General features: G+C 35.5%; 7 protein-coding genes and 1 non-coding gene across 20 annotated transcripts; 5 read left to right on the top strand and 3 right to left on the bottom strand.

Moving 5' to 3' along the window:
* The first annotated feature begins 2,947 nt into the window (after nucleotides 1–2,947).
* Nucleotides 2,948–6,312, top strand: LOC100852945 (uncharacterized). 2 transcript variants are annotated; one of them, XR_009465536.1, is made up of 2 exons: nucleotides 2,948–2,999; nucleotides 5,976–6,312. It is a non-coding gene; the product is annotated as an uncharacterized LOC100852945 (transcript). The 2 variants fall into 2 exon arrangements; XR_009465535.1 differs by having other exon boundaries at nucleotides 2,948–3,003.
* Nucleotides 6,313–7,623: 1,311 nt separating this feature from the next.
* On the top strand, nucleotides 7,624–11,015 carry LOC100263342 (zinc finger protein GAI-ASSOCIATED FACTOR 1). Its single transcript, XM_002271922.5, has 4 exons — nucleotides 7,624–8,748; nucleotides 8,837–9,233; nucleotides 9,332–9,546; nucleotides 9,963–11,015. Exons 1-4 carry the CDS (start codon nucleotides 8,610–8,612, stop codon nucleotides 10,730–10,732), a joined length of 1,521 nt encoding a protein of 506 aa, XP_002271958.2. The 5' UTR covers nucleotides 7,624–8,609; the 3' UTR covers nucleotides 10,733–11,015.
* A 29,117-nt stretch (nucleotides 11,016–40,132) lies between these two features.
* LOC100261557 (probable protein phosphatase 2C 55) lies at nucleotides 40,133–54,239 on the top strand. 6 transcript variants are annotated; one of them, XM_059736398.1, is made up of 6 exons: nucleotides 40,133–40,436; nucleotides 40,650–40,795; nucleotides 40,902–41,802; nucleotides 44,779–45,103; nucleotides 46,965–47,114; nucleotides 53,711–54,239. In XM_059736398.1, exons 3-6 carry the CDS (start codon nucleotides 41,072–41,074, stop codon nucleotides 54,005–54,007), a joined length of 1,503 nt encoding a protein of 500 aa, XP_059592381.1. In that variant the 5' UTR covers nucleotides 40,133–40,436; nucleotides 40,650–40,795; nucleotides 40,902–41,071; the 3' UTR covers nucleotides 54,008–54,239. The 6 variants fall into 6 exon arrangements, with proteins under 6 accessions (XP_059592381.1, XP_010649173.1, XP_059592382.1 ...); XM_059736399.1 differs by having other exon boundaries at nucleotides 40,218–40,436; nucleotides 40,650–40,765; XM_010650874.3 differs by having other exon boundaries at nucleotides 40,220–40,436; nucleotides 40,650–40,765; nucleotides 46,962–47,114.
* A 3,776-nt stretch (nucleotides 54,240–58,015) lies between these two features.
* Nucleotides 58,016–60,687, bottom strand: LOC100256465 (vicilin-like seed storage protein At2g18540). Its single transcript, XM_010650875.3, has 5 exons — nucleotides 60,352–60,687; nucleotides 59,992–60,176; nucleotides 59,817–59,900; nucleotides 59,423–59,728; nucleotides 58,016–59,261 (listed from the first exon to the last, which is right to left on the bottom strand). The coding sequence occupies exons 1-5, from the start codon at nucleotides 60,638–60,640 to the stop codon at nucleotides 58,284–58,286; spliced, it is 1,842 nt and encodes a 613-aa protein (XP_010649177.1). The 5' UTR covers nucleotides 60,641–60,687; the 3' UTR covers nucleotides 58,016–58,283.
* Nucleotides 60,688–65,126: 4,439 nt separating this feature from the next.
* On the top strand, nucleotides 65,127–67,204 carry LOC100251313 (scarecrow-like protein 15). The gene has a single exon (XM_002268409.5). The coding sequence runs from the start codon at nucleotides 65,302–65,304 to the stop codon at nucleotides 66,916–66,918; it is 1,617 nt and encodes a 538-aa protein (XP_002268445.1). The 5' UTR covers nucleotides 65,127–65,301; the 3' UTR covers nucleotides 66,919–67,204.
* A 1,108-nt stretch (nucleotides 67,205–68,312) lies between these two features.
* On the top strand, nucleotides 68,313–80,596 carry LOC104879140 (HVA22-like protein k). Of its 3 annotated transcripts, none has more exons than XM_010650877.3 (8): nucleotides 68,313–68,732; nucleotides 69,769–69,830; nucleotides 70,591–70,688; nucleotides 75,961–76,012; nucleotides 78,762–78,825; nucleotides 79,814–79,909; nucleotides 80,055–80,127; nucleotides 80,218–80,596. In XM_010650877.3, exons 1-8 carry the CDS (start codon nucleotides 68,700–68,702, stop codon nucleotides 80,325–80,327), a joined length of 588 nt encoding a protein of 195 aa, XP_010649179.1. In that variant the 5' UTR covers nucleotides 68,313–68,699; the 3' UTR covers nucleotides 80,328–80,596. The 3 variants fall into 3 exon arrangements, with proteins under 3 accessions (XP_010649179.1, XP_010649180.1, XP_010649178.1); XM_010650878.3 differs by having other exon boundaries at nucleotides 68,338–68,732; nucleotides 70,583–70,688; nucleotides 80,019–80,127; XM_010650876.3 differs by having other exon boundaries at nucleotides 68,341–68,732; nucleotides 80,019–80,127.
* LOC100258205 (G-box-binding factor 1) lies at nucleotides 80,376–112,446 on the bottom strand. 5 transcript variants are annotated; one of them, XM_019219470.2, is made up of 13 exons: nucleotides 111,951–112,286; nucleotides 107,525–107,674; nucleotides 107,374–107,421; nucleotides 107,171–107,260; nucleotides 106,947–107,036; nucleotides 106,638–106,801; nucleotides 106,423–106,480; nucleotides 106,086–106,134; nucleotides 105,778–106,007; nucleotides 104,936–105,013; nucleotides 81,662–81,787; nucleotides 81,097–81,237; nucleotides 80,376–80,633 (listed from the first exon to the last, which is right to left on the bottom strand). In XM_019219470.2, the coding sequence occupies exons 2-12, from the start codon at nucleotides 107,582–107,584 to the stop codon at nucleotides 81,136–81,138; spliced, it is 1,095 nt and encodes a 364-aa protein (XP_019075015.1). In that variant the 5' UTR covers nucleotides 107,585–107,674; nucleotides 111,951–112,286; the 3' UTR covers nucleotides 80,376–80,633; nucleotides 81,097–81,135. The 5 variants fall into 5 exon arrangements, with proteins under 5 accessions (XP_019075015.1, XP_019075016.1, XP_059592380.1 ...); XM_019219471.2 differs by lacking the exon at nucleotides 80,376–80,633 and adding an exon at nucleotides 80,843–80,872; XM_059736397.1 differs by lacking the exon at nucleotides 80,376–80,633 and adding an exon at nucleotides 111,793–111,844 and having other exon boundaries at nucleotides 80,843–81,237; nucleotides 111,951–112,285.
* A 3,116-nt stretch (nucleotides 112,447–115,562) lies between these two features.
* On the bottom strand, nucleotides 115,563–126,020 carry LOC100246176 (serine/threonine/tyrosine-protein kinase HT1). Its single transcript, XM_002268448.4, has 6 exons — nucleotides 125,712–126,020; nucleotides 123,339–123,471; nucleotides 121,632–121,827; nucleotides 121,116–121,237; nucleotides 120,887–121,042; nucleotides 115,563–116,078 (listed from the first exon to the last, which is right to left on the bottom strand). The coding sequence occupies exons 1-6, from the start codon at nucleotides 125,942–125,944 to the stop codon at nucleotides 115,770–115,772; spliced, it is 1,149 nt and encodes a 382-aa protein (XP_002268484.2). The 5' UTR covers nucleotides 125,945–126,020; the 3' UTR covers nucleotides 115,563–115,769.
* Nucleotides 126,021–126,273: the final 253 nt, after the last annotated feature.

The raw sequence follows: 126,273 nt of genomic DNA, 5'->3' as shown, positions 1-126,273 counted from the left end.
AAAAAAATTGTAGTAGGACCTGATAGAGATAGAATCATTCTTGGTTTAATTCCACACAAACTTATCCTCCAAATCATCTTCCACTGACAAGGGACTTAGTGGGTACAACAAAGAACCCATTACAATCTCCTCATAGTCAAAGAAGTTTCTTTTGTAACCGAGGTTCCATTTTTATTAGCCTAAGTTTTTCCAATGGCAATCAATCAAATATTTTGATGATAAAAAAAATGAGGATTAGTATCTAATGATTTCAAATGAAGCCTATGCTAGAAAAATGATCTTATAAAGTTAAAGGGCTCTTGATCAAGAAGGAGATGCAATTCAAGTCAAGATCTCAAGATGAAAACTTTTTGGTTAAGGTCTTTGTCCAAATATTTCATTGATTGCCTTTGCAAAACCTTAGGCTAACAAAAATGGAACCTCGGTTACAGAAGAAACTTCTTTGACTATGAGGAGATTATAATGGGTAGCTACTGAGTTCCTTGTCAATGGAAGATGATTTGGAGGATAAGCTTGTGTGGAACTAACCTGAGAATGATTTTTTTACTACAATTTTTTGGCTACAAGAGAATCTTCTTTGTTTCAAACTAACACAGTTTAGAATTTCAAAGCGCCTTAAGGCCAATTTGTTTGTTCAGGAGATGGTATGGAAGAAAACTCTTGTAATTGATCACCTTATGAGGAGAGGATGATCTTTAGTTAGTTGTTGTTGTCTTTGCAAGTAAGGAGCTAAATCAGCATACCACATTCTAACCCATTGTGAATGGGCTTATAGCCTTTGATCTTATAAAGTTAAAGGGCTCATGATCAAGAAGGAGATGCAATTCAAGTCAAGATTTCAAGATGGAAGCTTTTTGGTTAAGGTCTTTGTCAAAATATTAATGTTATGTGAGACTAGGAAAAGGTACAATTGAGGATTTGCAAGTTGGAAGAATAAATGTGCTCTTTAATTCTTTTTATACTCTCATAATGAGTGTTATTAAATGTTAGGTCGTTGAAAGAATATAAATGAGAGATAAGGAACCTTTTTATATGAAATGAAAGTCGAGTGGTTGTTGGAGCCAAAATAATCATTGCCTTGATCAACTGTCTAATCAACCACCTAGCTAGCAATTGAACAATTAATGTATTGCAGGTGACCGTTGGGAGACAATCCTACTACATCGGTTGACTAGGTCAATTGATCTCCTTGTTGAGCTAATTTACTCTCCATAACTTACTATCAAAGATGACCTATTGGAACACACATGGAGGCACCAAGTAGGGGTACCACCGATTGACCGCCCTATGGTCCCAACCTCCATTTGCTTCCATTTTATGAGTTTTAGCACAAAATTATTAAGGCCCTCGATGTAATTTTTGTTTGAAAACCTTTTTAGTGTTGAAAAGGACTTCAAGAGCATCTGGTTTTAAAAATGTTTTAAGATGGATTATTTAAAATAATACTTTCCATGAAAAACTTACTTTAGGTTCATCTTTGATAATTTGGGTGCTTAGGAAAAGTTTGGAGGAATTTGCCTATCTTGATTGCACCTTTTTCTAGCCTTACATAGCATTAAAATTTGTACAAAGACCTTAACCAAAAAGCTTTCGTCTTGAGAACGTGACTTAAATTGCATCTTCTTCTTGATCATGAGCCCTCTAACTTTTTAAGATAATTTTTTTCCTGCATGAGCTTCATTTGAAAACATGAAATACTGATCCCTTATTTTATTATTATCAAAATATCTTACTAGTTGCCTTTGAAAAACCTTGGGCTAACAATCTCCCCCTTTTTGATAATGGCAAAACCTAGGGTTGAAAAAAAAGCTCTCCCTACATGCATTTTGTTGGGCTAAAAAGCATTAAGCTAAAACTTGTTATTCAAGTCAAGTGAAAGTAGTAACCATCATCATAATATGTATATCATCTGTCCAATACATAAGCATAGCCTATAAGTAAATAAACCATACATGCCTAAATAACATAAACCATGCATAAGAGAAATCATAGGAACTAAAAACATGAGCAAGCAAACTGAAAACAAAGAGACTGTCAAATGTCTTATATGAAAGACTATCAAATGCCATATGTCTACCCCTTTGGCATCATCAAAACCATCATATAGAAAAGAGTCCAAGGAGGGAAAGGCCAAAAGGATAGGTCAAGGTCGAGGAGGAGATGCAGGGAAGTGTGTTGAGGGTACTCCATCATCTCTGAATACTATCCAGTCATGAAGGCATGCATAGCCTCTATCTTGGCATTGATCCTTGCCCTCATTCACTGCCCTTTGGATGACGTGACTCAGCACCTCCATCACCAGAATATACAGATAAGGAGAGAGGGGATCACCTTATCCCAATCCCCTTGAGCTCTGAAAAAATCCAGTAGAAGTCCCATTTACCAACACAGAAAATTACGGATATATAAATTTTATTCAGACACTCCATTTTCCCCAGCCCACCAAACTCAAAACTGAATATGGTCGAAAGCTTTTTCAGTGTCCAGCTTACACACCTGATTCAATGAAACCCATATATTAGATGGCGTTATGCTAGACAAAATGCTGAGATGGGACAGGCATCTTAGCTTCAGGTCAAGGGGGAATGGGCTTGAGAGACTTTAAGCATATTAAGAAGGGAATGCTGCATTGCTGGCCAATAGGGCCTAATGTGGCATAATTGGCTTCATGTGGAAGAAATATCATAGATGGAAGCCTTTAGCAATATTAAACAAATACAATAAAATATCACTTGGTTTTTGTTTTTTGGATAAAAACAAATAAAATATCACTTGGTATGATTGTAATGTGATAATTTGACTAGAAGTTTTATAACTGTGATGATTTTGCACATATGCATTGATTATTCAAGATCTTTTACTTTAATATTTTGATGCCAACTCTTATATCTCATTCACAAATTTTTACTGTTGTCTGTTGGCAATTTTTGATACTTTTTCAGGCACTTATGGTGAATTTCAGGAGTTGCAGGAATGCCATTTCCAGATGGATAATTATAGTATGTAAGCATATTGCTTATGCTTTTGATGATTTTTCTTAGGTGTTCATCATTCTTGATTCTTTCTTTTTGATATGAATGCTTGCAAAAAATTTTCAATGATCTGCAAAATGTATTTGTTCATTGCATATCGATTGTTCTAGATATATATATCTATCTATATCTATATCTATATATATATATATATATTTCTTCCTCTATTTGTGCTGCATTTTTAGATTTCATACAAATGGCCTCTTTTAAAATAAAAAAGAAACAAATAACACATAAGAAAGATGGCAATTTAACTCTATCTTGATAAAGCACCGCAAAAGTTAATGAAAAAAGAAGGGCTTTGTTTTGGTTTGTTACACTTTTGAACAAGCAAAACTATTTAACATGGTTTCATATATTTCATGTAGGATCTAACAGAACACTCCAAAATAGTTTGAAAAAATTTGGTTGAAGTTTTGAAGAATCAAAATCCCTGGGCATCTTATCCCATGATTTACAAAAATAAAAAGGGAAAATAAAAACTCCTCTAAGAGGAGAAATCTAAAAACAGCCTTTGGATTTATATATATTATTGTATATCAGTTTATTAAAACATGAAAGATGGTGAGTCATTATTATATATTCTTTTTTTATATAAAGCTGATTGATTCTAAATGTTATATTATGCATATGTAAAAAAAGAGTACTTGCTTAAGATATGTCAATTGTTAATGCTTTGCTGTGGGAGCTGGGTGGTGATGACTTGAAATTTGAGAAGATAGCTCAAAATTCCTAATCAGTTGAAGGATTCTGCAAGTTCAAACAAAAAAATATCTCCTTAATCACATTCATATATTCTGATCTGTTCTGTTTCATGGCTCATACACTCCCACAGTAGGTCTTGAACAATGCCTTTTGCCTCAGAACTCCAAGGTATCTGAAAAACAAATCATGACGTGGGGTTTTCCTTGGCAGATGTTTCAGTAACTGTTAAAAGTGGCTCCCAATTAAAAGCTTTTTCTGGTTATTTAACCAGGCATCCGGGGAACATTGATGGTGCTTGGAGCAAACTTAAGTAAGAATGAGTTCTAACTGTTTATTATGGGAAGATAGGACAGCTGAAGGTAAATATGGTACTTGGTCATGCAACTTACATGATCAAATTCATAAATGCCTGCCTATCCACCCGGCCAGTCCCTTTTCCAAAATGCATATGGTAACTGTTTCTTTAGGAATCACCCACAATGCAGTTAAAGTTTCTTTAATTTTTATTAATATGATTGAAGAAACTTAAAACAAAATGTTGACATTTATATAAAAATGGTATTAGAAATCTTTTTCCTTAAAGTTGTTCCATGCACACATCCTTTTATGCCCATTTTCAATCAGTTGAATCCAGCAAAACCCTGTCGTTTGACTTTAAACCATTAAAAGGAATATGGGTGCTAATTTAAATATGAGAAGTTGGGGATAATGTAGGAGCTTAGTGCATTGCAGCAATAGAGTCCATTCACTGATTGACATAATCATAACAAGCTTGACTCTGCATGATCACATGAATGCTCGGTTTACTTTATTATTCTTTTAAATTCTCTGCACTTTGCAATGTCATTGTTGTAAATTATAAATACCTAACTGCCCTTAATAATTTCATTTTTCTGGTCAACAATGCTTTTGAGTCATTTTAGCAAGAACTTTGCTCTTTCTCTCTCTCTCTCTCTCTCTCTCCTTATTTTTTTGGGCTTTGGTTGGGGTTGGAGAAGGTTTTGGGTGGGGTTTGTGCTGAGGTGAGTGGGAAGGGTGTTGGTGTTGCAGATGGGTGTGGGGTTGAGGGAAAGAAATGGAAGTAGAGGACCTTATCATTAACTTTTGATTCTGTTATCGAGGGCTTAATTGGACTGTCAGGTAATCATAGATAGTCCTTGTGATGTTTATTTGGAACGGTCGTCCAACAGTAATGTCTAATGATAGTAATCACTGAGATCCTGTCATCCTAGGCTAATGGTTTTCCCAAGTTCTTGACACTGATACAAAGTTAGCCTGCATAGACCACGAGTACCTTGTGTCTGCCGAAACTTGATCTGCCTTTCCAAAATAGCGCAGTTATTATTACTGACCTGCATGTCTTGATTTACAATAAGTTCAGGTAACGAAAACTATGTAAAAATCTATGATGTTAACCAATAGATCTATAATGAAAACTGATGTTTTGACCATTGGTACTATTTTTATTTGAATTTTTGTATCAAAGTATTTTAGTTCATAGGCGAAATCGTTCATACATTTAATTTGATGAATTCAATCAAATATTAACTGTTTATTCATTACGGATGGTAGCTTGTAGTATAGTTACAAACCTTAAAACACCCATCAAAAATTGTTTCTCTTCTCTCTTCTTTGTTTCTTGTACATACGGTTTTAGAATAGATGCTGATAGGCTACAACATCATTACGACAGGGCCATTATTGGGACCATGGTCACCTCTTGTCTCTATCAAAATTGTAAAGAGATGGAATCACCTTTTCCAGTGAAGGTGTTAAAGAGAAGGAACTTATTGAACCACCCCCGCCCCACTTTTATTTCTCTCAAAAGTAGAGGAAGAACAACTGAAGTGAATGAGTAGTCATTGAACCATACTTTTCAAGTAGCTACTTGTGACCCCACATCCTATTTATCATCACAATAACTAGAATGGGGAAAATACCATATATTGAAGAAGGGTATTGGAAATAACATGAACAGGAAGATTTCAACTTTGTAGCATGTAAAAAAGAAAAAAGCACATATAGATGTTAGTAAGAGTCAAGAACGAGGTTAGACCTTTTGCAACGTTTTAGAATCTGTTTCTCAAACTTCGTGGAGAAGAGATAAAAGACTTTCACTTTTGCTGATGGTCACTTGAGTGGATGTAACTTGATGTAGCACTCTCTTAAAAGAAACCTGCAAATGACTCAGAGATTGGTATTTTACTGATTCACCCATACTTTTCTTTCGTGTTGCAGGACGATGCAAGTATCCCCCATGTGATTCTGTGGGTTCCTGTTGCTCCATCACCAACAAAACAGAGCTGGATTGAATATTGGTTCTTCTGTTTGTAGGTGTTTTATTATTTTGAAGCTTATGTTCCTCTTGATGTTTGCTGGATTCATATATTCCTCCCCTGAGTAGCAATTATATTTTTGTTGTCATTATCAACAATCTTTAGTTTGGCCGGCCTAACAGCTTGCGTGGTAGCTCTAAATTTGTCTTCTTAGTTATATAATGCTTACACTTATTGCTAAGGATATTGTGAATTTAAATCTCGGGCGCCTGGCTGACCAAGTCGTATGGTGCCACCAACACATGGTATTTAGTATTTTACAGCAGAGCAGAGAATTTAATAGGGCACTGGAGGAAGCTTGAAGGGGATGGAGTCTGAGATAATTAAAGGACAGAGAGGCCCCATCCCACTGCATATAATAATGCAGAGTTTGAACTACAAAAAGAAATGCATTCTAAAGTCAATGCGAATAATGATGGAGTGTGGAGAAAAGAAGTGCCGGCTTTTTGGTTGTATCCTCAGTTCAAGCTTCTGCTTTTAAAAAATCATCCTTATCGTCACTTGCTCTAAATAAATAAATAAATAAATAAAAATGGTCATTAAAACAAAGGAAATTCCTGTTCATGTAATTTGATGGTGTTGTATGTATGATACATTAATATGTCAAGGAATGGGACCCGGCGTGCATGTGCAATTGTTACGTACTATGCCATGCTACTGTTTCTTTATGAGCTTGCATCTGGGCCCACCAATTACTATTCGCTGATAGGTTGTGCAGCAGCCCTTCAAACCTATGACGAGCTTTTAAACCCAAAATTTAATTTTTTGAATAACTTTTAAAACCAGAAATTAATTTAAGCTTATTTCAATTGAATTATGTTAATTTTTTTAAAAATATATTAAAAAATTATGATTTTAATTTTTAGTTAAAATAAAAAATAAAAAATAGAAAATCACCTCACATCACATATGTGATTACGTGATCGAGAGGATCATTACACAGGCGTGCTACCTTCAAATAAAAAACCAGGATAAATAGATAAATAGAAGTGAATGGCATTCAGTTCAGACTCCCTCAACGTTATTCTCCTTCCGTCTACACTATCCCCAACCTACACATGGGGCATGGAGACCGTGACAGTTGTTTAATTTTCAAAAGATATGTTAAGGGTCCAGTAAGTGTTACTGTGTTTGCACAAGCAGGGGAGACCATAGAGTCAAATATCAAGGTTTCGGGCCTAGGGCTGCCACGTGCCCTATTGCGATGCCAATTAATCTTATGCTAAATATTTAATTATTTAAGGAAGAAATGACTGAATTAAAAACCAATCAAATATTAAAGGATTAAATCCGAACCCTTGATACATGGAGAAAGATTAAAAACAATTTAATTAAAAGTGAAAGTTGGAGGATTAGACATGAGAGCGAAGGGTTAACCCACAATTAAGATAGAGAATTAGGCTAAGTAATTTAAAAGCAGGAGTGGGTTGCAACAGTAAAAGGTAGAATAAGGACAGAAATTAAGGAAGAAAAGGGGCAGGCAAGTAGGCAGTCTTCTTAATAAGAAATGAAATGAGGATGGGGCGTGATGAAAATGAAAGGTGCCCTCAAACCCTTCACCCTTCGCCTTCTGCTTAGCACCCATTAATTTCACATGTCATGAACAAGGAAGGGAACTGGAATTCAAACACTTCACTAAACGACAACACTCCCAACCCCCCCTCCACTTCCGCCACCATCGCCACCGTCCGTGGACCTCCGACGGGTCTCTCCGGCTGACAGGTGGACGGTCAATAATTCCGCATCTCCCTCTGCTTGGAAAATGGGTCACTACCACCCCCCAACCCCCTTCTAACTATAGTTAACTCCTCCTTGGGTTAAAAACTAACCATAGGTCACTCTTGAGTCTAGAGTCTGGAGTCTTGACTTTAATTTGTTTGCTTGTTTTTTTTTTTTTTTCAATTCATTTTGGTCTTTAATTGCTGCTATCAATATCTCTGGCCTTTTCTTGTGTGCGAATAAGAGAGAGGGGAGTGACGAAGACCCCAGACTTTGTCTCTGTTATCCCTTTTGAGACTCTCTCTCTAATTTCTGTAAGCAGCTCTTTGGATTGGCTTTCGTTTCCGGTGGCTGAATCGGTGGGTGGTCGAAGGTGGTGGATTGTCGTCAACGAATTGTTGGGAGCTTAAGGAAGCTAGGTTTCAGGGTTCTGAAATGTCGCAAACTTGAGAAATTTTCGGAAAAGGTTTTAATCTCGGGGTGCTTCAATTTATTTCGCTGAAAAATTTTATGGTTTTTGAGTGTGGGACAGAGTTTATCGCCGACGATTATTTGTTCTGTGGTGCCCAGCAACGGTGATTGTTGGGTTACGCATGATTCGTGTTTTTGCAGACTTGGGGTTGGGTTGATCTTTTAGCTTTTTTCTTTTTCCTAGCTTTTCATTTTGGATCAGCTGGTAGGTGAAAGAAAAAGGCAGATTGACTGGTTGGTGAGAGCAGGGTCGGAACCCTAGAAATTCAATCAGAAAAAGTAGTTTGAATTCTTTGATAAATGCCCTTCTTATCCCATAGAAACAAACCCTAGAATTTCAGTTCTGATGCCGGTAGATTTAGATAATTCGTCTGCGATGACCGTCTCTACAGCTTCCGGTGAGGCCAGCGTGTCTTCTACCGGCAATCAACCTGCGCCACCCAAGCCCGCACCCAAGAAAAAACGAAACCTCCCCGGAATGCCAGGTAAAATCGATAGATCGTCAAAAGTATACCACGGAGGTTTGGCGAAATGGTAAATTGTTGAGCTTCGTTTGGTGTTCGAATTTTGCAGATCCGGACGCGGAGGTGATTGCTTTGTCTCCCAAGACTCTAATGGCGACAAATCGATTTGTTTGTGAAATCTGCAACAAAGGGTTCCAGCGAGACCAGAACTTGCAGCTTCATCGCCGGGGTCATAATCTTCCATGGAAGCTGCGGCAGAGGTCAAGTAAAGAGGTTCGGAAGCGAGTGTATGTTTGTCCAGAGCCATCTTGCGTTCATCACGAACCGTCGAGAGCTTTGGGCGATTTGACGGGGATAAAGAAGCATTTTTGCAGAAAACATGGGGAGAAGAAGTGGAAATGCGACAAGTGTTCGAAGAAATACGCAGTTCAATCTGATTGGAAAGCTCACTCGAAGATTTGTGGAACAAGGGAGTACAAGTGCGATTGTGGGACTTTGTTTTCAAGGTTCTTAGTTTCTTCCTTCTTGTACATTCTACATCTTTTCAAGTATGGTTTTTTGGGGTTTTGGGATCTTGAAAGCTCTTTGCTTTGGTTATTTGAAGGAGGGATAGCTTCATCACCCACAGGGCTTTCTGCGACGCGTTGGCGGAGGAGAGCGCCAAAACCCAGACTCAGACAGCGGTAGCCAATCCAAATTCAGATGAAGACCCAAAGATCGAGTCACCCCCGCCGCCGCCTCCCCCTCCTCCTCCCCCTGCACCAGCTGTTGCTCCGTCAACTGCTGTAATATCAGCAGTTTTGCCGATACAGAGTCCAGGTAACAAGATCCGAAATTGGATAATTTTGAAATGGTTTTGGTTGATTTTTGTCGGATATGATTTTGTTAGAGAAAAAACAACAAAATCTTTGTTGTTTCACTCTCTCTCTCTAAATCTTGGAGTCTAGCAGTTTTGTCGGTTACTGAGGTTTGTTCTCATCTGAAAATACATGTTTCATTCATATCAGCTTAGAGGGGCTTTCGTCTTCTCGACGGAAGATTCAATCTCTGTGCAATATTGATAAAGAAACCCAAGAGATTCAAAAGCTAAAAAGATGAGAGAAGTGGGTTTGGGAAAGGATGCCATGATTGGCTCTCCTTTTCTTCTAAAGTTCCATTAAAGAAAAGCTTAACTTTCCCTCCTTTCTAAACAGCTAACCCCATTTTTTTTAAACTTCTTTTGGGCTCTGTACCAGAGTTGCCGGAGAATCCAACTCAGATCTTGGAAGAAGCCCCACCAGCTGCCACCGGCCTAAATGCAAGCTGTAGTAGCAGTACTAGCTCGAGCAGTAATGGTACCACCAGCAGTAGTGCATTTGCCAGCTTGTTTGTTTCATCCACTGCATCGGCAAGCTTACAACAACCCCAAGCTACTGGATTCTCGGGCTTAAGCCGAGTCATGACTCGTCCTGATCGCCCAACTGAACTCACACCATCTTCTTCCACAGAGCCCATTTCTCTCTGCTTATCTACCAATCACGGATCGTCAATCTTTGGAACTGCTGGGCAAGAGCGCAGGCAATATGCGCCACCACCACAGCCTGCCATGTCTGCCACAGCCCTACTACAGAAGGCAGCTCAAATGGGTGCGGCTGCAACAAATGCCTCTCTGCTGCGTGGTTTTGGAATAGTTTCATCTACTTCTTCATCCGGGCAGCAAGAGAATCTACAGTGGAACCGCCAGCAAATGGAGCCAGAAAGCACGTCTGTGGCTGCAGGGCTGGGACTTGGGCTTCCCTGCGATGAAGGTTCCGGGCTGAAGGAACTAATGATGGGAACTCCTTCCTTGTTTGGTCCAAAGCAGACTACCTTAGATCTCTTGGGGTTGGGGATGGCAGCAAGTGGCAGCCCCTCTGGAGGGTTATCAGCTTTAATCACTTCCATTGGAGGAGGCCTTGATGTGGCTGCAGCAGCGGCCACATATAGAGGCGGGGAATTTGCAGGCAAAGACATGGGAAGGGGCTGATGACATGAGAGGGAATGAAGAAATCATTATGAGATAGGCATGTGGGGAGGTGGTTGTTGTACAGTGGCTTCTGGTCTCTCTTGGCATTAGAAAGTAGAAAGCAATGTTTGTTGTGTAATTTTTATCATCCTGCAGACAGAGAACAGGGCCATAGGCAGTTGGGTCCTTTTGGGTCTTTAGCTCCTCAACTGTATAGTTTCCCCTCCTTCCAAGACCTCTACAAATTTTGCCACCTCAGCATTTCCATTTGAATAATAATAAAAATTTAATGTATTAGTCTCCATTATATTTCACCTATACTGGAATTTTAGTTAAATTTTGTGTGGACTCTTTAAAAATATGTAAGGGTGGTTACACATTTCAACTTCATCCGTTGAAGGCTTTTCTGGAAAAATGATGAACCAATTTGGGATCACGCATAGAAGAGGAGAGGAAGTGTACTGGTGTGGTTAAGTGATAAAATGTTGTGCAGGGCAGTGAGCGGGCCGCCGGGCACACATTTTATTGGTGGTTTAGAGGGCGAGTGTCCTGAATCCATTCTTCCCTGGAATGGAGAGTTCCTTCACTGAAATGGCACATGCAGAATTAAATGGGTGGGCATCACTGTACTACTGTAGTATGAGGAATTCAGGATGCAGAGTTGGTGTACCTTTTCCTGATAGATGGTAGTAGATCACTGAATCCCAATTCTGTAATCCCTGCCAACCACATGATTTCATCTCTTGATATTCTCAGAGTCATAGGGTGTCAATCATGTTTACGTGAAATTTTGGATTTTGATGTGGTATCTGTACTCCAGTCCCTAACTGAGGTGGTAGCTGGGGGGAGTGCATTTGACTCATTTTCAGATTCCTTGTGTCTTTAACACCAAGGGGAAGGGATCTTGGGAGTCCCATTGGTTTAAAAATGTGATACATGCAACTCTCCGTGGTCTAAAGTTTAAGGGTACATTCATAGCATGAATGCCCTATTTTTTTTTTTTAATCTTTTTCTATGGTTCTCAGAAAAATATCACCAATCAAATGGTACCAAATGCATATTTTTAAAGCTCATTATTTATATTATAATTTCATCTATTTGTACCATTATATCTTAATCATATTTATTTATACTTTGATTAAATGAGCTAAATCTCATCATAAAATTGGAGTAGAGTATAATAACATTTTCCTAAGTTCAATGGTTGTTGTGGTAGTGGAGAGTCAACTTAAAAAATGAAGCCATCCGTCTATTGCCACCCCTCAACCATAAATGTTGAGAAGTGTTTGATACTTCATGTTGCAGAGGGTTTCAAATTCTATTCAAGTGTATTTGTTTACAAATGTTTGATTTTTTTTATTTATTAAAAGCCTGGTATAAGAAAATTGTATTTTATTACAAAATAAATTATCAGATTCTTTTTATAAAAAAATATCTATTTTTTAATTAAATAATTAGTTTTTGTATATAATATTTCTATGTAATTAAAAAAAATATAGAAAAAGATTTTCATTGAAAGAGGTTTTTTTTTTTGTAGGCTTTAAAAAAATGAGAGTTTTATAAGTGTAATATTGTGGAACAATAATAGAAGTTCTTCGTCATTTTGCCATCTAATGTAGGCTTTAAACTAAATGTAAATTGTTTTGCACTTTATGTGTGTGTGTGTGTTTTGTTGTTTTTCTTGGCTTCTCACAATAAACTAATATGAGAGTTAAGGTTAATAGACATAAGATAGCGTAAGTTTGATATAAAAAGTGAATTTAATTTATAATAAGTTAAGATGTTTGCCTTGTTAATATAAGTGGGTTGTTCAAAGTAATAAAAGGTAGGAAGACTTTGTTAGGAGTGATGTCTAAGATATACTTATAAAAAAACAATTGATGTCTATTTTGTTGTATTAGGGCAAGAAGGAACTTCACGATATTTCAAAAAATGATATGACTGCCAAGTTATAATTGAAAGTGAAAATTTTCTATATGATGAAGTTTTTTATGAATCACTTGTATTTAAAAAAAATGATAGTTCATTCTCCAAATGAAAGAATGTACATTCATTAAAGACCAATTTGTTGAGTTGTGTTGATGTATTCGTTTAGTTGACAATTTTTTTGTTCCATTTATGCACTAAGTTGGATTTCTTCCGAAGTTCTTATTGATTATAGTCAACTTCAAACTAATTCAAAACTATTTGGCTTTGAGGTTTATGTGTATTTGAAGTGATTAGAGCTTCATGACTATGATAAATAAGTTAGGTTACATTTTGGAGAAAACATGAAAAATGGTCACTACACAAAATTGGAATCCAAATGTCCCATTGGGACGTTAGTCCTCTATTTTACAAATTTTGATATGACTTTTATATTTTTATTAGTGTTTATGTGAATTTAAGTTTAGAATTGCTCTTTAGAAATGTTTTATAGGTTTTTTTTTTTGGTACAAATAGATGATTTCATTGAGTTGTATCCGATGCACAATAATGTAGTTACCCTTATTGCCTTAGTTCTCCATCTCTAAAACTTTCAAGAGTGATCTTGAAAAAATCTTTGAACATAAAAAAAGATGTTTGAACCACTAGCATTACCATAAGGTTGAGGTATCCATTAAGAAGGAACACAAGGTGCAACATCGAGAACATGGGGATTGTATAGATTCATTTGGCTAAAATTTTGCAAAATTAAACCTCACCCAATTCATCCCCTATCCCCCATCTTGGGTGATTAACCTAGGTGAATTAGCTCAAGTTCATAACTTACACTTATGGTGATGTGGCAATTGTAGAGTAAAAAATTTAGATAATGCATATATCCTTTTAGTTGCTATCAGTAACTTTAACGATGAGTAGATTGTTAATTCATGATTTCCCTATTGTATGTTTTCCTATAAGGATTGATTTAATACCTACCAAATTATACATGATAGAAAGGTTCTCATGGAAAACAATGTAGCCTATAAATTTATTGTACTCACATAGGGCACGTTTAAATGTTTTAAAAAAAAATTAGTATCTTTAGGTACCCTCTACTCCAATGGGCGCACATATAAAGATGAAAGTAGAGTCATGAGAATCCGAAAGAGTGCTCTTGATCTAAAGAAAAGACAAAAAAAATTAATAGTCTTTACACATTATAAGCTAACATGATTGTCAATGTAGCTACAACTTCATCCATAGTATCAATTTTAGGTATTACCAGACCATGATATGTGCTGCTTGGGCATATAAGTGAGAGTCGACAATTTTGAGCAAACAAAACAAAGTTGGTTTGGTGGATAGAAAACAAGAAAGTTGGATTTTGATAGACATCACGTGTAAATGAAATGATGGAAGGTTAAATTGGGTACAACCATTCATAACTAAAAAGAAATAATTAAATTTATTTATTTTCTCTTTTCTATACATATAAAATGAAAAAATAAATTCACTTCTCATGATAATAAATTATGATAATTTATTCATTTCTTATCCTCTTTGAGGAATCATCAACTCTTCCTTTTCTAACCTAAGATGCTTTAAAGAAATTAGCTGAAAATTTTCCCAAAATTAGAAAAATATTCTTGTTCTAAAGAAAAGTAATCTATGTTCTAAGATTTCAACATTAAAGGGATTGTAAAAGTTCAGACAGCTTCAATGAAAAAACTGACCAAACTTCAATCCATGTCCCTCCATATTCAACTTGAAAATCTTCTCCCATCATCCTTCATTCACCAAGTTTTCTGGGTCTTGCTTTAATGCTCTTGAACATGCAGAGAGACAGTGAATGCAAATTGGGCTTGTCAATGTGCTTCTGTCCTACTTACCTAAAATGTAAAAGCATACTGTAAAGGGTAAAAGGGCTTATACGGAATAATAGTGGATGGATGGAAATTCATCTGCGACTTCAGTAACTTGTTTTTTGGCTTTTCTGAAAGGAGGGTATCGACTTGAAGATATATTGAGAGGGTAGAGGAGGCATGTGGGAGAATCAGGGGTAGGCCCGCTTGGCTCAGATGCCTACATTATGAATGGTCATTGGTCATCCTGGTCCCCTCCATGACTGCCCCTATACGTTGAACGAGTAATTAAAAAGGAGAAGAAGATTAAGATCCTGTTTCACAACAGTTTTTTGAAAATATTTTTTAATTTTCTAAAAAAATTAAAAATATGAGAGCTATTTTCTGAAAGCGGAAATACCAAAAATAAAAAATACGGTATCTTCTAAAAATACCTTTCATTTGAATTCATTATTAACAGCGATAATAAATATTTTAGAACCCATTTAAGAGTGATTTTAATAAGTACTTTTAACTTTTTTAATATTTGGACTAATTTTTCTTTTTGAAAGCTCTTCCTTAATAAGTAATAAGCCTAAAAGATACAAATTTTTTATTTTATTTTATTATTATTTGAAATGTCCTCATGTGATAGAGTTTACTTTTACCGTGTGTAAAACTTATCCATGTAGCGAAAAGGACAAAAAATATATAGTTTTAAAAACTTCTTCCTCTATCCCATATATTATAAACTTAGATTTTATATAGTTTTAAAAACTTATTCCTCTATCCAATATACTATAAACTTAGATTTTATTTAGTGATTTGGGAATGATCAATTTTGGAATTCATTTGAAAATTATTTTTAAAAATAGTTTTACATTGTTAAAAATAAAAAACTATTTTGTATATTCAAAAATACATTTAATAATTTTTTTTTACAGAAAATGAAAACTTTTTTGAAAATTTGTTATCAAAAATAGGATATTCTTTTTAAAACATATATTAATTGTTTTTCATTTTTTTAAAGACTTAAAAAATAATTTTATAAACACAAAGAATAATAAAAAAATAAAATATTATATATAAAAGTTATTTCTAAGAAATATTTGAAAATATAAAAATATATAGAGAACATTTCAAGTTTTTAAACAAATTTTTATTTCAAAAATATAGAAAAAAATTGCTATAAAAAAATATTTGATTAAAAATGATTAATTAATCCCTAAATTATAATCTAACTCCTCTTATATTTTTTTTTTAAGTAACTCATTGTTTACATAAATATCCTTTATCGTTTTAAGTATTTAACTAAAATTTTTAAATAAATAATTATTTTTATAATAAAATAAACCAAAGACTTTTTGCCTGGTTGGTAGAACAGTACCGTGAGCTAAGGCCCTATCCTTGGCCTTCATCATCTTTATTTGGCTGAGATGCTGTCATTAACAACAACTTCTCCAGACAGATTCAGTGACAAATGCTACTGAGGGTGTTAGACAGCAGATTTGAGAAGCTGCTGTTTGAAAAATCAGATGAATCAATTGGCAAGCTTGGGGGGGTGGGAGGGGGCGGGGTGTTGTTTACAGGAGTGTGGTTCATGCACTGCCATACTCGACGTGCACACAACATGGGGGGCTTTCTATGGCTTTTCTTGTGAAGAAGGGCAAGGACAGGATGCAGATTTTGCCTCACCCACCTCCTGATCTTCCCCCTCTGTCAGAAAGATTCTTTAGAATATATTGTCTATGTCTTCCCACGCCTATACACTTTGTTGATTGGTGTTGGTTGAGAATTTGATCCTTCATTAATCATGATGGTGAGTCTTGGTCATTTCTCAAAATCAAACATCCAATTGAAATGATACACCTGTATGAACCTCCTCATATCATCCCATTAATACAAGCTTAAAACAATATTTAGCTCTTGATAAGTAGATTTTTAAGAAGTTAAAAGCTCTTTTTCCGTATTTTTATACTTGTTTGATTAATTTTGTTCAAAGAACTTATGAAATAAAAAAAAAAATTAATATGAATTCGTTTATGCCAAAAAAAAAAATTTGATGTTTAGTAAAAAAATTATAATGCCAATATTACCCTTCAAAAATTGTGAATGTGGTTTCAACTTCAAATTCCATCTGTGGTAAAAAGCAATATATTATCCCAAACAGGACGTTAATCCAAATGCCCATCTAAGAAACATCCTTTAATTTACATGAAGCAGAAATTGTTCCACTGGACTCAAAACTTAAACAAAAAATGAACTGATTGCAGAGACAACGATCAAATAGAATGTTCCATTTTCCATTGGACATGGGCCGAGCAATCGTTCTGTTATCAACCTCAAGCCCGGCCCAATCTTTCTTTGTGATTTGGACCTTGGATCTCACTTTTCCTTTTGGAAAAGACACCAATGTAGTTTTAAGTGGAAACAGAGTGATGAATGATTACTAAAATTTATTAAATTATTGGGCAATTTTAATAATACCAAATGAAATTTTGGGTAAAATTTTTATTACTTTGCCCCCTTGATTAAACTCTAATCCAATATTATCATCTTGCCATTGGCATGAAGGATATAGAAGAAGAAAGCCATTGGATGACATGCAAGAATGATCGATTAATTTCACTAACACACGCCCTAAGATTTGGTGTAAATATAACAAGCTACCATTATTTTCAAGTTTTATAGTTTGTACTATGTGGATATGCATTTTTCAGGTGTATTCTCACTCGATGAGAAAGATTCGTTTTTATTTATGAAATTTTGATTTTTAAAAATTGGAGTTTCCACTTATTTTGATTTGTTTTTAAAGGAAAAATAATAATAAATAAAATTAAATGTGACTAAATTATCGATTGAGAAGGTACGATGATAAGGTACAACACCCTTCTAAGTCTCGGTAAAAATATTTGACTTATGATAATTAATTAATCATAAATATTAAAAAAATATTAATATTTATATAACGAGTCATGCAAATAAATATAAATTGATTTATTAAAATGATTTAAAAATTTTGATCATTACAAATTTACAACACAATTCTAAAAGGTTTTAGAGAATAATATTTGCATCAAAAATAATTTCAAACTAATGATTTCAATTTCCTTTTTTTTTTTTTTTTTTGAAGTCTGGACTTATTTACAACAACTGATTTTATTAATACTTAATCGCATTCAATTTCATTTTCTCCAAAGTTATTTTGATTTATTGCTATTAAAAGAATTGATTGAATGTCATTTCATTAAAAATGTTTCAATATAATTTTATTTACAAGAAATGACTTTTATTAAGAAAAGAGTAATTGTTACAATTTTATTTACTTTAATTTTTGTTAGCCTAAGGGTTCTCCTAATCAGGTTTTGATGATAACAAACCATGGTTAAGTAACTAATTGGTTTAATGTTTAAGAATCTCAGGTATAAACTCGAAAATTCATCAAATGATCAAATGTATACAAGATCGAGACCCTTGGAAGACTTGAGATCATAGGAAATGAATGTAAGATGATAGCATGAGTGCACTTAGGATGTTCATACCTTTTCATGCATCTTAGAAAACTCGGTTTATTCTTTAAAACTTGATTTTCTTTAAAACCCGAGTTTTATCAAATATACCTTAGGCAATTTGATTCAAAATTGACATATTAACTCACCTAAAGACCTTGCCTAAGTATTGGAAAAGAAAGAAATAAAAAATGATAGGTTTTCGAGGTCAAAAGGCTCAACCGGTCGAGGCTATGGCCAACCGGCTCAACCGGTTTGGGAACTGGTCGACCGGTTTCCCTTGTCCGGTCGAGGTCAGGTCGAGGGAGGCACAAAAACCTTCTCTCTCTCCCAATAGCTTTCTCTTCCCGGTCGAGCCTCACCTTTGTCCGGTCGAGGTCCGGTCAAGGCAACTGTAACCTGTCATGCATTAAATGCTCCAACGGCTAGTGATCCGGTCGACCCTTTGCTCGTCCGGTCGAGGCTACTTTCTGCTGTTTTTGTCTCCCGAGCTTAGAAACCTATAAATTGAGAGCTCCACTTCATTTATGACTAAGAGAACCTTTACAATCAATTGTCTACCTACCAGTTCTTGATCAAAAAGCTCTCATTTCTTTCTTAGTGCATTAAACCATTACTTGCATATTCTTAGTGCACTCTTGTAAATCATCCTAGCTTTCTCTTGTACTTGAGCCATCCTTAAGCTAGGTTGAGAGTTTCATCTTTGTGTAAACTGAGTGTGAAAGCCTTCAAGTAGTTCAAATCTTGAAGAGATTGTGTAAGAGCCCATTGGAGCCGGAATCCAAGTGTAAGAAGATTGAAAGTTTGATTGAAGCTTCAAGTTAGTGGAACCCTCACTCGGTTAGGAGATTGAGGAGAGTGGACGTAGGCAAAAGAGTGCCGAACCACTATAAACCCGAGTTTGAATTCTCTAACTTTATCTCTTTCCTTTATTTATTTTGTGCATATATTATTGTGTGGAAAAAGATTTTGAAAAACCCAATTCACCCCCACCCCTTTTTGGGTATTTTCCTTAATTATTCATAGCCTTTGTTTTATCAATTTTATTATAAAAATTTATTGAAAATATGATTTGATGTTTTGTTTAAGAAAAAAGCTTTTCAATTTTATTAAAAAAAATTTGCAATTTATTTTTTTAAAATTATTTCAATCTTATAAAAATGATTTTAAATTTATTACTTAAAAAAAAGTTTCAAATTTATTAAAAATGCATAATTCTAAGAAAATGGTTAGATTTATTATATTAAAAAATTTCAATTTATTTAAAAAAAATCTCAATTTGTTATTATAAAAACAAGATTTCAGTTTTATTTATTTATTTATTTTGTTAAAAAGATAGTTTCACCAATTTTATTTTATTTTTTAAATAAATAAATAAATTACACATAAACAACAAACTCTCACTATGATGACAACTACAAACCCTCAATCAATGCATCGATACAATAATATGGAACCAAACCTCAAATCCAATTAAGCTCTCTACCCTTGTTATGCTACCTAGAAAATGATGGTTTTTTTTTTTTTCCTGATATATATTTTTAAAATTTTAAAATTATGTAAATCATTTTAAGAATGGATCAATTTTTTTAATTTTAATAAAATATAAATCTAAAAATTATTTATATTTATAAAATCAAGTAACTAAAGAAGACATTGTATTTAAAAAAAACTTCCAAGAGTTTTTTTTGTTTCACTTATTTTATAAATTTGTAAATTTAAAAAAATATTTCAAACAAATTTTTTGTTTTACTTATTTTAAACTGTAATTAACTTTTTTATTAACTCAATCAAACATAAAATAGAAAACTAATTTTCACCATTCAATTCCTAAAAGCAATTTTGTTTCTTAAAATAGCAAATAATTACTCTAAAATTGTTTTGAAAAACACTTCCTAGCTATAGCATTAATTTTGAAAGTAAATGTTTAAAAAAATAAAATAAAAGAAGAGGGAACAAAAATTCAAAATATTTTCTTTTATGTGATTTGATAGTTTAAGATAAAATTAAAGAAATAAATCAAATAATTTATGCCATGTTTGGGTGTATTTCACATTTTTGTACTTTCTATAAAATGAAAAGTAGGTAAATATAAAAGAGAAAGAATATCAAAGGTCACCCAAAAATGTACTTTTTTTTTTCAAAATTTTCTCAAATTGTTTAAGAAAACGGACAAAAAATATTTTAAAAATTAAATATAAATAAAAGGAGCTTTGACCCAAAAGACTACCTTTAAAAAAAAAAATCCATAAAGTACCCCCATTTCTAAAATAATGTCCAATCTAATGTGTTTGCGCCACGTAGATTGCCACGTCATAAAACCGTAGTTGGTAACTACGGTTTTATTTTTTAAAAATAGTCAAAACCGTAGTCACCAACCACGGTTTTAACTTTAAGTTTAAAACCGTAGTTGGTGACTACGACTTTGACTATTTTTAAAAACAGTCAAAGCCGTAGTCACCAACTACGGTTTTAACTTTAATTTTATATATAAATATATATATATATATATATATATTTAACTTTAATTTTTTTAAATAAAATATTATATTATATTGATTTTATATTGATTAAAAATATGTAAGTGGTGTAATAAAAATATTTAACTTTAATTGATCTCATTATTTAAAGAATAGTAATATATGAAATTAAATAATTGATGTCTTTAATTTGATATAAAAATATATTTTGATAATTTTATTAAAATATTTGGCACTACACTCAATATAAATATAATTAGTTATAAATATACTATTTTATACCCTCATAATGAAGAATATTATATTATTTTGTAACTTTGTGCAAAAATTAAAGGCAATTATGCACTTATACAAAATATAATATGACTTCAAGTGGGTAAATAATCGGAAAATTACTTAAATATAACAAAAATAATTTTTTTTTTCCATTTTTCTCCTTTCAAAATGGGATCAAAATGGAATGGAAAGACTTAAAATGTTAAACTTAAAATGCCAACCTAAAAGAATTTGTTTTTCCACTTCTTAAAATAAGAATTGTAGAAAGAAAATACCTTTATTTTTCCAATCAATTCACTATTTAGTTTAATTGTTTTGGTAAATAGATGAAAATGCTTTTGGAATATTTTTGTAAATTCATTGATAATAAGAAAAATGTTTCTTATTGGGTACTAATGGGAGTTTTGGGCAAAAATGATTTCTTTAAAACAGAAAATTCATAAAATAATTTTATTCTCAAAATAATTTTCAATGTGATGTGTGTCTTATTCATGTGGGTATTCACATCACAAAACTGTAATTGGTAATCATGATTTTTGATTTTTTTTTTTAAAATAGTCAAAATAGTAGTTGGTGATCATAACTTTAAATTTAAACCTAAAACTAATTTTTTAAGTTCAAATTTTAAATCATGTGAATGTTCAATTTTTTTAAAATTATTTTGATTGGAGGTTTAGATTGTAAATTTTTTTTAATACATTATTTTTTCTATATCAATATAGTGTTGCTGTAACTAATTAGTTATAAATATAATTAGTTTAAATTTAAACCTAAAACCAATTTTTTAGATTGTCAGGTTGCTATATGTAAGTGGTATATATATAAGTTCAATTTAAGTTTAAAATTTATCATATTTTCATTTAAATATATAATAATTTGTTCATAATAAAAAAAAGTTAACAATATAATGCAAATGAAAATAAACACAAAAACTAAAAAACAGTCCTCAATGAGTGCCACATGATGGGGTCTTCCTCTTTCTCTGCGGACGCCTATGATAAAGAGACATCTCTGTGGGATGCATGGTAGATGGTGGGGTATGATGCATGGTAGTCTCTATGGGAAGACGTGTAGGTGATGGTAAAGTGGTAGATGGTGGGGTGATCTCAGGTACAGTGATATCTGATATGGTAGCATCTAGAAGAGGTGATATAAGAGATGGAAGAATGACATCTACTGTAATGGTAGCTGGTGCAATAACATCTGGTATAGTGGGCTCGAGCAGAGGAGATATAAGTGATGATGGTGAGGTGACATGTGGTGTAGTGGTTTCCTCGAGAGAAGGTAGAGGTGATGGTAGACTAGTAAATAGTGGGGTAGTCTCTGGTATAGTGACATCAGGTATAGTGGCCTCTGTGGTAGGAAATTCAAGTGATGGTAGAGTGGTATCTGATACGACATGCCCTAAGAGAGAAGGTCTAGGTGAAGGTGATGATAGGGGTGAAGGGGGAAGTGTGGAAGCCTTAGGTGCAAATGGGGTAGATGATGTGGATGGTGCTAACATGGTCTCAGGTGGATGCATATATCGTCGAGGCTGTCGACCAGCTCGCTCATCATCTCGTCTACTACCTCTCCCTCGGCCTCGAATAGGCTGCATCCTAACTATAGTGGCTGACACAGGTGGGCTCATGGATGGGTATGATGATGTAGGCGACTGACGGAGTGAATGTATGTGATGTTCCTCTCCAATAACATGCAAAATATCAATAACAATCCGATGAATGTCGCCTAATGCACCTGAAGTAGGCCCAACAGATCGACTAGCAATCTCAACCATACTAGTGATCTAAAATAAATAAATAAAAAAAAAGTTAAACAAACAAAAATGATTTTTAATTAATTATAATTTAATAAACCATTTATAAATTAAAAAATCTTACCAATAACTGATTAGCTGCTGCTGTACTATGATACCTCATCTGATCTCTATGGAGAGGGGGTGTGATCAAACGTCGTGTAATACGTCGGTACCACTCCATATATGGATCATGAAACTGCATAACACCCACCATAGGTGGTGCCGTCGCAATACGGTCCTCACGACTACCCCATAAGGTAAATATACTGTGCATGGAATGCTCCCCAATCATACTTATGTCGTCCTCGCCTATCCACGGAATGGAAGTCTAGCTCTATGGAACAAGATGGAGGTATCCCTTGCTGAAGGCCAAACTGTCGCAACACTCGCTCCGGTCGATGCCACTCGATAATGTCAAAGCAAATAAGAGGTGACATCGTCCGCCAAATCTCCTGGTCTGCTAGAGATATCGCCGGAAGATGGGCAACTAAGTCTCCTATGTAAGGCTCCCATAAAACCTGTTAAAATCAACATTTGACATTAATACTGAGTACAGGTTTATATGGTTAACAATAGCACATTACATCTTATATGTACCTGGTCATGGGTCTGTGCATATAACTGGTCTCGATAAAATGTCAACACACGTGATGGGTTTTGAGCCCATGATAAAGGTACTCTCCACCTACATCCTAACTGATCAGTTGGTAAACCCTCATGTAACAATGCCTCATCCTGTAATCCGTGGTCTAACTGCTCAGCTGGTAAATCATCGGCTACATCATGCTCTAAATGCTGGGCTGTTGGAGGGGTTGGTGGTCGACCAAAATTAGGGCGACCCACGTGGAGTCTCTCCCAAGACCACAAGTGGAAAAAAAATGTAACATTAAAATTTTACTTAAATTATAAACTTGAAGCAACTAGAAATTTTAATCAATGTGAATAATTAATTATACTTATAATAGTGTGACACATCCAGCAATATCGGTGGCACCATCCAAACTCGCCCGACACAACTCTCTATATAGGTGTGCTAATACTGCACTGCCCCAACTATACATAGATGTCTGAGTCAAGTCTCTAAGTAGTGGGAGATAACACATATGGATGTGGGTACCCTTCTTGTCTGTAAATAGCGTTGAACCTATGAGTCCTAATATGAAAGCTTGTGCATACCGCTCTAATGTGGCATCATCTAAATCAACTGGTGGATGAGAGAATTGGTGACATAGCCATCGTGTCAATATCGCTGATCCTCTAATCTCAGATGTAGGGAGAGTCACTCCTAAAAGTTCATAACATAGTAGTGACTAATCTATGTCACATGTGCCAGTGATGGGAAGCCCATGAATACGAAGTCCTAATATGACAGCAACATCCTGTAAAGTAATGGTCATCTCCCCAACAGGTAAGTGAAATGTGTGTGTCTCAGGACACCATCTCTCAACTAGACTAGCGATCAATCCCTAATCTAGTGTAATGTGTCCAATACAGTATACATAATAAAATCCAGATCAAATAATATAAGGTCGAAGACAAGAATCCATCTCCCACTCCCGCATAAACCTAGATATATGCTGTCGACAAGTCAAGACTAAAGCAAGCTGTAAAAATACAAATATATCAGTTAGATAATAAACTGCAAATTTTTCCATTATTTAATGAGATATTATGTGTTTCATATACATACCTGGCCAGCGTCAACTAAATGAGACCTGTGTCTATCCTATAGAACCAAAACAGAAGTATCTAATGGATCTGGATCAGAACTATGTCCTCTATACTCCATATCTGTAACAAAATTGTGAAGATAAATAAACAATACTTATTGTTTTAAAAAAAAAAAATTATTTCTGATGGAAATTTTTTTAAAATTTATGGAGTTTTCCCTATATTAAGTATATATCAATTTTATAAATTTAAGTACATTAATTTATTTATGACCAATAAACAAGTCATACTAGTCTAAATTAAAAATAGAGATACAAATACGATTGAGCATTTTGTTAACATTTTTAATAGAAAATTTCAAAATTTTGACAAAGTATCCCCTATAATATGGACATTATTCCAAATACAAATAACCTGATTATGCAAATAACATCAATATTTATAATCAAACCAAAGCCAATAATTGCATAAAGGTAGTATCAAAGTAGCTTACATCACAATATCCAAGAAAATTACATGCATAAATCACATAGTCTAATAAATTCTATTACTGTTTTGACAAGAACGACGATTGTGGCCACTTTGTTTGCATAACCCACATATAATAGAAGTCTTGCCCTCTCTAACATCCATTTCATTATGCAAACGACTCGATTTAGGTCGTCCACTTGATGCACGTTTCATTGACTCAGAAGGCACGATAATTGGACCATCATAAGGAGGCCACTCATATACATTGAAAATAGGATGGAACAAGGGTGCCCAAGAATTATAGTACAATTGTGTACTGTAGTAGTGTTGAACAAGTGATCTAAAATCAACTGAACGAAAATGACATGCTGCTAGAATATGGCTACATGGGAATCCATATATGAGTGTTTTACCACATGTGCATGTATACTCCTGTAAGTTGATGCGATATGTTCGACCACGAGTTGAGCTACTCTTAGTACCCTTATTAGTCTTCACATGGAATTGTCCTCGGATGTGATCATATAAAACAATCTCATGAGATCCCGCCTTAACCACATTTGCCTTAATCTTAGCATCGACATACGAAGTGTATTCCTCATTTGAAGCAAGTCGATTAGCACCTTGTTCCCTTCTCACAACAAAGTAACTATTTAGCCGAAAAAATGTCAATTGAACCAAAGCAGTTATGGGTAAGCTACGAGCCCCTTTAAGCACACTATAGAACACCTCCGACATGTTTGTAGTCATGATGCCATACTTTCGACATCCGTCATGAGAGAGCGCTCATTTCTCAAAAGGGATTGCTTCCAACCATTGTTGTGCGGCTGCATTAATCCTCCCAATTGTGTTCATATGTTTATTGAATTTTTCAATCTTGGTTGCTAAGGCTACTTTGCACATCATATTTTTCAATATTTTATCCTTGAATCGAGTCATAAAATTACTGGCAAGATGACGCATACAAACCCTATGATATGCGTATGGCTCAGACCAACCAAGATGAACATCGCTCATTGCAGCCATAATGCCTAGATGTCGATTTGATATAACACAAAGTCCCCTCCTATGAGTTACTCTGGTTCTAATACATGTCAAAAACCAGCCCCAACTATCAATATTCTTACCCTCTGTTAGGGCAAAAGCCAATGGGAATAACTGATTATTTCCATCACAGCCTATAACAATCATTAAAGTGCATTTATACTTGCCATACAAATGTGTACCATCAATACTGAGTACAGGTCGACAATGCTTGAATCCTTCAATAGATGGATGAAATGTCCAAAAAACTCGTTGAAATATCTCTGTATTCTCCATAATACCAGGAAATGTTTTTGAAATAACAACACATTCTGGATTTGCCTGCTCTAAGGCAATGAAAAAATATGGCAGCTCTGCATATGACTTATAAAAATCACCAAATAAGTTTGTAAGAGCTTTAAGCTTCGCTTTAGATGTCTTTTTGTATGATATTTGGTATCCAATTTCTCCACAATACTTGCTTGAATAACAGCCACTGACAATGTGAATTGTGCCTTAATCATTCCTTGGATATGAGCAGCAATCAAGTTGGAATCTAATTGTTGATGGTCCTGATTCAAGCAAGGATTTACACATTTGTGCGGACCATTGTATTTATTGATTGCAAATGAAGTTGTACCTTTTACAACCAGAGCACGGAGTTTCCATGGACATTGAGATTGCTTAGCCTTCTTGCATCTTAAGACTAACAACTTTGTAGTTGACTCAACATCAACGTACTCTTAATGTGCACTAATAGAGTACAACTTCGCAGCATGTTGTAAATCTGCTTTTGAATTAAAAACTTGGCCAACAATGAACTCTCCACCCGAGTTTCCAATATTAGTGTTCCCCCATGGCGTCCAGTCACTTGAAACGACATTACCAATGTTTTCTACATTTTCAAACTGCAATGATGGTGCCGAGTTATACTGAACAAGAGAAAACTTTATTGGGTCCTCAGGATCTGGGTTATTTGACATATCACAATGTGGACCCGCATTTTTCACGTGCGCCCCCACTCGATCGGCAAGACTCACTTTTTATTTGTGAAAAATTAATTTTTGGAAAAAAAGTTGGAGCCGCCACTTATTTTATTTTTATTTTAAAGGGAAAATAAAACAAGAAAGAAAAACCCTAAAATGTGACTCCATAATTTTTGGAAAAAGTATGTCTTTGAAAAACCCAAGTCTAAGTTCGGGGATCAGGTTATCTATTGGGAAGGTACCTTTAAAAGGTAACACCCCTCTAAGCCCTCTAAAGGTCTCTACTGACAAAGTTAAGGGAAGTGTGACAATTAATTAGTTAATTATAGATACCTAAATAGGCTAGGTGATTTTAAAGAGTGGCATGCCAAACACAATCAAATTGCAATAAAGGAGAGTTAGGGTGCGTACCTGAACCGCTCTTCAAGCGCTATCATAGAACATAAAAGTTGGTGTAGAAATGTAGCACACAACATTTGTTTCATTCAAGCAAGTCAGACATATATCAAGTCATCCAAGAATCACGTCAAATATGGATATGGTCATTAATGGCATACAAGTCCATAGAGTTCTAAAAAATAGATGAGAAGAGAGCGTACCTGGATAGCAAGCTAGTACTCCTCTATGGGAATCAAGAGCATCTCAACAATAAATACGAAACAAATTCATGTATATCATCAAGAAGAATAAAAAATCAATTAAATACCAAACAATCATCTTTAAAATCAATATTAGTGAAGATATCAAGAATGTAGGACCACCCACCAAAGTCCATATTACTTTTGCACGAATTGATTCAATGAATTCCATTGTTTGGAATCATGAAGTTTGTTCATGCTTGGGAAAATCAAGAAAATCAGTTGAAAATCAAATAAAATAGTGAAAACGCATGCCGAAAGGAAAATGGCAGCAAAAGGGTGTTGAAGTCAGGATTTTATTGCCTAGAGAAGGTCTAAAGATGAATTTTTCAAAGTTGAGAATGTTTAGTTGAACAATGGTTCAAAAATTCAATTTAAAACAATAAGTTCCCAATCAAAGAAGCGAATAGAGGAGAAGGTGTGTATAGCAAGGTTGCCATGAAGTGAAGCCGGGAAATTCTGGATAGAAGGGACCAATTCACTGCAAGAGTGTTCAACTGTCAAATGCTTCAACTTAAAAGACATCTTGATTCATAAGCTCAATTGGATTCTCCTCAACAAAAGCCAAATACTGAATTGAAGGTTCAGAATTTCCAATTTTCTACATTGTTGTATTTCTTGCATTTTGTGTTATTTCCCACCACCGAGACTTGGTTTAGCAGTATTGTCGGAGTTTGCTTTTTGATTGCAGGCGGAAATGGATTCGGCGAATCGCGAGTATCTGACGAGCCAAGCTATCCGGGCGGAGTGTGAATCATTGGCCACAGATGCTATCCGGATAAGCGTTATCGAAGGATCCGGACATGTCTGCCCGGGGAAGTTGAATCGTCCTCCTCTCCCATCCGGCGGTGGGCGCCGGACGTGAAATATCCGGAGAAAGTGGAATGTCGGCCGGATAGAATTGCGGCTGTGAGATATCCGGAGAGAGTGGGATGTCGGCCGGATAGAATTGCGGCTGTGAGACATCCGGAGAAAATGAGATCTCGGCTTGATAGAATTGTGGCTGTGAGACATCTGGAGAAAGTGAGATATCGGCCGGATAGAATTGCGGCTGTGAGACATCCGGAGAAAGTGGGATGTCGGTCGGATAGAATTGCGGCTGTGAGACATCCGAAGAGAGTGGGATGTCGGCCGGATAGAATTGCGACTGTGAGACATCCGGGTGGAATTGGTGAGAATTTCCGTCCGGGTGGAATGAGCGATGCCATAAACTAAGAACCCTCAAGAACTATGGTAACCTCTGCATCTGTTTAACTCACAGAAAACCCGTTTTACACAGTCTTTATCAAGTTCCCAACTTTCTCGGAATGCTCATGGTCTCCATATCCGAGAATACCAAGGTAAAGAAAGGGAAGAAACGTAGATACAGAAGCACGCAAAAAGACCAAGAAAGAAAAGAAAAGAAAACAGGGGAAAAGAAGACAGTCGGTGAGTATTTTAAAGCCAGATTGGGACATAAATGGGGGCAAGACCCATAGCATCAAATTCAAAGGTAAACTTATATTCAGATTGCTTTCGGATGGAACCAAAGACATTAAAAGGAATATTAAAATAGCATAAACATGCAAGCAAACTAGTCTCAACTAATCAAATTGTGGCCCTTGCGTCCACACCACACGACAAGAATGAATCTTCATAAAACTAAGAAATCAGGAAAGATTGAAACTAAATGGTGATATAGCAAAAATCTAGAAACATACCTGTACGTTCTCCTCTCCAATTGCTTGGTTCCAGGCTGCTGCACCTTTTCCCGACTGAGAAATCTGCTCCAAACCTTTTTCCGTCCACCAATCTTCTCTCTCTCTATACGTATTCCAAGTCCCTCTCTTATATGCCTCATTTCAGATGATCCTCTCATGCCCCCTTCTTCTTTTCCCTTTTCCTTATATTTGTATCAGCCTCTCAAACCAAATATGCTAAAGAAAATCCACTTTCCTTTCTTCTATTTCCTTTCCTTTTTCGAAAATCAGAATGCTCATTTAGGATCTCTTATTTCCATATGTATGCAGCCACATTAATTCCTTTTTCCCTCACAAAATATTTTTCTTACGTTTTTTAGTGCACATACCTTAGTCAGATTTGAATAGTAGCCCCCATTCTCTTGCCAAACAAAAAAAACGAAAATAGAGAGAATAAAAAAAATAAAAAAAATAAAAAAAAAAGTTAGCAATCTTACAACTTATCAAGGATTAAAATAAGATAAAAATAAATAAAGTAAAACATAATAAAATGAAATGAAATAAAACAGTCCATCCCATGCGGGCTATGCAAGTCATACAAGTCACGTTAAAAAAAAGTCTTAATGGGCCAAGTGCGTCTAAAAGGGCTTAGGTGAACCTAAATGAGCCTAAGGTTGGGACAAGGGTGCCTAAATGGACCTAGGGTGTCTAAATGGGCCAAGTAGACTACCCTAAAAGCTATCTTAAAAATGAATGAAAAACCTAAGTCTAGAATAGGGCTGCCAAGGGTCACAATAAGAGGTCAGATAATCCCTCAACCAAAGTTTTCGAGGTGACTCAGAAAAGGGTAAGTTATACGAGTAATAATGGGCCACTAAGGAGTTACTGTGGAGCACTGAAAACAAATTTAAAGACATGTGCTAAAGGGACAAAATTGAGGGTCTACACACAACCTTCCCCATCCACAGAGACATATCTCCCTTGACTAAATACACTTTATCCCCATTGATTTGAAATTTCATTAAATAGGAGGAAAGGTGACTGAAAATAATACTTATTTTTTAATAAGAGACAAGGTGACTGAAAATAACAAATGAGAAAAATAAGGGAGATATTTGATCAAATTTTAAACCAATAAGGATTAAGTGCATTTAACCAAAACTTCTAAGAAAACGAATGAAATTAACCCTTATCTTTTAAGAAAGTTGAAAATATAAATAAATTAATTAAAATCAAATGACTTGCTTTAAAGCAAAATAAAAGTATCATATAAGGATCTCATACCAACACTCATATCATGTCATGTCCATACAAAAATCCTTTTCATCACTAGGTTCACCAAGATGCCCAATTGTGAGGAATAAGAAACAATGGGAACCTAACATCCATACTATACCCCTAAAGTCATGGAAGCCTCAAGTCTGATGAATTCATTGATTAATTAAATACTATTAATAAGCATACACAAATTTTTGTTTGATCTTTTATATCGACAAATTTTAAGATATGGGGCTTTGACTAAAAAATCTCAACAATGGGTATGAACATTTGGATACAACAAAATAGAAGGAAAAACTATAGAATATTTAATTAAACATCATTAAAAAAAAACAAAAATATTTTTAATGAGAACTCTGTTTTTATTTTTATTTTTTTGTTGTTATCTTTATCATTTGTTTCTTATTCCCAAATAATTTTATAAAAATACACTACCATCAAAATCAAAATTTTAATATAATTATCTTTTAAGGTTAATTTCTCTCACATCCCCCCAGGATTTGGCTAAATACACTTTATCCTTATTGATTTGAAATTTCATTAAATAGGAGGAGAGGTGACTGAAAATAATACTTATTTTTTAATAAGAGATGAGGTGACTGAAAATAACAAATGAGAAAAATAAAGGAGATAATTGATCAAATTTTAAACCAATAAGGATTAAGTGCACTTAACCAAAACTTCTAAGAAAACGAATGAAATTAACCCTTATTTTTTAAGAAAGTTGAAAATATAAATAAATTAATTAAAATCAAATGACTTGCTTTAAAGCAAAATAGGAGTATCATATAAGGATCTCATACCAACACTCATATCATGTCATGTCCATACAAATACAATGGATGAAACTAGAAGATGCAGGTACCAAAGGAACACAATATGCAACTTGCTTAGCTTGATTAAGACATCTGAACTTTGCATGTCCTTTACTTGGGCTGGGTGTTTTGGCCACATAAGACTAAGAGAGGGCAAAATTAACAGGGCCATGGAGTTCCAAACAAGAACACATCCAAAGGGGTATTTGAAGTTTGAATATATATATATATATATATATATATATATATATATATAATTTGAGTATTTAATGCAGCCATGGCACACGAAAGTGAATTTTTTAGGGTGTTGAACCACCTGGAAAGGTCTAGCTCTCTATTAAGGAAGGTTGAATTCAACCCAAATATTCATCAATAGATCCCAACTTAGAGAAAATACAGATCCATTCTTAATTTTATTTTTGGTTATTTAGGATAAATATTCTCCTGTTTTATTTTCAAGTGGTCCGAAATTTACAGTAAGATTAAATATCTTTTATAGGAAGCCTTGCAATACGATTAACTCATCTGTGGGAAGTCCTATAACTACTTAATTTCTGTTCGATTCTTTACGTGGTTACTTTACTTTGAAGCTCATGTTGTTGGAGTGGGGTGTCAGGTTCTGAGGACCCGATGCAAGAAGAAGAGTCTTCCAAAATTCAAGCCTTCACAGAAATCCTTTTCATCACTAGGTTCAAGAAAATACCCAATTGTGAGGAATAAGAAATCTCTTAGCTTAAGATAAATCTAACCCTTGAAAAGTGGAATACTCCTATTTTTTCTATTCCTATAACAAAAATCACCGCTCCTCTCGTTCATTTTTGGAGTTTTTTTTACAGTGGTTCCCTCCATTTTTGGTATCTTTAACAAAAAAAAATCCATGTTGGCCCCCATTCCATATCCGTTTTCTTACCAAAAAACCCTTTTTTCTTTCTGATAAGCTCACAATCAAAATAAAAATAAAAATATCAAACACATCTTTACCAAATAGAACCCAAACACATCTATAACAACAACAACAACGTGAAAACCAAACGGATTTACAAAAAAAATTAAAATTTACGATAAACTGAAAAACTCATAAATCTTACCTGAACAATGACTTCCAAACTTTGAATTTGAGCCAAGGATGCCAGGGAAGGATGAAACTCTAAATAGACGAAACCCTAAAGGGAAGAAAGGTAACTGGGAAGGAAGAAAGGTAATTGGGAAAATGAAATTGGGAAAATGAATAAATCTAATCGGGAAAGGGGGAAAAGGTAAAGGAAAGTTAAAGTCGTAGTTGGTGACTACGACTTTGACTGTTTTTAAAAATAATCAAAGCCGTAGTCACCAACTACGGTTTTAAACTTAAAGTTAAAACCGTGGTTGGTGATTACGGTTTTGATTGTTTTTAAAAAATAAAACCGTAGTTACCAACTACGGTTTTATGACGCGGCAATCTACGTGGCGTAGACACATTAGATTGGGCATTATTTTAGAAATGGGGGTACTTTATGGATTTTTTTTTTTAAAAGTAGTCTTTTGGGTCAAAGCTCAAATAAAAGTGTAGACCCCCATTTTGGGGCTCGTTTTTCTCATATTCATGTAGCTCATTTTTGCCAGGTGTCACGATTCTGGGTGGCCACGTGTCGACTCATGGATGACTGCTAGGGAATCACAATAGTGCTTTTGAGAGGCAATGGGAGGTCGACATGTGTCAAGAATATTATGAGAAAAGTTGCAGGCCGTTGTAAGAAAGGGGCGTATTATGTTGGCAGAGGGAGGTGATTTTGTTGCTGGGTTGACATAGATATTTTGGGGAAGAGGATTGAGCTTGGAGAGCAAGCTGCTAGAGGGAGGCGTTTTTGGTGGTTGCTTTACAGAGACATTTTTTTTTCAGGAGGAAGAGGTAGCTTGGAGAGAAAGTTGGGATTACGAGAGAAATGGTGAGACTACCAGAGAAATTATAGAGGGAGCAAAGCAAGCTGGAGGAAGAGTTACAGGGGGATATTTTCATTTTCTTGGGGAGGAAGCTAGATATTCAGAGTTACAGAGAGGGAGTGAGGGATGATATTTTCTAGAGGGTAACAGAAAAAGACTGAGAGGGGAGCGTTTGCTATGAGAAGGTGAGAAATGTGTTGGTTGTTGGAGATTTTTGTTACAGAGGAGCCAAATATTCTGGAGAAGAAGGAGTTGAACCATTTTCACCTGAGGAGCTCAGGTATGAACACTACGGACACTTTCGCTTTGGATTTCTCGATGTTCTTTCCTTGTCATTGTTGATCTTAAGTGTTGATTGTTGGGTTTGTTGTACTTAAGCTCGCATTACATTTTCTCTGTTTTGTCCCCTCTCATACTCTTTATTCTTCCTTGTAAATGGCTGGATTCTTTTTTGAGTTTGATGTTTGATAGTTATATTGTAGACTTTCAGTTTGTCTCACCGATTTTGAGCCCATTCATTACTCATGAAATGGGGCTTTGTCTAATAACCCCTGGAGTTTTTCATTTTTACTCTGTTATTAGCCATTCCCTCCTTCGTACTCCTCTGCCCCTGTGTAGCTAGTTGTGAAATGCCTTGGTTCGTATATCATCATTTGAGAGAATTTGGGTGTTCATGACCTGGTGGATGATTATCACTTGAACTTACTGGACTTGGGTGGAAGCAACGTTCTGACTATTGTTCTTGGAGGTATTGTATATCTATGGGAAGTTTCAGATGGTTCTATTTTAGACTTGTTACGCTTGAATGAGGAATTTACCCCAGAGAAAAGAGATCTTTATACATGGCACTATTGTAGCTGTTGAAGTACCAATCAATCCTCCTGGTGATGAATTGCATCAAGTGAAAACCTTGCATGAACCCATTGGCGTTATTGGACAGGCTGCAGAGTAGGCACCATTGTTTACTTAACATGTATCAAAGTCATTGCATGAGGTCGAGCTCCCTCCAGATGTTCCAAATGTGGTTTCTATTTATGGTCTAACTACTGGTACAACGTTTGCCAACCATATGGATGTGGGCAAGCTTGCTTTCACAGGGTCAATTGGCACTGGGACAGTATTGCTGTGATGGGTCACCATTGAAAATATAATTGTATAGTGTTTGCTGCCCGGCTGAACTTTGTGCACAGTTGTAGCATGAGGCAATTCGGAATCCTTATTTTGATGTGTAGATATGCAGCCAACCTCTAGCATCGCGAGCAAACACCCAATTTCCATATCCAGATGTCAACCCATGGCGCTGAATCTAAGCTTTCACCTTTTCCACATACCCACTGCTTACTCTTTCACACCCATTTTCATACCCATACATACCACCCATTCTTCCCATACCCATCATACCCACTATGCCCTATCTCTCTACACCACGTGCCCTTCATACCTATTTTCCAATACCCTTTAAACCCATTATCTCACCTTTGCATGGCCACACAAATATTCGCAAACGTTTCAATCATTCAATTCCGTCTCTCGTATTTCACCAAACCCATCACCAAGCCCACTTCCTCACACCCATCTCCATACCCACCTTTCATGCCCCCATGCACATACCCATTTTCCAAATACTCATCAAACTCCTAACCCCATAAACCTACTTCTCTCTTCACCTTTTCCATTTATTCCACCACTAAACACACCCCTCTCATTACCCTTCATTACTCGAGATGCCACCTCAACCTTCCTACTCTTCAAGCTCATCGCCCATCAGTCCTCACGCATGGGATTTTGTTAGTGTGGCTGCAGGTTGGGATGAGCGAGTCAAGTCATTCCGTAATAAAAATGTTCGTTTCTCTCGGATATAGTTGGGCCAAAAGGTACCTAACTAGAAATGGTTCATGAGGTGTTTGGCTGCATGCGGATTCTGTCAGTTTGTTTTATGTCATTAGTGCGCTGGAAATTCATCTGGTAGAAATACATAAACTGTTATGAGAGCTTGCATCAATCCTGTTGATATCCATGCTGAGGAAACTCTTATTATTAGCGAATATGTTGATCGTGTTCACAATGTTCATAATGAGTCCATAGCTAACAGGGATTTGACATCAAATGAAATACAAAAAATGCACCAACAGCTAGAATACTTGCAGGCATAACTTTGCACTCGTGTGGAAAGAATTTCATATGATGAAATGTAGCTTCTTAAGAAAAGGATTTCTTGGATTGAGATTACCAATAAGAACCGAGGAGTCAATTTTAAGACTTTGGAGCAATTGTTTGAGATTGCAGAGGAAATGAAAGAAATTTTTACATATAAAATACCTGTTAGCGTGCTTGAAGTCTGCAATGAACAAATCAGAGACCTGTTTGCCACTTTACCAACCTCAAAGAAGTTAAAGATAAAACAAACAATTGAAGGGGTCCATCATGTACCAGGGATTGTGGAAGCCAAAGTTGAGAATATTCAGGAGGTTTGGGATGTTCTGTAGATTGGAAGCAATGGAAGGGCTGTAGGTTCAAACAACTTGCTTTAGCTCAACAGAATAACTGTTCTGAATGGGAATTCTGGCTAATTTGGCAACATAGCATCCCTTGCAATCTCAGTTGCCACCTCGGAGCATTGGGATATTGTACTTACACGTGACGGAGGGTCACAGATCTTATGTATGTAACAAAGAAGGATATGAAAACTACGGTTACAGACTTGGAAAAGCATTTGGAGCATATCTCAGGTGCTCTTTCTACAACAAAAAGGCAGTTGACACAGCGAATTGAGAATTTGGATGGAAAACTGGATGGGCAGAAGGAGACCTCGAATTTAATTAAGAATGAGGTTACCGAAGCTCGTGGTGATATTTCTCAAACCGGCTTTGATTTGGATTCACTACAGAGGATGGTCTTTGGATCGGGTAGGAAGAAAGGTTAACACACTACAAGGGTTTCAAGGAGGGGCATAAAAGGATTCTTGTGGCCACGGATTTGGTTGGTAGGGGAATTGACATTGAGTGTGTCAATATTGTTATCAACTATGGCATGCCAGATTCTGCAGACACTTATCCACATGGGGTTGGTAGAGTTGAAAGATTTGGCACCAAATGACTAGCAATTGTATTTGTTTCATCAGCTTCTGAATATGATGTTCTTAATCAGGTCCAGAAGAGATTTGAGGTGGACATTAAGGAGCTCCTCGAATAGATATTGATTCCTCTACATACATGCCATCGCAATGGAAGCTAGGTGGTCTCAAAGTGCTCAACTATCATCGGACCAATGCACATTCACTCAAGGAAGAAGTAATTCCAATCCCAGACCAATCTGCTATTGCCAAGGACAACGTCAGCATATTGATTGATGGTGTGTTCTATGTGAATATTGTGGATCCTACATTGGCCTCACAATTCAACAGTTGCTTGGAATGAGTGTTGAGCATGTTGTGTTGGGGTCTGCTTCCCCTACTCAATCTTTCAATCCTCTCAAACCATCATTTTACCCTGGGCCCACTTCTATGTGCTTCCAATTTACATGGTTTGCATGGCCATTTTTGGTCACTTCTCACTCTCCTGTTTTTTTTCATCTTTGATATTGAAAAATAATTTTGCCAAACCCCATATTGTAAATAATTTTTCAAATTTTGATTTTCTTCGAATAATCCCAACTCTCCTATCTTTCGTCCTTAGAATTTTTAGGATCACCCAAGAGTCCCATTTTTAATAAAACTTTGCTGCCATTTTTCTTTATAGCATGCAATTTTCATAACATCCATGATTTTTTAAAAATGTTTTAAAATAAGCAAGAATTAGATTTCGTAATTCCAAGTGATGGAATTTATGGAATTGATTTCATGCAAAAATAAATTGGGCTTTGGTGGGGGCCCTACATCATAGAAGTTTAAAGCAAAAAATGAGATTGAGTGAAGTTGAATTGTGATATTTGATGATTTCTCACTCTCTTTGGTGGCATGTGTAGCATATTTCATGATCCTTATTATGCACTAACCCCATTTCTTAATAGCGCATTGTTGATTGCTGCCAAGGTACACACTTGCTCTCACTCTGGCCATTCTTTATGTGTGTTTTGATTCTCACATGTGCATGATAGTTTTGTGTATTAATTGATTTCCCTATCAATTGTCATGATTGTTTCATTTCATTAGTAGAGACCCGTTTTTAGGGACTTAGAGGGGTGCTACGGTCTTTACCGTACCTTCCCGATAAGTAACCTGATCCCCGAGCCCATTCAGACCACATTTTCCAAATAAGAAGTCACACTTAGGGTTTTCTTTCTTATTTTGTTTATCCTTTAAAAACAAAACAAAAATAAGTGGTGACTCCAAGTCATTTTATTAATAAACAAATTATTTTTTCAAATAAAAAGTGGGTTTGCCATCGAGTGGAAGCGCATGAGCCGAAATGCGGGGTCCACAAAAAGACAATTATTTTATTTAATAATTTTTTTTCTCAATATTTTAATGATAGTTAAATTAAATTTGAAAGAAACTCACATTTTCAAATATTTTTTTAAATGTAATTTTCGAGATTCCGATTTTCAAATAAATTTTTAAAACTCTAATTTTCAAAAGTCCAATTTATCAAATAATTTTAATTCTGCTCCAATTTTCAAATTTTTTTTTTAATTCTATCACTTTTCATCCTTCATTAGGGTTTTAAGTTATTAAAAATCCCGTTTTTTTTATAATAAACTTGCCACATTTCCTTTCAAGTAGACACTTTCACAAATTTTCTTTGATTTTAAAATAATTTTCCATTTTTCTTGATTTTTAATAAGCATGAAGACAATTTTCATAATTCCAAAACAATGAAATTTGTGGGATTAATTCATGCAAGATAAATTGGGCTTTGGTGGGGGCCCTACATATGATCTCTTCTGATTGTCAACTGCTATGTTTAATGAATATTGTTTGATCTTTGTCTTACTCTTTGATATGTATGTAGTAATTTTATACTCGAGTTAACCTTATTTCCATGATAGCACACTATTACTTGCTGCCAAAGTACGCTCTCACTCCCACTTTGCTTATTCTCATACATGATTCATTTTATTATTTGATCATTTCATTGGTATCTATTGATTTCCTAGTTAATTGACATGTTTCCTTCACCTTATTTAATAGAGACTCGTTTTTAGGGACTTACAGAGGTGCTATGGTCTTTTAACTGTACCTTCCCAATAAATAATTTGACCCCCGAACCCGACTCGGTTTTTCACAGTCTGTCTTTTTCAAATAAGGATTCACATAGAGTTTTCTTTCTTATTTTGTTTTCCCTTAAAAAAAAAAATTTAAAATAAGTGGTGACTCTAAGTATTTTTTCTAAAAATCATTTTTTCACAAAATAAATAAAAAACGAGTTTGTCATCAAGTGGGAATACATCGAGCAAAAATGCGGGGTCCACATATAGAATTAATTTTGTTGACTTTTTGTGTAAACTCTATTGGACTGAAATTTCAACGAATATTTTTCCATTCTTTTCCTTTCTTTCACTTTCCTTGTTAACTTAAAACAATGGAGGTGTTTGACCCTTTTTTTTTTTTTTTGTCCTGTCCTTTTCTTTTCATTTCTTATTTTTGGTGACTTTCCTTTTAACTTAAAGTATGTGCCAGAGTATTACCACTTAAAAGTAATTTTAGTAAAAGTATTTCTCATAAATTTTTTTTTTGGTAGAACCACAAGTGTTTTTTCAAAAAATATTATAAAATGATTTTTTAATACTATAAATAATTTTTCAAAAATTTAAAAATATTTTTTAAATTTTGTCAAATACCTAATATTTTTTTAGAAATACTTTTAAACTAAAAACGCTTTCTTAAATAGACTCTTAAAATATAAGATGTATTTGACAAAATTTTAATTTGATTAATAATAGTTAAGAGTGTATTTGATAGTGTTTATAGTTAAAATATTTATCGAAAAGTGTTTTTAGGAGAATACATATTAAATGTTTTTTTTTCCAATGCTACAAGTGATGTTTTAGATTTTTAGAAGTATTTCATAAAATCTATCAAATACTTAGAGTGCGTTTAGTGCTGATTTAAAAAAAAAAATTTAAGTGTTAGAAAGACCAAAAACACCTTTTAAAATCACAACCAAACACACTCTTAATTTATTTATTTTTTTTCAAAAATATATATTAGGTTAAAAGTGTTTCATATGATACTTTCAAATGGACTGAGTAATGAAATGAGCCTTTTTTTTTTTTTTTTTACTTATTTATATTTATATTTTCTCATAACATTTTCATATAATGTAACTATATAAAAATCACCTTTTTTTTAGTACCTTTTAGAAACTAACTATAATTTTTTTAAAAATACTTTCGTTTTTTTATCCCTTTAGCTTTTCTATACGCACTCAAAATTGGACAAAAATTTTAGAGTTTACTTGATAATATTTGAAAAAATAGTTTTCAATGATTTTAAACAACAATGAAAACTTAAATAAGAAAATAAAAATTTCCATTTATTTTTATGTCATTATTTAATATATATATATATACTAAATTTTATTCTTTATATTTTCAAACATTTAAAAATACTTCAAAAAATCTATTTTTATAACCAATTATAATAAAACAGGCAAAAATAATTTACCAAACATCCTTTTCAAATTAGAAACTTATGACCCTTTGGTAATTGTTTTTAAAAATAGTTCTAAAAAATAACATTTAAAAATTATTATTTAATATTTTATAAAATAAAAATTCGTTTGAGAACTTAAAATATTTTTAAATATGCTTTAAAAATAATTATTTTATATATAACTTTATTTTTAATTATTATACATATTTGTATAATTATTTTTTTAAAACTACTTTCAATAAATAAATGAAAACAATGAAAATAAGTAAAAAGTGTTTTATGAAAAGAAATAGTTTTCTATTATTGAAAATAGGAAATGGTTTTTTAATTGTTAAATATATTTTATAATTTTTTATTTTAAAAAATAAAAAACTATTTTTAAAAACAACTATCATAGACCCTATATTTTCCTCTCAAAACTAAATAAGTATTTTTTAAAACACTATGGACTTAAATTATTATCATGCGCTAAATGGTTCGCGAAAGGTGTAAAGAATCCACAATAAGAAAACCAAAATCCAATGAGTAGGTCGTGAGTCGCAGAATTTTAAATTTAAATGACCAAATTGCCGCTAGAAAATCAGAAAATGACAAGAATACCCTTGCGCGCAGACAAGTTGTCAAATCCTCCTTCCCCTCGCCTGGTCGCATAAAACGAATGGACGGAGCTCGCTCCTTCCGGCCTCCAATTCGCTAAACTTCGCCCTGGGTGCACAGGTCTGAAGCTCAGACCCCGGTAGCACCGTAGTTCCGTACAACCACCCCCTCGCTCGTTATTATCTCCTGCAAGATATCCGAAGCCGACAAGCTTCCTTCCACAGATACGTGCATTTGGAGCTTATAGTAAGTCACTGGTCTGGTTTCTAGGGTTTTGTAGTTTCCTTCGAAGTGATCGTTTCAATTTTGTTTTTGGATTCTGAAGTTTGGTTATTGATTTTATTTGAATTTTGATTTTGCACTATCTTTGTGGGGTTTTGTTTCTCTACTTCATTATTTATTTATTTTTCATTTTCTTTCCCTTTGATTACGAGGTGACTGAGATTATCGTTTGTTTAGGCTCCGTTTGGATTATGGGAAATATCGGAAGAGGATAAAAGAAAACTAGTGGCAGAATAGTTTAAACTGCTCCGTTTGCTTCTAGGGAAAATGATATTCTTTAATTACCATTGGAGGTGACAGTGAGGCTACATTTTAACTTTGGGGTCTCCAATTCCTGCTCCTTTCCCCTTTTTCTTTTTTGAGATTTTGTGATTATCTAGGTGAAAGTATTTATATTCTTATTTACTTCAAAATTTCTTTCTTGATCAGGTTTCAGAGTTTTCTGTACTTCAGTGTTGAGAGGTGAATAGGGAATCGTTGATAGTTAACTTGCCAATAGATGTATTGCAAGTTATGAGACATAATTTTCGGCAAAGTTCTCGGAATCAGGTTTTCTTCAAAAGAATATTGGACTCAAGTGTGTATTGTTTACTGGTATAATGCCATCTGGTGTTTTCCCAAATCTGAACATCGCTTTCTCATCTGGCATCCGGAGAGCGATAACTGCACAAAGAGGTGGGCTCCACAGTTCAATTGAATTGCAGCTTGGGTGGAGTAAATTGTTGACTGGAAATACCGGCTTGTGCCTTTCCTCTCCATTTTCAACTACAGTGCTTTCCTCAAGACCAGATTGTTACTTTGTTAATCAGAAAAGAGGCCTGGCAGTTGGGGTACCTGTTTCCCGATCCCTTTCTCTGCACTCAATGCCAAGTCCATCTTCTCAGCTTTTTGAATATCAAATTAATAGCTTGATATCTGACATCGGTCGATTTTCAAAAAGCAATCTGTATCTTAAAAAATCTATGGCTGCTTCTGGTTCCAAGGCTGTCTCAGGAGATATTTACATTGATGAAATAACTGCAACTGGGAATCTCTCAAACTTTGCAAAACCTACTGGTGTGTTTTTCAATGATAGAAGTCTTAGCAGTTGTCGAAAAGCTAGCATGAGTTTAAGAAATCAAGAACCACCCAACCGTAGTCTGGTTTGTGGGTATCTAATATTTGATGTAACGCGGAGGAATTGCATCTCTAATCCACTTGATGGACCATGGTTTAAAAACTTCCATACATGGTCTTCTTCATGTTACTCTGCTGGAGCTGCTCCAGATGTATCTTTTGGTGGATCTTCGAGTGATGAACAGCTTTCAAAGTCTGCAGCGTCATCTGACCAGTATGTACTCTCTTCTTGTGCTTCTTCTATGTTTTTGCCTTTATTAAGTTGCACCTAAAAGTGTATCTTGATTTGTAAAAGTTCGATTGCATTGTCATGCACTCTATCACTGTTGATTAAGTCTGATTTGTTGAAGCAGCGTCGAAGTTTCTCGTGTATAAGTATTTGCTTGCTATTTCATTCTAGCTTACATTTCTTGCATAATATGTTTTGGCTATTTATCCTAGGGATATAAGTGAAGAACTGATAGCCTGCAGTATAGATCCAACCCAACTAGAACCAACTAAGTTGGTTTGCTTTCAACAACTGTGAGTGCAGTTCTATTTGGGATTTGTGGAAACTGATTGGTCACTTCAGTTTTCAGTTTTTTTCTCCTAACTGAAAACAGAGTTTTACTTCTTCGCATATAATATTTAATTGGATTTAAGGAAATATAATGAGGGGTTATTGATTTCCCCATATTCATCTCATCAGGAATTAATATCAAGAATGAGTGGTTTGTAGGAAGGGTTTGGCTGATTCTTAACAAACCTTGAACGATTGGAGATTTGTGAATGTGATAAACTGAAATGTTTTGGGAGAATGGGTATGAATTAGAAAACCTTGGTAGTCTTTGATATTTGGAGATCAGCAGGTGCAATTGAGTTGCATGGTTGGAAATGCCAGGGCCACGTTGCAATCTTCAATATTGCAAGTGCATGGGTGTTCAGCACTGATGAACCATTTGTTTTTTTACGAGCATCAAGCCAATCTATCTGAATAAAACCACATCGGCCTCAACAAGCTTGATTTGGTTTGTTCTTGTGTCATTAAGAGCTTGGTTTAGCTTGATTGAAGCATACACTGACCATTTCAGTTCAGCCAAAATTTCTTGCAAAAACCAACCAAACCGAAGGTTTTTACACCTTTAATCTATTCACTTATTATCATTTGTTGTCATCCAACTAGGTGTTTCCGATTTATCTCTTCACCGACTAGGTATGTCCTCTGCAGTTCTTCCTTTCTTTCTCAGAGATGAACATCAAAGAGTTTTCCTTCATCTTTGAAAAGTAAATGGGTCAGGATAAACATTTGTTTCAAAAATGGATGGGAAAATGAAATTCTATATCAGTGGAGACGCAGACAAGATCCATCCACAAATCCTGAAAGAATAGGACATGGACATGGCGTATATGAATGGCATAGCTCAGTGGTAGAGCATTTGACTGCAGATTAAGAGGTCACCGGTTCGATCCTGGTTGTGCCCTATTTTCTTTACAATTTTTATTCGTAATAAATATACTTATTTTAAGAAAGAAAATCTGTGCTTTTGGTAGTCAAGTGTAATGCTGATGATAGAATAATAGTTGTAATGTTTTGGAAATTTTATAAATGTAGGAAATGTCACAACTTTCCTTTTTTAAAAGGTATAAGGTGTTGAGAGAGTGTAATAGAAGACTGAAAAACTTTTTCCTTTGTAACTTGTTTTCCTGGTCCAAGATGTACATAGTTGAAGCCCCTATGTCCCTTTGTCATTTTATTGATTGGTTGGGTTCTCACTGAGGGAGGAAGTAGTTTTTTGTACCCCTTTCCTTTTTTGGCCACCGTTGTATACATCATGTGTACTTTGATGTGCTTTTAATATATCTCTTGTTTAACTATAAAAAAAAGGGGTGGGGGGGTGGTGGTAATGTTGAATAAACTTAATAGAAGAATTTTGGAACTTTTATAAATGAAGTAAATGTTATAACTATTAGGAAAAAAGGTACAAGGTGTTTTGTGTGTGTGTGCGTGTTGGAAAAAATGAAGGAAATGTTGTAATCTCTGTGTTGGTTTTCAAACCTTTATAAATGAAGTGTTATAATTATTGGTGAAAAAAAAATATACAGTGTCGTTTGTGCGTATTCAGATAAAAGTCTACTTTTCTGTTTTTGACATGCTTGGCCCACTAAAGTGTGTCTATTCAGCAATTGTTTGACACTGCCACTGAGCCACGGCTGTCCTGTAGCCTCAGCTGTGATTCATAGACCCAATTAATTGTAGAAAATAGCCAAATAAATTAATTATTTGAGAAGGCGACCCTTGATTTTTTCTTTCTTATATAGTATTGATGGAGGCTTTTAGCTGGATGGCAGCTAGAGATGATGATGGTGGGGTAGTTTATTTCTAGGTAACATTTATTACTACACAGAAGTTCATCTGAGCAGAAATGATCCAATTGAATTATCGTACATGTATTTTGCATCAAGGCAATATGGGGATTTAGATAGAAAATATGGCTAAAAATGAATTAATGCCAGTGGGTGGAGTGGCGGAGGTAGAAGGCCAGGAGGGTGCAGGATAGGCTCCCTTTCTTATTTTAATGGAAGCAGATGGCATTTTGACAGGATTCCTGAAATGTTATGTTTTCTCTGCATTATTTAATCCCTAATTTGGCTGTTGGATGTAACGCATTCCATTGTTGGTGAACCATGTAAATGGTTTGTTTGTAGTTTTGTGGTTTGCTCACTTTAGCTGGATTACCAGAATCAAGAAACTAATTCATTTAGATACAGGACAACCTGCATCTGGATCTAAGGTTCCAGTATTTCATCAGTATGGTTATCTGTATGACATAATCAGTTTGGATACAGGACAACCAGCATCAGGATCTAAGGTTTCATTCTTTTGCCAGTATGGGTATCTATATGAGACAATTAAACAATGGAAGGAACTTTACCCAAATGAAGGAATTTTAGAATAGAAAATGGAAAATAGAATCCTAATTTGCTGTTTTAATTTTTGTGTTCCACCTCCGACCAGGTTTTGGAGTTGAAACGTGAGTTTTATGCATTTTTGGAGAGATCCTAAGAATTCATGATATTATGTCCCATAAATTTTCTTGAGTCAATTTGGGCAAGCAAAAGGTTTGATAACACTTGAAGGAGCTTTCCTCGTAGATAGGTGTTATCTTTCTCATTGATTTTATTTATTAATTTGCCTTGGTGTTGACTGCAGAGCTATTCTAGGTCACAGAACCTTGAAGCTAATTTCAGGATCATGTTACCTGCCACACCCTGATAAGGAAGAAACAGGTGGAGAAGATGCTCATTTTATTTGCATAGATGAACAAGCTATTGGTGTGGCAGATGGTGTTGGTGGCTGGGCAGATGTTGGTGTTGATGCAGGAGAATATGCCCGAGAACTTATGTCTAATTCAGTAACTGCAATTCAGGAAGAGCCAAAGGGTTCGATTGACCCATCTAGGGTGTTAGAGAAGGCCCACTCAAGCACAAAAGCGAAAGGATCTTCAACAGCTTGCATTGTAGCCCTCACAGACCAGGTTTGTTACTTTCCCTTTTTAGAGGCTCCCCGTACTCATCTCTGGTCTTAGTATTACAATTCTCAGAATGACTTATGCACTTTTGATTATTTTAAACAAAAAAGGAAGAAATTGCCTTCGATCTTTATCTGTAGTAACCTGGAAATCTGATTGCTCTTTGCTATGCAGAACTTCCTTTGATTTCATTTTTTTCTGTCCTCCATCACAAATATTGTCTTGATTTTTTCAACTTAAACAACTGCGTGAATTCCATCAGATTATGATTCCTATGGAGTAGTGCACAGGTTCAATGCAACAAAATTGGATATTTAGGCCCTGTTTGGTAATTGTATTTTAGAACATTTTTTTGTTTTCCGGAACAAAAAAACAGAAAACACATTTGATAATCAAAAAATGAAAAACAAATTTTTACTCTTAAAAACAGAAAATATGGTATTTTCGGATAACATCTTTTAGTTATTTTTAGTTGTTTTCACTTGTTTTTTGAGGGTTGTTTTAAAGAATAATTATATAAATATAGAGAATGATTAAAAATAAAGCACTATATATAAAATTTATTTTTAAAACATAGTTAAAAACATAAAAAACAAGTTAAGGACATTTTAGGTTCCTAAACAGATTTTTGTTCTACAAAACAACAAAGAATAGTTTTAAAAAACTGTTCTTAAAACCTGTTTTTCAAAATTGTTTTTGAAAACACTTTCCAAACATAGTCTTAGTCTATTTCCCTCTCCAAATAAATGTACACTTTTACAAAGCAGTTATCACATTCTTCAAGATGTCATAAAATCTGTTACATCTACTTGCATTGTAGCTAAGGTCCTTAATTTCCATGTAATATTTTCACAATGCAAACTGCTCTCTGCTTTCTGTGAAGTAGGATAATATAAAAGTAGTTATCACATTCTTCATGATGTCATAAAATCTGTTACATCCACTTGCACTGTAGCTAAGGTTCTTAATTTCCATGTAATATTTTCACAATGCAAACTGCTCTCTGCTTTCTGTGAAGTAGGATAATATAAAAGTAGTTATCACATTCTTCATGATGTCATAAAATCTGTTACATCCACTTGCACTGTAGCTAAGGTTCTTAATTTCCATGTAATATTTTCACAATGCAAACTGCTCTCTGCTTTCTGTGAAGTAGGATAATATAAAAGTAGTTATCACATTCTTCATGATGTCATAAAATCTGTTACATCCACTTGCACTGTAGCTAAGGTTCTTAATTTCCATGTAATATTTTCACAATGCAAATTGCTCTCTGCTTTCTGTGAAGTAGGATAATATAAAAGTAGTTATCACATTCTTCATGATGTCATTAAATCTGTTACATCCACTTGCACTGTAGCTAAGGTTCTTAATTTCCATGTAATATTTTCACAATGCAAACTGCCCTCTGCTTTCTGTGAAGTAGGATAATATAAACATGAAATAGTTGCTGAATTGTATATATAGTGATTAAACTAATCAAGCCATCTAACAACATGAACTGGACCTGTACAGAGAATTTGACTTTGGTTCAAGGTGCTTAGACCTAATAGAACAAAATTTTGATGGAATAAATGATGGAGGTTTTTTATTAAAAGCTTATGATGCAGCTGATGTTCCAAGTTCCACTTGTACAATCCCAATTTATCAGTTTGGCATTTTCTTTAGTCCACTTTTGTATTTCTGGTTCTTTGGACTGCCAACTTATCTTGCATCTTTGTTAAATGAAGTGACTAGTTACTAGGCCTAATGAATTGTTGAGTTTACATCTTTATGCACTTTGGATAATTTACTTTATTCAACAGTAAAAACAAAGGAATACTTGTTGCTTTACCTGAGTGGATTATTCATTGACTCCTTTCAGCAGGGACTCCAAGCCATTAATCTAGGGGACAGTGGATTTATAGTGGTTCGAGATGGATGCACAATTTTTCAATCCCCTGTGCAGCAGCATGGGTTCAATTTCACATATCAACTGGAGAGCGGCAGGGCTGGTGATCTACCCAGTTCTGGTCAGGTCAGTTGATGCACTGCTACTCTCTCATTTCTCTTGATCATTGCTCTTGTGGGTGAACTCAAACTTTGAATTTGACGTGGTTTGCATTCATGATGTTGTCATAAAAGTGATAAATGGATTTGGATGTATATCAGTTCTAGAAACCATATTTGGTGTGCCCACACTAAAACACTTTCCTTGCCTCTTGCTTTTTCCACCATGTTGCAGGCTGAAATAGCCTCTGACCTTTCCTTGCCCCCTATCAAGCAAAAGGAAGTAGCATGGTTAACTCATTGTCATTTGAACTTCAATTATGCTGGTTAGCAATCTTTTCATTTTGTCTGACTTCATTCTGTTGAAGTGCAATCATAAATTAGTACCTGCCATGTCAAGTCCTCAACATAATGAGGATCAGGACCCACAGGATGGTTTCCATTTTGTAGGGTAGCAGATCTGTACCAGAAAGCAACTTGGTTTAATGGTTTTAGATTCTAATTGAAGTCTTCTACAATGAAGAGGCCTTTGAAAATGTAGCAGGGTTTAACACTTCCAACCAAGCTGATTTCTTGTAAACTTGAGAGTGCTATCATCTTAAATAGTTTTGGGAATTTTATCTTTCAGAGAATTAGAGTCAAATTAATTTGCTCATGTTGCATTGGCTATGAAATGGGGTTCTGGCTGTGTTTCTTCTTTCAGTTTGTTCCTTTAAATAGAATTAAGTCAACCAGTGCAGACTGTGAATAATAAATACTTGCTAATGCAGCATAAAGTGGATCTGTCCCCACTGGATGGATCCTATTTTGTAGAATGGGTACCAGAAAATGGCTCGATTAGATAGTTTCAGCCATATGATTCTATTTGGAATTTTTTTAGCAGTTACGAACTTCCTAAAATGATAAATTATAAAAATTAGACACTTATGCAATTCCAAGTAGGCTAATTTCTCGTGCACTTAATATCAAGTTATAATCTTGAATAGTTTCAGGAATTTCATCTTTTCTTCTGGAGAATTAGATGTAGTTCTTCCTATATTACCCATTGTTAGATAGTGTATAGTTATTTCAGTTATTTACTTTTCCTTTTCTTTCCTTATTGTATTGTGGGTCCCACTAACATGTATATATATAGCCAAGTCCAATGTGTATTATTAACAGTTTTTCAATAACAAAAATTAGGGATTCTCCATTTTCTCTCTTTTCACATGGTATCCGAGCATAGGGAGAAAAAAAACCTAATTATTTCCGGTTTATCCGTGAATCAATTATAGGAAACCTTTCAGTGACCGTGTTTCATTTCGATCACCTTTCCCATCTCCTAAAGCTTTCCGATCAACCGTATCGCCGTCAGAAAACCCTCATCGCCGGCGACTTTTCTAACGACTTTTTCGGCGAATACCTTTTCTAACACCGACCATACCATCAAGTGCGCAAGGAGGAGATCTTCAAGTTTTGTCAAAGCACCGGAGGGAGATTCTCATCCATGCGCCGACCACGCGTATTTCTTCTCCGGCGACCTGAACCTCACGCGCCGGCACGTGGAGCACTTTCCGGCCACACGCTTCCACCTCCAGCCTCGCCTGACGCCGTCTAGCCACTCTCCTTTTATGCTTATGCCATCCGAACCCTGCAAGTGCATTTTTTGGGGTTTTTTTTGTCTCCGTCGGCCCTCTAAACAGCCTTTCCGGCGACCTCCAGTGACTTCTTCTCCACCCCGAGCCCTGTACGTGTCTTAGGAAGTGTTCTTCTACCCTTCCAGTAGTGTCATATTTGTTTTTCTTTACTATTTGGTCTCTCGCAGCCACGGATCCTCGGTTTTTCTTCTTTCAGTCGCGATCTGAAGCCGTATTAGGGTTCTCTTCGATCCAAACAAATTTCGTTCTCCAGATAAGTAGATATGGCTACTAAAAGTTCCATTTTTTCCTCTGTCATATCTGGATCTCCTATGATTACTTCGGAGAAATTGGTTGGCAGTGAAAATTATTTGTCCTGGTCTGCCTCTGTGGAGCTTTGGTTTATGGGTCAAGGTTATCAGGATCACCTTGTTACGCAGGAGGCGGATATCCCTAAGGTTGACAGAGGACAATAGAGGAAGATAGATGCATAGTTATGTAGTGTGTTGTGACAATCAGTTGATCCTAAGATTCTGCTTCATCTTTGGGCCTACAAAACATGCTTTAAATTTTGGAATCAGGCGAAAGGGCTATACACGAATGATATTCAACGTCTTTATAAGGTGACTTCTTCTATTGTCAATGTCAGACAACAAGACATGGATTTATCTACTTATATTGGCCAGATTGCCTCTCTTAAGGAAGAATTCTTGACCGTGATGCTTCTTACTATTGATGTTGGGGATCAACGAACACAGATTGACAAGTTCTTCATGGTTCTTACGCTTATTGGCCTCCGTCCAAATCTTGAGACCGTTCGCGATCAGATTCTTGGCAGATCCTCCGTTCCATTCTTGGATGATGTGTTTGCTCGCCTCCTCCGTATCTCCTCCACTCAGACTTTGCCATCTGATAACACTTCAGATTCTTCTGTATTAGTTTCTCAAACTAACTCTCAAGGAGGACGAAGTGGTAACCGAGGTAGAGGCCAACGTCCTCATTGTACCTATTGCAATAAGCTTGGCCACACTTGTGATCGGTGTTATCAGTTAGATGGGCGGCCTCCCCACACTGCCTACGTGGCCCAGTCATCTGATCCTCAGCCGCCTTAGCTCCTAGTTCGTCCACATCTTAGGGTATTTCCCTCACTGACAGTGAGTATGATGACTATCTCCGCTATCAGGCCACCAAGTCAGCTTTTGTTGCTTCTGTTTCCCAGACTGGTAATGCTTCTGCTTATCTTACCCACACATCTTCTCTTGGACCTTGGATTCAAGATTTTGGCGCTTCTGATCTCATATCTAGTAATAAGGATCTTTTCTCTTCTATTACTACTACCTCTGCCTTACCTACTGTTACTTTAGCTAATGGTTCCCAAACTATGGCTAAAGGTTTTGGTTTAGCTCATCCTCTCCCTTCCCTACCTCTCCATTATGTCCTTTATGCCCCTGAGTGTCCTTTTAATCTTATTTCTATCACCAAAACAACTCGCACTCTTAACTGTTCTATCATTTTTTCTGATAAATTTGTGACCTTGCAAGACCGGAGTACAGGGAAGACGATTGACATAGGACGTGAGTCTCAAGGCCTCTATCACCTCACCTCGCTTTCAACTCCTGTAGTTTGCATTTCCACTGATGCTCCCCTCCTCATTCACAGTCGTCTGGGCTACCCTAGTCTATCCAAGTTCCAAAAAATGGTTCCTCATTTTTCATCTTTGTCGTCGCTTGCATGTGAGTCCTGTCAGCTTGGGAAACATACTCATGTCTCGTTCCCAAAGCGTTTGAATAATTGGGCAAAGTCTCCTTTTGAACTTGTCCACACTGATGTTTGGGGTCCTTATCGGACCACGTCTACTTTAGGATTTCAGTATTTTGTCACTTTCATTGATGACTATTCTCGATGTACTTGGTTATTTTAAATAAAAAATCGAGCTGAGTTATTCTCTATTTTCCAGAAATTTTATACTGAAATCCAAACTCAGTTCAATATTTCTATTCGTGTGTTACGTAGTGACAATGCCAGGGAATAATTTTCTGCACCATTTACTCCATTTATGTCCCAATATAGGATCCTTCATCAGTCTTCTTGTGTTCATACTCCTCAACAAAATGGGGTAGTTGAACGTAAGAATCAACATCTTATTGAAACAGCTCGTACTCTCCTTCTCCATAGTAATGTTCCTTTTCGTTTTGGGGGGATGCTGTTCTTACAGCATGTTATTTGATTAATCGTATGCCCTCATCGTATTACACGATCAGATTCCTCATTCCCTTCTTTTCCCTGACCAACCACTTTATTTCCTTCCTCATGTTTTTTGTTGTACTTGCTTTGTTCATATTCTCACTCCTGGACAGGACAAACTTTATGCCAAAGCCACAAAATGCATCTTCTTGGGATATTCCAGACTTCAAAAGAGTTATCGTTGTTATTCCTCTGAGACTCATCGCTACTTTCTCTCCGCTGATGTCACTTTCTTTGAGGACTCATCATTCTTCTCCACCTCCGAGTCTCTTCCTATTTCTAAAGTCTTACCCCTTCCCATTATCTCTCCACCTGATGCAGTGCCTTCTTACCCACTTCAGGTTTATCATCGCCGTCATCATGTCGTTGTTCCTCCTTCTTTGGCCGAGGTACCTACTAACTCACTTCCTATCCCTTCGGCTTCTTCTGTCTCGGCTCTGCCTCCTTCTGCTGACTTATCCATTGCTCTTCGGAAAGGTAATCGATCTACTTGTAATCCTCATCCCATTTACAATTTTTTGAGTTACCATCGATTATCTTCACCCTATTCTGCATTTGTTTCTACTATATCTTCTGTTTTTCTTCCCAAGAATGCCCCCAAGGCTCTTTCCCATCCAAGCTGGCGACAGGCAATGGTAGATGAAATGACTACTTTACACTCCAATGACACTTGAGATCTTGTTGTTTTACCCTCTAGTAAATCTACAGTTGGTTGTCGTTGGGTCTACACAGTTAAGGTTGGCCCTGATGGTCAAGTTGATCGCCTTAACGCCCGCTTAGTTGCTAAAGGCTATACTCAGGTTTATGGTTCTGATTATGGTGACACTTTCTCTCCTGTTGTCAAGATAGCTTTTGTTTGTCTATTGCTCTCCATGGCTGCTATGCATTCTTGGCCTCTTTATCAGTTAGATATTAAAAATGTTTTCCTTCATGGGGATCTTGCTAAGGAAGTTTATATGGAGCAACCACCTAGTTTTGTTGCTCAGGGGGAGTCTGGTTTAGTGTGTAGGTTACGCCGTTCTCTATATGGCTTGAAACAATCTCCTCGAGCATGGTTTAGCCGTTTTAGTTCTGTTGTTCAGGAGTTTGGCATGTTTCGCAGTATAGTAGACTATTCCGTTTTCTATCATCATAACTCTTCGGGGCAGTGTATTTATCTGGTAGTTTATGTGGACGACATCGTCATTACATGCAATGATCAGAATGGTATTCAGAAACTAAAGCAACACCTTTTCACCCATTTTCAGACTAAAGACTTGGGGAAACTCAAGTATTTCTTAGGGATTGAGATAGTTCAATCCAGTTCCGGTGTGGTTCTTTCCCAAAGGAAGTATGCTTTAGACATCTTGGAAAAAACCGGTATGTTAGACTGTAAACCGGTAGACACTCCTATGGATCAAAATGTCAAACTTATACCAGGACATGGGGAGCCTTTAGGAGATCCTGGGAGTTATCGACGACTTGTAGGTAAACTGAACTACCTCACCATTACTCGTCCAGACATTTCTTTTCCTGTAAGTGTTGTTAGTCAATTCCTACAGTCACCATGTGATAGCCATTGGAATGCTGTAATCCACATTCTTCGATATATCAAAAGCACACTAGGCCAAGGTGTGTTATACAAGAACAGAGGTCATACCCAGGTTGTTGGTTACACAGATGCAAATTAGGCTGGCTCACCTACAGATAGACGTTCCACTTCTGGGTATTGTGTTTTTATTGGAGGTAACCTAATATCCTGGAAGAGTAAGAAACAAGATGTAATGGTCAGATCTAGTGTTGAAGCCAAGTATCGAGCTATGACTCTGGCAACATGTGAACTCATATGGCTGAAACATCTTCTTCTGGAGTTGAGATTTGGAAAGGATGAATAGATGAAGCTCATCTGTGACAACCAAGCCGCTTTGCATATTGCATCCAATCCAGTATTCCATGAAAGGACCAAACACATTGAAGTTGACTGTCACTTCATTAGATAGAAGATCGCATCAGGATGTGTGACGACTAGTTTTGTCAATTCAAATGATCAACTAGCAAATATTTTTACTAAATCTCTCAGAGGTCCTAGAATTAAATACATTTGTAATAAGCTTGGTGCATATAACATATATGCTCGAGCTTGAGGGGGAGTGTTAAATAGTGTACAGTTATTTCAATTATTTATTTTTCTTTTTCTTTCCTTATTGTATTGTGGGTCCCACTAACATGTATATATATACCCAAGTCCAATGTGTATTATTAACAGTTTTTCAATAACAAAAATTAGGGATTCTCCATTTTCTCTCTTTTCACACCCATAAATGGCTTGTTATGAAAAAGTGTAGTTGGTTAGTGCCCGTTTCTCTTAGCATTCATTTTTTTTTTCCTCTTCGTATCATTTTAGTTTGTGTTTGGTACATGAGAATGGGAATGAGGGTAAGAATAGGAGTAGAGGTAAATCGTAACACCTTATAGAAGAGATGAATCAAAATCGCTAAAGAGTGGGTTTTCATTTCCATGATATTGATTTTTTATTCCTATTTCTATTTCTAGCAAGTAGTCTAAACACGGTTATGAATAGGAAATTAATGAATTTCTCATTTCTTTTCCCTATTGCCGCATACCAATGCGACTTAGTTTCTTTGAACTGAAGTCTAATAACATTCACTCCACACAACAATAAGATAGAAATGTTTCCCTGAATGAATAAGCAGATGGAAACTTGTAAGAAAGGGAGTTTATTAGTGTCCCAGACTGAGCATACTTTTGGGATCAATGTGGCCAGGTATTCACAATTCCGGTTGCGCCAGGAGATGTCATTGTTGCTGGCACAGATGGATTGTTTGACAACTTGTATAACAGTGAAGTTACTGCTGTTGTTGTTCATGCGGTGAGAGCTGGATTGGGACCCCAAGTAACAGCTCAGAAGATAGCAGCTTTGGCACGACAGCGAGCACAGGACAGGATGCGGCAGACACCATTCTCTACTGCTGCTCAAGATGCCGGGTTCCGTTATTATGGGGGCAAGCTTGATGACATAACTGTAGTTGTGTCTTTTATAACTAGCACATCCAATGGATGAGTTTCATCTCTCCTTTCTTTCACTGGATCCGTGCTGGTGCATCTTTTGCTTAAAAATGCTACATATTGTAGTTGGTAGAGCTTCACAAGCTTGACTGGGCCATGAGACCTCGTAAAGGTACTTGTTTTGAAGACGATGCCTAGTTTTTCCCCATATCCTCTAAACTCTTGACCTTTTAATGTTGTTGAGGTTCATTTTAATTCATTTGGTTCTCAGCTGCGTTTTTTTGGAATGCATTGGTAGTCTCCCACATTGAATTTTGTTAGGAATATTTAGTTGAAGAGGACAATATAATTCCCTATTAAACTTCTTTCATTTCTTTTCACTTTTTCCTTTTTAAAAATATATTTATATAGAATATAAGAAAGAATTAATTGATTAAAAATAATAATAATAATAATCTTCATATTTATAAATTTATCCTTTTTTATAATAATTCATTTTTGACATAAATATCCTTAATTATTTTAAATAATTTATATATAGATTTTATAAGAAATAATTATTTTTGTAAGGAAAAAATAATGATATTTTTATTAAAATATGATAAAAAAATATATATAAAGATATAGATTGGGTTCTCAAAAGCTCATACCCTGTACAATACGATTTGATTGAACAGAATAATTGCTCATACCTCGTACCAATACAATTTGATTGAACAGAATAATTGCTCATACCTTGTATAATACAAATTGATTGGACAGAATAATCAGGTAGAATCTTGGGAAGTGAAAGTTGGTTGGACTTCCAAGTGATAATTTGGAATAAAGTGAAAAAGTAGTATGTCAAAAAGACAATATATATCCTTTAAAATCAATGATAATTTGGAATAAAGTAAAAAAATAATGGGAAAATTGAATTTTCAATCCATATAGACTTGATAATTAGTTAAAGTCTTCCTATCACCCTAATTGATTACAAGAATATGAGATGGTAATTGATAAAAATACTTATTTAACTCATTTTTGTCTTTATTCTACCACTCTTCATATGCTACTATTATTTCTTATTTAACCATTTTAGATTTTTTATTATTTGTTTAAACTCTTTTATAAATAATTGAAAAATCAACATTATTTTTTATTTTTAAATTATAAATAAATAAAAATTATCTTTTACATTTATTTTTATCTTTTATATTTTAGAAGTAAATAATTTAATGATTAACACACTATTTAAAATAAATATATTCACTATTTTAATTTCTTTTATACTAAAAAGTATTTTAAAGTTTTTTTTGTTACTATTATAAAATAAAAAGTTTAATTTTTTTTAATCTTCTTTTTTCTTTATTTGAATAACTTTTTTAACATGACTTTTAGTAATAAGTTATATGAAATGTTACAAATTTGTTTACTAAGGATTTTTTTTTAATGATTTGAATTAATTGAAAATTTATTAAAATAAGAAAAAGAAAAAGAAAGAAAGAAGATGGATGAAGAGTTTTTATTTTAAGTACTCAATTAAAATATTTTTATATGACCTAATTTTAGAAGTGGATTATATCAATACATAGTAAAGATTGAATTTTTCTTATATAAAAGGGTTGAAAGGTATATTTACTTATTTTAAATTAAAAAAAGTAGTTAAAAATTATATAGATTATATTTGAGTTTGGTTTTAAAATATTTTTCTAGTTTTTTTTAAAAAATAATTTTTATTTTCTATATTGTCTCTTTTTGAAAATACGTTTAATTAAAAAATGAAAACTATTTTTAAAAATGAAAATTGAACTACTACTTTTTTATATAAAAAAAAATCATTTATTCATTTATTGCACCACTATACAATTGTATTACATTAACTGTACAAGGAAAATGTACTAAGTGTACAAAGGTGTACAATACCACCCTTTGTGAAATATTACAATCGATTATGAGTCATTCTTTTATTTTTCTTATCACTCACGAATTGTACACATATGTCATGCACTTTATTTAATTCTTACATGGAAATTCCAATACTTTTCCCAATGATGATATATGGGGAAATTTTTTTGACCTTAAGTCATCCACCATCTTCTCAATTAAAATATTGGAAATATAGTTAAACACTCCTATGTGGATACATAACTTAAAAGGAATATGAAATTTGTGTCATTGTACAAAGGTATTACACTAACTATACAAGAAAAATATACTAATTATACAAGATTATTCTTTGTAAATGATTTCAATCGATTCTAAACCACTTTATATTTTCTTTGTCACTAAAGAATTATACACTTATGTCATGCACTTTATTTAACTCTCACATGAAAATTCCAATATTTTCTCCAATAACGATATTTGGGGGAAAAAAAATTGACCCTAAGTCATTCACCATTTTCTCAAACAAACCATTGAAAATATGATTAATACACCTACATGGACATATAAGTTAGGAAATATATAAAATTTGTGTCATTGTACAAAGGTATTACACTAACTGTACAAGGAAAATGTGTAAAGTGTACAAGGGTGTACAAGACTCCTAATAGGTTTTGTACGATTTTTAAACAACTTGAATTTGAGATTAAGACAATTATTGATTGTTTTTTTTTTTTACCAAATTATGTCATTAAGACATTCCCTACAAAAATTAACACATAGGGAATAAAATTAAAATCAATCATGTTTGAATTGTTCATTATAAGTAAACTAAATTAAATATATATTTTTACTATTTTGTCTTTATAAACATAATTTCATTGTTATCAATAGAGATTAAAAAAATTATATTTAAATTGAATTAAAAATAAAGAAAAATTATTTTTATAACATTTTTATTTTTTAAAATCATTAATTTAAATTATGAAATTAGTTTTAAAATTAAAAATATTTGTTGCAATTATAGTTTTGAAGATTTCATGCTTTTTATCTTATTACTTTGAAAAAATTGCTTTAATAAGAAAATATTTATTTTAATGGTTTTGACTATTTAAATCTTTATTCAAAAATATTTAGGATTAGTGTGGGGAACAATTAGATAATTTTGGAATTGAGAAATTTTGAATATTTTGAAGACTTTAATTTGGCCAATTACCCTATTTACACTTTCAAAATTATTGGAAGGTTGGTAAATTAGTCTTATAAATATTGTCTTCTTGATTAATATTATATATATATGCATGTGAGTATTTACATTATTTTTGAAATAATATGAGAAATAATAAACACCATGTGTCAAATTTGCAAGTTAAAAAAAAATTAATAATATTTTATGAGGTATTTAAAAAGTATTTATTATATGTTCTATAAATTTGAAAAAAAAAAAATATTTGATGATATATAATTTACAAGTTAGAACAAACAAATAATACTAATATTTTATAAGATATTTAAAAATTATTTAATATATATGATAAATAATATAAGTTTGAAATAAAGAATAATATTTATTATATATTATGTAAGTTTTAACATATTTAAAAAATATTTATTATATATTATATAAGTTTGAAAAAAAAAATATTTGATGAGGTATTTAAAAGTTATTCATTTTAAAAATGCATTTAGCAGTAATAATTTTTAACCATATTTCATATTCAATTTGATGAAGAAAAATGATTCAACTTGGTTTCACTATTAAATAAGTGAGAAAAGGACAAAAAAGTTCAAGAGAGAATGAGAAAGGTGAGGTGATTTGTTAGTTCTTTCATTTAATAGTCAAGGGTATTTTAGGGATTTTTTAAAGATAATATCATTCCTCTTAATTTCTACTATTTCATTGGGTTTTAGGTTTAATTATGAGTGATAGAAGGACTTTACCTCAATTACCCTGGTTGAAAACACAATTCTTCCAAAAATAATCTCCCAAAAAATAATATATCAAAAAAACCAAGCTGAAGTTGCTCCAAGCTTTAAAATTAATATTATCTGTGATTTTAAACAAAATTCACTACATATTCTAGATCCAATATAATATTCTAACGATTTTAAACCAAATTCGTCTAATAACCCTATACCCAATATATATATATATATATAAATCAGGATTTTGAACTAAATTTGCTAAATACAGAAGGAACCAACATGAACGACTATGATTATTTTAAAAGCTGGGCTTACATTTCCACAAAACTCCCATCTCACCATCAAAACGTGAAACAAAAATCTCCTGCCTATTTCAAGAAAAAGATCTACTGAACCAACTCAGATGATGGAACTTAATTAGAGGGAAACATAAAACGTAAGGATCTAAGGAAGGTGTTGGAAGACTGCTACCCTCACTCCTCATGACTGTGTAGTACAGGCAGGTGGGTGAGAGGAGGCATGTCAAACATTCCAAGTGTTCAATACTCTGCTCTTTTTCCCTCCCCACCACCCCCAATTTCATACTTCACCTCTTCCCCCTCTCTTTTTTGTCTTTCTTCTTCTCCTCTCATTGCCTCTTCTTGCTCCCTTTCTGCTGCTGCTTCTCTTCTCCTATCTTCTTCCCTTTTTGTCTCTTCTTCCTCTCTCTTTCTGGCTTTGCCTTCCTCTTCCTCCCTCTTTTTCTCCTTTTCATACTTCTCCTCTTCCCTCTCCCTCTTTTGTCTCTCATCTTCTTCTCTCATTGCCTCCTCTTGCTCCCTTTCTGCTGCTGCTTCCCTTCTCCTATCTTCCTCTTTTGCCTCTTCTTCCTCTCTCTTTCTGGCTTCGGCTTCCTCTTCCTCCCTCTTTTTCTCCTCTTCCTCTCTTTTCCTGGCTTCCTCCTCTTCCCTCTTTTTTTCTTCTTCCTCCTCCTTGGCTTCCTCCTCCTTCCTCTTTCTCTCTTCTTCCTCCTTCCTAGCTTCCTCCTCTTGCCTTTTCTTTTCAATTTCCTCTTCCATCATCCTTGCCTCCTCCTCAGCGCAACTAGTGCAATCTAAGATGATAGACTCACGCTGAGGAGTCAGAAACTGATCCATGGTTGTGTTGGAAACATTGAAGGCTGCAGCTAACACATCCCTGTCAAGAGTTCGGAGAACAGAGCTTTCTCCTGCTAGGAATTGAGGATGATTCAGTTTTGAGGCTGTGCTGAATCCCATAAACACCAAGGAGCCATTATTGAAGGACATCTGAGCCATGGGATGGAACCTTGGGACAACAAAAACATCTCCTTCCCTCACCCTAAAACTCCTGTTTTCACACTTGAATTTGGTAGAGTTGCTGGAACTTGATTTCGTAGTGTTGCTTGAACTTGATTTCGTAGTGTTGCTAGAACAAACCACCCGAACAATCCCTTGCCCTTCTAAGACTACTGCTATCTCAGTAGCCAATGGATTCCAGTGCGGCCCCATCATTGAACCCTTCATCAACAAATCAAATAGATGTCAGTGTTACAATAAATTCATATCCCATCATCTGTCAGTTATAGTGTAGACACATCCAACACTTTTTACTGTTAAAAGTCTCCCAAGTTTTTCAAGGAAAATGATAAAAAAGCAAGATCTGCTGGCTTCTGACAGACCTTTGTCAGGTTCACCATGAAAATTCCAATGTTGGAACCCTTCAATACTTTCATGTCTTTGGTGGTCACCGTCAAGGCCCGTCCATTACAATTCTCAAAGTCTGGATCCGCATCTCGAATATTGAATGTCTTGGCTGCCTTCTTTTTGTTCTCCAAATCATAAATGCTGTGGCCTTGGCTTCCAATAAAGGCTTTAAGGAATCGAGCTTCCCACCCCCACAGATTCTCTGATCTTGCTGGCACATTATGGACAATAGCAGGTGGCTTGGTTGCATTTGTTATTGCTTCTATCAGTTCCTCAGAGACCTTATAAACACCCATTTGGATTGATGTTACAGAATCCAAGAACTTAATAATACACAACCCTGGATGTCCCTGTGGAGAGAAATCATACCTCAAAAGCAGCTTGGAGAACTTTCTTATCAAAGCCCCGGACCAGGTCGCTAATGCTAGAATATGCCCCAATTGATGATACCTCCTACACCAAAGGGTTAAGAAGAGGGAATTACTCGAAAGAATCCCAGAAACAGAGGACCAAAATATAAAATTGAATGGGAAAAAATACACACATTTAAATCGCCATCTTCTAAGTTAACAAAGATGGCATAAATTCTAAGCTTCTCCCTCTCTGATTCTAAGTTGCTCTGCAAGTAGAAAACAGTCCCTGGCTTCAGCCTATACACATCACCCCGTCTTAATGCTGTCAGTGTCGTCTTCTCCTTTTCTTCGTTGGCCCAATTTAACTTCCCACTCCCTAAAATTACAACCAAAAAGACAACCAGATATCAGGAGATCCTCACATCCTTCACCCACGCATGCAATGAAAAAGCACCTTACAAAATGATTATGAATCTTCAAATGTAGTAATCCATAAATATGATTTAAAGGGAAAACTGAAGGGACTCTTCAAAATGTTTTGAGAGAAGTACCCGTGTGTACATAAAATACCATGTCCGTATGGAGTAGAACTGGAAGAAAAAGGGAGTTAGGCTCCAGAGTGAAGAACTGGAGATGGTAGGATCCTCTCCTTGTCCCATCACTCACTTGCGCTGCTGAGATCTCTCCATACTCTGTCGACACAATCGTCTCCCTCTTATCTTTGGGAAACAGAGGCCCCGCACCCCAATCACCATTCCCGCTCCACCCCTTTGCATGCAGACAGAAATAAGCAAGAAAGAGGAACAAGGACAGTGAAGAAACACAAGCTCTCTTGAACATTTTTTTTTTCTTTCTCCCTTTTTTCCAGAAATTAAGACTGATGCGAGATGTTGAGGGTGGAGGAAACGTTGATATATAGGGCGAGGAGGAGTTATTGGAGTACGTGTGTGTACTACGTGGCGATGTGCATGTTTCGTGGAACACGTGGCTACTGCTTGACTCTACCTTCTACCTCTGAAAGTCTAAACCGTTGAGAAGGTTTTGGTGGTATTTGCTCCTGCCTGTGGTTATCTTGATTTCTCGCTGTAGGCATGAGATCTAGTCAGAAACGGCCTGTGACCATGGAACTTGGGCTCTTATTTAGGCCGAGCTTTCACCGTATTGGACCACCCACTTCAAATCAACTTCATTGGGTTGGGCCTTATTCAAGTTGGGCTTCCTTCTTTGGGTTTACCCCTCTACCCTACCTAGCATTTGCGTATGATGTCTCCTAATCTTATCCAATCCAAAGAAAAAATCAAGAAGAAAAAGAGAGATTGATTGAAGAAATCTGGTTGGGCTTTTAGCTGCCACTCTATGTTTCAAAGGGAATCAAATTCTAGCTTAATTTCTTTTACATGTAAAAGGAATCATGTTTCATTATTTTAGTTCAAATTTAGTTGACTAAATGTATATGAAATCCATGCACTATGACCAAAAAAAAAAGAAAAAAAAGGAAAAGCAATGGTTTTGGAAGGCTGTTTATTAGAGATTATCTCACACTTTTTTCAAGTTTTTCCCCTCCAACCAAAAACCCACAAAAGGCAGGAGTTTTTTCTTTTGTCCCTCTTACCCTCTATATCTATAGTGCTGTTCAAGTCCTAGCATAGGTGACCAAGATGCTAAAAAATTCTTTGATGATCAAGTGGACGATGGGGGTGGCGAGTCTTGTCACCAATTCCACTTGCAAAATAATACAAATACCCTTTACTCAAAACCAAATACTATTTGTGCATGTGATTGAGTGTGGCCATGCACGCATAAAGAAAAGAAAACTAAATGAATCAAAGGGTATTTTCAAAGGAAAACAAAAAATAAGAAAACCAAAATATCCTTAGTGGATCCTCTTATTTTAAAGGGCCCCCCTTCCTTGTAGGGTTGCTTGTAAAATAGAAGATGGAAGATACCACACTCAAATCACCTCCACTGTTACTAGCCTGCCTTTTCTTTTGGAGTGGGGTGAAGACTCATCAACTTTTCATGAATGATATATATCGGAATCTCAACCCCTGCCTGCCTTCTTCTTTTGTGTGCTTCAAGCCTCCTTCCCCCACCGCGTGTCTTCCGTGTGCTTTCGAACCTTAATGCCTAAGTACATTACTTCATATATTCCCCTACTATTACTCCTGCTTTCACGCTAAACACGCTCTCAGCCAACCCAAAAGTTAAAAAAAAATTGGTTTTTAAGATCTTGAAAGCATAATGTCAATGAACCATTTGGTTTTGTTTCTGGTTGTTGTTCCTTTCAAAATACACATGTAGAGAGAGATATATTTTTAAGGAATTGTTGACGCTTTTTAAGAGTCATTATTGTAAAAGATGGGTGTGGATTCTAGCCCAAATGCCTTTCATGGGGTGGGATATATGAGAAGATATGACTAAGACCAAGGGATCATCACGTTTCACGGGGCGATACCAACCAGTTAATCCATCATATCACATTTTCAGGTACAGTGTATGTAACTTTTTTCTTGGGTATCATGTACTCGAAGGAAAAGGAGGAGGTATCGGTGTGCTATGGACCGGGATCAAGGCCTTTGGGAGTTTGGCCTTTAGCCTGTTTTGGGCCTGAAGTTGGAACATGTACCCATATTCAACAAGTCATGGCTTCACCCCAAGGGTGCCGTTGGTGTACCAACCCAATTACACTAGCTATCATGTGGAAAATGAGGAATCAGAACTATTGGGAGGCATGTAAGAACATCCGCTCTTAAGTACGTATGAAAATGGGTCATCCCAAAGATGGTTATTAGAATAGACCTACGAATTATGATGTCAAATGTCTTCTAAATGAAATGGTCAAAGCTCGATCTAGTAAAAACTATAATAAAAATGTGTTTGGGTTTTCATGAGAGTAAATTTTTTACTCATTAATTTCGAATTTTCGTTAAATAGTTCAAACATGATAAGGGTAGAGATAGTCTCGCATATAAGATCCAATCAACGTCAGATACCTTCACTTAATTGTTGATATCCACGTTAATGAGCACAGTACGAGTTAGGCATCCGTCCCACATCAAAAACATAAAAATTAATAAAAAAAAGTCTTCATTTTCATCCTTTATTTTAGAGTTCCAAATATAAAAAATGTGATGATCATCGTCTATTCATTCCACAATAGTTATAGTTTACATTTTGAGCATAAAGGTGGTTCAAAAATAGACTGAATAACGACTTTTTCCAAAGTTTGAAAATTGAAGCCAAGAAAAATGCTCCAAATCCATCAGCCAACAGGGAGGCCGCCAATCTTCTTGTTTTCCGTTCCCACTGAACTAGTTTAATTAGTTGGTGGGATTACTTTAAAGAAAGGCAGACGTCTTTGTTGGTTCACAGACCCCCTTTTTTAAGAAGAAAAACATGAACTTACTCATTGACTCTATTGCATTGGATCCTTTCAGTGATAATAACCGATATAGAATATAGAACAGCATTTTAAAAAAATTGCAAATCAAACACGTAAGCTTGATGAGGACATAAGTGGTACGTTAGTTTATATTATTTTAGAAGCCGTAACTATATGAATGTGATGATTACTCGTAAAAGACCTAATGGGTTCTTTTTAGAAGGTGGCACACTTTGATCTAAAGTAGAAGGGGGCCGGGTGGGGCGGGGGCAAGAAAACAAAAGAAAAGGTGAAGATATTGGAGTTTCTTTGCGGTACGTGAATGGATCGATGGATGGATGGGTGATGCAGTATTATTGGATGAGATCACTAGTGCACTGTCACCCTGCGAACATATTCTCTTCTCTCTCGTCGCCGCCAAACAGCCACTTTCATTGCTTTTACGTGTATGTGTGTGTGGGGAGGGGGGAGCGTGGCCTGCACTCGCTTCATAGCTACTCATGCCATGCCATGCATGGATATCCGACAAAAAGCCGCCCGGTGGGGCCCGCGAACCGCCAATGAGATCGGGTGGGTGCATAGCCTGGTCAATTTGTGGGTCTCACCTGTGGTCACTTCTACGTCAACAAGAATTCTTTTGTCAGCTTTCTCAACGCCTTTTTCTAGTGCATGGAATGTTGTTGTGGTACAGTGGGAGTAGGTTAGCTCAGAGGTGAGTCTGCGGTCTCCGCCGTGGGATGGGATGTGAGGCGTTTGGGTTTTGACTTTTGGAGGGTGATCGAACGATGGGAGGGTTTATCCCAGGGGAAATCTCAATCTCGTATTTTCCGCAAAGCAGGGTTTGAAAGTAAGAGTTTTGGAAAAGCACGTTTAGACGTAAGGGGGTTTCTTTTAAGCCAAGTTTGTGCGATTGTGTTTGGGGGAGAAGAAAAAGTAGGGCGGTGGCGTTCGTATTTGGTTCTGTTTTAAGACTTTAGAGGGACCCAGGTGGAGAGGTGTATGTGGTATGTGGAGCTTTAACGCCCACATTTGACTTGTTTGTCTTTTTAAGTCTTTATGGATTAGTTTTTGTCCATTCCTAATGATTGCAACTCAACCCTAACTCATGGTGGTGTAATGAACCTTGTTATCCATGTTTTGTAAATTTTACGCTCTCTTTGTTAACGGTTTCGAAAAAGAGTTTTTTATCCACCAAAACCAAATTTTCTTTTTAAAAATAAAAAATATGCTTATTTCAAATAACATTTTAAAGTTACTTTTCAGGATTTTCACTAAATAGGTTAAAAATATTTCAAAATCGTAAATAAAATTTTTATTTTGCAAAACATCATTTTAAATTGTTTTTTAATATTAGAAACAATTTTTTAAGAAAATAAATTTGATAAATTGATGATAAAAATAAATTTTTAAAAACTTATTCTAAAATTAAGTTATTTTTAGAATAATTTAAAATATTTTTAATTTTTTTATAATATTTTAAATCACAATTTAAGAAATTTTATCATGTGTGACTCTAAAAATTTTAAGTAAAAAAATAATGGAAAGAAAGAAAAAAATATATATATAAATTATTAATTATTTTTCTTAATTTTTTTTATATATAAATTTGAAATATATATATAAATTTTTAATTAATTTTAATCATAATTATTTTTTATTTTTGATAAAACTAAAAAAAGTTAATTTTTTTTTTCTTTCGTTTTTTTCGGTATTTTTCAAGAACCTGACTCGAGAAAGGATAAACAGGGAAAACTGCTTCTTAAATAAAGTTATTTAATTAAAAAGTTACGTGAGGGAGAAGCTTCGAAGAGATCAGCCGTGTGATGTGTGCAGGCAGTGGGAGGGTGGAGTGTGATGTGAGGATGGGCAATTGGGCAATTGGACATGACATTCCTCCTCAGCATCCCATGACATACTCCCATACGCCATACCCACATGCACGCACGCAAAGATAAAAAGGAGGCAATTATAATCCCCTAAAAGGGCCCCTCTCCCCTCCCCCTTCATTCCCCCTCTTCCATCGGGAGTTTGAGACCCAAAAAAGGAGTAGCAGTGAGAGCTTTCCATCGGCTCTTTGCCTCTCTTATTTTTCTTTCTCTTTCTCGCTTTCCCCTTAGCGATGAAAGTCCCAGTTCCAGCCCAAAACAACCATTCTCCAAACCCTAAACCGCTTTCTTGTAACAATACCACCCGGAATACCGCTTTTCGGAGCCCTGCTACTGATACTATCAACGTGTGCTACGAGCCTACCTCTGTTCTCGACCTTCGCCGCAGCCCTAGCCCTGTGGCGGATAAGGCGGCCACGTTTCCAGGAATTACTGCCGTCTCCGACGTGTCGTTGCCACTGTCGGAGGAGCCTGGTTTTCAGTGGGAAGACCATGGGATGCATAATTTGGATGATTGGGATCCTACCGTGTGGGATTTCGTATTGCGTGATGACTCTGCCCCTGTCTTCGGGAGTGTTCCTCAGTTGGGTCCCTGCGACCCTCAATTCCCACACCTCCCTCTCCCTGACCTCCCACCTTCCCAACCCATCTATCATACTCAGCTTCTTCCTTTCGATTTTACTCTCTCTGAAATTTCTTCCAATCAAAACCACAACTTCAATCTCAACTCTTTCCACTGGAACGTTGGCTCCGAGTTTGTGGAGGAGCTTATTCGAGCAGCCGAGTGCTTTGGATCCAACAACTCACAGCTCGCTCAGGCGATATTGGCGCGGCTCAATCAACGGTTGCGAGCTCCGGTGGGAAAACCACTCCAGAGAGCTGCCTTCTACTTCAAAGAAGCTCTCCACTCTCTCCTAACGGGCTCCAACCGGAAGTCTCATTCGTCGGCATCGGAGATTGTTCAGACAATAAAAGCGTACAAGGCCTTCTCCATGATCTCTCCTATCGCTATGTTCTCCAACTTCACCGCCAGCCAAGCACTCCTCGAAGCTGTCGATGGATCACTCTTCATTCATATCATAGATTTCGACATCGGACTCGGAGGTCAGTATGCCTCTTTCATGAAAGAGATTGCGGACAGGTCAGAGGCTTGCAAAGTCAATCCTCCTGTTCTTCGAATCACCGCTGTCGTGCCCGAAGAGTACGCAGTTGAGAGCAGATTGATCAAAGAGAATTTGTTTCAGTTCGCTCAAGAGCTCAAAATAGAATTCCGTATTGAGTTCGTGTTGATTCCTACTTTCGAGGTTCTATCATTCAAAGCGGTCAAGTTCATCGACGGAGAAAAGACTGCTGTTAACATATCGCCGGCGATATTCCGACGTCTCGGTACCACCAATAATATCGCCGGATTTTTCTGCGATCTCCGGCGGATTTCCCCACAAGTTGTCGTGTTTGTAGACGGCGAAGGGTGGACCGATAGCGGAGCGACGTCGTTTAACCGGAATTTCATCAACGGCCTTGAATTCTACACAGCGATGCTGGAATCATTGGACGCTGGTGGCGCTGGCGCCGGCGGTGATTGGGTTCGTAAGATTGAGATGTCCCTGATTCAGCCGAAGATATTTGCGGCTGTGGGAGATGTGGGACGGCGGGTGACGGCGTGGAGGGAGCTGTTTTCCGGCGCGGGGTTGGGGCAGGTGCAGTGGAGCCAGTTCGCGGAGTCTCAAGCAGAGTGCCTACTAGGGAAGTCACAGGTAAGGGGCTTCCACGTGGCAAAGCGGCAGGCTGAGATGTTGCTTTGCTGGCACGGGAAACCATTGGTGGCCACGTCAGCATGGAGGTGGTTGTGACCATTTGCGGCACTGGCGGTGGTAGTAGTGGGGAAGTGGCTTAGGGTGGGACTAAAAAAACATATAACATATGCAGGGCGACCGGGTTTTTTTGTTTTTATGTATGGTAGTTTGTAAGTCGGTGTCTATTTGGATTAGAACTCCCTGTCCTCTTCAACCATGTCTGGTTTCTAAACTAACTAGCTCCAGAGATTAGACCACTCCTGGTCAACCCTACTGGTCGAGCTATCTGTCATCTCTGTCTTTTTGTTTTTGAAAATGCATGGAAGTAATTGGTTGCAACTTATTTTTATTGTAGACAATAAGAACATCCATTGGTTGTTGTTGTCAAAGTATAAATTAGAGAGGCAAAAAAAAAAAAAAAAAAAAAGGCTCATGTGACCATTTTCTTAAGTGCTTGTAACTCAATTTTAGTATAAAAATACAAATGATAATAACTTAAAACCAATCATCCCACTTTAAGAGATGCTAAAGGGAGACTACAATATCATCAAGACATGTACATGGTGGCCTAAGGAAAGATGATCGAGGATGAACGAGTACCGATGGTCTTAATGCTGACTCCCCCATACATTGCACGACCCTCATATGTTGCATGACTCTCATACATCAATCAATTCCATAAGAAAATTAATTGTGATTGAATGAATCTTCTGTATTATCATCATAGTATGGCATTATATGTAAAACCTTACTCCCAACTTCATAAGTAACAAGTAATGCATTGGTTGCGATATCACTTCATAATTATAACATGTTTACATGACCCGTGTATAGAGGAACTGGGTAATGCATTAAGTGTGATAGAATGAACATTTTATACAATCTAACGTCATTTCATAATTATAACCTACATAAAACCTTACCCCACGTCAAATCACTTCATAAGGAACATGTAGCATATTAATTGTGATATTGTATCACTATTACATGGTTTGTGACAACTTTACCCTAAAATCAATGGCTTATATTCATTATCTAACAAAACATCGATGAAGAACAAATGATGTATGTTTTTAAACTAGAGACAATAATTCACTTAATCATATCATTTTACTTCATTCAAGCTTATTTCTTTGTTGACATAACACATGTGCAACAATACATTTGTTATCACTTGTCAATATGCAATGTGACGACAACACATGTGCCATTATATATTTGTTCACATGTTAATATAACAAAAAAACGAAACTTGACATAACTATTTATGTTACACGAATATTGCTCATAGCTATATGATCTTGTTTATTAATATTACTTCAGAAATTATAAATATTTAATAAAAAATATTTATTTATTTCTTAAAACTCATCTTATGGCCGTGTGGAAAATATTCTATCCTCAAACTTTGAATATAAAATTCATTAAAAATTAAATTTTAACAATAAAAAAAAGCTCTTCAAGTGGTGACATGGTGCCCATTTTCTAATTCAGCTGTGAACCATCAACCAAGCCACTTTGCGAACAGGAGTTAAATTAGACCTGTGGCAGACGGCATCGCCCAATGAATCGGAGGTCTCAATTTTCGAATGGCGTGAGAAAGTAGGGTGTAGGGCGTATGCAGAGAGTGAAGTGATTTGACAGAGAGCGACCGAGGACCACAGAATTTTCCAATAATAGCGCTTCCACACGCTCTCTCTCCATCGTTCCCTCCCCTGAATCTTTTCCGAGGTGGAGGAGCATCATCACCAATACGACGTCGTTCTACCCTCACCTGTGTCTGATGATAGGAACGAAAACGTTAGTGTTTGGTCCAATCATCAGAGCACATTCTTGAAATGGCTCTTCTGGGATCCACCGTCGCGAGGGAGGTCAGGAATAATCTTTAATCTTCCCTTCCCATGCCTACCTTTCTTTTCATGCTTGTCGGTTAGGGTTTCATTTTTTTGATCATCCGATTTCATTTTTTTTTTAATTAGGCGTTTTTTTATGATTATTTATTTGCTATGCGATTCGATTATAAACTAATGATGCCAAATTCAAATTTGTTTCTTCACTCCAAGTATGGAAACAATGAAGATAAGGTTTCAGGCAAAAAGAGACTGTATGGGTGTGGAAACTCATGGAACAAACTTGTGTAGAACTGCTGACTTTGTCTGCTTTTGGATAAAAAAATGGAGACTGAGGAGCTAGTTGCTTTTGAGAAGAAGTTGTTTTCTGTCTATAGATATAATAAGCATAAAAAGAGATTCCAGTAGATCTCAAAAAATGCAACATTTCTTTTTTTAAATTTTCTTTTCACAATATATATGAATAAATGGAACTAAGTTGATCTTAGAAATAAAATTTATAAAATGTGAAGGAAAAAAAAGAAGGAAAAAATAGAAAAAACAAAAAATCTAAGACAGTTTTGTAGATGGAAACATGTGGAATGTACTGGGATTCCCTCAAAATGGTTATCCTCAGCTATCCCATTTAATACCCAAGAAGCCCTTTTCCTCTACGCGGTAACAATGACAGCTTTAATGCTGGATAGTATGTGTTTTTGTTTGTGCCTTGCACCAAAATTTGTGAAAAAGTGATTAGGCTTATTGAGCTAGAGTGGAAGTTGCACGGGCTTATTCTGTTTGTTGAAGTCTGGAAATTGGAAATGAAGAAATTTATGTGTCGAGGATGATAATGTGATTGCTTAATTTGTTGAGAAGAAAGTTAAATATTATTAAATGGCGTCAATGTTCTAATTAAAACGTATAATGCAGATTGTGGAGGTAATAAGATCATTGTCTGAATTGATTTAGAACTCAGATGGAGTGCTTGAGTCATTCTTTTTGTGTTTGAATGGAATTTGTCATGTCAATTAAAAGTGCGAAAGATTTTGAAATTGAAAACCTAATTCATCTGGTGCAGGTTGGGTTGCGATTGCTCCTTTGCCCACTTGGTTCTAACAATATTGTAATTCGAACAGCATGGTGAGCTTTGGATTGATATTTTTTTTAATCACATTAACTATTACTAGTTTTTTTATTAGGATTTTGCAATAGCCTTGTTGCAATTTTTACTGCTAAATAACCAATTTGGTTTCTAGGTAAAGAATAACTGGTTACACCAAAAGATGTGGTCAATACAGCCAGAACCACACCCCCTGTAACCTAAGTCAATTCATGAGGTTTTTTAAATCCACCGGTGAGATATACATGAAATACGTAAAGGATCATCATTAGGACTATCATACTTGCTGACCATCGATGAATTGATTGGATTAACCAACCGAAGTTCTCTTTAGTCATTATGTATTGAACATAAGCAAAAGCCTCAGTAATCATCACACAATAGTAAAAATTCATAGCAAATCCCGTAGCTACTTGTCCTAAAAAACAAGTGTAGTTCCTCCTAGATAGTAAAATATGTTGACATGAGAAGGAACATATTTACTAGTTATATCATCTGCAATTGCCTGAAGAACCAATCATTAACTTTATTGAGATAGGTAAACCAAGGGGGTGCCCCCTCTGAGAACCGTATATGAGAATTTTATCTCGTACAGCTCAAGTAGAAACACCTAAATACTAGTTGAAACGGTTATGTAATAGAAAGTTTCAAACTTCTTTGGATTTTGCAATAGCCTTGATTGTAAAATAAAAGATTGTATTTGCACTTTATCCACTAAGAAATAGCAGCATAACACCATTATTTGGTTATATATGTAATTTTCATTGTTTAGTTCTGCAGCTGTTCTGTGGGTATTGTTTTGCCTGTGTACTCTACATTCAAGGCTATCGAGAGGAAAGATCAAAATGAGGAACAAAGGTGGCTTTTATATTGGGCAGGTTTGTGGAGGCATTAGATTTTATTTTATTTTTAATTGGTGACACTAAATAATTAATTCTTTTATTGTAAATGAAAATTTATATTTTACATTTTATGTAAAATCTATATGAAGTCGCTTTTTTACAATAATTTAGACTTCACATTTTTTCTATTGTTCAAGCAATCTAGGAGGTTAGTTCATTATAAGGAAATCCATTCTTGAGTCATAGGGTTTATTAGGTAGTAAAATGAAAATTTTTTTGAGGAGGGATATCCCTTTTGGAAAGGTCATGGTAGGAAAGTTCAGGGAAAAGCTAGAGATGGTGCTTTCGGGTTGGGAGGAAAGGTTATGGTGTTGGCTTGTGAGGAGTTTTTAAGGCGAGGACAAGGTTTGAGGCATGTAATAGGAGAAGTGTTGTGAATCTAATTGAAGATAGGGTATTAACTCCTTAATTTTTGAGATTTGATGGGACATGCTAGGGAATTAATCCTCTGATTTTTAGGATTGTATAGTTACATAATTCCTGATTTTCGAGATTGTATATCCATATATATATATTTTTTATTTTTTATTTTTGGGGTAGAGGTTTTCTAGGAATTAGTCTACTTTTTGAATTTGTGTAATTTGGGTTTTGTTTGGATACACTTCTTGCTTTTTGTTTTTTTAAAAACAAAAAATGATAGTAATTTCTATATAAAATGAAAGTACTCTTTGAGACTTAAACAAGATAACGACTTTTAAAAACTGTTTAAGAAATTTGAGGTATTAAATTTAAAAAATTTTAAGTAATTTTTAAAGATATAAAGTTAGTTCATACTTTTTATATAAGGGTAACTATATTTTATAAAGAAATTACTATACTAATTTCTATTTTTAAAAATAGAAAACAGAAAGTGTATCCAAACAAGCACTTAGTCACATTATTTTTGTTGGATTGTACACTATAAATGATGTATCATTTTATTAGAAATGGAATAAACAAAAATTATTCTTTTCCACATGGTATTAGGGCTTGTTCAAGGTCTTTAAGTTTTCTTCTAATTTTTTCCTGGTGGTCTTTGTTACCACCGATTTCCAATGTCTTTCATTGTTGCTATTCTATGCCTTTAGCTACCTGCATTGCTATCACCATTTTTGGTTTCTCAACAGCCTTCTTTACCATTGATTTGTTTCTATTTTGTTGTTACTATGTTGGAAATCTCGGAAAATTCGACCTCAAGCACTCAACCACTAATAAATGAATATCAAAATCTTCATCCCTTGTTCAGACTTAATGGCTGAAAGTATTTAGTCTGGTCTCAACATGTACGCACCTGACGGAAACAGGCAAGCTCAACCATTTGATTGGACTAACACCAAGTTGAAGATGATGCCAAGTTTGTTGCTTGGGATGAGGATAACTCCATGATCATGTTCTGGCTGTGGAACATGATACAACCTGAAATGAGTGGAATGTGAATGTTCCTAACCATGATAAAGGAAATCTGGAAGGTGGTAAAACAAATCTATTCTAAAGTCAAAGACGCAGTTTAGATTTATGAGATAAAGGTCAAGTTCACTCTACAAAATAAGATACTTTATCTATAATTGAGTACTATAGTGCCATTGTAAGGGTTGTAGTTTGAATTTGACCATTATCAAAATCTTGAAATGAAGTATAGGGAGGATGCTGCTATGTTTCTTATGTTTATTGAAAGAGAGCGGATATTTGAATTATTGGTTAGACTTAACATGGCATATGATCAAGTATGTGTTCAAGTTCTTAGGAAGGAATCATTGACATCTTTGAATGAGGTATTCTCAATCATAAGGATTGAAGAAAGGAGGAGTATAATGTGGACACTTTAGCAAGTGAAGGGTCTGTCCTTGCTGTTTTGTGCTCTCAAAGCAGTCTCATCTCTAGCACAAATTCTAGTAGAGGAGAGGTTACCAAGTAGGCAAGTAATGAGAATAACCTCTAATGTACTCATGGCAAGAAACCAAGACATATAAAGGAGATATGCTGGAAGTTGTATGGGAAGCCACAATCCCTCAATAGGAATGGTGGAAACTGAAACCAACAGTAGTCTGGACAATGAGGAGGCTAAGCAAATATTATACTTTTGCATGAGAAGCCTAATCATGAGAATTCAAGCAGCTTGAAGTTTGAAGGACTCCAAAAGAAAGAAATAGAAGGACTTGGGAGTTTTCAAAAGAATTGACAAGTCATCTACTCATCCATTGTGGGAAAGCAAGGGGGTTGTTCTCTTTTCTTCGGTTTAAAAAATTGCTAATGAGTTGGCATGAGAGTTTTATAGGCAAAAAGAGAAGAAAGGCTTGGAGAGCACCTCCTCCTTTGCCTGTTTTGCACAAGCTAGCAGAAATGTAATCACAGAACCTTTGAAGGGCTACAACGCTCAACCTATCTCTTAAGGATTCCTTTATTTTTAACCTGTACTTATAGTCTCGAGGGTTTCTTCAAGATGATGTTTAAGTTGATTCCCCCCTCCTTGATAGACTTCCTTGAGTAGTTGTCGTCTAAGTAATTAGAATGCGGTTGTGGTTGTTGGTTGTTTCTTGTTTTGCTTTTAGATGTATACTTCTTGTGTCCTAGGTGTGTCCCTTTTTTTGTTAGTGCTTTTAGGATATTCATTTGCTTATCCAAAGAAAAAATAGATGAAAACTGTTTTGCATTGTTCAAAGCATAAAACATTGAAATGACATAATAACATGTTTGTTAGCATGTTTACAAAAACAACTTTTGAAAACATGTCCTCAAAATGGGGATTATATATAGAAAATGTTAGAATATGATTTTTTTTGCCTTCTAAAAAAGGCAAACACTTTAACTGTTGCGTTTTTTCATTTTCATAAAATGTGAATTTGTGAAGAGCCATTTTCATTGCTGTTAACAAAAGGTCCCATAGCTTCTTTGATGCCAGGTCTTGTAATTTTATTCATCTTGTTACTTGAGCATTCCTTGGAGGCAAAATGAATATTGGACATTGGATGGTTTGTTGCGTTTTGGCTTCAAATCTTCAGTTGTACATGCCTGATGCTTATCTTGTTATCTTTCACCATGCTATGAAGCATGAAAGGATTATGCGGAAGTTGGTGCTTTCATGTGCATGGACACATTTTTTTTTTTCCTTACAGTAGTAGGTGTACAACATGGTCGTATAAGAAAATTTCCCCTTGTAGGATTTGTTACTTGAATGACATCATTGTTAACATTATATATATATATATATGGAAGGGGTGGGGGGTTCGTATTTATGGTGTAATCCTTTTTTCTTGTGTATAATGTGGCAATGTAGGTAATCAGAGTAGGGGGTTTGAATTGGGTGATGGTCTCTTTTTAAATTTTATATAAATTTGCAAGCTATAGATGTGAAAATAAATGCTAAATAATGCCAAGTGTTGAATTTAAAGAAATAAAGAATAGATAAGATGTAAACAACTATTGTTAACATGGTTGGCACAATCGGCCATGTTTGTGGCCTCTTAGGTCTTCCACAAGCTTTGATTGATTAAAAGAGTCTTCTCAACCAAGACTCTTCTTGTCCTTCTTTACATTTGGATTCTTTATGTTTTAATGCACCTTCACAAACTTCAAGGTGTTATACACAAACCTTATGCACAACCTCACAGTAATACAAATGGTAATGAATATAATAAAAACTCTCTCAAGAGTAGGTAAGCAATTTATGGCTAAAGAGAAGTGCTTTAATGAGATATGGCAAGTTCAAGCTTGGAGGTCTCTAAAAGTCTTTAAAAAGGGTATTCAATGAAGTATGAATGATATGCAAATATTTTATTGGCTTTAAATGTGTCTAAGGCATCATTCATATATCATTTGGGGTCAAACTAGCCATTAGGCACATGTTCCTTAGATGAGGTCAATCAATAAATTGACCACTTGACTAGTTGTTCAAGCATTAAATGCATTGCAGCTGCCCATTGATGAGCAAATCCATTGAACAGATTGATCAATAGGTGAACCATTTGCACAATAGGTCAACAACTTGATCAACCTCTTGGCAGATGCTAACAATTTTTTCATGATTTTTCAATTTTCAGCGAGGAAAGGGCAATATGTTGATCAATAGGTCAACCAGATGCTATGGCAATGCATTTGCAACTTTTAGTATTCATTTTGGGAACTTTTGATGCTCTGAAGTTTTTTAAAATATGAATTCACCTTTTAAGGACTTAAACCAATTTAAGACTAATTTTCAAGTTCGAAAGGTCTTGGTTTAGTCTCTTAACCTCTTAAAAACTTTGAAGTTATTTTCTTTGAAAAATGAGGTTCAAAGTGGTCCACTATCACTTATATAAGGTCTTTATCATTCTCATTAGTTGCATCTTCACCGAGGTTACATACAAAAAATAAATAAAAATTATACTCTAACTAGGTCTTCACTTGAGTCTTCACAGTTGTCTTACATGATGTCTCTCTTTGTTGAATTGAGCTAAGCCTTAACTAGCTTCTTGGAGATGTTAGCATGCTTGATTTGTTGATATAAATAGTTGCAATCATGAGTAGCTATGCACTTAACTAAAAACCCATTAGTACCTTAACCTTGCTTTTTATCATCGAAACCTGGATTACCCAACCTTTGGGCTAACATACAAGGTTTTGTTACTTGAATGCCATTGTTTTTAATTTTGGATGGAATTTTACATCACCTTGGAGTTTACAGTACACACACATTTGCATATTTTTTTATTTTTTTATTTTTTTTATTTTTTAATGGAGGAGGATGCAAGATATGGTCTAAACTTATCCCACTTGATCAATGATATAGTATAAACTTTTGTTTCTCAAATGGCTTTATTGTTGATATTACATAAATATTTTTATTTATTTATTTATTAAAGAGGGGGGATGTTCCATATTGCATAAGTTTCTTCCTTTCTTTCTTGTTCAAAGATATGGTATAAGTTTTCTCACTGAAATAACATTATTTTTTAATGATTGATGGAATTGCATGCATGTGCACACAACACACATGTATTTTTAATTCTTTTCATGGAGGGGTTGCACGATACCATATAATGTTACTGAAATGACATTATTGTTAATCCTATGTGTGTGTATATATATTATTTATTTACTTATTGTATGGAGGGGAGTGTAAGATATGGTATATGCAGTTTTACCTTGATTAGAGATATGGTATAATGCTTTCTTACTCCAAATGGCATTATTGTCATGTTTGATGGAATTTTACATCACATTTGAACTTTATAATGCAACTGATGATGTTTGGACTTTGTACTGCTAATTTGACCCCTTCCAATATTTACAGCTTATGGATCTTTCAGCTTAGTGGAAGTGTTTGCTGACAAACTTATATCTTGGTACAGTTCTGAACCCCAGTGTTGTGACTTTGGACAAACATCTTTGGTTACACATGACAGATTATGCTTCCTTGAACCCCATTATAGAAGGGTTAAACTATTGTTTTTATATTTGTATTGGGTCTTTTATGATGAACATTATGTACTCATCTCATTGGGAAAATTTTGTTATTATATAACTCATAAAAGTTTGCCTATCAAAAAGAATAAAAGAAACTCATAAAAGTATCAAGGGAAGTAGGCCTTTTACTCCAAACACAATTTTATTTTAGGAATGCCCCTTGATTTTTTATGGATGTTATTTTGAAGGTAATCCAGAAACTTTATAATAAATACTTCATCTAACATTAATCAGTCTGATTAACAGAAACGAGTCTGACAATGCTCAGAATAATAAGCAGTTTTTTATGTTCCCCATTTTCTTATTTACATCTGTTTCTTTCCACATGTTTCATCTCCTTGTGCATCCCTTTGCCCATTCACCAGTTAACCATTAAGGAAATGACTAAAAGCTGTCTGGCATTATCATAAATTAATTTCCCTTGCCATTAAATGTAATTCCGGTTTTATCCTATTGAGATGTTTCCCTATTTACCATAGGCTTCTCCTATTGACCCTCAATAGAAGGGATGATAACAACTTCTACTGGCCTATTAAGAAAAATGTGTAAGATGAACTGGCAACTTGCCATGGTTAGATTGTGGAACAAGTTATAGTGCCATCAGATGGGCCTGAAATCTACTTTGTATGTCTATAAATATACACACAAATATATGTGAAAAAGGTAATAAAATCTCTCTCTCTCTCTCTCTCTCTCTCTCTCTGAACATGAATGGTAGGGGAGAAGACAGTGTTTGTATGTTTTCCATAAATTAGTTGCACTGGTGGAGCCAGCTGAGGCCCAAGTGCCTTCCCCCCACCCCATAGAGAAGGTTGAGTAGCAATTAGCATTTTTTATCATGTACTTGGATAAAACACAGGCATAATCCTCTACAACTGTGCAAGATTTTATTTAGCAACTTCTATTTGTTTGTAGATTACTTATAATAGTTCAGTTGCTTGGATGTATCTCACTCAAATACAACCCATACCACTTCCTTTTGTCTTTTGGAAGACAAAAGAAATTGGAAAAAAAGAAGTATTATTGGATAAAAGTAGTTCCCCAAAGAGTCCACAATTATTAAAATGAAAACCAACATCTCAAAGCATGTAGGAAGTGCAAATGTGATGATGACAAGAGCTTTATATTCGTCCTCAAACTAATTCTAAAATTTCTGAATATATATATTTTTTAAAAATCTATTATGCAATTGAATAAACATCACTAGATGAATAATGTTGTACCAATGGGAGCTTTAATGCAAACAATGTTAGTTCCAGAGTACAAAGATAAATAATCCACACAAAGGTGGTTTTAACGTGGTTCGACCAATCCTGCCTATATCCATGGATGAGAGAATTATTCCATTATATCATAGGGAATATTATAAATGACAAAACCGGATAAAACTATTAGGCTCCTAAAACATCTCATGTTTCCTTGCTCGTTGTATCAACACCCTAAACTATGAGTCCCTTGTTCTAGCGGGTGTCTTCTATTATTCCTTACATCTTTATGCACCTCATATAGTCTTTATAAACCCATTTCTATCTCATAACTTTTTTTTTTTCTCATGACATTTATAAGGATATTCCTAATAATTTTCCTTATAGATATAATATAACAATAACATATCAACTTAAGAAATATTTTTTACAAAAAAGAAATCTATACTAATTAGGAATTTAAGACATTTTCCAACAATCTCTACTTTGGATAAAATTCCATTAAATCAATCTTCCATCTCTTCATGATACACATTTTTTGTATCACATCCTAATGAGAGAGCAATTGACTTCCTCCTTTCAACTAAAATTCCTTTTGTCATTATCTTGTGTGCTTTTTTTTTTTTGGCTCTTCTAGAAATCTTCATTCTTAGCTATAATACCAATATGCTGTGTCAGCGAAAGTTTTAGAGTAAACAATGTTAGTTCAAGAACACAAACATAAATAATCCACATAAAGGTTCATGAGGTTGTGACGTGGTTTGGTTAATCATGCTTACATCCATGGATGAGAGAAAATCATTCCATTATACCACAAAGAATATTACAGAGGACACAAACCAAATATAACTATTGAGTTCTTGAAACATCCCATGTTTCCCTACTTTTTGTATTTATCAGCGAGTGAGGCAGGAAGCCCTAATGCTACTTTTTATCCATTTCATTTAGAGATGCAGTTTCAGTGTCAGTTGCCATATACTGATATACCCTGAATTATGAGCCCCTCATTCCACTGGGTGTCTCCCATTCTTGACATTTCTATGTACCTCCTATAGTCTTTACAAGCTCATTTCCATCTAATTAGGAATTTCAGACATTTTCTAACAAATATAAACATTATAATTAGAATTTAAGGTTTTATATATACTTCTGTCCTTTTATTACTACTGGAGGGTGCTCCCTCTTGATTAAATCTCTGCCTTCACCCCTAAATTTAGCTGTGTTGCTTTCTAGTGTAAAATCAGTCCATAATGAAGTTAATTTGTTTATCGTCCACGCCTGCATTTTTTTTCTTTTTCTGAACATGCATTTCTTCAATTAGTTCCTTTTCCTTATCGTCCTTTGTGATTCAATTACTACTTTTTGTGGAGAAATTGTTGAATGCAAGCTTGATAGATCCTGTGCTGCTTGTTTTTCTGTACAGGTCTCCACTGTACTATCATCTCAAGTTTGCATTTCTTGTTTGGCTTCAATTTCCATCTTCTGGTGTAAGTTTAAACTATTGGTTTTTTTTCTTTCCGTATATGGAGAGAACTGGGGGGAAAAGGATGCATATCATTAATGGTTTTGACTTGTGTATTATGTGTCTTTCCTCATTTCATATCTCATTTTATACTATTCTTTTTCATTTATGTTGATTATTTATCATCTCATGTTAAAGTTGCTTAGCCAATATCCGAGGTTTGTTGGATAAAACCAAATATGTATATTGGTGAAATATTTTGTACCGAGTTCACATCTCCATATTTGAGATTCAGTGCTGTTGATTTAAAATTTAAATCAATAGTCTTCAAGAAAAACAAAAGCAAGTTCCTATGTCAATGGACATTTTGCTCCATACGCAGTGTTCGGAGTTTTCCTAACAGCCTTCCGATATGCTTATTATTTTCCAATCAAAAGGATTCTTTTCTTCCTCTTCCTTTTTTTTTTAAATTGAATTTTTTACCTGGTAATAATGCTGAATTTGAGATCTATAGGACACTCTTGAAAAAATAATAATCCGTGTGTCATCAGTAGAGGCAAATATGGATGTTTTATGGTATTGAAAAATTGAGATCATTTCATTGTATCAAATTTGAAATTAGTCCATTGTGTTTTAACTAACATGGGAATTGTTGGTTTTGTTTTCCTGTGGCTTTTGAAACTGCAATTGTGATGATTCTGAAAAATCCTTGAGATGACACTGTTGAATTTTTATTTTTATTTTTTTTACTTAACCTGCTTTTGAAACTGCAATTCCTCTCGGTGTTTGTGATAATATTGAAAATCCCTGAGATGAAACTGTTTAAATTTTTTTATTTAACCTTTCTTTGGCGATGATTCAACTTCCTGTGATGCATCCAGCCAAGATGGAAAATCATTGGTCATATATTATGATTTTTACATGCGGTGGACCTGCACATTTTATGCTGCGATTCAGATGAGCAATAAACTGATAACCTGATAGTTGATATTGAACTGCTTGCTTTGAATCAGGGTGCAAGGCATTTATATATGTGCTACCTGCGTCCGTTCTTCTTGAGGCATCAAGCCAGAATTGATCAAGTTGTGGGCTCTGCATATGGTGAAATGGCAAGTCCTTTGATCATCCTTTGATCATTTACCACCAGTATGCTGGGCAGAATAACCTGTGTTGACATTGGGTACTCATTATTGCTGCTTAGTCATCTCTAGAATGCAGAATTCAGAACGGTCTATTGGTTTCCTTGATCTACAGGTGAAGCTCATGAGTTCACACCAAGCAGAAATCCAGGCTGCCAGGACTCTATTCACAACTATTATGGCATCAGGCAAGAAAGATTACATCCTCACTGCCTTTTTCAATTCGCTAGTTTCCTTCCTGCTGTCAAATGAAACTTAGTGTCTTGTTTCTGGACCAGCGAACCAAATATTAAGGGGTGAAGTTACCTCGGTTCAACCACAATCGCAGAATGTGGTTGAAGGGCAGAGAAGAATAATTTCAGATTCTGGGTCAGACCTTGATGATTGACACTCCTTTCCTGTTAATATACATGCTTTGCAAGCCTTTCCTGCTCTCTGTTTGATAAGTTCGTTACGTGTATATTCCATTTTTTTTCCTTTTATTTTTGTTTATAATATAACCAGGTAGTTATTTGTTACATAACTAACTAAATCACTCTCTAGGAAGAGTGAAACAAGAAAGAGAAAAATGTTGTATCTCTTTAATAGTTTGAAGCTTGTTTTATGCAACAAATGCCTTCCCCTCCCCAGCAAAAGGCGAAAGGCTCCATTACCCGATTTCTTGATCCATTTGGAAGATCCTTCAGGCGATTACCTGTATTTTTATGGAATGGCGGTTATGCTTTCAAGAACCAAAAGGAACCCGTCAATGTACATAAGCTCCGGCCATGGAAGATATTATTATAGGGAATGAAAGGCAAGAGGCAAACCTAGTCTCAGATGCGATGGAGAATTGAGGTATCATAATTCACATCTTAGTATGCATGTTCATAATGGATAAATTAATCAAGCACACGAGACATCGCAAACAGAGTGTAAAAATCCCATTAAATCCTTATAGTCATCAAGAAAAAAAATCCCTATTAAACAGCTGTCTAAGCAATATGACATTATTATTTTTGTCAATTCTACTCTTACAATCACCTGAGCTCCAGCTCCAACTCGGAAGTTTTAATTTTGTAAATCAAATTACAATTACAAGGGTAGGTAGGTTAAGGGTATAGATTAGTAAGGAAATTAAATGCTTGATTCTCAATTAAAGCCAAAGTCAGAAATACCTGAGGTTTTAAGAAGAAATTTCAATGTCGACTGCATACTCAACTGTTGCCCTCGACGCCCTGAGATTGGAGTTGTGTGGGGTTTTTCTCTTTGAGGTTTGCAGCCACTGCATCTGCTCCACATACCCGAGTCAATTCTTCCTGTTTGAGCAGCAAAATTATCATTGTGATTAATAGGTATATAATTTTTGCTGAGACAAATGAAAAACATAAAAGGAGAGCTGAAGTCTAGTAGTTCATATAGCTACCAATTAGTACAAATATTAGTCTGTTAGCACTATTACAGTATAAAACTAGACCACAAATGTCATCTCTTTTCAATTCATGTGGTTCATACAAAAACTGCAAGCAGTGCTTTCATGAAGAGCCAAAGAAACTTGTTTTAATTTCAGTAAAGATTTGGGTATGGTCATACCTAGATTGATAATCTGCAAAGGTTTTATTTCCCCTTTCCCGTATTAGGAAAATTTTGGAGTAAATAATAATAATGAAACTCAAAAAATGCAATGCTTATTGAAATAACATAAAAAGGACAAGCAGAGGGAGGAGGCAGAGAGAGGGAGACCTTAATGGAATTATTTTCAGATGTAAGCTTCTCGCATTCCTCAGAAAGCCTCTGCAGCTCATCTCTGAGTGCAGTATTCTCAGTGCTCAAAGTTTCTACCTTTGCTTGTAGTTCCTCACACTCCGCCTAGTGAGAAGAAGTATTGAGAATTCTCGCTCAATAGAAGTTATAGTTAATAAGCATTTAAATATGAAACTAAACAAGCATAAAATTTCACAATATAATAGGATTTGAAACAACAAAACTGGAATACTTTCCAATATCTATCAAATGCTCCTTGAAGTAAAACACATCACAAACAGAACTTTCAACAATCAACAACAGCCCCTAATTATTCCTGTGTTCTAGATGAATTCCAGATAAATAGGAGAAATAATATCTTAAACCTTGGAAACAATATGCAGTAGGTACCCTTGGTTTTGTTTGCATCTAATTTCCAAAAGTGTTGGGAATACATCCTCTTCTTTAGTCCAGGCTACATCCTCTTCTTAAGATTTTTCATGATCATCAATCTCCTAATTTATCCCGCAAAAGCAACTCTTTAATAGCCACTTGAACTTCTCTTCATTCTACTTAAATCTTCCTTGCCAACAGCTTTTACTAAAATTGGAACAACTCTGTACCATAGTCAGGCCTTTTTCTGTTGAGGAGTTTGGTCTGAGGAGTTGAAGACATATTGGAGGTAAGAAATCTCAAGCTCTCTGACTTAAAGGAGACAGAAACACCAGATTCTTTTAGAGTGGCTAATGCCCACAGGCGGGGCAACTACATCAGCAAGGATTTGGGGTGGGTAGGAGGGATGAGGGAGTGGCTTTCAAAGGTGTCTGACATTTGTGTGATGGTGGCAGATTTTTTTAACATCTTTACTTGGACCCTAGAAAAAGGAGACCAGAATTGGAGGGTTTAGATTCAACTCGACTAATGAGGCAGATAGGGAAGGCTTGGAGGGATTGTTTGATTAGGAGGTTTTGGTTGCTTTATCAAGACCTAGATGAGGACAGCCTTGGAGCATGATGGTCTGACAATAGCTTTTTGACAAATTTGTGGGGGGCTTCAATGCAAGCTGAGGAAACAAAATTCTTGCAAGACTTTCTTCTGCAAGGTTTTTTTGAGCCAAAATCTTCAATGCCATCTTAATTCTATTGGTGCCCAGAAAGGGAGGTGCTGAGAGCATAAAGGTCTTTAGACCAATAAGTTTGGGTTGGTGTATGTATAAGCTTACAGTCAGAACAAGCAATCAAGTCCTCCTTATACATATCTTTTTGGATTGGGTTAGAGTGTTCATAGTTCATTGTTTTATAACCATAATAGGCTTTGTTGATTGGTTGGTACCAACAAAGGAAAGAGCAGTTATTTTTTGTAAGCTCTCTTCCCTTCTGTTTGCCTAGGCACATTTGTATGCATCATGTGTACTTCGGTGTGTCCTTTATCAGACACTTTTAATGCATATCATTGTTTTGCCTATAAATAAAAAAAGAAAAAAGAAAAAGCATAAGCTTTTGCCAAAGATCCAAGTTAATTAAAGAGATATTTGGCTAAAAGACCTCCAATACTATTGAAATTGGAAGAATAGCCTTCCTTATAAAAAGGAAAAAAAAAAAAAAACCCAGTTGAGATGCTTTTGCCCCTCTTTATTTTCTCAAAATGTCATTTCCTCTCATTTGTAATTCATTTCTCCTCTTTCTTCATACCCAACTCTCCTCATTCCTCATACCTAGCTCTTTCAAGTTTACACTTTGTCCCTTTTTCCAAATAATGGCTCTCTCTCTTTAGGTTTACCACATTCTCCCTTTTTCCAATGAAGTTCAAACCCATAAAAGATCATTGAATAAAGAAAATAGATCAAAGATCAATGAACAAAGTACTCTCATCTCTTTTTTCTTCAAAACTTTTAACAGTTTTTATGATTTTCTTTTAAAGTGGTTTTTTTTAGTTGAGATTTGTTGGAGTTGTTTTTTGTTGGGGTTTGTAATTGTTTTTTGTTAGGATTTCTAGTTATTTTTTGTTAGGGTTTTTTGACGTTTTTTGTTAGGGATTTTTATGGTTGTTGTCGTTCTTTTTTTTTTTTTGTTATCATTTTTGTTTTTTTGGTTTTTTGCAATCTCAATTTTTGGTTGGGTTTTTTTGGCATTATTTTTTGTCAAGGTTTTCTATGTTTTTTTTTTTGTTTTTTGCAATTTCAGTTTGGGATTTTGGTTGAAGTTTTTTGAGGTTCTTTATTAGGGTTTTTTTATGGTTGCGTTTTTGTGCGGTTGTGTTTTTGTTAGGGTTTTTTGTAGTTTCAAAGATAAGTTAAAAAGTTGTTACTTGCTAAATCTTAAATCCTTAACAAGTCCTAGGATCAAGATTGATAGATGGATAAACAAGATTGATGGATAAACGGAAACTTAACATCAATTAAGTTCTTTTTAAATGAAACTTAACCATAATAAAGTTCAAATGACTACAATAAAGTTTTCTCTATAAATGAAATAGAAACTTAACCTTATTCAAGTTTTTTGCCAATGAAACTTAACTATAATATAGTTCAAATTATCATTATGATTGAAAACCTAACATCAATTAAGTTTTCTTTAAAGCAAACTTAACTTTGGTCAGAAAACACCCTTAAAAATGACAAAATGAAATAGAATGAAAACAAAAATGTGGGAATGTAATTGTTTTTGAAAGCAAACAGAACAAAGAGGGGTAAAAGAGTCCAAAGAGGGTCATTTCTCAACAAAATCAAAGGGGGAGGTTACTTTTACAATTTGATAGTTATTTTGAGTCATGTATGCAAATCACCCTTAATTAAATGAATGACGTTATTGGAAAAGTTGTTTCCGTGCAAAATGCCATCATGCATGAGAGATGGATTCTGGATGCTGTCCTTGATCCTGTGAGACCATTGACTCTAGAGTTAAAGATTTTCAGAGCAGAGATGACCTGCTAGCCAGATATTGAGATCATTGTAAATTAGGAGTTCTTATGTTCTGCTATGGCCAAAATAGAATTGGGTTAAATAATGGATAGATTGGATTCATTTGCATTTCTATAGTAAGATAATGGTGCCCTTACTAATTTCTTTCCCAAACTTGAGGAGTTTGGGGCAATGGTAGCCCCCTTGTCCCGTACCTTTCTGTTCCAGTGATGGAAGATCTGACTTGTTTTATTACCATAGCAGTTGAAGGTGGTTGCCCTAGTGGCTGCAAAAGAGGGGATTGTGATTTCATATCTGCCTTTCACTAACAATTCTCTTTTGTTTTCTAATACAAACCATGATCAACTATTGTACTTGAACTGGATTCTTTTGAGCTTTGAATTGGCCTCTAGGCTTAAATTTAATTTGGAAAAAAATAAGTCAATCCAGCAGGCAGAGTGGACAATATAGAATACTGGTGTCTTTACTTGGGTGAAGTTAGGGTATTTACAAAGTATTTAAGGTTACTTTTGGCTTTGTTCATCTCTATCCCAGTTTGGGATCCAGTTGGATGGTGGTTAAGAAGAGGCATGCCTTGCGGAAAGGGCAATACTTGTCCAAGTGGGGTAGATTAACACTATTGAGAAGTAGCATATCTAGCCTCTCAATCTACTACATGTCCTTTTTTTTAATCCCTAGGGTTCTCCAGATCTTCTTGGAAAGAACTTGGAGAAGACTGCATTTGATTAAGTGGTCCACAGTTAGTTTTGATAAGCCTCAGTGAGTTGTGGGTTAGGAGTCCACTGGATTTGGAGCTTAATAAGGCCTTGCTTGATAAGTAGTTGTCGGGCTTTGCTGTGAAGAGTGATGGTAAGATGGAGGGTAGTTGGTGTTCTGTGGCAGGTATATAGCCTTTGGAACAGGCCTGTGAAAAGCTATAGGAGAGGTCGAGAGGATTTTCATGCACACGCTTGTATCTTAGCATGAAATGTTCTTAGAAGTAGGTTTTGGATGGATCCTTGATGCAAGGGATTTGGGTCAAGGTGCTGCCTCCTAAACATGGTCCTCATATCTCATAATAGCAACGTTCCTTCCTACTAGACTCTGGGGCAGACCTGCAAAAGCTATAAAGAGAAATTGGGAGAATTTTCATGCAAGCACTTGTATCTTTTTGATAAGTAAAAGGGTAAATATTATAAATGAACAAGGATGCTTTACATCAAGGTATACATGCAAGCACTTGTATCTTAGTGAAAAATTGTCTTAGAAGTAGGTTCTGGTTGGATTTGTCAAGCATGGGAGTTTGATGGACTGCTTTCCAAATATGTTCCTCATAGTCGCTGATAAAAATGCTCTCAGATGCCAAATTTATGGCTTGAGAAGGGTGTAAGGAGCCATTGGAATCCCATAATTTTAGGAGTTCTCATGAGTCATGACTGAGAGTTGGAGATGGTAGGGTCAATTTTGTCTTATTCATGGGGAAAGGGATGAAAGATTGGGGTGGAATATTTCTACAAAAGGTTGTTTCTCTGTGAGGTCCTTTCGCAGAACTTTGCATGTAGGAACCTCTAGATCATTCTTGCTCAGAGAGATTAGGGGTTGTGGCACTTGCCCCCACCTAATGAAAGCATTTGCATTTGTAGATTCATATGGGACAGTCTTCACAACTGATCTGCTCATGCAAACAAGTTAGTCTTTGGTCAATTGGTATATAGTTGGTGCAAAGCAAAAAGGATGAAAACATGTCCTTTTTTTTTTCCTGATAAGCAACCAAGGCAAATATTAAAAAGAAAGCAGCAGAAATAGGTGCTGCAAGGTAGACACAATGTACACAAGAGCGCCAAAATAGGAAAACAAAAAACAACCTTCCTCTCCTTACTACGAGCTCAGCTTGTCTATAAAGCCTACCATTGATGTAGCATGATCATCTATGTACAATCTAGCCTAATTCATGAAGTTATACATAAAGGAAGATTTAATAACTTGTTTTGACTACTCTCTGTCTTCAAAGACCTCCTATTTCTTTCCTTCTATAACATCCAAAATAGGCACAAAGAGCGACCCATCAAGCTTTCTTTCTTTTCTTTCCTATAAAAGAATAATGTCAACTCAGAAGATTGCCTTTGATGGAATTGTGCATTACCCAGGCCACTCCAAACAAAGAGAAAACCAACTGCCATAGAATTTTCGCTATGGGGCAGTGAAGAAGCAAGTGATCAACTGACTCTTTATCCCCCATACACATGTAGCATTTGTTCAAAAAGCTCCAACACCTCCTCCTGAGCTGATCAAGAGTTAAGATCCTTCCACAAATAGCTTTCCAAGAGAAGAAGCCCGCCTTTGTTGCCACCCAAGGATTCCAAATAATGCTTGCAAAGAAAGGCTCACTACTTCCCTAGGCTAAGGATGCATAGAAAGATTAAATATAGAGAACTTATCAATCTTTGTTTCCTTCCAACTCAAACCTTCTTCCTTGTCCCTTCTAATTGAGAAAGGTTTGCAATTTCCAAAAAAAGACTTCCCCTCTTTCCAATTTCCAATCATAGAGTTGTCTATGGAGATGGGGGCTCCATCAGCTCCATCACCATATTCTTCTACATTGTATGTTCCTAAGTAGTTTGTGGTTGTCGATATTCACCTTGTAAGGAAAGAAGTGGCTTCTGTTTTTCCTCAATCCATTAAGGACTCTTTGTTTTGTTGATACAGTAGTTTAATTAGTGAGAGAAGGACGTGGATATGGATGTTTGCTTCTCTATTTCTTTTCTAGGGCCCATGGAATTAGTGGAGTTGTAGAAATTTTGAAGATTTAGAGCATTTCACAATGGAGTTGAAGGATGTCCTCAAAGCTTTCTGTCTCGTTAATAGATACTTTTGAGGTGAGGGTTGAGAATTTGACTATTCTTGATTTTTTAGCTAGAAGTGGAGGGGCTAAGGCTTGGTTTCTACCTTTATGATTTTGTTTTTTAGTTTTTGCTTTTGTTGGGTTTCATGATATCTGCCATATACTGAGTTGCGCCTTCTTTCTTTGATAGACACTCTTTTTAGTACATCTCTTTGTTGCCTACTAAAAAAAAAAAAGAAACTATCATCCACATTTATCAAATAGAAGGCAGCAATTTTAAAGAATTAAAACCCGGGACCTTCCAACCACAATTCTAAATATATAAGTCAATAGTTTACCTCTCATCCACAAGTGCCTAATAAAAGATAGGCATTTAGATGCTAACTATAAGTTCCTCTACATGACATAATGAGCAAAGCCACAATACATGATACCAAGTACTCTCATCCAGCATGTCAGGCCTGATCAAGTAAATCTGGGCTCTGCACTTGCTTGGAGATGAAGAAGCCCAAGGATATAACTTGAAACCAAACTCAGGCTTAAGACCCCAGATTATAGATCATGAATGGCCAGGCATACCATATGCCTTGCTGCAGCCCATATTTATACTCATAGATTGGTAGGCTCACATGGAGGCTGAAACCACCTTGGTGCTAGCTGGCTTAAAAGGGTGGGATAACCTTGAGGATCCAATGGTCCCTGATTAGCCAGCTGACATGGAAGTGGGTTTAAAGGGTTGGATAGAAAGACCTAAACTACCTTGAAGGAGCTGCATAACAAGTCTTTCTAACTTGATCCTACTGGTTTAGACTAGCCTGATATAACTCCTGGTAGCAGACTCAGGGTAACATCGTGTTGATCCTTGGTCCTATAGATTGCATCCATCTGGGATGCCTCTATCAATGAAACCTAGTACAGAAGAGAGGCAAGAGTCAAGTCATCCCTAGCTGAGTAGAAACAGGAAATGTTGCTGGTCTGCTAACTGGAACCCATGCTGACCCAAAAACTCATCATTCAATCCTATCATCAGCTATGTTCAGCTCCTTCCACATAACCCCAACACCAGAAAACCATGGAGAACCATGCCTTAGAAGTCATGAAAACAGACTCTTTTAAAAGCTTCAACCATATGAACCCACCAAATGCAGAGTGATTTCCTCAGGACTTATCTTCCTAAACCTCTGGTGCTATTGCCAACAAGAATATGAACTATAGTTTTAAATCCATAAGGACAGGAGACATGGAGTGCGGTTTTGATGACAAATTCCCGTCTACAGAGTTTAAGTGTATCAGATCCATATCATGAAGTGCATGTTCCTCACCTCAATATGTCTTGCTAGGTATTAGCTTAAAGAAATATCCTCTACTAGCAAAATATGTAAAATGTGAACTCCACCAAAGGTTAAAAAACTGAAAATTCTATTTATTGTATTAAGAAGATCATATATATATAGACAGCTGCAGAGCAAAAATTTAGAGATATAGTTTTGTATTTTGAAAAGCTTGTGTATCTCCTCATGCACTGTTGTATCATACTGTGTAATATCGGTAAATGTTGTAAAGAAATTGTTTTAAAAAAAATCAGAGTTGTCAAATTAAACACATAATCATTTGAAATTCCAAACAACCAAAATATCTAGATATTTTAGTAAAAATAAGTTTTTGATATTTTATAAAGAATAATTTTTTTTTTTTAATAAAACTAATATTTTAGCAAAAAAAAGTTTTTGATATTTTATAAACAATAATTTTTTTAATAAAACTAATTTCATGAGAAAAGTCATAAATACATGTATCAATAATCTTGATAATTTAAAAACTAGCAAGAAAAATTTGTCAAACAATTTTTTTTTTTGTTTTTGATTAGAAACAAAAGATGTATTAATTAAAGTGAATAAAAAAACATGAGAAGGATGAGAAATCCTCCCCATGAAATACAAACCTGATCAAAAAACCCAAAGAAGCCTCTGCTTTACGAGAAGGACAATACAAAAGGAACCAAAAAAAGTCTACACAAGTATAACATCTCTTGAAGCTCATCTTGGGACCTCACTGTGTAGCCCAACCCTAGGGTGTACATATTGAAAGCCGATTAAGCTGAATTATGCTCAATGGAAATGGTTTAAAAACGTCAATATAAGTAGGCTCAAAAATAATAAAAAAAATGAAAATGAAGCAAGTCCCACATCATCTTAGGCGTCTTCTAAATATCCTAAAAAAATCCTAACATTCCTCTTTCTCCACACGATCCACAACAAAATGAGACAAACAATCTTCCAAAGAGTTTTGTCTCTAGTAGAGTTCCCAAAACACATGAAGGAGATAACCATCATATCGTGAATACTACCTGGCTCAACCCACACCATCCTAGCCTATGAGAATATCTATGCCATAACCTTAAAGTAATCGTACAATGTAGGAAGAGATGGTCAATTGTCTTTCCACTCCTCTTACAAAGGGTACATTTTTTTTAGATAAATAAAGAGATTGTATTAAAAACCACCGAAGCAGTGGCTAAAAGTACAAGAAAGAGAAAAGAAAAAGAAAGAAAAACACCCCACGCTCCCTAGCAGCCTGCCAAGAAACGAAGAGCCACCCTATCCACACCCTTAACGGGAAGCCACCCACCCAACAAAATCAACTAAGGTCGAGGGACCATCTTTTATAGACCTCTTCGTCTCCGACCAAAGAAAATAAACAAAAGAAGCCTTGAGTCTTTGGATTGACAACTCCTCTTCCTCAAAAGCAACTTTGTTCCTTGTCTTCCAAACCGTCCAAAAAAGGCACAAAGAACTTGCTTTCCAAACACCCTTCCTCTTCTTCCCCACAAAAGACCCATTCCACCCCGAAAGCGTCTCCTTAACCGTGGCAGGCAGCACCCACTGCACCCCGAACATTGAGTAGAGCAACACCCAAAGAGTTCTAACCTTATCACAATGAAGAAGAATGTGATCAATTGATTCTTCATGTCTTTGACAAAGGTAACATCTGTTCGCTAGAGCCCAACCTCTCCTTTGAAGCTGATCCAAGGTGAGAGCCTTTCCCCACGTTGCTTCCCACCCAAAAAAACTCACTCTAGGCTGCACCGAAACTTTCCAAATAGCCGACGATGGGAAGGAGATTGGATGGCCTGATACTAATGATTTGTAGAGAGACTTAACCGAAAACTTCCCACAATTAGTCTCTCTCCAAATCACCCTATCATCCACCCCTTGCTGAATTTGCTTCCTATTTAAGGCCACAAAAAAACTGCACACCTCTTCCAACTCCCAATCATTAAACGGTCTAGAAAACAACGGGCTCCAACTTCCCCCACCCTCATTGCACCTCCAAACATCCTTAACCCAAGCATCCTTGGAAACAGCCAATGCAAATAAAGAAGGAAAAGAAACACAAAGGGGTTCATCCCCACACCAAATGTCTTTCCAGAATTTTATCCTTTTCCCATTCCCCACAACGAAAACAAGCCTACTTTTCACGACTTCCCATTCTTTCCTAAGAGTTTTCCACAATCCCACACCATGCCCCTCCCCCCTTGCTTCCTTTGAACTCCAACCCCCTTGCTCCTCCCCATATTTTCCCCTAATCACTTGGTTCCAAAAAGCCTCTCTCTCCATAGCAAATCTCCAACTCCATTTACATAAAAGAGCCTTATTGAGGATAGAAAGACTCTTGACCCCCAACCCCCCATTATCCTTCTCAAGACAAACCAGCTCCCACCTAACAAGATGGATCTTCCTCTCAAGGGCCCCACCTCCCCATAAGAACTCCCTCTGAATCCGCTCTAACCTCAGTCTGACTTTTCTAGGCATAGAGAGCATGGACATAAAGTAAATGGGCATATTAGCTAGAGTACTCCGGATCAAAGTAATCCTGCCTCCTTTGGATATGTATTGGCTCTTCCATCTAGCCAATTTTTTCCTCATTCTCTCCTCCACACCGTCCCAAACAGCCCGTGACCTGTACTGCGCACCTAAAGGCAAGCCCAGATAAGAGGTTGGGAGACTTCCAACCTTACAACCAATAGCTGCAGCCAACTCCTCTACATTATTCACACAACCCACCGGAATAAGCTCACTTTTGTCAAGATTAATTCTCAAGCCCGACATGACTTCAAACCACATTAAAATCCAATTTAAATGCAATAATTGAACCTTGGAAGCTCCACAGAAAACCAAAGTGTCATCAGCAAACAAAAGGTGTGACACATTAACTCCCTCACCACCCCTACTCCTTGCCTTACAAGCAGACACAAAGCCCCCAGCTACTGTCTTCCTTAGGAGACTACTAAAAGCTTCCATCACCAACACAAAAAGATACGGAGAGAGAGGATCCCCTTGCCTTAAACCTCTAGAGCTTTGAAAAAAACCTGAGGAAGACCCATTCACCAAAACGGAGAAGCTAACAGTGGAGATACACCACTTCATCCATCTAATCCATTTTTCCCCAAACCCCATCTTCCTTATGACTGAAAACAAAAAGGACCATTCCACATGGTCATACGCTTTCTCAATGTCCAGCTTACACATCACTACCTCTTCCTTGTTTTTTAAAACTGAGTCTAAAACCTCATTAGCCACCAGAACAGCATCTAGAATTTGCCTTCCTTGCATGAAAGCATTTTGAGCCTTGGAAACCACCTTCCCCACCACCCTCTTTAATCTATTAGCTAAAACTTTAGCCAACCACTTATACAGACCTCCCACCAAGCTGATAGGCCTGAAGTCCCTTAAATCTTCTGCCCCTCCTTTCTTTGGAATCAAAACAATAAAGGTGGCATTAAGACTTTTAACAAACCTGCCATGGTTATGGAACTCCCTAAAAAACCCCAAGACCTCCTCTTTCACAAACTCCCAAGAAGATTGCCAAAAGGCCATAGAAAAACCATCAGGCCCGGGAGCTTTATCCCCACAAAAACTTTTAAGCGCCTCCATCACCTCTTGCTCCGAAAGCGGCTCCTCCAAACTGGCTGCATCCACCGCCTCCAATCTCTTAAAAGACAATCCCCTTAAGCTGGGTCTCCAACCTCTAGCAGAAGACAGCATAGCTTTAAACTCATTCACCACCCCCTCTTTAATCTCATTCTCCTTTGTTAACCAAACACCATTTATTTTGACCCGGGATAACATGTTCCCCCTCCTGTGAGCGTTAGCCATCTTGTGGAAGAACTTAGTATTCCTGTCCCCCTCTCTCAACCAGACTTCCCTTGATTTTTGTCTCCAAGATATCTCTTCCATCAAAGCCCACTTCTTAAAACCCTCTTTAGCTCCTCTCCTTGGGTCCACCTCCTGAACAGAGAGAGTCCGAGATAACTCCATTTTGTCCCAGAAATCCACCTGACTCAAAGCCAAAGCCTTATTGACCTCCACTTTCCCAAACTCCAGCTTATTCCAATCTCTCAACAGAGACTTCAAAGCTTTCAATTTAGAAACCAACACATAGCTCGCAGACCCACTAAAATTGAGCCCCACCCACCACCCCTGCATTTTTTCTTTGAACCCCTCTTCCTTCAACCACATATTCTCAAACCTAAACGGCATCGGACCACTCCTTACTCCTCCCCCGTCTAGGAGAATTGGAAAATGATCCGAAGTTGGCTTAGGAAGGACATACTGCACAGACCCAGAGAAATGATCCTCCCATTCATTCGAAATCAGAAACCGATCAAGCCTTGAATGGGATTGATTATTCAATCCTCCCTTCCAGGTGAAAGAGCCTCCTTGCAAAGGCAGGTCCCTCAACTCTAAATCATCTATAATCTCCGAAAATCTCCTCATTGAAGCAGATAATCTGCCTCCCCTACTGCTTTCCACAGGGAATCTCACAACATTGAAATCCCCTGCCACACACCAAGGATCACTCCATAGACCCCTAACCGCTCCTAATTCCGCCCAAAAATCTTCCCTCTCTTTCATCAACAAAGGCCCATAAACTCCAGAGAATAACCAACAAAATTCGTCCTCACAATTTTTGAATCTGCAAGACACAGAAAAGTTCCCCTCTTATCCCAGAACACTAGCACACCGCCAGAAGAACCCCTCGAATTTAACACCTTCCAATCCAGACATCTTCCCACTCCGAGGCTTCTAACTATCATCTTTGACATTTCCTGCATTTTGGTCTCTTGTAAACACACTACATCCACCTTTTGACTCTTGATCAACGCCTTAATCACCTTTCTTTTCTCACTATCATTAGCCCCTCTAACATTCCACGACAAGACTCTTCCAAGAGCGAAACTTTCCTTAGAACACCTCCAAAGCCACTTCCCTAATAAAAAACTTGATTTCTCATAGCAATTTTCCCAAACCTTAACCCACTAAAATCCTTAGGCCTACACACTAGATCTCAATTAACCAAATGATCCCTTTTACCCTCCCCAAAACCAAACCATAAAAAATCTCTTTGCATCTTTTCAATCTTTGAAACTATTGATGTTGGAATCTTGAAAAGAGATGAAAAAAATAGCTCGAGATGTGCATCAAACAAGACTAGATTAGGGTAATTCTACCTCCTAGGGATAGAAAAACATTTTTCAACCTATCCAACCTCCTAGAGACTCTATCAATCATTGGATCCTAAAATGAGATTGATTTCGAATTCCCCCCTAAAGGAAGACACAAATATGTTAAAGGTCAATCAGAGACTACACAATCACGCATTGAAACAATCTTGGCAGTTTGTTCTCAACTAAAAGTTGATTTAAGAAAGAGAGCTCTTATTTAAATTGATCCTTAGCCTTGAAAGTTGCCCAAAAACCAACAAAATCAGCTTAAGAGAATGTAGCTCTTCCAAGGAAGCTCTACAAAAAAAGATAGTGTCATAAGCAAATTGTAAATGAGACACTTCAATCCTATTTCCACCCACTAGAAACCCCCCAAATAAACCTATCTCATTTGCTTTCACCATTGACCTACTTAAAACATGAACCACATTGGTGAAAAGAAAAGGGGAAAGAGGATCTCCTTGTATTAAGCCTCTTTGTGCCTTAATCCAACCTTTGACATGTCCATTCACTAAGACTGCCAAAGTTGATGTAGACAAACATCCCCTCATCTAGGACCTCCATCTTAAACTAAACCTTTTTCTTTCAAGTTCGTGGTCCAAAAAACCCCAATCAACATGGTCATAGACCTTTTCAATATTGATTTTAAAGACTACCCCTTCCTCTTTTGATCTCCTTTTCTCATCCACCAACTCATTAGCAATCAAAACAACATCCAAAATTTGTCTCTCCTCAACAAAAGCACCTAAGACATGAAAATGGTGTCCTGGAGGACTTAATATTGTTCTTCTAATTATGTTTTGATGATAACAAACCATAGTTAAGTTACCAATTGGTTTGAATTATAAAGAATTTCAGGTGTTAGTTTGGAAATTCATCAAATGACCTAATGGATGCAAGATCAAGACTTTTGAAAGACCTTTAATCATAGGAAACATATGTAAGATGAATGCATGGGTGCACTTAGGATTTATATATCATTTTATGCATCTTTAAAAACTCGGTTTATGCTTTAAAGTTACATTTCCATCAAAATTTGAGATCTATAAAATGAACCTTAGGCAAAACATTTCAAAATTGACATATTATTTTACCTAAAGACCTTGCCTAAGTGCTAAAAGCAAAAAGAGCAGAACAAGATAGGTTTTCGGGCCAAAAATTGTGAACCAGTCGAGGCACTAGCCAAACTGGCTTAACCAGCTAAGGTACCGGTCGACTGGTTACTCCTTCCCGATCGAGGTTCGGTCAAGAGATGCAAAAAATACTATCTCTCTTCCAGTAGCCTTTCTTTCCCGGTCGAGGGATTTGCCTTCCCGATCGAGAGTAACGGTCACCTGTCAAACATTAAATACTCCAACGGCTAGTGAGCCAGTCGACCCCCCAGCTCGATTGGTCGAAGCTGTTTTTTGGTTTTTTTGGCTCTTGAGGTTAGAAACCTATAAATAGAGAGCTCCACTTCATTTATGAACAAGAGAACACCTGCATTTATTTGTTACCTACTTGTTTTTACTATAAAAGCTCTCATTCTTTTCTTGGTGCATCAAATATTCATTTGCATATTTTTTAGTGCACCTTTGTGATTCATCCTAACCTTTGAATTGTATTTGAGTCATTGTTGAGCTAGGTTGAGAGATTCATATTTGTTAATTGAGTGTTAAAACCTTCAAGAGAGTAGAGACTTGAAGAGATTGTGAAAGAGCCCATTGGAGTCGGAATCCAAGTGTAAAAAGTGATTAGAAGCTTGGTTAAAACTTCAAATATAAGCGGAACCCTCACTCGATTAGGAGCTTGAGGAGAGTGGATGTAGGCAAGGAAGTGTCAAACCACTATAAATCTAAGTTTGCTTTCTATATCCTCATCTCTTTATATTTGTGTTTCTTGTGCTTAATTTTATTGTGTTTAAAAATATTTTTTTTAAACTCCAATTCACCCCCCTCTTGGGTGTTTTTATCCATTTAAATTAGCCCTTTATTCTCTCAATTGGTATCAGGGCTAGGCCTCTTGTTTAAGACTTAATTGCCTAAGAGGAAATGACTAATCCATCAAGCTCATCTCACATTGAAAGTTTTGTAACCAATAGACCTCCATTTTTTGTGGGAACCGATTATTCCTATTGGAAAACTAAAATGACTTGATTTTTACAATCAACCGATTTAGACGTATGAGACGTTATTGAAGATGACCCAACTTTTCCTTCAAAACTAGTTGATGAAGTCATGGTTCCAAAACCCAAGCAAGAATGAGATGAGCATGATAGAAGAAATTTTCAATTAAATGTTAAGGTCATTTATACTTTGCAATGCTCTATGGATAGAAATGAATATAATAGAATATGTCAATGCAAATCGACTAAAGAGATTTGGAGATTACTTGAAATAACTCATGAAGGAACAAATCAAGTTAAAGAGTCAGAAATCAATTTACTTGTTCATAGGCATGAATTGTTTTTTATGAAAGATAATGAAACTATTGTTGAGATGATCACTAGGTTCACCAACATTGTCAATGGTCTTGAAGCCTTGGGAAAGACCTACAAGGAATCCAAAAAAGTGATGAAGATCTTGAGGTCACTTCCATCAAAGTGACATACAAAGGTCACCGCAATTCAAGAAGCCAAAGACTTGACCAAGCTACCTTTGGAGGAGCTCATAAGGTCATTGATGACATATGAGATCAATTTGGCAAAGAAGCAACAAGAAGGGGAAGACAAAAGGAAGAAGAGCATAGCTCTCAAAGCTACAACTAAGGAAGAAGAAGAAGTTGAAGAAGATGAAGACTTAGCCCTCATCACAAGAAAGTTCAACAAATTCATAAAGGGTAAAAGGTTTAGAGGAAGAAGGTTCACTTCTAGAAGAGACTTTTTTGAAAAGGAATCTTCATCTAATGGTGACAAGGAGAGATGGGAAGAGAAAAGAGACTTGGTGTGTTTCAAGTGCAAGAAACCGAAACATACTAAATATGATTGTCCTCTTTACAAAAGTGAAGCCAAGAAGAGAAAGAAGAAGACAATAATGGCCACTTGGAGTGAAAGTGAAGATGAATCCTCTGAAGAAGAAAATGAGAAAGAAGTGGCAAACATGTGCTTCATGGCAATAGATGAACTTGATGAAGTAAACTCTAATCTTAGTGATGAAGATATACATGATGCTTTTGAAGAATTGTATGAGGATTTTGAAAAACTTGATTTGAAAAATATTTCTCTCAAAAAGAAAGTTCAACAACTTGAAGAAAAACTTAGAAAAGTAAAAGAAAAATTTTCAAATGTTGAAGTTTCTAAAACTCATCTTGAAAAAAAGAATGAGATTCTAAGAAAGAAAATGAATGATTGACCTCCTCTCTTTCAATATTTTCTTGTGGACAAAAATCTTTTGAAATGATTCTAGCTAACCAAAAATGTGTTTTTGACAAACAAGAGCTAGGATTCATATCTTCAAAAAATCAAAAGTATTTTAAAAACTATTTTGTAAAGGAATCCACAATTGCAAGTCCTTCCACTACTTGCAACTTTAGTGGAAGAGGAAGACGCATTAGTAGTACATGCCCTCTAAGAAATGGTTCTCAAAAGAATTCAAATGTAAAAACTAAAAAAATTTGGATTGAAAAATCCAAGATAACTAAATCAACTTGAGTTTTATGCTGTAGGGTTCAAAAAAGGATAAGTGGTTCTTAGATAGTGGATGCTCAAGACACATGACCGGAGATGAATCAAAGTTTGCTTTTCTTACAAAGAAAAATGGAGGATATATTACCTTTAGAGACAATGCAAAAGGAAAGATCATTAGTCAAGGCAACATTGGTAATGACACATCCTCTCTAATTGAAAGTGTTTTATTAGTAGATGGTTTAAAACATAACCTTTTAAGCATTAGTCAACTTTGTGACGAAGGTTTTAAAGTGATTTTTGAAGCATCTCATTGCATTATCAAGGATATTCAAAATGATAAAATCATCTTTATGGATCATAGATGTGATAATGTTTAGGCTATAAATATTTCAAAATATAATGGCCATGATAGATGCTTTTCAAGCATGCATGATCAAAGTTGGTTGTGGCAGAGGAGGTTGGGACATGCTAACATGGGCCTCATTTCCCAACTCAACAAAGATGAACTTGTTAGAGGCCTTCCCAAAATAAATTTTCAAAAAGATAAAATTTGTAAAGCTTGTTGAGTAGGAAAGCAAATAAAAAACTCTTTCAAAAACAAAAACTTCATTTCCACATCTAGGCCACTTGAGTTATTGCATATGGATTTATTTGGTCCCTCTAAGATACCAAGTCTTAGAGGAAAGTCTTATACATATGTTATTGTGGACGACTTCTCTAGATACACATGGGTCTTGCTTTTAAGTCAAAAGAATGAAATTTTTTATGAGTTTTCAAAGTTTTGCAATAAGGTTCAAAATGAAAAAAGTTTTGCAATTACTTATATAAGAAGTAATCATGGGAGAGAATTTGAAAATATCGATTTTAAAGATTATTGCAATGAGCATGGAATTGACCACAATTTTTCGGTTCCTAGAACTCCTCAACAAAATGGGGTAGTTGAAAGAAAAAATAGAACCCTTCAAGAGATGGCGAGAGCCATGCTAAATGAAAACAACTTACCAAAATATTTTTAGGTTAAAGCAGTTAACACATCTTGTTATGTTTGAAATAAAGTATTATTGAGGCCCATACTTAAGAAAACTCCCTATGAGCTTTGGAAAATAAGGAACCCAACATTAACTATTTCAAAGTCTTTGGATGCAAATGTTTTATATTAAACACTAAAGACAACCTTGGAAAATTTGATTCAAAATCGGATGTTGGAATTTTTCTTGGTTACTCATCTTCAAGTAAAGCCTTTAGAGTTTTCAACAAAAGAACCATGGTTGTAGAGGAGTCCATCCATGTTATTTTTTATAAATCTAATAATTCTCTCCAAGAAAGAGAAAGTGTTGATGATGGTTTAGGTTTGGAGACCTACATGGGAAGATTGCAAATTGAAGATAGAAGACAATAAGAAGAAAATGAAGAGAATCTCAAGAAAGAAGAATCACCATTGGCACTACCCCTTCCTCAACAAGTGCAAGATGAATCAAGTCAAGACCTTCCTAAAGAATGAAAGTTTGTCATCAATCACTCACAAGATCAAATCATAGGTAATCCATCTAGTGGGGTAAGAACTAGATCCTCTCTTAGAAACATTTGCAATAATCTAGCTTTTATCTCTCAAATTGAGCCTAAAAATATAAATGATGCTTTAGATGATGAAAATTGGATGATTGCTATGCAAGAAGAGTTAAATCAATTTGAAAGAAGTGAAGTATGAGAATTAGTACCAAGACCTTCAAATCAAAGTATTATTGGAACTAGATGGGTTTTTAGAAATAAAATGGATGAAAATGGCATAATTGTTATAAACAAAACAAGGTTGATAGCCCAAGGTTTTAATCAAGAAGAAGGGATAGATTATGAAGAAACCTTTGCCCCCGTAGTTAGGTTGGAAGCCATTAGGATGCTACTTGTCTTTGCATGTTTTAAAAACTTTGTTTTATATAAAATGGATGTGAAAAATGCTTTTTTAAATGGTTTTATAAATGAAGAAGTATATGTTGAACAACCACCCGGCTTTCAAAGTTTCAACTTTCCTAACCATGTTTTTAAACTTAAAAAGGCACTTTATGATTTGAAACAAGCACCTAGAGCATCGTATGAAAGATGAGTAAATTTCTTTTGGAAAATGGTTTTAAAATGGGAAAAATTGACACAACTCTTTTCATAAAAACCAAAGAAAATGATATGCTCTTAGTTCAAATATATGTTGATGATATCATTTTTTGTGCTACTAATGTCTCTCTTTATAAAGAATTTGCTAAGTGCATGCATAGTGAGTTTGAAATGAGCATGATGGGAGAACTCAACTTCTTCCTTGGACTTCAAATCAAGCAAACTTCTCAAAAGGTTCAACATGGAGGAAGCCAAAAACAATGAAGACTCCAATGAGCTGAACCATCAAGTTTGATAACGATGAGAAAGGTAAATCCATTGACTCTACTATGTATAGAAGCATGATAGGTTCTTTGCTATACATGACCACTAGTAGACTCGACATTATGTATAGTGTATATTTGTGTACTAGATTTCAATCTTGTCCTAAAGAATCTCACTTAAGTGTCGTAAAAAGAATCCTCAAATATTTGAAAGGGACAATGGACATAGGCTTATGGTATCCTAAGAGTAATAACTTTGAATTAATTGGTTTTTCAGATGCTGATTTTGTCGGTTGTAAGGTTGAAAGAAAAAACACTAGTGATACTTGTCATTTCTTAGGACACTCACTTGTTTCATGCCATAGTAAGAAGCAAAATTCAGTAGCTTTGTCAACAACGGAAGTTGAATACATAGCAGCCGGTTTATGTTGTGCACAAGTCCTTTGGATGAAACAAACACTTAGTGATTTTGATTTATCTTTTGAGCATGTTCCCATTAAATGTGATAATACCAATGCCATAAGTATATCAAAAAATCTCGTACAACACTCCACGACTAAGCATATAGAGATTAGACATCACTTTCTTAGAGATCATGTACAAAAAGGTGACATAACACTTGAATTTATAAGCACTAAAGATCAACTTGTTGATATCTTTATAAAACCTATAAGTGAAGAACAATTTGTTGATATTAGAAGACAATTAGGGGTGATTTCTTTATAATCAAATGTTTGCTTAATGAATTCTTGATGAATATACCTTCTGATTGCATAAATTCCATGTCATATGCATCATATAGACATATTCTTAGATAATGGTCAAATTTCGATCAAAAATAAAAAATTCCCTTGGCATTGGGCATAAAAAATTGGGGATTTCAACTGAAAAGGGCAAGGAGAGGATTACAAAATGAAAAAGTGTGCAAAATTGAAAAGTCAAAATCATTGAGAAAAGCAGAGAGAGCACTAGCACAGGCCTGGGAACAGGGACAGGCACATCTTGGAGTTGAAGAGGAGACAAATATTCGAGAGATGGAGGGTGGAGTACATTCCTCCACTCCAGACAGAGGGTGTTCAGTTTGAGGCTACCTTCTCTAAGCCGATGATGATTGAGCTGACTTTTACAGAGGGTCCATCTACTCAACCATCATACACTGAGCCTTCCTGCTCTAGACCTGCATTCACTGAGCCTACTCATATTGAGATACCACATCCTCAGGCACCTCTTGCTCCTGACCATGCTCTATAGGTGGATTTATCTGTTCAAATCAACTCTCTTGGCACTCGCATGGAGGAGCTTGTTGTGGTTAGTGATACACGTTTCTACTCCATGGAGGATCGTATGGATCAATATCAGGCTAGTTTCACTTCACAGTTTGAGTATCTCCAGTAGAGGATTGAGCGTATTGAGGATCACTTGGAGCATTAGCATGAGGAGATGATGGCTTATCTGCGTTCTATGTTTCCACCTCCTCAACTTTGATTCATTAGAGACCCCCCTTTTTTCCTTTTTGATGTTGCCAAAAGGGGAAGATATTTTAGGATCTTGAAGACTAGATATAAGAGACTCACACATGCATATCTTTTTGTTTGGATCGTACATATTGGACATTGATACAGTTGACTTATGATATATGATATGCCTATATATTTGATGACTTACATTGTTTCTTGTTACAACTTCTATCTAATATGTCTTAATCATCTTGTTTTTAAGTTCTTAAATTTTGATTGTTGATCCATGATTGGTTTGAGGGGGAGATTCTTCTTCTCCTAGATAATCAAGGTTTGTCATCATAAAAAAGGGGGAGATTGTTAACCCAAGGGTTCTCCTAATCATGTTTTGATGATAACAAACCATGGTTAAGTTACTAATTGGTTTAAATTATAAAGAACTTCAGGTGTTAGTTTGGAAATTCATCAAAGGACCTAATGGATGCAAGATCAAGACTTTTGAAAGACCTTTAATCATAAAAAACATATGTAAGATGAATGCATGAGTGCACTTAGGATTTACATATCATTTCATGCATCTTTGAAAACTCGGTTTATGCTTTAAAATTACATTTCCATCAAAATCCGAGATCTATCAAATGAACCTTAGGCAAAACATTTTAAAATTGACATATTATTTTACCTGAAAACCTTGCCTAAGTGTTAGAAGCAAAAAGACAAAAAAAAAATATGTTTTCGGGCCAAAAATGGTGAACCGGTCAAGGCACTGGCCAAACCGGCTCAATCGGCTAAGGTATCGGTCAACCGGTTACTCCTTCTCTGTCAAGGTCCGGCGAGAGATGCAAAAAACACTCTCTCTTTTCCAGTAGCCTTTCTTTCCCGGTCGAGAGTAAAGGTCACCTGTCAAGTATTAAATGCTCCAATGGCTAGTGAACCAATCGGACCCCAGCTCGACCGGTCGGGGCTACTTTTTGGTTTTTTGGCTCCCGAGGTTAGAAACCTATAAATAGAGAGCTCCACTTCATTTATGAGCAAGAGAACACCTGCATTTATTTGTTACCTACTTGTTTTTACCATAAAAGCTCTCATTCTTTTCTTGGTGCATCAAATCTTCATTTGCATATTCTTTAGTGTACCCTTGTGATTCATCTTAACCTTTGAGTTGTATTTGAGTCATTATTGAGCTAGGTTGAGAGATTCATATTTGTTAATTGAGTGTTAAAGCCTTCAAGAGAGTAGAGACTTGAAGAGATTGTGTAAGAGCCCATTGGAGCCGAAATCCAAGTGTAAAAATTGATTAGAAGCTTGGTTGAAGCTTCAAGTATAAATAGAACCCTCACTCGATTAGGAGCTTGAGGAGAGTGGATGTAGACAAGGAAGTGCCGAACCACTATAAATCTAAGTTTGCTTTCTATATCCTCATCTCTTTATATTTGTGATTCTTGTGCTTAATTTTATTGTGTTTAAAAAGATTTTTTTTAAACTCCAATTCAAACCCCCCCCCCCCCCCCCCCCTTTCTTGGGTGTTTTTATCCTTCTAGATTAACCCTTTATTTTCTCAAATACAGCTGCCCTAAAAGTACCTTAGCTATGATCTTGTACAAACTAGTAACCAAACTGATAGGTCTATAAAATCTGAGATTCTATTGGTTTGACTCTTTTTTGGCACTAGAGCAATGAAGGTTGCATTAGTGCTTTGATTAATTATCCCATTATTGTGAAACTCTAAGAACACCCTTAAAAGATTGTCCTTAATTGTCTCTTAACACTCTTGATATGACACAATGGTGAAGCCATCTGGGCCAAGGGCCTTTTTCTTATTTAAATGCAACACGACATTTTGAATCTCTTATTTTGAAAAAGGGCGATCCAGCCAATTAACATTCTTTGTTGAAATGGGAGACCAATCCAAGCCTTCTATTATCCATGAGCCACCTAAAGGTTTGGAGAATAACTTCCCAAAATGAAGTTTGATCTCCTCCGAAATGCTTTCAATGCAATCTAAAACTACCTCATCCTCTAACACCAAGGACTTGATGAACTTCTTATTCCGCTTACCATTGGCTACCTTATGAAAAAATTTAGAATTACAATCAAGGACCTGATAAACTTCCTATTATGCCTACCATTAGCCACCCTATGAAAAAATTTAAAATTACAATCCCCTTCTCTTTTATCCATTTAACCCTTGTTTTTTGCTTCCAGAACACCTTTTCCTTTGACTTGACAAACTATAACTTTTTCATGAATTTGTGACCTTCCCATCATTCAAACCAACACTCATTCCACCAACAATCGAAATTTTCCTTGAAATTTGATAAAACAACCACATGTTATCAAATCTAAAAGGTATTGGTCCCTAATTAAAAGAATTGATGTCTAAAACAATTGGACAATGATTCGATGTCTCAATCTAGAGAGTGCTTCTTGGATGCTTTGAGGGAATCCCTGCTCCCACTCACTTGAAAATAAAAATCCATCCAACCTCTTGCAAACGGGGTTTTCTTACAAATTTGACCAAGTGAAAGAAGTATTCTTAAAAGGAGGATCAATTAACTCACTTTCCCTATAAAATCATCAAAATCCCTCATACTTAGGGTTAACTTGGAACCTCCTAACTTTTCTAAAATTCTTCTTATAACGTTAAAATCCCCAGCAACACACCATTTCGGACAAGCTAAGACAGAAATATCTTGAAGCTCCGCCTAAAAGTCCTTTCTAAAGTGGAAAGTACTAGAAACTAAAGTGAGCCAAAAAAATCTTTCTTCCTTTGATTCCAACTTTACTGTTGCTAAGAAAGACCCTAGGACAACCTCTAAGCACTTAAACTTCAAAGCATCCCAAAGGATTGTCATACCTCCTGAAGCCCGAATAGTTGGGAGAACAACTCATTCTTTGTTCCTGGCCTTCCACACACTACTCATAAACCTCCTGTCGCATGACTCCCTCTTTATTTCTTGCAACAGAACAACATCCGGATTTTCATGGCCAAGAAAATCCTTTACTACCCTTCTCTTCTTTCTAGAACCAAGACCTCTAGTATTCCAACTGATGATATAAATAAGTGTAAAAAAATTAGTTAACCAAATATAAATTAATTAAACAATTCAAAAAGTGATATAAATAAGTGTCAAAAAATTAATAATTGATCGTGAAGTTTTGAATTTCATCTTTTTTTAAAAAAAATAAATGAATATAAGTGGATTTGGAAGAACTTAGTTAACCAAATATATATTAATTAAAAAGAATTTGGATAATTTTAATTTCAAGTTATTTTCTAGTAGGACTTTTTTTAAATAATTGAATATTAATTGCATTTAAAGTTATTTGATTGCAAGACACTTTTTTAAATAATAGAATATTCATTGCTATACTTTTATCTTTTCAAACAACTAAAAATTAGCAATTAAGTTTTGAGTAAGTGATGTTTAGAGAAAATATATGGATTTTTAGACTTCAAGGTGTCCAATTACCCCCCATATACTTGCTCCGCCAGTGTATGTATACCAAAATTAGTGGGAAATATGAATCTTTATTCATTCAGAATTTAGTAAAGAAACAGCTAGCTCAAACAAAAGAACACAAAGTACATTAATACCTGCTTCCGTAATCTCGACCTCCTAGCTGACTCCCTGTTAGATTGTTTCCTCTTTTGTCTTTTGAGTTCACGTTCATCCTGTCAAAACCAAGAGGTCTAATTAAGTGAATAAGGATTTCATAATATGCTTATCATTTAATTGTTTAGAGCTGATAATAGTTGTAGAAATGTAGGGATGTCAACAAAGCACATTCAGGTGAATCACCACCATCCCAACCTTGCCTCTATTAACTAAATACATCCCCATAGCCATCCCAAATCCAAAGTAGGGTGGGGCTATGGCAAGGCAGGAAATTAGACTACCATACCTTTACACCCTACCTTGTTTTAAAATTTTCAATTATTTTAATATAAATAAATAAATTTCTTCATAAGTTTTTATATTTCATTTTTATTTAAATGTATTTTACATGCATTTAAAAAAAAGATTATTTTATTTTACTTTATCCTTGGCCATTTAAAAATATTCAATTATTTTAGAATAACTATAGTTCAAAAATAAATAAATTAAGTTTTCATAAAATTTTAGATCTTACTTTTTATGAAAAGATAACTAACAATTTTATTTTACATGTGTTCAAAAAAAGAAAAAATTTAATTTGATTCTTTTAATTCCATTTTGTATATAATGGGGGAAGGGTGGGGCAAGAAGTGGTATAACACCAAACCCAGCCTGCATTTTACAATCAAATCTCAAACCCGCCCTAAACCCGAGTACATGTCCTATCAGGAGAAAATAAAAAATAAAAAATAAGAAAAGACAAATAACAAAAAAAGAAAAGAAAAGAAAAGAAAGAGCTTAGAAAAATGATAATAATAAAAACAACAGCAAGATTTCGTACTTGAATCCACTGGTCGGGCATAACGCCTTCACGCCCAACCATTGCTGCTGGAGCAACAGAAGATGAGATGCCAGATGGATTTGGTCTCAGTTTTGTAGCTCCAGAGCCCCCAGGAGATGCACTCCATAAGTCCATCCCAATATTTAGATTAGTTGCAGGCATAGATATTACAGGCTTCCCAGGAACTGAAGCCTGAACACTTGTTCCAGAGATGTTATTCTGTGCATTGGCTGCCAAGCAAGTTATGTCATTACAAAATCATGGCAACAAAGCAAACATAGGCAGTTCGAAGATGTGGAGAAAAATACCATCAGCAAGCATCTGATTGAAACTTCCCTTCTTACTAGAAGCAAATTCCTAAAGAGAAGAAATTGAGTGTGTGTTAACTTTTTTTATTTTTAATGGGCCAAATGTTGTTTAAGTAAAATTAACTGTGTTAAATTAAAGGAAAAAGAAAACATTATCGTAACACTTTAGACTAGGCCATTTTGATAGAGAAAATTGACGCTCCAACACTGTTCAGAGGATCTGAGTTTGCCCTCAGCATGCATAAACTGGGCAACATGGGCCACCCAAATAAGTTGTAAAAGTTTCAGCCAGTTCTTTAGCCATTCAAATTAAATAAAAGTATAAAAAAACACATACTTGTTGGTTAGTATTCTCATCACTTGCATCTGATGAACCCTCACTTCCACTTTCAGCACTGTTGACAACCAAATTTACAATCAGAAAGAGGGAAACGATGAAGAGATGACATGGAAGGTGAAAATCTTGAAGCACAATTAATGAGAGGGAATGAAAGCAATATGGAACATGTGAAAAATAACAAATAAAAATTTCACCAATATAGGCCAACATACCTTGGTGAGGCACCATCATTTCCTGAGCCTGAAGCTGCCTTTCCACTCTCGCCACCCTTAACAGTATTTCCTGATGTTCCTTTAGATTTCTTTGCTGAAGCCTTGTCTTTTCCCTCAGGGCCTTTCCCTTCCAACTCAGGGTTTAAATGTGCTGCACTTGGAGCCTACAAACAGATACAGCAAACCAGATGCGCAACTTAAAAGTTTTCCAGAGGTAAAAAGGTGCATTCAATTTTTTTACAGCAACAAAAGATGTACATAAAGCTGGAAATTTGGGATATTGAATAATGAAAAGGAGATTAAGATTACCGTGGCCAAATTAGGATGTGCATAAACACCTCCTGGAGGATATAAGGCTGAGTATGGAACTGGTGTTCCATATGGAGGAATTAAAGGATGCTGTAAATCATCAGTGGAGAAAAAAATAAGAGTTTTTCTCATTTAGGATAGTCAAAGAGTTGTTCTATTGTCAAATCATGCAAACCGATATACAATATTTTTCTATTTCAAAAAATCATAATTATCAACATCACCTGGCTTCCCCACAGATATGGATGGGGAGTTGGAGAAGCAACAGAGGGAGCAAAAAAGGGAGGTGGTGTAGCTCCAGGACCATAATAAGCCTAAAAAAGGAGCAGCTCTGCTGTGAGCTATAGACCCTTTAACTAGTTCTCTAACAGACAAATTCATTAATACACAATGACACAATTGGACCCTATATATCTTTGTCACAAACCTGCATAGAGCTCGACCACTCAGGATATGAGGGCGTCGTTGGCATTTCCTGTGAACACCAAGGACAATGGTAAATACGTGCATAAGTGTGTGTGTGTGTGTGAGAGAGAGAGAGAGAGAGAGAGAAAGAGAGAGAAAGAGAGAGAAAGAACCTGAGCTGAAGAAGTTGGTTTGGAAGGCTTAGTAGGTGTGGTATCTTCCCCAGCCCCCATTCAGATCAGCAGGACATCAACTCCTTAAAAACCCCTTAATTACAACTGCCTATCACCAGATTCTTATATCTTTAGTAGTTTCTATTCAGCCTGAAAAAAATCAAATCAAATAATATATATTAAAATCTCATATTTTCATGTAAAAAATAAGTATCGGTAACATTCACAAGTGAACAGAAGCAACAATTTTAGGATTAAATATAAACATAAAATTGCAAAACCAAGATCTCCTCCAGAGCCCACCCCCACAAATAATATGGCCGCCTAGTACTCAAACTACAATTAGAGAAAATAATGACATGCCATGGAGAGCAACTCAATTCCTCAAATAACTCTGGACAAAGACTTCTTTTTAATAGGCCCTCTGGACAAAAACTATTTAACTTTTTTTATAATTAATTAATTAATTATAAATAATAATAATAATAATAACAATAAATTAAAAAAAAAAAAACTAGAGACCCAATAGATCCTTTCTATTAATTAAAAAAGATCAAGTAGGACAAGACACCCTTCCATAATGTACAAATTTAGATCAAGGCAAGGGAATCAAGGGAATAGATTCCTTGACACAAAACCATGTAGTTGAACAAACAAGAGAAATTACAAGAAGTGAAGCAACATTTGAGACAAACATTAGACAGACTCAAGGAGGCACATAATCTGAAACAAAACATACCAACTGTTTTACTCCTCTTTTAAGTAGCTCATTTGTCATCTGATTAGCTAAGTGAGGAACCCATCAAATACAACATGCCAACTCTATAAGGATATTGAATCCATGAACCTCTTTCCTTTTTAGCCACCCATGAGATAACAACAGTAGAATCTCCCTCTATGACAAAATTCAACAATCCCAAAGCTTTTGTTTGTATAAGGCCCTCCAAAAGCACTACAATCTTGACCTCAATAGTAAAACCATCACCTATAGGTTTAGAGTATGCTTTGATAATTGAACCTTGATGATCTCTAATCACACCACCAATCCCAATTTAAAGTTGCTTTGGGGTGCCCAAAGCACGTCTATCGAAATTTAATTTAACTACTCCTTCAATGGGCATTGACCATATTTGTGAGGTCTTCCTGACCAACCTCCTTGACTTGCATACAAGCTGCCAATCTAGCAATATAAGGCTTAAGGGTGTGCCTCTAAGGGCCTTGCTAGTATGGACAAAAAGAAAGGAAGAAGAGTAAAATAAGTCCCAAATAGCATCCACTATCCTCCTAGTATCCTAAAAAATCCTCATATTCCTTTCCCACTAGATTGACTAAATCATACTAAGGTTTGTAATACCCCATAGAACTTTTACATGATTCCCAAAGCCTTTGAAGGAGATAGGCATCATCTCCACCATTGAACATGGTGGCACCCAATCCATTCCCACAAGGTTAAATAATCTAAACCATAAGTCCAAAGCTACCGGATAGTGAAGGAAAAGATGATCAATTGATTCCCCACTCTTCTTGCACATAATGCACCACTTTGGATCAAGAGTCTTGAGGGGCCCCCGCTTCTAGAGCATATCATTGGTATTAACCCTCTTACTAGCCACAAGTCATACAAAAGCCTTAACTTTACAGGGAACTTTAGATTTCCAAATAGCTTAGTTGGACCAAAAGCAATAGAGAATGAATGTAAAAGGGCTCTAAAGGAAGAACTAATTGAGACCAATCCTAATGAGGTCAAAGACCAAACTCTCACATCAGGGTACGAAGGTGATAGATACATATGGGCTACATAAGACATTGATCAAGCTAGTTCCTCAAATTCTTGACTCCTGAGATTTCGATGAAAGTTAAAATTTCAAGTCGGGTAGGTAATGACGGTACAAAAGCAATGAAAATAGAGAAGTCTCTCAATCTCTCCATGTTAAAATGATTTGGGTATTTACTACAAAATAGTAAATCACCACGCCAAGTATCTCCCTAAAAGCGAATTTTTTTACCATCACCCATAGAGAAACAAATGAAACTAGAAAAATCAAGAAAGGTTTAAGCAATAGCCTTCTAGCAATGTGGCCACTTGACAACAATGCTGGTATCCCAACCATTAGAATGTGGCCCATAGATAGTCAAAATGACCTTATGCCATAACGCATTATTCTTCCTAGGAAACCTCCACGGTCACTTTACTAAGAGGGCTCTATTTCTCAAAGAGATCTTGCCTACACCTAAACCCCCCTACTTAGGTTTACATGCCAAGTTCAACCCAACAAGGTGATCTCTCTTACCTTTCCCCACCCCTAACAAAAGAAAATCTCTTCGCAATTGCTCAATACCATTAGCGAACTAGAATGGAACTTTGAATACTCAAAGGAAATATGTACAAATAAGAGACAAGAACGGAGTTCACAAGAGTTGTTTGACAGCTAGAAGATGGATATACTTTCTTCCACCCATCTGATCGTTTGGAAATCCAATCTATAAGGGAGTTCACAAGAGTTATTCTATCCCTAAAGATAGATATACTTTCTTCTAACCATCTGATCGTTTGGAAATCCAATCTATAAGGGAGTTCACAAGAGTTATTCTATCCCCAAAAGATAGACATACTTCATTCCAACTATTTGATTGTTTGGAAATCCTATCTATGATTGGATCCCAAAAGGAAACTACTCTTAGATTCCCTAAAGAGGTTATGGGCCATTTGAACAAACAAAATGTAATAAGAAAGCTAAAGCCTAAACTTGGTCATGGTTTATATTGATACCCAACAAAGTGCTCTTGTCCAAATTAATCTTGAACCCAAAGACCCACCTAAAAACCATCAAAATTAATTTTAGGTTTTGCAAGTTAAGAGGTTTGGCTTGTGAAAAACTATTAAACTTTGTCATTGATTTTGCTGAAATATTTATCATTTGTAGTCAAATAATTTATACACATAATACATTTGACATAACATATCTTTGAATTCCATATACTTTAGGCTATACTTGTTCCCAAAAAATTTGAGGGAAAATGCAAAGGAAATAAAGTAAAAAGAAAAAGTAAAAGGAAAGGAAATTCGAAGGAAAAAAAATTATATTTAAAGTTAATAAATTATTTTTATATACTACTTCAAACTCGTTGAATTTATTTGAACTTTTTTATATAAAGATTAAATAAGTAGAAAATGTATAAGTTTCTAACCAATTTTAATTATATTTGATTTTATTTTGTATTTCCCATAATAAAACCAAACATAAAAAAATCATTTTCCTTAGCTATGTTTGGTTCCAAAAACATTTGAAGGAAAATACAAGAAAAAGAAAATAAAGAGGACATACAAAAAAAAATGTAGGAAAATGAAAAATAAATTTAAAGTTAATAAATAATTTATGTATACTTTTTCAAACTCATTTCATTTATTTTTCGTTGTTTATATAAAAATTAAATAATTTAAAGTTATATAAATTTCTAACTAATTTTAATTATATTAGATTTTTTTTCCCGTATTTTTCATTGTAAACGAAACATGAAAAAATCATTCTCCTTAAGATATTCTTCCTTTCCTTAGTACTTTCCAAATTTTTATTTTCTTTCTTTAAAACTTTCATGGAACCAAACATAGCATTAATGTTTGTAGAATATTGACTAACATGATTCATCAAAGTAACGGTAATACCACCATATTTAGTATCATAAACTTCAAAACAACTTATGCATCTCTTAGAATATTCCCCAAATGAAAATTCAAAGAATGTACATCCTACTAGTGGTTCAGCATAGTGTCACTGTTAATGCATAAATAGACAACACTTGATTGTTCTTTAAAAGAAAAACTCATTAAACAACTCTGAATGCAGGAAATGCACAGTGACGTCAAATTCAGCAGCCTAAAATCTCCAGTACGGATAGTTCAACACCATAATTTATTTTTTTCAGTTGTATGAAACATTGCCTAAGTATCCCTCTAGCTCAGATACATTAAATTAACAATCCCTGTCAGATGCGTAATAACGACTAACAAGAGCAAAATTCGGTCCATAAAAGACTGTATACGCAAGAACCATGGCAATAGACAAATCATAAGCCAAAGCAACAAAGCCATTGGAAAACATTTAACTACACAGTGCACAAATCCATCATTATATAGGGACAAAATCTTCAAACGTGTCCAGAGGCACAGATTTCCTACGGATAGGCTCGAAAACGAAGGTGCACGACAAGAATTCGCAGTTCATTGCAAGTAGAGCTGGAGAACTATAAATGAAAATTCAGGAGCACACCAAAATGAATTTTAATTTGAAGAAATAAACTCGGCCTCAATTGTCCCCAAGGCTAAATAAAAAATAAAAAATAAAAAATTATATCAGTCCGAGCAACAAGAATTTCGAATCTCCTATTCAAACAACAATTTTGAATATAGAGAGATGGAGAGTAAAACCTGGTTGAAAGGCGACTGAAGAACCAGGTAGAAGAGGTGGTGGTGGTAGGCGAAACCGAAAAAAGCCGCTAGGTGAGATTGATTTGTGAACAATAGCAGACAAGCTAGGGTTAGGGAATAGGGAAGAGGCAAATCTGAGCAGCTGAAAAGAGAGGGAGGGAGGGAGGGAGGGAGGGAGGGGCAGCAGCACTAACACTGACAGCAGAGGTGGAGAGAGAAGGATTCCGATTCCCTCCGAGTGTTGGGATTTGGAAGAGGAGGTGATCTGGTGTGGGTGTAGGTGTGGCTGTCTCCTATAGGCGGAAGCTGGGACTCAGTCCTGCGGCCGTAGGGTTTGGCAGATGACACGTGACCTAATTGAGGTTTCCAGCTGTCATCCTCTCACTGGAACAATATGACTAGGCACATTTCAGAAAGAAAACGGATAACCTAAAATAAATACAAGTGGAATACTGTCTTTGCTCCGCTGTCCTCCCCCTCCCCCATTGGACTTTGCTTCCCTCTTCTTTTGTTTTTTTTACTTTTTCCATTTCTTTTTCTTTAGGCTCTTTTAAAGACGCTTGGCCCACAGGCCTGCTGCTGGCCCACTACCATTGAATTGGCTTGGCTTGGCTTGGAGCTTCACCTAGATCCCTCTATTCCTCTAAACCCTTTGCGCACTTTTTCGTTGTCAATAACCATTTAATCTATAATTTTTTAAAAAAATTATTATAAAAACCATTATATTTATCCAAAATAATCAAAGTTTAGTAGTTTTTCTCTCTTTTTTTTTTTACTACAACTACATACACATTACATTTTTAACAAATTTTGCCACACTACATACGTGACCACCTTTTTAATGACTTTTGCTTATAAAATATTATTTCACATCTAATACACCAATGTGATTTTATACGGTAAATCCTCAAAAGCAAATGATAAGATTTTAAGATGTTGGAGTAAATCAAAATATATCAATTAATACATCTTAAACCTTTCAAGAAAATATTAAGAAGATGGAATAAATGTGGAAGTTTTAGATTTGGATTCAACCAAAAGACAATAAAATAAGATATTACATATAATTTAATTGAAAATATATTAGTAAAATTTTGTGGTTGGTTTTCAGTTTCCGGAAGGAATACATTTAAAGGTGTTGAAACATAAGAAAAAAACTTCATTCTTTCTTTCTTTTTCCAATTTATTTTATCTTTTCCTCTTTCCAATTATCTCATTTTGTATATCATTATTTTATAAATATTTACATTAATAATAGTATTTTAAATATCATGAACTATTAAATAATTAGTATACATATTATACCATTTCTTAAAATTACAAAAATGGCTTGGGAAGAATATGGGATGCATTTTAATTAATGTTTGATTTAAATCTTGAGAATCACTAGATTGGAATAAGAAAGTGTACATTTTCTTATCAAACAGGAATTAAAATATAAATAAATTTCTGACACAATATAAATAATTTGACAATAGATACTATTTCAAGAAGTGGATGTAATAATATAATTTGCAACAAAAGGTAAATGACCTTTTTTTTTCATTCTTTGGAATTTTATCTTAACCCAAATTTAATTTGCTGACTCATTCTAGTTATCTTAATTTAAACGTCCAATTTCATTAAAATAAAAATTAAAAATAAAAATAAATAAATGATTCTGGTTAAGTGGGGTTCCAAGTTGAATGTTCTTTAAAATGTAGTTGGGAGTTGGTTGCCAACTAAGCTGAAGTCAAACCATCAAAATTGTTGCTCAATAAAAACATGTTACACAGTTAATAAAAGAGAATACATTAGTTTTTTTTTTTTTTTATCAAATTAAATTCATAGATAATAAATAATTTCATATTATAGAAAAATAAGTTAAATAAATCGGCTTAGGTAGTGTTTATTTTTTTACTTCATTTTAAATAAAATTTTAATATTTAATAGTGTTAAAGTATTTAATTTTTTGTTTTTTAATATTTTATTTTTATTAAACATTAAAAAATACTACCTTTTCCATTTAAAAAAATTATAATAAAATATAAAAAAATAGAAAAATAAACCACCTAAGTCTGAAATCAAATCACTTTCAACAAAAAACTGAAAAAATAAACACCCCCTTACTCACTCTTCTCAAATGTTATTAAAATAGTTCAAAAGACAGTAAAATATTGAAGGTGATAAATAAGTTAAAAATGTGCAAAATTACAAATATAAAAGAAAACACAATAAGGGTAATTTACTAAAAATCAAATAAAAGTGAATTGTATAATAACATATAAGAAGAATATTAATAATTGCACTCATTCTTTTTTGTTTTATTTAAGCAATGTTTTATCATTTAATCATTTATTAGGGTTATAATTTAGTTGGATTTGTTAGATTGATGGTTTAACTCAAACTCTACCTGAATTAAAAAATAATATACTTAAATATAATTAAACCTAGCCATTGACCCGAGTTATTGAGCTGAAGCCTAGCCCAACCCAACCTTATTCCTTTAAGTTGGGTTGAGTTTGGGTTGGTTAAGTTAGATTCTAGTTAGACTCTAATTGCATAACTTAAAATTCATTTATAATATTTATATAAAAGTTTAAATAGTAAATGGAAATAATTTCAAAATAACAATTAATATATATATATATATATATATTATACTTTGATAATTCTTTTATTAACCATCTAAAAATAAAATAAATATTATTATATAGGATGATATATATTATAAATATTATTGAAACATTAAATAAGGTTTTGGTTGAGATTGAGTTATTCGAATCTTAGCCTTGAACCCAACCAAAATTAAGTTAAGGATGAAAAAATTAACACAAATTCAACCTAAATATTAAAAATGATTGTTCAAAAAACATTATGTTGATCTAAATTTCCACCCAAATTGCACCTCTATGATTTATGCATTGTATGAGATTTAGAAAGATTTTGTAAAATTTAGTCTTGTTTCATATAGGTTTTAAGTATAAAAAATATAATAAGAATATTAACTCAATTTTATATATAAGAAAAATTAATAGAAAAAAATACAACCTGATAAAAAGAAGATAAAAAAAATTACAACTATAACAAAGACTCCCATTGATATCAAATCACTACAAATTCTCTTTTGACAGATTTTACTTTTATGAATTCCATGCTTCAAATAATAATAAAATAAAAAATTTCACAGTAACCAAAATGGAGTCATATTAGAAATGGGACTGTTATGAACGACCCATAAAGCGCGAACAAAGGGGATCAACTTTCATTTAGTTCTAGGCCATCAACGGTTACTGCATAAAACATGAACAATAATATACAAGCAAAATATAATAGAGAGATGTCACTGCAAAAACAACATGCCACCAAACATTATATGCAACATGGCACTTCCCCTTCGGGAATCTTACTACTACGTCACCCTATCCTTCCTGTTTCGTAACATTACTATAACAGAACAAGACATCCGAGAATTTAGCAAAAATTACTTACCATAACTAAATCGGATTAGCAGGGAAATTGAGAAAAAGAAAAAACACAAGCAGATTGGAAGCAGAGAGCCAAAAGTAATCATGACTGGGGAAGGAAATGGCATCAGATTGATTTGAAACTTAAGTTTCCTGTGGTTTTTTTTTTTTTTTTTTTTTTTCTCTTATTCTCTTTATTTTTATTTTTAAATTTTCATCCGAAATTCTGTACAACAGTTAACAATCACACAAAAGTTCGATCCAGACCGTCTTTTCCAGGGGTAGAAATATATTGTCATCTGCTTTGACACTCCATTTTTACATTGAACCCAAACCTGTTCTCAGAGCCCCAACGAAATGAATCAAGATTCCCTCAATCAGGAAGGCAGTCATCAAAGCATCTGAGGAAACAAGGCAATGGACTCCTGGCCTTCATTTTTCCACTAACCTTGCTGATTGGATGATTGGAGCCTGCAGAGTCTGCAGTCACATTGCTTCTGGGATGCTCAATCTCAAAAGTCTGGGCTGGTGTAATTTGTGCTGAGCACAAGTTTTGGAGGAAGTCCACCAGAAAGTTTGTGATTTGCATGAATTCTGGTCGGTTTGCTGGGTCCTCTGCCCAACAGGACTGCAAGAATGGGGCAATATCCTGTGGAATGTTCTCCACGCTGGGCCTTTCATTCTGGAAGTTAGAGCAAAAATCCAATATTAAAGTACTCCAACCATTAGAAATTTGCTTTGAGGTAAAAGAAAACCATCAGGAGAAAATAAAAATAAAAATGCAGAAGATAGTAAACTCTGATTTCAGGTTATGCTTCATCAGGAGTTGGTTTTGAGAAATCTTCCGTTGGGCATGTAATTGATTATGAGGAAACCAGCTGGTGGCAAAAATTTCAAGCATTGTGGTTCAAGAAAGGTAATATAAATATGAAAATTTTCCATAGAATTGATAATGGCTACAAAAGAAGAAATCCTATCAGTAAAGCTAGAAGTTGGTGTGGCTAAAATACGTCAACAGCTTGAGGCTGGGAATACAATCTTTCTTCAAGCATTTGAATTTCAATTGGAGAGGTTGGAAACCAAGTATTGGTGGAACATGTTTACCATATTAGTGTGACAGTTTGTGTGCAGTGTGTTGATCTTAGTGAAGAGGATGTTTCTTCCAGAGCTCCAGAGGATTATGACAAGGGGGTCCACTCTTCGTATCCTTTTGTGAAGAGGGGTATCCTTTTGTGATGTTCATGAAAGGCTTAACTTGTCATTTTAATTAGGACTTTTAAAGGGGGTCTCTCATTCAAGGTTTCAAAGGCAGGAGAATGAAGGTGCATGGTGCTAAAATTTCACATTTATTGTTTGTGGTTTTCACTCTAATGTTTTATAGTGCACAGTTGCTATATATTTGATGCACACTCATTTGCTTTGAAGCTTTTTTATGGGCTTAGAATCAATTTCTATTCAAGCAAGATTATTCCCATAAAAGAGCTGAAGTAAATGGAGGCTCTTGCTCTACTGCTTAGGTGTTTGGTTGGTAAACTCCTGTCCACTCATTTGGGTTTTTTATTACTTGCTCTTTTTGAACCTGCATTATGCAAACTTGGTAATTAAGTGGTTCAAAAATTGTTTAAAATCGTGGAAGAAATAATATTTTATTCAATGAGGGTACACTTTTCCAGGGCACTATTTCAAGTTTGCTGAATTACTTCATGTTTACCTATACACTGTCAACTCAATTCATCCAAGGTTGGAAAAACCACAAAGGGGTCCTTTTGGAGTGATGGCCAAGGAAACAAATTGTCTCATTTGGTTAAATGATCTTTTGTGTGTTATCCTAAAAAGGCAGGAGGTTTGGGAACTAAAAATTTGATGGTTCTAAATAAAGCACGACTTGTGCATGTTTATGGAGTAAAGGGATAGATCTTGGAGGAAAAAGGAAGTGGTAGGGGATGGGGGTGGGGGTGGGTCTTCAGGCTAGAGTATGTAGACATCTATCTGGAAGGATCGAACATCCTCCTTCATCCACAGCCTCTCCAAATCAAGTTAACTCCCACAATAATAGTAGATATGATTTCCACCAAGCTACACCCATGCATGATTTTTGTGGTATGGGATGGGTCTTTGGGCTAGAGTATGTAGAAATCTATTTGGAAGATTAAACACCCTCCTCCCTTCATCCACATCCTCTCCAAATCAAGAGTCAACTCCCACTAATAATAGCAGATCTGATTCCCACCAAGCTCCATCCATACATGATTTACGGGGTGATAATTTGGCATATGACTTTCCCACAATTGTGGAGCCATCTTCTCCAACACAAGATGCTTCTATCTCTCATTTTACTCAGCCATCAGATGCTCATATACTTAATTCAAGCTGAATAAAATATATAAATTGCATACCACAACCACCCCCTTATTAGCCCAAATTGAACCTACAACCTTTTCTCAAGCTCAAAAATTTCCTAAATAGCGCAAAGCCACAAGTGCCAAGTACGATGCATTGCTTAGCAACTTCACCTAGATCCTTGTTCCTAAACACCCCACACAAACAATTGTTGATTGCAAGTGGATATTTCGGATTAAGAGGGGCCCTAATGGGTCGAGTGCCTAACACAAAGCTCACTTGGTGGTTGAAGAATTTCACCAAAGGCCAAGAGCAGATTTCATAGACACCTTTAGTCCTGTAGTGAAACCTATTACATTATATGCTCAATTCTTAGTCTTGCAATTACTAATGGTTAGCCTTTGTGTCAACTCAATGTTAGTAACACCTTTTTGTAGGGCATTCTCACTAATGATGTTTCTATGCAGCAACCATCGGATTTTTAATCCATAAGGCCTTGATCATGTCTTTCAAATCAAAAAGGCTATTTATGGCTTATGTTAAGTATTGAGGGCTTGGTACAATGAGCTTTTGTCCTTTCTCATCTTAGCTGCCTTCACCAACTCCAAATCTAATAGCTTTTTATTCATTTGTCATAGTGGTGGCCATGTCATCTATCTTCTTGTTTATGTAGATGACATAATAGTTAGCAACACTTCAACACCTCATGTGAGTGAGTTTATTGCATCCTGCCTTATTAGTTTCCTCTGAAAAATCTCAGCCCCTTGGCATATTTTCTCGGTGTGGAAGCTTAAACTACTACCCAAGATCTTTTCTTGTCCAAAAAGAAAACATTCTTGATCAACCTGCAAAAACAAACATGTTGGAGGCTAATGAAGTATCAAGCCTAATGTCCTCTACTAAGTCACTCCACCTTTATGATGGTAGCCTACTAGCTGATGCAACTCAACACCACTAGGATCTTGGATCCAAGCAATACTTGTCATTAACTCAACCTTATCTCTCCTTCATTGTCAACAAGCTCTCACAATTCATGCATCGTTCATTTGCCCTTCATTAATAAACAGGTTCTTCGGTATCTCAAAGATATGATTGGGTCCTTCCATATCGCCAAGGTACGATCATGTGCACTTTTCCTTCATCATCACTCCCCCCTTAACTTGCATGCATTTGCCAATGCCAATCAGGCAAGTAGTCTAGATGGTTGGACGTCAACTACAACCTATGTGTCTTCCTTGGTGCTAACCTTATTAGTTGGAGTTATAAAAAACAAAAAACAATGGCTCACTCCTCTACTGAAGCAAAGTATCATGTCATTGCTTCAACAACCATCAAAGTCAATTGGATTAGAAATATCTTAGCTGAACTCCATGTGCCTCTAATAATGAAGCCCACGATGTCTTGTGACAATGTTAGTGCCACCCACCTACGTGTCAATCCTGTATTTCATTTCTTAATGAAACACATCGCCGTAGACTTTCACTTCGTTCAGGATCAAGTTGTGAAGAAGCTTCTCCAAACCTCACATGTTCACACCATGATTGTCAATTCTCTTAAGAAGTCAATACCATGGAAACAATTTCAAGATCATCATTCCAAGAATGGCATCCTTAGTAGATACCCAATCTTGCGGGTGCATGATACGAATCAATCTACTCTTCATCCTAGGTACTAATTTCCATTTGAATTTACTGTACAATAGTCAACGGTCCATTCCTAAATTATAGGAATGCACCATATACTTTCCCTATGCAAGACTGTATCTTGTATATATTCTTGTTAAACATATGAATGAAAGTGTGCAGTTGTTCATTCTCCAATTACATTGCTATTACTTTACGTGTGTTGTGAGTTTCAAAACTCAATTTCCTCCCCTTTATGCTTTCACAGGTAATAGGAAAGTGTGGCTTGGTGATTATTGTTGTGAGAGTGGCAGGGTTGGTATTTGGAACTTGAATTCCAACAGGTCTGATGATTGGGAACTAAAGGAGGTAGGGAAATTTTCTAGCTTGTATTTCCAAGTATGTCAATGTGGAGACAATAGACTCTAATTTGAAGACAGTTAAAGAAAGGCCTTTTTAATTAGTCGTTGATTGCGGTACTCTTTACCTTCATTCTAAGTGGGATTTCCTATGTTTGTAGTGGGCGCTCCTGTGTGCTGTCAGGAGGTTGGGGTTGTAGGGAATTTTGGAAAAAATGTTACCTTACACTAGTTGAGAAATAGTGATTGTATACTCTGCTGAACTGTGAGGTGGATCACATGCTTCTTCATTGTGAGGTGGTGTGGCATCTTTGGGCTTTACTGTTTTTCCATATTAGGAACTTCTCAAGTTAAGCTTTATTCTATTAAGAATACTTAGGAGTCTTGGAGAGGCAGTTTTTTGGACAAAAAAAGAAAAGAAAAAGAGGACAAATCAAAGAGCTCTTGAAGAGGTAGAAACTCTGTATTTCTAAGCTGAAAGATATCTTGTTAGAGTCTCATGTTATGTGGTCTACAAATGCCCTTCAGCATGGAAACTATCTATTCTTGACTTTGTAGGTGGGATGGGTTTGTAGAGAACATTAATTGCAGGTCGGTCTATTTCTCTTTTTCCTTTTTTGTCACCTAATTGCATGATTTCCTGTATACTTCCTGTGTGCTAGGGTTTGTCTCCTTTTGGTGTTGTAGTACAAGTTCTCTGCTAATACAAATCAGCAACTCAGTTCAAGGTTTCTACAATATATTTTGTTCTCAGAAATTAAGAAGGAAAGAACAAGGGAAAAGGGGAAAAGAAAAAAAAGGAAAGGAAAATAAATGTATGTTTCAATCCAATAATTTTTTTTCTCCACTCTTTTCCTAACTTCCCTCATCCTTTTGAGCTGAAAGTGGTAGCCTTAAAAAATCTACGCCCGTCATAATTTTTGTTTTGTTTTGTTTTTTTGTTTTTTTCCTTGTTAACAGTTATCAATCAAACCAGAGTAACTGATTTTCCTCATGCTGTTTTTTCCTCTCCCTTCTCTTGTTTCATTATATCCAAAATAGAACTTTCCAACTATGGTCAAGTTCTGAAAGGTTCACAATGGAAGTTTTTGAAATTTAAGAAAATGATATTGCAATTGATAGAGAACAGAATAAACATGAATATCCTGAGGAAAACTTAATGGACTTACATTAGCTGCAGCATATGCTATTAGTATGCTTTGTACCCCCTTGAATGGAGTTCTGTTTGTTAGCAACTCCCACAGAATAATGGCGAAGCTGTACACATCCACCTTGTGATCATAGTGTATCTTTGCACCCCTTGGAAGTGGAACTGTGCTGAACAACTGATTTCAATGTAGAACTAGGCATGGTTAGAAGGTTGGCAGAAGCAAAACTTTCTGAACAAAAAACAAGTACCTCAGGAGCCATCCACCGATAAGTACCAGCCTCAGTCGTCATATCACCAGCTGTCTCCTCTCTTGCTAGACCAAAGTCACAAACCTTAATTTGCTTCTTGTCCTCTGTGAGGAGCAGATTGCCTGCAACAGACATGGAGAGTATTGTGAGAAGCAGATTTTTTTTGATAGGTGAGTATTGTGAGAAGCACATTATTTACAACAAAATGAAGTTTACTTAAATCTGCATGGAAATAGGCATAAGGATATAATATTCCTCTTGTTCCTGATTTTGCAGTTAGTTTGGCTCACTCTCACATCATGGGCATAATCAAAATGTTCTATTTCCATCCAATGAACAAGGATATTTTGATAGTTCGATTATTTTGGATGTGGTATTGTGTATTTGAAGAAAAAAAAACTGTTAAATTAGGAAAAGAAAGGAATATATATCCAAACAAGATTGCTTTCAATTTCTGACAGTCAACTGCTCTACATAATAAGCCAAGACAATAAATACGAAAGGAAAATGAATTACTAGGTTTCAAGTCACGATGAATGATGCCGTTTGCATGCAAGTATTCCATAACCCGAGAAATATCCAAAGCAAAACTTAAAGACAGTTTCAGATCTGGAGAATTTGGACGAATGCTCCACAAGTACTGCTGAAGTGTACCACCTTTCATGAGCTCTGTAATTATCATCATAGTCGGTTCTATAGATGCCCCAATAAACTGTTTCAGCAAAAATCTCATATCATCATCTGAATTAGGAACATAGATTGTTTCAAGTATATTTTTTTTGATAGATTAGATTGTTTCAAGTATATTTCATGCTTATTAAAAAAATGGATGAAACAGTGGGAAAAATGAGTACACAATAACAAAAGTAATATCTATTCATTAAATCATGAAACAAGTAAATTGCATTTAGATTGAAAAAAATAACAGGATAAGAAACATGTCATGAAAACTAGTAGTTGCAAAAAGACAAGAAACCGAAGAAATTTTTCTTCATACTGCTTTTGTAAATGATATTGAAGGCCATAACTCTCCAAATCTCATCCCAATTTTTTTGTTCCTGCTCTGCCAGCCTCAAACTAAAGCCTAAGTTTTCCACAATCTATAACCACATCTTCTATTCAAGTAAAAATAGTTATCGGTCATATGAATCGATATTCTGAGACGATGTCATGGCACTATTTGATTTTTATTTTTATTAAAAAAAGAATCTTATTCACAGCATTGTCACAAATACTTAAAGATATCTTTGAAAATTTTACATGATATATATGGAAAGTATCCAAAAAATAGTCAAATACCGTTTCATTCATGATTTGTGCAGTCAATTCACATCGCCTACACACGAGGATAGGAAAACCAATGGAGGATTGGGATGCAGTATTTGTTGGGTGGCAATAATCTAAGATCGTGAGTTTAATCTCACCTCAACATGAAAGGGAAGGAAGATGATTCTTGAGACGAAGTCAAATTTATGTAAAAAGTATTTCTATAACAGGAACCAGGGCATGCACCATAAAACAAATGATATGTACAATATATTAGAAGCCACAGTAACATCATTCGCAGGCAAGGTTGACTTGTCAAGCAATCTAATTTCCTAGGAGTTGCATTGTATATTAAAAGAATTATAACTCATATAATTAGAATAATAATCAGAATATCAAAAACTACAAGTAAATAGATCAAGATACAGAAAGCATCCCTAAATAAATGAACTCAATGGTCAGAACAATGAATTACTTGGAAATATTAATATCATTCTATTCAATTGATTCTCTGCTGATAGAAGTTGTATGTTACCATGCTTGTCATCAAATTCAAAGAGATAATATAAACAGAAATGCCTAGGTTTACCCATCAGACGATCATTTTCCAGCTTTCTAGGCAGTGGTAAGAGTAGTCTGAGGCATATACTTACCATACTCCCAAATATGATTGCTATATAAACCATCAAAGATATTTAATATGTAAACACTCCTACAACATTAGGATCGGCTAATGTGCAGTTTGATTGCCAAGATATTGTGGGAAAAGAAATGCAAACTTGGAACCTTGCAATAGCCACTCAACCCCTACTTATTGTAAGATTCTAATTTTCTATGGTGATGCTATCTACGCCAAAACAACATCACAGAGAAAACAAAGTTCCCAAAAGAATCAGAAGAAAAGAAAAAATGAAATATACATGTGAATAGAGGAGGTGAGGAACCAATGAAAAATACCTTCACAATATTTTCATGTTTAACCCTAGATAGTATTGTAACCTCCCTCTGAAATTTTTCCTTTCGATCAGGACTCACAGCTGACGTTTTGTTCGGTTGTATCATCTTTATGGCAACAGGCATAGATTTATATCTACAAAATATAGTCCGCTAGGCATTAGTGAAACAACATTCAGGAAATCCACCTCTTCAAATTGCAGCACCAAGCAATGTATATACATAAAAATTAAACAACCCCAAAGACATATAGAAGAAACAATGGCAATAAAAATATGCACAGCAAGAATCCCTTAAAAATCAGCATGTTATGTACTTGATCAATATTTCTATTTTCTGCCATTTGCCATAAAGTCTACATTCCAGTGTAACAGAGAACTCTATCGTCATGCATAAAGTAACAATAACGCTTTTCCCAGTTGGATGCATGTCAACATTTGTACATAAATGCATTTGTACATCCATACATATATATATATATATATACACACACATAGAAACAAATATAGATATACATAAATAAAAGCATACATATACATACATATCTATGCATGTGTATTAAAAACTCAACGTAAAACTGATCCAGAGTACATGGGTTCAACCGCAACATCTTTCTAACTGTGCCTACTTAGCACTATATACTAGTAAAATTATAGGCCACTGCTTTCATCACAGATTCCTTTTAACCTTCCTCTTACTTTTGATGCCTTCAAACAGAACAAAACCATTCCTTACTGATGTGGTCATTAACCTTAGTTTCACACAACCAAACCATCTCACTGGACTTTCTTTCATCTTGTCTTCAGGTGATGTTACCCATAAATTGTTGCAAGGACAAATACCTAATTCTACTTTTTATTTTCTTGCTACTCATACAGTCTCAACAGCATCATTCCAGCTACTGTCATTTCATTATCCCTAGTTACTAGTCCCAGTTTTACTAAGGCTTCATTCCACATATTGATTTATTCATGTTAAATACCAGGAGTGTCTGATTCCAAAACACTTCTTGATAGCTTTAACCTAGTGAATGCTCAATGTTTTGTCAATCAAAAATATTTCATTGGCAAACAACATTAACCGTGAGATCTTCCCATGCTAATGCTTAATACATTTTCGTATAAACAAGAGAAAAAGAAGAAACGAAAGAAACCTATAGGGAATGGGGAAAAAGTTATTCATAATGAAATGGAACATTATCAATATTTAGATACATTTAAATTTCTATATCTATCCCTACAATTCCATAGCATACATGGGCACCACTTCTTGTTACAAGATGATCCAAAAGGATAGTACCAAGTAATGGCAGCTAGTGGCTTCTTTGTTGCATTATATTGCCTCAGCAACCCCTGCCAAATGCCTTGGAGGGTTAGGGCAGGGCCTAAGAGTATATGACCACTTATGTTCCAAATCAATATTTTGGCAGATTGGATATGAATTGAAATTATAATAAATGTTCTTTCTGTATATGCATCCAATGGCACGCATGGACAGAACTGATTATGCTTCCAAAGGTGCATTAATGTTTTACCACGCACGTGCTTGAAAACATAATACGACATGGATTTAAACTAGGAATCTAATCAAATTCATGCATAATGGAACAATCAATTGTATGAAAAGCTAGGATGGATACCACTACAGCTCTGTCTCTGCTTCTCTCTCTGAACTCCACTCAGTTCAGAGGAAGAATGAGAGAAAGGAAAGTCAGGTGTTTAAAATGGCTACATTCTTAAGCTTTTTAAAAATCATCCTTTCCTCCCCTTCATTTTCCAATATCAGAAGAAAGAGTTTAAGTTGCATAAACGCTAAAACTGTTCTTTCATTAGTGGTTGCATGCCCACTTGCTTGGTTTAGAAGAAATGACCCGTAGGGACCTACTACAGGCCTTTCTCTGGACTCCATTCGGTAATTGGAAAGAAAGGAGAATTCAAAGTCAAGCGTTTAAAATGGCTTCCACTTTTAAGCATTTTAATAACTGTCCTTTCCCTCTCCTTCATTTTCCATTACCCAAAGAATGGGTTTAAGGTGCATAAACCCTAAAACTGTTATTTCATTAGTGGTTGCATGTCCACTTACTTGGCTTATAAGAAATAAAAAGGCACCCACAAATCAAGAAAAGCAAACTTCATGAAAACAATTTGAACTCAAAAAGTAAGTCCCATTACCCAAAAGGCCTAAACACAACGAACCCACATAGGGTATCTCTAAAACCCCAAAAATTCCTCGATTAAAATGATTTTCGATTCAATCAAACTAAAACGCAAATCTAAATTGGCAAAAACTAAGAAACAATAACACATTGTCGTCAAACAAAACCAGAACGGTCAGTATATAATCTAAGAAAACAAGTTTTAAGGAAAAGTGACCCACAATCCTTCATGCACAACAGATAACCTGCCCTCGCTGATCATTGAACCAATTCTTAAGCTGCTCAAATCAATCAATAAACTACGATCGAGCTTAATGACACTCTGAACAACACAGTCGCTCTCCGAGCCACTTTCTCTGTTTCTAGAGAACTCGAAAACTTCGTCATCGGATTCCACCATTGCCGGAGCTTTTCTTTTCTTCTGTTCTGCTATGCTTTGCCGCTTCTGTCTCATTTTGAGTTACACAGCAAGGAATTTTTTGTTTGTTTCTCGGGAGTATTTAAAACGGGACTCTGCAGCGAAACGAGAGGGAAAGATTATAAGCTTAGTGAATTTTCTATTAATTTATCAACTTCCTTATCAATGTAATTATTTACTCGCTGCGGCAGCGGTGTACGCACACGCGGACTCCTACGGTTCCACGTATGTGGGCGCTAACAGGGTTACACTTGGCATTTAATATTAAGATACGGGTCATTTTAGGAATTTAAGGAAACTTATGCTGTTCTGTTTGGTCCTGATTGGGCATGGCGGGGTGCGGAAATAAATGTAATGTACTCCAT

The sequence above is a fragment of the Vitis vinifera genome, chromosome 4, assembly GCF_030704535.1.
Source record: "Vitis vinifera cultivar Pinot Noir 40024 chromosome 4, ASM3070453v1".
NCBI lineage: Eukaryota > Viridiplantae > Streptophyta > Magnoliopsida > Vitales > Vitaceae > Vitis > Vitis vinifera.
Note: the sequence above shows the minus strand (reverse complement) of the source record. Positions and strands in the feature narration are given on the sequence as shown.

What these genes read in the sequence shown, in the direction of transcription:
- LOC100261557 (XM_010650871.3), top strand. Translation starts at nt 41,072, where the DNA reads ATGCCATCTGGTGTTTTCCCAAATCTGAACATCGCTTTCTCATCTGGC. An exon ending in TTGTAGCCCTCACAGACCAG is followed by an intron (nt 45,104 to 46,961) that starts GTTTGTTACTTT and finishes GACTCCTTTCAG; the next exon opens with CAGGGACTCCAAGCCATTAA. An exon ending in ATCTACCCAGTTCTGGTCAG is followed by an intron (nt 47,115 to 53,710) that starts GTCAGTTGATGC and finishes CAATGTGGCCAG; the next exon opens with GTATTCACAATTCCGGTTGC.
- LOC100258205 (XM_002272725.4), bottom strand. Translation starts at nt 107,584, where the DNA reads ATGGGGGCTGGGGAAGATACCACACCTACTAAGCCTTCCAAACCAACT. An exon ending in AACCAACTTCTTCAGCTCAG is followed by an intron (nt 107,422 to 107,524) that starts GTTCTTTCTCTC and finishes TGGTGTTCACAG; the next exon opens with GAAATGCCAACGACGCCCTC. An exon ending in CAATCAGATGCTTGCTGATG is followed by an intron (nt 106,008 to 106,085) that starts GTATTTTTCTCC and finishes CTTGCTTGGCAG; the next exon opens with CCAATGCACAGAATAACATC.
- LOC100246176 (XM_002268448.4), bottom strand. Translation starts at nt 125,944, where the DNA reads ATGAGACAGAAGCGGCAAAGCATAGCAGAACAGAAGAAAAGAAAAGCT. An exon ending in AACATGAAAATATTGTGAAG is followed by an intron (nt 121,828 to 123,338) that starts GTATTTTTCATT and finishes TTGCTGAAACAG; the next exon opens with TTTATTGGGGCATCTATAGA. An exon ending in TAGCATATGCTGCAGCTAAT is followed by an intron (nt 116,079 to 120,886) that starts GTAAGTCCATTA and finishes TCTAACTTCCAG; the next exon opens with AATGAAAGGCCCAGCGTGGA.
- LOC100263342 (XM_002271922.5), top strand. Translation starts at nt 8,610, where the DNA reads ATGCCGGTAGATTTAGATAATTCGTCTGCGATGACCGTCTCTACAGCT. An exon ending in AAACCTCCCCGGAATGCCAG is followed by an intron (nt 8,749 to 8,836) that starts GTAAAATCGATA and finishes CGAATTTTGCAG; the next exon opens with ATCCGGACGCGGAGGTGATT. An exon ending in TTTGCCGATACAGAGTCCAG is followed by an intron (nt 9,547 to 9,962) that starts GTAACAAGATCC and finishes GCTCTGTACCAG; the next exon opens with AGTTGCCGGAGAATCCAACT.
- LOC100256465 (XM_010650875.3), bottom strand. Translation starts at nt 60,640, where the DNA reads ATGTTCAAGAGAGCTTGTGTTTCTTCACTGTCCTTGTTCCTCTTTCTT. An exon ending in TAGAAGATGGCGATTTAAAT is followed by an intron (nt 59,901 to 59,991) that starts GTGTGTATTTTT and finishes CCTTTGGTGTAG; the next exon opens with GAGGTATCATCAATTGGGGC. An exon ending in TCATGGTGAACCTGACAAAG is followed by an intron (nt 59,262 to 59,422) that starts GTCTGTCAGAAG and finishes TTGTTGATGAAG; the next exon opens with GGTTCAATGATGGGGCCGCA.
- LOC104879140 (XM_010650876.3), top strand. Translation starts at nt 68,700, where the DNA reads ATGGCTCTTCTGGGATCCACCGTCGCGAGGGAG. An exon ending in ATTGTAATTCGAACAGCATG is followed by an intron (nt 69,831 to 70,590) that starts GTGAGCTTTGGA and finishes TTAGTTCTGCAG; the next exon opens with CTGTTCTGTGGGTATTGTTT. An exon ending in TTCAATTTCCATCTTCTGGT is followed by an intron (nt 78,826 to 79,813) that starts GTAAGTTTAAAC and finishes GCTTTGAATCAG; the next exon opens with GGTGCAAGGCATTTATATAT.
- LOC100251313 (XM_002268409.5), top strand. Translation starts at nt 65,302, where the DNA reads ATGAAAGTCCCAGTTCCAGCCCAAAACAACCATTCTCCAAACCCTAAA.